Source organism: Sinohyriopsis cumingii, chromosome 3 (genome assembly GCF_028554795.1).
Source record: "Sinohyriopsis cumingii isolate HCF-2022 chromosome 3, ASM2855479v2, whole genome shotgun sequence".
NCBI classification, from domain to species: Eukaryota; Metazoa; Mollusca; class Bivalvia; order Unionida; family Unionidae; genus Sinohyriopsis; species Sinohyriopsis cumingii.
The window spans coordinates 62622371-62742035 of record NC_142963.1 but is presented as its reverse complement, the minus strand read 5'-3'; the positions used below and the strand labels follow the sequence as shown (position 1 = coordinate 62742035).

Genomic DNA, 119665 nt, shown 5'->3' with positions numbered 1-119665 from the left:
TCGGGACATTGTAAAGTCGGAAATTTTAATCTAAATAGACGTGACATCTGTCGTTGAAACTATAAGAACATAACATTTTATGTCACATACAGGCTGAGTGTTGACAAAAATGTCGCTGTGTAATACTTGTGTCAACATTGCAGTCAGTATCAACGGTAAATGTAGTAATGTGAGAATTACCGGAATTAAAAGCTCATGTAAATCTTACAAACGCTGGTACTTATCACTTTAACACATCTGTGACAATGGAGGACACGTACTGTGTTATCTTCTTGTGCTACTCTTCGCCCGAGAAGATATACATATTCGGTAGTTGCATTAGAGACGCTAATGGGCGAAAGAGTGAAATGCTTAAATGATCGAACGATTGAACTTTTCAATCGAAAGTTAGATTTTTTATCTTAATATGTAGGCTTACAAACATATATAGGTAAAATGGTGCAGCCGATGAAAGAATAATAACATTTTCGACCTACAACTATAGATTCAAAATGACTGATTTTTTTATCACTTTCAAAACATTGATGATATATATTGATTGACCTGTATAGTGTTAACGAAATGATGTAAATTACTTTTCATCTATATAGATAATGTCTGAATAAAACTGACAGACCATTCATCGGATGAACGACATAACTTGTCGTAAAGAAAATGTGCAAAGAATGCTGCTTGCGTTACGTTTCCTATTATTTCATAAAAATCATGCTTGGAAATCTTGACCATATTGCATTCCGAACTTATTTAAGTAACACTTAATCTGTCAAGTGAGTCAATTGCATTAGAAGAAGAAATGTTTATAATGATCCCTAAAGGTAGAAAAAAATGAAGACTTTAATGAATTTGGTGAAACGTAACCTTGTAAACATTTTTGACCTCTCCTAAAAGGATGTAAAAGTCTTCGCGATCAATTATATTTTTGTTGTGTAAAGCGATGTCTTCGGGAGACAAACAAACAAGACAATCCTGTATATAGTTTTGTCATTGACGAATTAAAACATTACCTATTGGAGAAAGAGAGAGAGAGAGAGACATGGGGGTGGGGATGGAGGGGGAGTTTTATGTGCGAAGTTACTAAACATTACGGTTTGAAAGTAATCACGTTATCATCATTAATTTTGCCACGTCGGTTGCATAATTTGAAATATAACTATTTCCCTTCATTCTTATTCTGGCGATTTGTTTTTCATTGCGAAAAATATACTGTTTCCACTTCCATTAATAACTAATTAATTCAGTTTGCAATTTCACTGATTTATATTATAATTAAATGGAACGCGCAAAGAAACAGAGGAATAAACATATGCAGATGCAGAGGAGTAGAGTAGGTAAGTAAATTGTTATTTGGTTGTTAGGTTAGTGAATAAGGTCATACTAGCATTTAATAATTAAGAGCAAATGAAAGTGTTGAAATTTATAACTCGAGTGTGCTTACAGCAGTGGGTGTTAGCCTGACATCATCGTTATATCAAGTATACAATCTTGCTTATTAATGGTGGTAATATCAGTGTTCTCTCTCGTACACATTACGAAATTCTATAGATGGATTTCACTTGTGCACCCTCCTACTCAATGCTGTGTGGACCATACTTTTATCTCACAAAGGCAATTTCAAAAGCTAAATCTTGCTAAACCATATATTTAATTCACACATCCCAATCGTTCACAGTGAAATAAATTTTGTGTACCCATGTTTACTTCAATCTGCCTAATAAAGAACACATTTCTGATTTTAGTCTAGCTATTGGAGGGAAAAGTACAACAAGACGTTCAGCATAGATCAACAAGACGGCCATGTATACCTTCTTCAAGATCTAGATTACGAGGAAAATAACTTCTACCAGTTTACTCTTCATGCGCATGTATGTAAAAGATCTCTCATTATCTTCAAATTTCAGTTATGTAACCTCCTAGAGCTGTATTAAACTATTTACCATACCTTTTAGATTTGGTAGTATAAACTTCCAGATCTGCAATTCCCTTGGAAAATAATAAATGAATATTAAAATGAAATCGCTTGCATCTCTAGCATGCGATTTGTAGATGATGGTGCTCGTTTTACTGAAATCCATCTAGATCGTTCAGTATATAGAGGACATCTATGTTTCTTGAGTGAATATAAAGAAGTGAAGTGGTAACATTGTGTTCTCAAGAGTGAAATATTTCCTAAAATCTATTATATTATATATATAATAGATTTTAGGAAAGATTTCACTCATGAGAACAAGATGTTACCACTTCACTTCTTTATATTCACTCAAGAAACACACACACACACACACACACACACACACGTACGCACACACACACACACACACACACACACACACACACACACACATATATATTCTTATGTTACTTGTTTAGGCTCTAATAAACAGTAACAAAACAAAGACTGAAAACAACAAGCTTTGAAAAAATTAACAAATAATTAATTTGACATGAGGTTTAAAAAATCTATAATTTATATAAGGTCAATATGAAAAAATACATTGCTATACACGGGAAAGTGCATCTGCTATTAAATTATCTTTTCCCTTGATTTGCCCAATGTCAATATCATATTCCTGTGAAAAGAAACTCCAGCTTAGTAGTCTTTGACTTTTATTCTTCCTCTTACCGATGAAAGTAAGGGGGTTGAGTCACTAAATAACAAATAATTGAAGAAGGAGCTGAACTAATGTAAATTTCAAAATGTCGTAATGTCAATATCAAAGCCAAACATACCTTTTCGACTGTTGAATAATTTCTTAGGTGGTTATTTAATTTCTTAGGAAAGTAGTACACTGGATGATTAATACTATTTTCATCTTCTTGAATCAAAACTGCTCCTACCCAAACAACACTTGCATCAACAGACAGTTTAAAAGATTGGCTGAAATTTGGAGCTTTAAGAACTGACGCATTTAGGTATGGCTTTTAGCTTGTCAAAAGCTTCTTAACATTTTTCAGTCCAAAGGAACTTGTTTTTCTTACTCAATAAATTTGTCAGGGGTTCAGCAATTATAGAAACATTGGGACAAAATTTCCGATGGCATCCAGCTATACCTAAACATCGCATCAGCTGCTTTTTATGTACAGGTATGGGGAATTCAGAGATAGCCTTGACAGTAGCATCTATTGGTTTAACTTGTCCATGTCCCACGATATGTCCTAGAAAAGTTACACTATTATTGCAGAACTCGCTTTTGGATAAATTAATTGTCAAACTTGCATCTGTGAGTCTTTCAAGGAATTGTTGCTAGATGTTCTTTACAGGTGCCGTTGTAGATGATTTCATCAATGTAAACATCACAATTGTCTAGAATAGAGGTAATCATAATCTTGGGACGTTGTAAAGTACTTGGCGACCATTTCATCCATAACGGCATTACTATATATTGATAAAGTCCATCTGGAGTCACGAATGCCGAAATTTCCTTTGCTCTTTCCGTTAGTGGAATGCGCTAAAATCCTTTCAGACGGTCAACTTTTATGACATAATTGGCATTTTCGATCTTACCAATACTGTCATCGATTCTTGGTAATGGAAATGAATCTGTTTTCGTCACAATATTCGTTATAATCAATGCACATAGGGAAAGTTTCAACTGGTTTTGGAACAAGTATGCATGGTGAACTCCAGTCACTTGTACTGGGTTCTATAAAATCAGCAAATAGTGAATTTCTTTTTTCAAGTATTCCTGCTTGATCGGGTTCATCATGTACGGATGTTGTTTCACGGGTTTGGGATGTACAATTTCAACGTCATGGAACACTTAGTTCTTTCTTATAGAAACATCTGGAAATAGGTGCTCATATTCAAATAGCAACTGTTTAGGTTCATTTCTTTCTTACTCTTGCAAATGTGAAAGTTTCTGGCCAAGATCTGTCATAACTTCTAATTCCGAAGATTTGTCATTTCAATATCAGTAAAATCCGATGATATTCCTTCACTTAAATCTTCACTGAGTGGAATAGCTACAACTAAATTAATTGCATGTTTAACGTGGCTATAACTTTTAACATTCTGGTACTCCTATAATGTATTTAGATCCCAGGAGCACTAATATTATAATTTAACTCATTCATTTTCTTCCCAACTTTTTAAGGGTCGTAATATCTAAACTGAAAAATAAATTGAAGAATGAGCCAGAGAGACATAACTATATTACAAAACTCAAATGTTCTCTCCATTATAGTTCTGTCAAATCGTAATTTCACTTTTGACTTGAAGTGCTGAATGCCAAATTAAAGCATAATAGGCTGGAAAGTTCCAGACCTATACTTTGACTCTTCACCGATTGGACATATCTGAGAAGGCCAAATTGAGTAAACAAAACGTTAGCTAAGTTTTAATATTCCTTAAAGGAATTGCCTCTGGTAACTTTGTTGACGCACGCAATGACTTGGTCTTAAGTAAGGGACTAACAAAATCTACAATAATTTAACTAAATGGTGGGGGCCCCGAGTGGCCGAGTGGTCTAAAGCGCTCTTCGTTACGGATCACTGCCATCTCACCTCTGTCTGCGGCGGTTCGAGTCTAAGATTCAGCCAATGTGGGCATGTGAGAAAGCTTGCCAGTAGCTTCTCGTGGGTCGGTGGTTCTTTCCGGGGTTTTCCGGGTTCTTCCTCCACCATTAATACTGGCCGCCATGTATAGCCTATCGTGCTGAAAAATGGCGTTAAACCCCACAACAACAACAACAACAACAACTAAATGGTGCGTCAACTTGAGGAATTTGCTGTAGATGAGCCTTAGGTATATTTTGATTAAGGTTTCCTACGATTCGACAAGTATGACAAGGCCTGAAGTATTTACAAACATCACTTTTGATTTTTGACCAATAAAAGTGAGTCAAGATCTTGTGGTAAGTTTTAGTAATCATTAAATGAATAGCCAAACGAGTTTCATGGGCCAGACTAATTATGTACTGTCTGTAAGGTTTTGAAACTACAAGCAGGTACCTCGGGAGGTCTCCATTTTCTCGTACAAATTCCACTTTTAATATAAATATAAAGGTGTACACTTTCACTTGAATGGATTTGTTTATATATTAATTGTCAATGCGCTTAACGTCTGCATTACTACATTGATAAAAAGAAATTCTAAAATGTACAATAATTTAGGACAGCGACCTTTTTTAAATGTAGATTTTACATTGTACAGCTTGATTACACATATAATGATATAAATTATGCATCTTGGCAAAATAATGACTGTTTTCATAACAAAATGAAAAGACTTGTATTTTTGTTGACACTTTGCTTGCGCCGAATGATAATGTAGGCATTACTGGGGTGCAAATGAATTATGTAAGTTTAATTGTAAGACATTGTTTTCCCTATGTTTGTTTGCTTTTGGACCACTTAAACCTGAATGTTTGTGTGCTGGCACCTTTGCTATTTGGGTAATAGACGGTGTTTCCAAATTTGGGTTATCGCTTAATTTCAGGTGCAATCAACATTCATCAATTTCTTATTTCGACATCGCTTTCAGACACGATTATGATTTTAATGAGAGTTAAAGTCGCCAGGTAAACAATTTGGTTATTATATTTAATCAAGAGTTTGTCTTAAAATAAAAAGTGGAAAAACTAGTTTTAAAAGTTTAATACTTGAAGCCAACGTTTTGCTATCGGAGCTATTATTTTTGTCATATTGGTTCATTTTATCGCCTTCTCATTGATTACATATATGTATATAGTCCTGTTTAAGAAGGGTTGTTGCCTCCCTTGCGCGATTTATCGTTATTTGTTAACTCTATTTCTGGTGAGCAAAAATCAGATGAAATGACGTCTAATAAAGGAATCGCTGACCGGTGCTCTTTTGACAAGCTATCAGTTCGTGAATTGAAGGTTTATTTAACAGATAGAGGTGCACACGTGCCAGGGAATAAATCCGAATTGATCAAGCGTGCTCAAGGACTTGTCAATTTAGGCACGCGTACGCTACATGAAATACAAAAAGACGACGGTGTTTCCAGAAATTTGACCATCGTTTTATTTTTGCGCACATTTATTGGGTATTATGCACACTTTTAGTAAATAGGCACATACAATTTTGCTTTGGTGTCCTTTTTAGGAAAGTCGGGGTTCTTTTGAAATTTTGGAAGAAAAAAAAAAAAACCAACACTTGATCATCCATATCTAGCCCTGTTGATACTGAGATTCTATTCTGCCTCTTAATAAAAAAAAGTTTTATCTGCTGGAAAATAATTTAAATTTCAGTACACTATTTAATTCCACAAAAAATTCATGATTATGCCGTATATATAGACCGTGTTTTTTTCCACAAAATCTTTAAGCTGTATGGAAGTGGTTTAATTGTTTCGCCACACTATCCATACCTTGGAACAAGTCCACATGGAGTTATAGAATGTTGTGACAAATGTTCAGATAAAATGGCTTACTGGAAATAAAATGCCCCTATATATCACGGGAAATATCACTCATAGAAGCTTGAAATGATAAAACGTTTTTTTTTTTTTGTGAATTGGTTAAGCTAACCGGCTATAAATGGCTTAAATACTGTCAATTGGCCTTAAAACGCAAGTTGTACAACCATCTGTTTCATTTACAGCAATCTTCAGACATAACCGGTTGTCAGTTTCTGACATACTATCAATAGGCCAAAACCCCAACTTGTCCATCCACACAAATAGTTAAGTAAATGAACGAAATAGAAAGAAAGGAAACAATATATTCTGACCAAGAATATATTTATTAACCTGAAATATATTATCAACATGTTCTTACACTTTTTAATACTCATTGTATTATAAAACAATGACTTATGTGATAAGTTCCATAGAACAGCCTGGTGCATAGCTGTCCTTCAAAATATTGAAGTTAGAGAGTGTACTGAATAAACTCATTGTAGCGATTTTTCTCTCAGATACATCAGGTTTTGCGTCTGCCATTTTTGCTCCCCACAATTTTGTGAACAGGTCAATTTTATCTTTATTTATGAAGAGCCTGCACGGGGAGGTAAAAACATCAGGGGAGATAACAACCCTTATTGAACAGGGCTATACAATCCCAGTTGCATTAGGTGATAAATGTAACGAAGATTCTTATTGGCCAGATGTAACCATGTGATCGGGCCGAGCTCATTTATTTCTGCATAAATTGTACGGAGAACTACTTTATATAAACTTCAATAAACAGAGTCACATGTAAAGTAACTAAAACACAAGGCATACACAATGCATGCCTTTGAAACGAAATGAAACTTTGGTACGTTTATATCGCGTTCTAAAAAATTGAAGATATTGATTTTTACTTGAATCAAATTAAAAGTTTTGTTTTTCTTCTGAAAATATTTCAGTTTTCATTGAACAGATTTGATGTAAATCTGAAGAAACAATTGTTGCATGTACGCTATATCTTGGTTATTTACTGCGGCTGGTTACGAATGAAATTAAAAACAATAGAATAATGGACATAGGGATTGGGAGGAATTGGTTCAACTAATAGCATTATAACAATTTGACGTAGAATGCAAGGCGCCGAACCTGAGAGTGACGATGTCAGGGACGGTGCAGGTCAAGTCTTGGAATTTTTATCTCCAAGTTTCGTAATGGTCCTGACTTTCATCGAAAGGACACATAAACTAAAATCCTATGCATATTTAATCAAAGCGTATATATTAGCCAATAAACGTGCGGAAGCAACAAACGATGATCCAATTTCAGATGACCACTGACTGCACGTTTGTGTGTGTACTTTGTTTAGCTGGGGGTGATGGGTCCAGAAAGCCTGGACCACCCACCCATCCGGCTTTGATGTGAAGTTGGAGGTTGGCTTAACCTGTTAAAGAAAGTAAAATTGATTACTCACCAGTCTGTACGTTAATTAATTGCCAAGTCACATTGAACTCGTCCATGAAAGCATTAAATCCAAGAGACATTTGTAAGTCTAACAAAACAACACGTCCTTTGCTTTGAATATTGAGCTTCTACTCATAACGCATGCGCCAATTTAGAAAAAATGTTAAGACCGTGCTGAGGAATATTCAAAACCTTAGATCGCCTCTCATTGGAGGAATTGCTTGTTTAATATGGAAATAGCGATTACGTTTATGTTAGAGAATCCCCTGTTCAATAAATAGCTACGTAGCAAAAGCGCCAACATGAATTCATGCGCTTTGTAAAGCTCTAAAACCTATACGAAATATCGTTAAAAAGCAACGCAAAACAAGAGAAATAATACAATTATAACGAATTAGAAAGAATGTAACGGGTTTTTGTCCTGAGTTTATAGTGTAGCAACTGTCCCTTGTCGACTCCCATAGCTAAAATCTGGCTTTATTTTACGGTGTGTCTGCAAGCGAACAGTTTATGTCACAATAAACTCAGAAAAACAATATTAAACTCTTAATAGAGAGTTAACAGTTTTGAAACATGATATGATCTATTTATCATGATGGGGGCATAGAGGATGAAAGGAGAATAGAGAACTAGATAAGGAGATGAAGAACAAATAAATGAAATATGTCTAAATAGAGAATTACAGGTATATATAATATACATAAGGGCAGATTTAATTTCTGAATGGGAAAAATAGTTTCAAAAGTGTTATCGCCTCCGTGGCGATAAACGTGTTATCGCAAAAGTGACAATATAAGTTTTTCTCCCTTTGCGTAAGTTGGGACCCCTTCATGTTACAGAAGGGATACATATAATTTAATTAAGAAACACACTTTAAAATTATCGTTATAATATTATTTCTTTTGCAATGAAAACTATACAGTACTTTTATAAAATAATAAAATAAATATGTTTACAATTATTAACATTGCGTACTTGTTTTGCGAATAAACTTTAATTTACTGAAGTACTCCAGCATTAGTGTGCAGCAGAGACGGATAATTCAATCTTGATTAAAGAAACCAAATCGACTAATGATTTCTGTTTTGTCACGTATGATCATCTCCCCACCCCAAACTCCTTCAGTGAGTCAATGAGTAGCAGGTTGATTTGAATTTTATGTTTCCTTGGAGAGCCATGTTGTTTCACCTTTTTTAAAACAAGTTAGACCATGGCTCCAGAGCTTTATAAATTTTTTGCTGACAATGTAATTAGAATCAAAAGTTTCGCATTTGCCATGGCTTTATTGTCGTCGAATTAGACTCTCGAGTTTCGGATTCAAAATTTCAAAGGCAGAGTGAGGTTTACGACAATATGCAGATGCATATCTTCTTTTTGTATATCAGTCATAGTCGTGACGTCATTGAACATGGTCACGTGGGGTGGGTGTGTTTCTGCTCTGGTAGGCAGAAATACCATAGGCTTACCGGTACTCCATATTTGACAACTAACTGCGATGTTACTGAAATAATTATATTTCTCCTTTTGTAACTATCGTTCAATGTGATTATGTTTTCGTACTTTGGTTTAAAGTCGACAAAACTGGTTTGTATACAGACGGTGACGTTTATTTTGGAGTTGCCAATGTTCCTCCATCAAACTCAAAGTGTTGTACTTAAGAGGAAAGCGTTTGTATCCTAACAAAATTACCATTGTGTTTGTAAACTAATTATGCGTTTTAAAGGGAGACTTTAATTCCAGTGCACATAACGCCAATGATAAGTTGGAAAAAGATGAGTTCCTTCTCAATTCTCAATTAAGTTAATTTTGTCAATAATGTCTTGAAGCTTCTTAATTAGTGTAAATTGTCCCTAGTGACAGTGTATATATCAGTAGTTTCTCCTTGCAAAAATGATTTTGAGAGGATAGCAGCCATGTTGTTACAAATTTCTAGAAGTTTGAAGAAAACAAATAGTTGCATTCATAGACAGTACTGAAGTATGTTCTTTGTATATATCACAAATTATTCCTTATATTTATCACATCTTCTATATACCAAAAATATTTTCTTTAAATGTCACATGTGACAGGTCTTTATAAACTCATGCATAATTGCTTTCTCATTTGTGAACATTCGAGAGTTGTAACTGAGGTGATGCTTGCAAACCAGTGAGATGCTCCCCTAGGTGCCATTATCGAATTTCCATCTATTATGTGTACCTCGATTGATGTCTCCATGTGTCTACCCTTGCCATTACTAGGACTAGAATATGTAGTAAAGGTTTTCATATATACTAAGAGAGAGAGAGAGAGAGAGAGAGAGAGAGAGAGTAGCATACGGTACGATGGGCACAGTCTATGTATTTCTGTCGTTTCCTTTTTGTTTTTTAAGGATGACTGTACTCCGAATGTGACACAGGCAGATCTGACTATCAAGGTTCGGGACGTACAGGATAAACCCCCATTCTTCATAGGATTGCCATACATGACGAACTTATACGAGGGGAACTATAGCGTAGGTATTGTGTGTGTGTGTGTGTGTGTGTGTGTGTGTGTGTGTGTCGGTATGTGATTTGAATTTTTAATGTGGATTTAACGCTTTTATAGTTAAATCGCTACGATATCTGCAGTGTGATAGTTTATAGTGATGTCTAGCTCTGGGGCATCATTCGGCAGACAATGGCCCACCCAGTCACATTATCCTGACACCAGGTCGACAGGTCATGAGACTAACCTCTTTATGCTGAGCGCCATGCGAGGCAGCTGTTAGAACAATTTGTTTAGGTTTCTGGTATGCCCCGGTGTGGGTCGAACCCGCGACCTCCAGCATCTGAGCCAGACGCTCTAACCAATATACCACCGGAGTGGTCCGTATTTATTATGCTTTTAGTGGACAAACGTACCTTTGTCATATATTCTAATATCCCATTGATAAATTGTGTTCAAAATAAATTCCGTCTTCATCATATAAGGTTCCATCTGTACATAATTAAAACTAAAAACGACATAAACTATGGATCACTTTTTCCTAACAACGAGTGGTTTTTTTTACCATCCAGAACGACAAGAGAAATAAAAATTAATTCTTCTACTTTTTTGCGGTACGTAAATCATGACCTGGAAGGAAGTCTTATGAAACCACTAATATATGATTTCAATATTGCTGAGTTATGTCAACCTTGATAAAACTGTACGCAAATATTAACAAATAGGTAATGAAGCAAGATTGAATTTGCTAGAATAATACACGCTGCTTCGTGATATTTCCAATTGCAAACCAGCAAGGGCTAATTACGTTGTTACGGCAGTTCTTCGAGGCTTATGTCAACTACAAAATTGCATTAATGACTATTTTGAAAAGTATTGCCGAATGCAAGCCCCAGATTGAACAAATATTTCTGCTGTAAAATAAGATAGTTGAAGTATCTAGAAGCGTCAAAAGTACTTAAGATGACACATGTGCAAATTGTGATAAAGTTCTGGAGGTACGAAGGATGTCATTCATTTGTGGAGTTATCAAATTATCAATTTTTAATTTCTTTCATCTGATATCCAGAGTTTTACCAACTCATTGAAATATCGATGTTTGTATTGGATTAAGGAATGAATCTCTTGAGAATTTTGTCGTAGTCATCATGATCAAGCAATTATTTTATTTACAAGATATTTAAAATAATGTCTGATAAACGTATACAAAGTATTTTAAACAGTTTATTGTTTTCAGGAAAGGAATGCTATGTCTGAGTGTCTGACAGTAGCATTGTAAATAATTTCACTAATTTGCACTTCAGTACTCCAAGTTTAGATGGATTATTGAAGAAAAAGTGGAAGCGGGTATTGCGATCAAGAACAAATATTTACTCTACAAGAAAAGATATTACAAAGTCAAATAAAGGTCATAAATTCTCACATAAAAACTTCAAACTTTCATTTTGTTTTATCGTTATTATATTTTAGACAGGCTTTTCATCAGATAGCAAAATTAAATTGTAATCCCACGTATTGTTTCAGTACTTAATTTTGTTTTCCGTTTTTGCATCAAATTTGGTTGATTTCAATCTCAAAATTTCATGAAAACAGTATTCAGCACTAGAACGTTCCATCAGAACCATATGAGCTATATATGAACTATTATATAGAGATATTTTGCAATAGATCCGAACGTGCAATAGTTATTAATAACGAACAAATATTATGAATAATGAGGCATCCGAAATTACAGATTCTTTTTTGATGAAAATATGAAATAAATATTTTTCATACTCAATATTATCATATTAAGTCGATATCTTAATTGCATTTTAGCATTTATTTCCATAATTTAAAAAAAAATTGTCGATATTCTATTTCTCCTGTTCTTTCTAATAAAAGCATACATTATTCAAGCATTGCTTTGTTTTCCTTTAAACTCCACAACAACTATTAAAACCTATTTTTTGCAATGAATCCTTGCAATTTCATGTGATCTTCTAATTTTAAATACATGACTTGTTAAGGGATTACTTTTCCAATTCTTGTAGATTAAATATATTTTCGTGATCGCAATACCCGCTACCGCTCAGCTTTCGTGTCAAACAGAAATATAATCACTAACCCGTACAAGTGCATTATAATGAAACATATGAATGCGATAATTTAAGATCGGTGCATGTTTCTGTTGTTAAATTGGAAAGACGAATTACTTTAGTCTAATCTATTGCATATTTCTCATACGTTACAAAATTAATTATTATGTTTTGAAAATGTTTTACTAATTTTCAACCGAAATATTTGCTCGGGATACTATACAATATTTAAGTTTTAAAAGTCAAAAAGACGGAGCTGGCTATCAGTTAGGCAAGCATTTTGCATATAAATAAGACCGAAGCATTTTGTTTGGTTTTCAGGATCATGCGATATTACAAGTTTCAGCCTTTGACGGAGACCGAGGTATTCCAAATCCTGTTGAATATTCTTTACCGAAAAGTGAGTATGGCTTAAAAATTCTCACAAGTATAACCATTAAACCTGTATGAAACTTGAACGATAGTAGTAAAAGGCATAGTATAGCCGTCTAGAAGAAATGCACTTTTGCCAATTGTGACGGTGTGGCCAACTATGGAAGTTTAAATTGGTAATAGAAACTTTGGATATTGACGCAAATTAACGTTACTTGATCAATGCTGATACCTACAAGAAATAACATTAAAGAGAAATGTGAGATGTTATTCGGCCGTACGGAATATAATATTAGTAATTTTGAGGTCGGTATGGGGTCTATGGACTATAACAATACGTCATAATTTGGGTCTCTATTGGGATGAGTACTGTTACAAGTTAACGTTACACCAAATCCGGAACAATATAGGGCCCAACAAGAATAAAAATCATAGGAATTTAACTTTATCTATTTAACAACGAGGCTTTATTAATTATTTATATTATGCGCCACCATCAGATTTATGGAAATTAACATCCTTGGCTAGGTATACCCCTCACTTGGAGACGGCCTATCTCTTGACGGAACTTTAGCTTGTGTTTATCCATCTATGGAGATTTTAATAGTGATGACAAATAGGACGAAGAGACGGACAAAACACACAATTACGGATAAATCCAGTATTCACCCATACATACAAATGGTGGGGGAAGGCAGCTAATAGGCAATGGTCAATAACACAAGTTCTTAAAAACAACACTAACAGTAATACCAACAAACAGATGAGTGAAATTACGGAATAGGCCATGGTTACTGATGCGTTAAAGTGGTAATGGTTACAACGATTCGGTCTCACTGACCAGCGCACAGTTTAACTGACTACAGAATTACTTATTGAACAGACTCCCTCCTGACGATCAACACTCACGAACACATACAAACTGCAAGACTGATGTACGGTTAGGAGAACTAACGTATATCCATATAGAACCAGACTCTTTCCTAAAGAGAAACGCGATAACATGCAAACAAACTGATAAAAGGAAAGGAAAGGTATGCGATGGTCCCTACGATACAAGTAGTGAATGGGGATACCCTACGGACAATGGGAATTAGCATTAAAAACACCCTTGGGACACTCTACGGACAATGGAAATTTAACATGGCGAAAAATCGTGGGACACTCTACGGACAAGGGGAATTAACATGGGGAATAAATCGTGGGACACTCTACGGACAAGGGAATTTAACATGGGAATAAATCGTGGGACACTCTACGGACAAGGGGAATTTAACATGGGATTTTTTTTTTTTTTAAATTTTTTTAAAAAAAGGGGTAGGCAATGGAAAGGCTATCTCTTTTCGAGAAATATGGCTGGCCCTGAAAAGGGCCTTTGGTTTATGTTAATATGCCCTTAACATAAAGGGCATTTGCGACATCTTCTTGTCCTCAAACTTCGTCTTACAGCAGGGCCATACATCAGAGTCCTCTTGAGGCAACCTTGTCTCTCTATATAGACTCTTCTTATCCACAGGCTGCTGTTGGTCCTGTGGACAACGGTCCACTTGGATCGGACATACATGAGCATGTCCGTCCTGAACATCATTGTTGACACAAGGGTTGAAGATTCAACGTCTGTCCACATGTTGAGGCTCCGAGAATAGGTGAATCAATGCAGTGAACGGCGCTTATTTATAGGGACAGGAAGGATTGAAACGGATTGAGTTCATTCACCAATCCGAACACGCGTTACAGAATTCAGTCAGCCCGCATCCAATCCGAAGAGTGTAGTCTGTGACGTCACGTAGTCTATATAGATTCGCTAGCGCTTGTGTGCAGTCAATCTATGCGACAGTGATTCAACATGACGGAAACTCAGAAAACGATCCATTGGGGTGCACCAGCAGGGGAGACTGCCCAAGGGAACTCGGACTTACTTTCAGAAGAGGTGAATTGGGATTTTGTGGATTTTCTCTCCTCGCAAGAATTTGTTCCGGAACCTTCGTTACCTTCTTCATTACCGCAAGTGGAGAATTTTAGACAGAGACAGAAAGAAGAATTGGAGAAATTTATACAACGACAAAAGGAAGCGGAACAGGCTTTTCTCCTACAGCAACAGCAACAAGAAGAAGAGGTAAGAAAAAAACAACAGCAACAACAACAAGAAGAAGTAGCAGCAAAGAAACAAGAGGGTGAAAATCAAACGGTCACGGTACTGTTGGACATTTTAGCGGAGTTAAGAAGTCTGAAACAAATGTATCAGACTTCTTTATCACGACCGAAGAGAATACGACCTTCCCGAGCTAAACACGTCAACCCTGTGACTAAGCCTACCGTACCACCCTTAGTGATTTCAACCCAATCATCATCAACATTACGCAGTCCAGAAGTAGGCCTTGGTCGTGGCAAAGGCATAAGGCAGTTAAAGTTGATTGCTTAAACTCACCCCTTCACCATGAAGAAAAAAGGCCCTTTTCAGGGCCACCCACATTTCTCGAAAAGAAATACAATTTCAATTTGCCAATAACTCAAAAAAAAACCCCACCCATTTTACCCTTATAGTACGTGTCTGTGTATGAGTGCGTGAGTGTAGCTTCTTATTTTAAAATCACAACTCAAAGACACTTACCTTTTATCATTCATTTATTCTTTTCTCCATTTTTTACAATCCAATTCACAACACAACACTTTAATGAAAAGTTCATTGACTTCTTCTTTCTCCTTGTTTACTCTCTCTGTTTTTTAAATTTCTTCACCGTCTTTTCCTCATTTTCTTCCCTTCTTCTTTTCTTCTTCTCCTGTTTCTTTGCCTCTTGTAAATAGAATTGTCTTTTTTCTTCCTCTTCTTCCTCAGAAGAATCCCTCTCTTCCTCTGAAGAATCCCTCTCTTCTTCTGAAGAATTCCTCTTTTCTTCCGACTCCTCTTGTTTCATTTTTGGGCAATCTGGAGACCAATGTCCTTTTTCTTTACAATAATAACAGGTATCTTGACTTTTGTCTTTTTTAGTCCCTGTTTTTGTTCTTTTTTGACGGTCTGGACACTCTGAAGACCAATGCCCTTTCTTCTGACAGATATAGCAAGTATCTTGACTTTTATCTCTAAAGGAAGGAGAGTAGTCCGTAGGCTGGTCTGAAGAGAATTTTCTAATGACCCCTTGCAAAGCTCTGACGAAACGTTCCATCTGGTTAGTCTCTTCCATCGTTGTGCTCGGCTTGAGAGTGAAATGAATAGTGAAAGGACAAGACACACACCCTTTTATATACACTGGTCTGCTATGACTATAAAGTAGTTTATGGTGTTTGAACTTGAGTCATTTTACTTTTTGCTTTCAAGATGAAACGATCCCATTCATTCGAGAAGAAAGAAGAAAGTAAGAGGCAGAAACGTGATCTATCGCCTCGTACCAGGGCTGAAATCTTGGCACAAATTCATGCCAGTGATTTTGAAGAGGACATGAGTGAACCAGAATCCGAACCCTCTAAACCAAGTCCACCACCCTTTGTCAACCCTGAAAAGTACTATTCCATTCGAGAGACGGAAAAGCGCTCCTCTAGAAAATTTAGAACCACGGCTTACAAATACACGGTGAAGTTTAAAGATTTCAAGGCTGAAGTGCCGTTAGAGAAAGCAGAAGTGTTCATCACCGAGGTGTGGGATTCTTTGCTCACTGCACTCAAGCGACAATGTCAACCCAAAGAAGACGATCGTTTGAGACTTTCCATACAACACGACGGTTTGAAATCCCCTGTTTGGATCGAGTTTAGCACCCCTGCAGAATTGACTGCTTCCAAAATCATGGACAAGATTCAACACGTACAACAATCTAATGACCAGTTTGACATCACCGATGGTAAAGCCACACTGGACATGACCCACGTCTCTCCTCCTCAAGGGACAGGACGCAAAAAGATGTTATTGGTGGACGACCTTCGCAACACCAAAACGAGTCTCGTCCGAATTAACAACCCTCATGACCAGATGTGTTTAGCCCGTGCCATCGTGGTGGGACGAACCTATGCCAACAAGAACGACACGGTAGAATGGAAAAGAACCTGGGACACTATTCAACGTTCCGACCGAGCCAAACAACGAAACGAAGCAGAACTCCTGTTACAACAAGCCGGACTGCCCAAAGACACACCCTGCGGCATTCCTGAGATGCAAAAATTGCAAGATGTCCTAGCTCCACGATACACCTTGAAAGTGCACCCTCAAGAAATGCGCGGGCCTCTATTGTTTCGAGGCCAAGATTTTAAGGACGGAAAATACATTCATGTTTATCATCACGATGACCATTTCGATACCATTACCAGTATCACCGGATTCCTAGTATACGGTTATTACTGTGAGAAATGTGACCATGGTTATAACAATCGAGAGCAACACAAGCATTGTGGATCGAAATGCACAGGATGTTTGGCCTCTTCACCCTGTCTGAGCGAAGAACCAGTGCCTTGTTCCACTTGTCTGCGCACGTTTGTCAGCCCTACCTGTTACCAACAACATTTGAAGACGCAAGGTTCACAGAAAAAATGCGCTTGTCAACTCCTGAGATTGTGCTCTACGTGTGGACAAGGCATACGTACCAATAGTACCAAGGCACACGTATGTTCAGGAAAAAAGAAATGTCACATTTGTCATCACATCGTGGACTTGGAACACGAATGTTACGTGCAAAAATACCAACCCCCAACAGAGAAAGAGGACGGTCACAAGAAGAAAGGCAATTTCATCTTTTTCGATTTCGAATGCATGCAAGAGACTGGCATTCACATTCCTAATTTCTGCGTGGCTCATCGAGCGTGCGAGAAGTGCATTCAAGAACCTATCTTCAGTCATTGCCCTCACTGTAGCAAGATTCCCGGAGGGCGTGAAAAAATCTTTCGGGGACCAAACACGTTAGCCGATTTTGCCCAATGGGTCTTAGACCCCGTCGACAAGACGTGGAGCCAAGAGGACATCGAACGTTACGGAGATTGTCATCGTCATGCCACGGTGATGGCTCACAATTTCTCCGGATACGATGGACAGTTTCTTCTCAGATACTATACGGAACAAGGCACCGAGCGTCCTAAAGTGACTTTGAACGGAGCCAAAATCATTTTCATGCAAGTGGGACAAGTACAGTTTAAAGATTCGATGAGCTATTTGGCCATGCCTTTGAGTCGAATGCCTAAAACGTTTGGAATGACAGAAATGGCTAAAGGGTACTTTCCACACTTTTTCAATACGGAAGCCAATCAACATGCCGTTCTACCCCATTTACCAGAGGCTCACTATTACGACCCCGACAACATGCGTACCGAACAACGAGAAGCTTTCTACGCTTGGTACCAGGTTCACGCCTCGGACCCTTTCGACTTTCAGGAAGAAATGCTAAAGTATTGTCGTTCCGACGTGGACATTTTACGGCGTTGCTGTGGAAAATTTCGAGAACTGTTCATGGAACACGGAGGGGTCGATCCTTTGAAAGAAGCTTGCACCATTGCCAAAGCGTGTTCCTTAGTGTATCGACAACGATTCATGCCTGAAAAGACCGTGGCTGTCATCAGTCCTCAAACGACCCACTTTGTCAAACGTCAATACTCGGTCAAAGCCCTACGTTGGTTACATTACTTGTGCGACAAGGAAGACAAGTGGATTCAGCATGTCCGCAACGGAGGGGGCGAAAAGACCATCGGAACGTATTCGGTCGATGGCTGGGACTTAGAAAACCCCAAGATCGTGTACGAGTTTAACGGTTGCTTATTTCACGGATGTCCTGTCTGTTACCCTGACCGTGGCACTAAAAATCAGTTTTTGCAACGAACCATGGAAGACTTGTACCAGGACACTTGTCAGCGACGCCTAAAGTTAGAACAGCAAGGATACCAAGTGGTGGAAATGTGGGAACACGAGTACGATCACCGTATGAAAACCGATCCCGAGTTTAAACGCCTCGTGGAAAGTTACCAGTTCATGGACCCGCTGAACCCGAGGGATAGTTTGTACGGAGGAAGGACCAATGCCACCTGTTTGCTGTACCAAGCCGACGAAGAGAAAGGAGAAGAAATCAAATGCTTGGACGTGTGTTCGCTGTATCCCTACGTGTGCAAATATTGTCGCTGTCCTGTAGGGCACCCGCAATTGTTCACGGAACACATCGACCTGAAAAACATTCGACAATACGAAGGCTTGATCAAGTGTAAAGTTTTGCCTCCCACGAACCTCTACCATCCCGTCTTACCTCACTATCGTCAAGGCAAACTGATGTTTCCCTTGTGTCGTACTTGTGCCGAAACGTGCAACCAAGACCAGCCTTGTCATCACAGCCAGGAAGAACGGGCCTTGACGGGAACCTGGGTCAGCGTAGAATTGTTCAAAGCTCTGGACATGGGATACGAACTGTTAGAAGTATACGAAATTTGCCACTTTCCCAAGACACAACAGTACCACAAGGGTAATCCCAGTCAGAAAGGCATTTTCGCCGACTACGTGGATGCCTTTTTGAAACTGAAGCAAGAAGCCAGCGGCTATCCTTCCTGGTGTCACACTCCCGAAGACCAAATACAATTCAAAGAGAAATATTACGAACAAGAAGGCATCACTTTAGACCACATCGAGAAAAACGAAGGCAGGCGATCGTTTGCCAAAGTGATGTTAAATTGCTTGTGGGGTAAAATGGCACAACGACCGTGTTTACCCAAGACGGAATATTTGACAGAACCTTCCCGCTACTTCCAGATGATTCACGACAAAACCAAATACATGAAACACGTGGACGTCGTTCGAGAGAATTTGATCTTGGTCAATTACGAAGAAGATCTGGACTTTGTACAAGACGACCCTTTTGGAAATGTCATCATTGCGGCTTACGTGACAGCCCATGCTCGCTTAAAATTGTACGAAGCTTTAGAACTGTTAGAAGAACGCGTCCTGTACTTTGACACGGACAGTTGCATTTACATCCATCACCCGATTCAACATCACCCTAACATCGAAGGAGACCGTTTAGGAGCCTGGACAGACGAGCATCCCGACGACAAGATTCTAAGTTTCGTCAGTGGCGGTCCCAAAAATTACGGCTACGAATACCGGGACAAACAAGGAGAAGTGCACACGACGTGCAAAGTGAAAGGACTGACTCTGAATTATCGTACCAGTCGAGTGGTCAACTTTGGGGTATTGAAAGAAGCCTTGCAATCGGGAGAGGATGGAAACTTTAAAGTGACCACTTACCAACCGAACAAGATTGTACGTTTACCCACTCACCACATCGTCAGTCGACCTTTGGAAAAAGTTTATCAAATCGTGTACCAGAAGCGAGTTCGACTTCCCAATCATTTCACCTTACCGTATGGACACGTTGGTATAAAACATTGGTTGTAAGAGGATAGCCACCCACCAGAAAGATGACTTCGCCACAGCAAGAATCGAGTGAGAAACCCGATGAGAACTCCAAGTTCAAACCCTGCCATTTTCCAGTCTTCTTACCTGGCTATTGTGATTGTGCCCGTCGATTGGACACGTTTCAGAAATGGCCTACGGATAGGGAAGGATTACCTTCTTCGCATGTTTTAGCTAGAACAGGATTTGTCTACTTGGGACCTGAGTCAGGATTGGGATACACGTACAGTGTTTTGCTTGCGGACTGAAGTTACGAATGGATCTATGTATCTATAAAGATTCAGCTATTCTGGAACATACTCGATGGTCTCCGCACTGCCCTTACCTTTCTATGGCCTTTCCACCCATCACACTACGGTACAATGTTGACGGTACCTTAGAGACGGTACCTTCCAGAACAAGACATAAAAAACGTAAAAAAGGAAAGATGTACAAGCTGGAGACTGCATTGCGACTAGTATAAAAAGGAGGGCTATGGTCAAGATCGATAGTTCATTGTGACTACCAAGACCGAGCGAACAAGATGAATACTTTGAAAAAGACATCGTTTCAGTTTGGGGATTGTAAAAAAGTTGTATCTTCCTCTAGTGTGACTAATATTGGATGGATAAGACCCAGGCATTGCGACGGAAAATGTCCGGAAGGAAACTGCGATTGTCCATGTGGTTACCATTGTAATTGCGTAACGGAGTTTGCAGACGAGTGCGATTGTTAGCCTTGCGATGGGACCGATGCTGTACGTTGTGACCTGAGCGATACCGTAAAGCATCATGGGAACTTTGTTCTCACTGCCCCTGTCATGGAAAGTGATGCTGTGCGTGTCAAACCTGAGGGATGCGAAAGCGATGCCGCTCGTCCTCTTAGACATTTTACCGGGTTTAAAGGGGAATGTCGACCTTCACGTTTACCTCCCTACGGATGTCATCCAGCCCTGAGCAAACTCCTGTTCCTGTCACCCAACCCTCATCGAAACGAACCTGTGAAAGACGAATATTCGTTCCCTGTGCGTTTGTCGGAATACTGCGACTTTGAAAATCGTCTTCAATCGTTCAAAGGAAAATGGCCAAAGTATCTGGGAGGACCGACCCCTGAAGAATTAGCCAGAGCCGGATTTTTCTACTTGGGTGAAGGAGATAAAGTCAAGTGCTTCAGTTGCGGTGTGTCACTTCACCACTGGGAACCGCAAGATTCGGCCTACGTTGAACATGCTCGATGGTCACCGAATTGTCATTACTTACCTTTAGTGGGACCGAGACATTGAAGTAACTTCTTACCATAATAATCTGTTCATGGATACTTTACAAGAGAACATTCGTGCTTTGCCTGTGGAGTTGAGAGAACGCATTTACCGAGAGCTGGTCAAAATACAAGTGAAACGTAAAGAACAATTGCATCCGATACGTCACCAGATCTTTAACCACTGGTACCTTCAGGCTATACAAGGACTGATTGAGTTGAAAGTGTTCCATTGGACAGACATTGATCAACGACCTCCTGGTTATAAAAAGGAATGGTTTGGTATGGACGATTCTATCTACTACATTGTAAACGTACTGCATCGAATTCCAGAGGAAGAGTTAACGAATTACCAACATCTTTCACGCAATGTCAACTTAGTGAAAGAGGAAACTTCTGAACGAATTGTAATGTGTAGATTAGTGGTGAAACGATTTAGATTCGACAATGAATTAAAACCATGTTTGTGCAAACAGTACATTTCTTGTGTCAGACCAAAGAGGATTTAGTATAACCTATTCATGGATACTTTACAAGAGAACATTCGTGCTTTGCCTGTGGAGTTGAGAGAAAGGATTTACCGAGAGCTGGTGAAAATACAAGTGAAACGTAAAGAACAATTGCATCCGTTACGTCACCAGATCTTTAACCACTGGTACCTGAATGGTATAAGAGAACTGATTCGTCAGAAATTCTTTCAATGGTCAGACATTGTTCAAAACTTTGAGGTCGCTAATGATCGACATGTTCATAATTATGGTTACTTCGAGATTCACCTACAGCAATACATTGAGGAAGACAAGGTAAAGGATTACCAACATTTGTTACGTGGAATCTACTTAGCGGAAGAGGAAACTTCTAAACGAACTCTGACGTTTCGGTTACAGTATGCAAGTTTTAGATTCCCTACTGGAGAACGAAGATCTCTGGCTAGAAAGTACGTGTATTGCATCCAAAAAAAGAGAATATAAAAACAGGCTGCCATGCCACGGTTTATGTCACATGTCATCCAACAGATTCCGTGGAAGGAACTCAATGACCATATTCAAACCGTGGATCATTACCATCAATTATTACAAGAACTGTATCCATTCAATTTTGGACGACAAGTGGTGTGTGTCTTAGTGACTTGTTTTCTGGGATTTCGTTTACCAGTCGATTCTTTGTGGACTCTTTACGATCAGTACTTACCACCTCCATGGCCTTAAATGGTCACGAAAAACTTCTTTTGCTCAAAGCCTTGCGTTTTCATCTGGATACTTCTCGACCTCTACGGGAAAAAAAGATTCGTCAACTTTTAGCTACCCAAGACGTGTATGACGATGTGTGTGTAGCTTCTGACTTACATCCCCATTGGACAGATGTCCGTGCCTGGAAAGAATGGGATTTTGAGGCTTGGACCCAAGAAGTGGCCCAGTATGCACGAGAGTTGTTCAAGGAAAAAAGTTACTTTTCAACCCGTGTTAGTGACGGTGCCAGAAGAACCCGTCACCCAGGACAGGACTGTCGTGGACAGACCTGAAAGACCCTTTCGGGAGGACACTTGTGTGACCTTACCCCCTGTTGAACTGGTTAGAACATTACCCAAAACATGTGGTTGTTGTACAGACACTTGTGTTTATTCCACGTTCATCGTTATCATGTGCCTTTTATCCTTGTACTTAAGCCTTTGGCTTTTATGTATTTTTGTCTTTCGTATTCATGTTTGAAAAAAAACATTCAATAAACGTGTTCTGAAAAAAGTATATAAACTCTTGTCTTGTTTGTTTTTCGTGTCACAAGTGACATTTCTCACACCATGGCTACCTCTGCTGTCTCTGCTCCCTCTTCCTCTACTGTCAAAGTCATCGACGAATACTTAGATCGTGCCAGTTGGGAGGCTTTGTATCTTCGCCATCCCTTTAACATGCTCATTGCTGGACCTAGCGGTTCAGGCAAAACCTAATTCGTCAAACGTTTGATCGAACATAAACATCATTTGATCGATCGACCCCCTCAACGGATCGTGTGGTGTTACAAAGAGTGGCAATCGGCGTACAGCCTCTTGCGAGAAAGTCAAGGCGATTCCATCGTGTTTGTGGAAGGCATTCCTAAAGAAGACGACGGCATCGTCTCTGACTCCCGTCAAACCCATTTGGTCATTTTCGACGACATGTTAGGAGAAGACGAAGAAGAAATTAAATTGTGGTTCACACGCAAAGGGCATCACCGTAATGCCAGTGTCGTTTACATCACCCAAAATTTGTTTCAACAAAGTAAAGCCCATCGTACCATCAGTCTCAATGCGCATTACGTAGTCTTCTTTAAAAGCCCTCGAGATAAATCGCAAGTGCAAGTCTTAGCCAAACAGTTAGGAACGCCTTGGCTGACTCAGGCGTACGACGATGCCACTCAAACGCCACACGCCTATTTACTCGTCGATTTGAAACCTATGCCCCCGAGGATTTGCGATTTCGTACCCACTTGTTTCACCACTGGGGCCAAGACGGAGGGCCTGTCCTGTACACGTCTCCGTCCTCGACTTCATTTCACTCCCCATGAAAAAAAATCTATAAAAACCTCAGACCCTTTTTCGTCTGTCTCACACAGTGTGAACATGACGTCCCTTCAGTCGCATCTTCCCGTCAAATTGATTCGTGCCTTGTATGGCATCAGTCGAGAAAAAGATCCACAAACACGAGCTCGTGTCTTAGAAGCTAGTCTCAAAGAAGTCTTACGATGGTTCACGGTGACGGCACGTCAAATACTCCAAGGAATCATTCAGATTCCTCATCAAACCAAACGCTTTTTCGATCGAAACAAAGTCGCTTTGGTCCAACTGGCCGATCCCCGCATCGACACTCAAACCAAAAAACAAATCATTTTGAAACCTGGAGGGAGCGGTACTCTAGGAGGGGTCATCATTCGCTCACTCTTAAGATGGGATCCTAATGCCCCCAAAGTTATCCCCAAGACAAAAGTCCAACGAAGCCCCAAGAAGAAAAAGAAAAAGACCAGGTCCCCAAGAAGAATAACTTCTCCAGTGGCAGGACCCTACTCTGACCAGACACCACCCCGGAAAAAGAAAAGAAGCCCCCAGAAAAAGAAACAGAGAAAAAGTCCGCAGAAAAAGAAAAGTCCACAGAAGAAGAAAACTAGTCGCAAGAGAGGCACTTCGGCCAGGACGCAACCTTACACTCGCAAGCCACGACCTGCCACAGCGTCTCCGGCAGCCTCACGTTTGTCCACTTCTCCGTTGATGTCACCAGGAACTGAAGAGTACTTGGAGACGTTGATCACACCAAGAACTTCTCCGTTGATGACCCCCAAAAGAACTTCCCCAGTGGCAGGACCTTCCAATTTAGTGGCAGTGGCTGCTGCTCACAAAGTACCTTCTCCCAAAATCAAAGTTCATGAAAGATCGGGCATGTTACAAAGTTTACTGGATTTGTCCAAGCAAGAACTGGCTCGATTTAGTCCGTTGCGTACCCCTGCACGACGTGTCATGCCTGTCCTCAAACTGATAAAACGTAAAGACAATCAGTGGCGACGCGTTCCAGTATAAAAAGACCTGTGACCAAGTCGGGGTATCAGTGAACTTGTAAAAAGATGTCACCTCCAAGAAGCCACAAAAGAAAGAGACAAAGGCAGACGCGTCATCCGACAAAGCGCTTAGCCAAGCATCGACGTTACCCTAAAAAAAGACACAGTCGTTCCAAGAAAAAGAGGCGTCAACAAAGGGGAGGATTCCTTGGCGATTTTAGGAAAAACATTGTCACCTTTATGACAAAGCGATAGTCCCAGAAAAAAAGATAAAAGGGTGTGTGTTAAGTCATCGACGTTAGTGTCTGTTTGGTGAATGTCCCGGAACCCACAAGCAAAGATGTCACCCTCCAGAAAACCCCAAGGAAAGAAAAGAAAAGGACTACCACCATGTTTAGCCAAACATGGGGACATGTTATCTGTCCTGTCCAAAGCTTCTCCACCCCTACGAAAAAAACTCATTCAAACGGCCTCCAAAGAGGTCATCGATACCGTGTGCGAATGTTGTTTGAACGTTTTGAAAGGCACGATCCCTTTGTCCAAACACCAGAAACAATGCTTAGGCAAACATCGTCACGTTCTTCGGAAAATGGTTCAAAAGAAAGTTCCCATTCGTCAGAAAAAGAAGATGTTGGTCCAACGTGGAGGCATTTTACCTCTCTTGTTAGGCCCCACACTGAAAGGAGTCTTGGGAACCATGTTGGGAGGACTGGTGGGAGCAAGATAAAAAGGCCTTCGGAAGTCCCAAGATCTCAGAATTCACCCCTGACAACCCCATGGAAGGACGAAAACTAGCTTTAGTGCCTTACAAACGATGGATGGAATACCATCGGTGGCAAGAACAACGCACCCCGCATTTACCTCCCAATCCCAATTTGAGCGAGATGTCCCAGTTACAACACGAATTGCAATCCTTGATGGATCGCCAAGATTTGTCCGAAACAGAAAAATCGCAAAAGTACGGTCAACTCTTGCAAAGACTGCAACTCTTTCACCAGAAAGCTTTAGACGAAACAGCTCTACCCACTCTGAAAGATTTTAAGACCTTAATGAAAAGTCCAGTACCATCATCATTACCACCACCACCACCACCACCACCACTACTGTCATCCCCAACCGTCACCAGAGATGCTACCCCACAAAGACCTGAGGAAGAAGAGACGCGCGAAGTGTTTCAAACACCGTCAGCAGCTCCCATTTCGAGTAAGATTGCTGCATACTTATTGACCCCGTCCCCCACACCCCAAGGAGAAGAAATGAAAGCTTGGGTTAAAAAGATGATGTCCACGCCTCCTTCGACAGAAGTGAAAAAGAAAGAAGGGAAACCAGAAGCGAAAAAAGAAAAGAAAACCAAAGCCATTCCATTACCACCACTACCTTCGACTTCTACTCCCGTAGCCCATCGGACACGTAAATCCGTTTCCAAACCACCCTTTCGACCCACCCAAAGTAGCATCACCGAAGAGTGGGTGACTTATTAACACACCAACACAAAATAAAAAAATGGAAAAAGTCTTAGCCAGCATTTACTACGATCCCTCCCATCCTGCAGGTTACGCAGGCGTTCAAAAATTGTATCGTGCTGCCAAAACGCGACTGAAAAGTCTCCGTTTACCTCAAGTGCAACGATGGTTACAAGAACAAGCTACCTACACTTTACACAAACCCATTCGACGCAAGTTTGCCAGAAGTCGCACCCGAGTGGAAGGCATCGATCATCAATGGCAAGCCGATTTAGCCGATGTCTCTCATTTGGCCAGCTACAATCGTGGCTACAAATATTTGTTTTGTGTCATCGACGTCTTTTCCAAATTTTCCTGGGTCGTGCCCTTGACTTACAAATCGAGCAGCGAGTTAGTGCGAGCCCTGCAACGGGTGTTGAAACAAAGCGGTCGTCACCCTCTTCGATGGCAAACGGACAAAGGCACCGAATTTATGAACCAAGCTTTCCAAAAAGAATTAAAGAAACGTGACATTCATTTTTTTACCACCGAGAATCCCGAAACCAAAGCCAGCATCGTGGAACGTTTTCAACGCACTTTGAAAGAACGCATGTGGAAATATTTTACGCATCACCACACTCTGAAGTACATCGACATCTTACCGCACCTGGTGCAAGCGTACAACCAATCTTACCATCGAAGCATCGGACGTGCCCCGCAAGACGTGACTCCCGACAACGAAGTGCTGGTGTTTGAGCGTCTGTTCGGTACGTCCCCGACGAGGGCTGTCCCCAAGAAAAGTGGAGAGTTGGCCGTAGGAGATTGGGTGCGCATTGGCAAAACCAAACGCACTTTCGACAAAGGTTACTTACCTAACTGGACGACCGAATTGTTTCGCGTCACTGGACGAGTGCATGGCCGTCATCCTGCCGTCTATAAATTGGAAGACATGAACGGAGAAGTGCTCAAAGGAACGTTTTATTTGCCCGAGTTACAACGTGTCACCAAAAAAGAAGACGACGTGTACGACATCGAAAGCATTCTCGAACGCAGAACCCGTAAAGTGGGCAAACGACGTGTCAAAGAAGTCAAAGTACGTTGGAAAGGATATCCACCCAGTTTTGATTCTTGGATCGACGCTTCGCAAGTCATCGACTATAAAAAGAAGAAGTGACCATCATGCCCTTTCACACAGCAGCAGACGCAGCTACGTCGACCACTCCTTCTTCCCCTAGTTCTTCTGTGCAAGATTTACAAAAACAACCCTTGTGGGTGTGGTGTGGAGAACGTGTGCCTAAAACGCAAATCGTCTTTTTGTGCCAAATCTTCGTGGTGTATTGTGTCATCGGGGCAGCCATCGCCAATTTGAGTTTGCAACAAGGAGACAAACAATTGTGGACCATTTTATTGAGCAGTTGCATCGGTTACCTGCTTCCCAATCCCTCCCTGAAATTCTCCTCGAACGGGAACGTTGTGTCCACTGCCAGTGCCAGTCACCACTCCAACATCCACAACCAGAACCCCATTTTGGGCGGAGACACGCCTCTGACATCCACTAACCCCTCGGACAGCCACAGAACTCTGGAATTATGAGTCACCAAAACCAATTTTACTTAACCTTACCCAGTGACAGTTCCATGGAGGTGTTTCCCAATAACACGTTGTGCTGTTACACGGCCAAATTACCTCAGGCCATCCCCTTAGATCACGAAGCCCATTGGGAAGTGGCTTTGGTAGAAATGATTCACCCGACCCAAGTCCTCAATGTCATTGACGATCAAAGTAAATTTGTGGTGGAAGTTTATGACGATACATTGAAAAAGTGGATGAATGACAGTAACAATAACAAATATCCCCATAAAACAAAAAACAAAGTCAATTCAAATTGGATCGACTATGAGTTGTTCATTCCCTCAGGCTATTATTTTAGTGGTCAACATTTGGTCAGCGCCATAGCCTCCAAGTTTAATGGCGTGTTTGGGGAAGCTTTTAAGAATTTCAAGTCCAAAGCTGTCACCATGGAATACCACAAAACAGCTCGTCGCTTCCTGATGAAATTTCCTGAGGGGGATAAAATCATGGGTTTCTATTTTAATGATGAATTGTTTGACATGTTGGGTGGTGACATAAAAATGAGGAAGAAAGTAGAACAAACACTAAAAGAAAAAACCGTCATTTACAGCAACGAGTCTTTTGGCCAGTATTTTCGTACCCCGGTAGAACTGAACCAAGGACTGAATTTGATCTTTGTGTATTCCGATGTGGTGGAATACAACGTGGTGGGACACACCTCCGTGCCGTTACTGCGTGTCATTCCTTTCAAAGTGGATTCTGCCACAATCGCTGACGAAGAAGGTGGAAACACTTACCACGTCCACCGCGAATTTGTCCATCCTCACTATTTGCCGGTCAGCAAGTCGTATTTGGACACGGTCAACATTACTATAAAAGGAGATTTGGGACAAAATATTCCATTCACCAAAGGAAAAGTCACGGTGAAACTCCATTTTCGAAAACGGTTCTCTCACGACTCGTAAGCAAGTAAGTCATGTATCCAGTGTACCGAGGGGTAGCTCGACAGCGAGGACACGGTTTAGGAGACATGTTAAAATCGGCCTTTCGTTCGGTGGCTCCAGTCTTGAAACCGATGGTGACACGCGGATTGCACGCCTTGAAAGATGCGGCACTGACGCAAGGCAAAGAATTTCTCCAAAATGTCATCATCGACAAACAAAACCCTAAAGAAGCCTTCATGAGGGCAGGAAAAAATGTCTTACTGCAAACGGGAAAAGACATTTTGGGTCGACGAGACACACCTATAAATGCCCTGCACGCTACCGAGTCTGGCATTCAGCAAGGACAAGGTAGAAAGAGACGACGAAGAAGAAAACACCCTTTCACCAGACTTCAAGCGAGAAAGGCCAAGAAAAGAAGAACGGTTCGAGACTTAGACGTTTTCGATTATTGAAACACAGCAACAAAAAAAATGATGCACCGAGAGTCTTGCGCTTGTTCCAAGACGGAACTGGATCTGTTTGCCATGCCCCCCACCATGATGACCATGCAAGAATCCCAGTGGGTGGAATTTAACCCCGTCTCCTCATTGACCGATTCCGCTCCCATCGAGTTCGAAATCAAAGGACAGCCCGAAGATTACATCGATCTGAATAGCAGTTACTTGTACTTGAAAGTGAAAGTGATCGAACCACCCAACACTGACCTAGCCGATGATGATGTAGTAGCTCCCGTCAATAATTTCATGCATTCCTTGTTTAGCGAAGTGGACTTGTACTTGAATAACAAACTGGTCAGCAGCAGCATGGATACTTACCCTTACCGAGCGTACCTGGAAAATTTCTTGACGTATGGAAAAAACGCCAAGGACACTCATCTGGATGCTTGCGTGGTATGGAAACCTGACAAAGCGACTAAGTTCAACGGCATTGTACTTGCTGGGGATGCTTCGAATCCAACGGGATTTGTAGAACGACAAAAGAAAATTGCTAAAAGTCGTAGTTTAGAACTGATGGATCGTTTGCATTTGGACATGTGGTTACAAGAAAAGTATTTGCTAAACGGGGTGGATGTCCGCCTGAGACTGAATCGCAGTAGTGCTGCTTTCCATTTGATGGCTGCAGATGCTTCCACTTACAAAACCATCATCCAAGAAGCCAGACTCTACGTGCGTCGTGTGGAAGTGTTACCTAAAGTAGGTAACGACATCAGTCAGACATTGAGCAGAACAACTGCCAAGTATCCGATACGACGCGTAGAAGTGAAAACGTTCACCATTCCTGCTGGACAGCGATCCATGATCCAAGATCATCTGTTCCAAGGACAGTTACCCAAACGTTTGATTGTTGGTATCGTCAAAAATTCAGCTTTCAACGGAGCCTACAATGAAAATCCTTTCAACTTTCATCATTACAAAGTGTCCAAGATTGAAGTCAGTCGCGACGGCAAGACCTTGTGTACCCGGCCTTTCGAACCTGTCTTTAATGACGACAATACTAAGTCGAATTACTTGAGATCGTACTTGTCCCTGTACGAAGCTACCGGACAGTTAGGAACCAACACCAGTCACGGCATTACGTACGACGATTATGCAGGAGGCTATGCTTTGTGGGCTTTCGATTTCACTCCAGACCAAGGCAGCGACGAGGGACATTTCCACCCTATAAAATCTGGCCAGATTCGTGTGGAAATTCAGTTTGCGAGTGCACTGGAAGCAGGGAACACAGTGAACGTCATCCTGTATGCCGAATTTGATAATACGATAGAAATCAACAGTTTGAGAGAAGTCATCCTAGATTACTAGAAGCCATGGAAGACTGTTATCCCTCTTTACCTAGTGGAGAAACTTTGGAGATGGAATGTAAGGAGACCGTGGAAAAAGAAGAAGAAGTGATCATGATGAAATCGAGATGGCCAGAACAAGAAGCCCATTTAGTCTCCTGTTTTGCCAAACACTTGGTCGACAAAATAACAGAATTGGTCAAGAAAAATTGCTATGGATGTCAAAACGATCATCCCAGTCAAATTCAACACGATAAATGCCTGATGTTAAGTCAAGAAGAAAAATTGGACGAGTATCTGGACGAAGCTTGGAGTCTCATCTCGAACAAAGACGTGTTGCACCAGTGGTATAAAGACTTGCGTGAACATTCTTGTCCACCATTAACCACTCAAGAGATCCATCGTATCGAAGCTCTCCTGAATCAGAGTGAGGAAACAGAACGAATAACCGTTTATTCGTCAGACATTTTCAAGCAAAAAGTCAGGATCGAATTGACGACTTATTATTACCTGTGAAGAAGAAGAAAAAAAAAACACACAGAAATCAATGGATACCTGGGAACTTTATTACCTTTTGAACCACAGTTCGTATACGGCTTCTTGGAATCCTGTCGTCTGTGCTAAAGATGAACTCCCTCATCGCAAACCTAAAGACCATCAAGCTTACGTGATCAACACGGACGACAGTCATCTCCCAGGAACCCACTGGGTAGCCGTCTACTTTCCTCAAGAAGGATGTGTGGAATATTTCGATTCGTACGGATTGCCCCCTTTGGAAGACGATATCATCGACTTTATGAGAAGAAATGCTCAGACCACCCGATTCAATAATGTGAAATTGCAAGGCACAGATTCTTTGGTGTGTGGACAGTACTGTGTGTATTTTCTGCATCATCGCAGCCTGGGCTATTCCTTAGAACATTTAGTGACTCATTTCGATCCTCGTTCTTCTGCTAGAAACGATGTGAAAGTAGATCGATGGTTTTGTGACCATTATGCTTATCTTTTGTCTCAAGCTAGGAAACGTAGTGTCCATCAATGGCCTAATGATTTCCAACAGTGGAAATCACAATTTCATTCACAACGTTGTCAGCCCTGTTCAAAGTAGATTGTAGATTGAAAAAAAATGTTTGTGATTTGAAAAAAATTGTTTGATGTTATAGTGTTGGATTATTGTTAAAAAATGTTAGAGTTGTTGTTTAGTGTTAAGTGATTTTTGAATAAAAAATGTTGTGTTTTGAAAAAAAATGCCTTTGTGGTTTGTTTAGCTATAAGAATGTTGAACTGATGCTCTTTCATTTCTTACTATCCCTCTCATGACACTCACTGAACGTTGCGACTCGAAAACCGTGTGGGGGATGTTTTCCTTCACGTCCGCGCTTTGACTTTAAGAAACGGGGTTGTTCCCAGTCTAACCATCCATTGTCGACTCATCCTCCTACGAAGATGTGTTCCAAACTAGCTAAGCTCAACGAAGCCTACGTGAATTTGCATAGGGTCAGACACAGTCTGATACCGAAGCCAGAAGAAATAGAGAATGTGAGAATGTTAAAAATCACTGAAGACCTGATAGAAGAACTCTTCAGAGAAGAAATGAACAGGGAAAAAGAAGAATGGACAGAGAAGTACAGACTTCAGAGACAGCAGCAACAGCAGCAATATCAACAACAACAGCAGCAACAACCTGAAGCTGACAGAGGCTTTGTCGATTGCCGTATCGACACCAAAGAGTTCTTCTTCTCTTTCCGAAGAAGCAGACCTATCGCCAGAAAGTCTATCCTCAGAGGACATCGCATTCTTAGAAACTAAAAAAGAATGCCATAGCAAAACAAAAAAAAACAGCCCTTTTCAGGGCTACCCAATACTCTAGAAAAGAAATAACGATCGATTTGCCAATGTGTGTAGGTAGAGTAGTGTGAAAATAAACACTAACTCTTTCTTAAAAAATGTGAGGGTATGAGTTTGTGTGTTTGTGTGATTGTGTTTGTAAGTGATAAAATAGGTTGGTGTGGATAGTAGATTAAAATGATGTTTGTTTTTTTGGCTGTTAGAGGTATATATTTTAGGTTAGATTGGATTGCTTTGCGTATGTGGATAGTCTATTGAAGTGATTTATAAAAATTTTACAATAGTGATGGGTAGCATAAAAAAGTGAGCGAGTGTTTCTTTTAGGTCCGCGCGTTGTTTTGGGTCATGATCTAGGTAAGATCAATTTTATGTTATTAGGGCGATGTTTTCCATCACGTCCGCGCTTTCACTATAAATTGAAACTCGTTCGGCAGTCCAGCTAACCTTTTTGATTGATCAACAGTAAAAAATGAGCAGCAGACTGACTAAATTGATGGAACTTCAGATGCATCTGGAGTATGCCAGATACCTACTGAACGAGCTGACTGCGGAGGCCCTTGTGGAAGAAGTGAGAATAGAACAGGAGGAGGAGGAGAGAAAAATGAAAGAAGAGAATGAAAGAAAGAGAGAGATCAGGTGTCACCCTATGATGAACCCTGTGTGCAAGGTGACACCTGAGGCAAGGACATCTCGCCAGCCTGTAGCTGAACCACAATCACAACGAAGACAGAGGGAAGAAGAAGTGTTCACTATTCCGCAAACGGAGCAGTGGGATAGTGAAGCCACTCACCCCCCGTCTGCTCTTCAAACAAGTCATGTGAATTGGACTAATGATTGGAGTAGACGTTGTGTCTGTGGTGCCAGACCCGGAAGGTGCCACCATTAACCAGGGGTCTCTGAAGTTAAAAAACAGCCCTTTTCAGGGCTACCCAATACTCTAGAAAAGAAATAACTATTAATTTGCCAATGTGTGTAGGTAGAGTAGTGTGAAAATAAACACTAACTCTTTATTAATAGTGGAAGTGTATGTGTTAGTGTGTTTGTGTGTTTGTGTTTGTAAGAGCTGAGGTATGTTTGTGTGAATAGTAGATTATGGGTTTCTTAGCGTATGTGAAGAGTATAGTTAGGGTTTTATTATATGAAAAAAGTAGGGGGATGTTTTCCTTCACGTCCGCGCGTTGTTGGGTCATGATCTAGGTAAGATCCATTTTATGTTTTTTAGGGGGATGTTTTCCTTCACGTTCGCGCTTTCACTATAACAACCCACAGTGTTCGTCGTTCAAACCAAGGACTCGTATCCAAACTCAACCAGTATGGTATTACAGGACGCATGCACTGCTGGATCTCTAACTTTCTAACTGGAAGACAGATTAAAACAAGAGTAGGGGATGCACACTCAGAAAAACACACATTGGAAAATGGAACACCACAAGGGAGTGTGATTAGCCCCACTCTATTCAACATCATGATCAATGAACTCAGCAAATACGTCAACACCAACCAAGTGGAACTTTCACAATTTGCTGATGATAGTGGTATCTGGAAAGCAGGCAACCCAAACAGCCAAGAAATTATCAAACAAATTCAACTCAACCTAGATAAGATAGGAACCTGGGCTGACAATTGGGGCTTCAAAATATCCAAAACCAAAACTGTAGGAATGCTTTTTTCCCCAACGAATAAGTGTAAAATAACATACCCTAAATTATATCTACAAAAAACACCAATAAACTTTGTCAAAAATACATACTTTCTAGGAATGTTGCTGGATGAACAATTAAACTGGCAATCTCATATTACCAACATCATACAGAGATGCAATAAAGATCTAAATCTACTTAAAAACATAAAGGGAACAACATGGGGAGCAGATCAACAAAGTATGTTAATGATATATAGGTCACTGATTAGATCCAAATTAGACTATGGCTGCCAGGTATATGCATCGGCAAGCACAAAACTACTTCACAAACTAAACAACATACAGTATAAAGCACTAAGGCTCTGCACAGGAACACTTCCAAACATTGCCCTAGAAGAACTACAAATCCTTACAGGGGATTTACCCCTATACCTAAGAAGGGAGGAACAAACCCTTAGGTATGCCACCAGGAACTCCATACACTCGGATAATAACCCCACCAAAAGTACAATCACCAAATGCCGACTAACATTTAGGCCAAAACTTGTCCCAAATCCACCGGCAGCCAATAAGGTACATACGCTCTGTACCGAAATAGGACAATGGGGACTACAAGCTGAACAACACCAATTAATAGACATAACACCATGGAAAAATACGACTCCAGACATCAACCTGACAGCACAAAAAATTGGATCCAAAAACGAAAACCCAATAGGACTCTTAGCAGAAATACAAAAGATCATAACGGAAGAGTACCCGACTCATGTTAAAATCTACACAGATGGCTCCAAATCGCAAGAGTTAAAAAGAACGGGAGCAGCTGTGGTTATACCAGAATATAACATCGAAATAACTGAAAGACTCCCAGACGACTGCTCAATCTACACAGCTGAATTTTGGGCCATAAATGAGGCTCTAAACTGGATTACACTTTCAACCACAAAACAACACGTAATCATCACCGACTCCCTCAGTGTACTTAAATCACTAGAATCTGGTATTTCCAAAAGTAGAGCAAATCTCATGGAAAAAGCGCTACAAACAATAAGGGAAATAGATACCAAACAACAGAAACTAACATTCCTGTGGGTACCCTCACACATTAACCTACCAGGAAATGATAAAGCAGACCTAAGTGCAAAATCCAGCCTCACAAAAAATACCTATCTGACCATGCAATATAGCGTTACAGAAATATATAGTCAAATAACTCAGAAAATCAACCATAAATGGCAACAAACATGGGACAACAGCATCAAGGGCAGACACCTATACCAATGGCAAAAAAAGGTGGAGAGACATATTACAATACCTAGAACACTGCAAAGCCCAGATATCAGAATCATAAATCGAATAAGGACCGCTAAAACCTTACTCAAGGGAAGCTTTGGAAGACATCTCAACAAAGGAATGGACAACCACACCCACTGTCCCCATTGCACCAGCACAGAGACCCTGGAACACGTTTTTAATCAGTGCACCTATTACCACTCGCACAGAATGGAATTTCAAAAACAACAAAAGAAAATCGGATCGCCCTACAAATATCCAGACTTCATAAATCCCAAAACAAACAGCAACAAAGACCTAACATACAAAAACATAATAACATACTTAAAACAAATAAACAAGTATGACAAGATATAACCCAATGAGTTGAAAGCATTAATTGCTAGCTGAAAAGCACACTCAAGGTTAAAAATACAAACAGGATAACACAAAATACAGGCTACCAAACACACATCAATAACGAGAACAGGTACCTTTGAGAAGTCCCCAGGACCTGATTACTCAGCAAAGGTGCCTCCATACTCGATATATAAAAAAGAAGAATAACTAACTTTACAAACAATACAAATCTTTACAAAAAAAAATAAAAAATTATTAAATAAAATAAAATAGCAATTTTAAAAATAAAAACTAAAAATAAAATAAAATAAACTAACGAAAAGGGAAAGGGAAAAAAAAAAAAAAAAAAAACAAAAAAACTATCTTTAAGAAAATGGGGAGACAGGCACCTTTCATAAGTCCACCCGGACCTGAGTATTCAGCAAAGGTGCCTGCACCCATAAAATTATTAAAATACATGCATGTACCAATCTTCCCTTCTCTACCTTCCAACTTTGCATGTATATATTCTGACTATAACATCTAAGGTCTGACAACAAGAACAGAATACATTAACTCCCTAAATTTAGATATATAAGGTGACATAAGCCCAGTCATCAGGACCCTCCGCACAAGGCGGAACTAAACTAAAGTCACAACAAAACTTATCATTAATAACACACTACACAGGGAGCACAGGACTTTTTCAGACCACGTGCTGACAATTTTAACTATTAAAAAAAAAATTAAAAAATAAAAAAAAAAAAAAAAAAATATTATTATTATATTAGAATTTGAGGCACAATGATAATTAAGATAATGGTGTGTGGCAGTTGAGCAGAAGGGGACTCCAACAAGAAAAGACCAGCAACTCACAACAACGATGACAGAAAGAAGACACAGACATCGGTCAATTGCCTCAAAAGAAGCTCTCACATTGGCTATTAGAGGGCTCTTCAGACATACCAAATTTTTGTGGCCCTAATTCAATATGATCATTTTTGGACACCGCCATCAAAATTCAAAACTTAAAATTACAATACAAGAACTGAAAGTAACGGGTGACAAACACCTAGTTGATTGGCATAATTTATGTTTTTTTTTTATACATACACAAAAGTACACTCTGTACATAAACAAAAGAAAAGAAAACTGCTATAGGTTAACATAAACAAATCTAACAACTATCAAGATCAGGATAATTACAGTGGCTAACACGACATTGATATATTTAACGTCCATTAGTACAACTGGACTCGATTTGAACAATAGGCTTTGGCGTTTCTAACAACATGGACCTGTGACGTCGGGCTCCTCCTGGACTCATGCCTTCCCTCCTTTGCCACGGACAGACATTTTAATTAAGTAATGCGGTCATCGCATATAAACACGGGGATGTAGTGGCACCATTCCTACAAACCCGATCAAATAAATAGCCTGGTCATCAGGCATTAACAAGACGCAAAAGTACTAGTACGTAAGCGTCTATAATTCAATATTCATTCATTCATTCGTTCAAACCATTCTGCAAAGAATAAAAAGAAGATGGCGTCAAACCAAATGGACAAAATACAAACCTTGCAAGACGTTTTAGACAACTTAGGAATAATGGAACAGATGCTAATAAGACTGGTTGAAGACCATTATTCCTATAGTCCCCATCGTGTAAAGATGGAAATTAACAACTTAAGAAAAGCAAAGGACAAGATTAGTGGTGTGATGAAGGAAATAAAGGAGGAGAAGGAGGATGAAGAGGAAAAGATAAGAATAAGAATATGGAACGAAAAAATTGAAAAAGAAGAAGAAAATGAGAAGAGGAAGAAAGAAGAAGAGGAGGAAGAGAAGAAAGAAGAGAAGGAGGAGAAAAAAAAGAAGAGAAAGAGTGTTGGAGATAAAATAAGAAGTTGGTGGAGGAAAAGAAGAAATTAGAAGCAGAAGAAGAAGAAAACCCAAAGGCCCTTTTCAGGGCCCCCATATTTCTCGAAAAGAGATAGCCTTTCCATTGCCTACCCCTTTTTTAAAAAAATTTTAAAAAAAAATCCCATGTTAAATTCCCTTTGTCCGTAGAGTGTCCCACGATTTTTTGCCATGTTAAATTCCCTTGTCCGTAGAGTGTCCCACGATTTATTCCCCATGTTAATTCCCCTTGTCCGTAGAGTGTCTCACGATTTTTCGCCATGTTAAATTTCCATTGTCCGTAGAGTGTCCCAAGGGTGTTTTTAATGCTAATTCCCATTGTCCGTAGGGTATCCCCATTCACTACTGATACATAATTACAAATTAAAAAATCTCTATACAAACGTGCACCCACCATTTCTAACGAAAGGGCGTGGAAAAGGGTAGTTATTTGAAAGTGTATAAACTCACATATTTACAATCCAACAATCACACATACAACTGCGATGGATGAGATTAGGTAGAGGATAGGTAATCGTCACTAAATGCATATTCATCATCCATCACGCACTCCTACGAACAAAACGAAAGAAGTAATGACTTAGTGGTCAATAGCACACATAATTACCATTCACACTCTCACGCCTACCTTTAGGATCCAACACTCACCATTAAAAGTAAATATATGAGGGAGAGGGGATTATTTGATAGTTTGGCAAATACAACCGTCTCTGTGTATTTTAGCTAATCAGCTTCGCATTAATGTAGACATGGTAGTTTAGATCAAAGTTTTGTCATTAGAGCACCTTGCACAAAACTACATGTTATCTCTTCGATGAAACACTGCTTCAGTGGAGGAAGAAAAGGGATTGAAACTAGTTATGATGCTTTTGAAGTCGTAGTGTGTCATTTCCGGAATGATTAAAAAATGTAGTGCATCTTCCTCAGCCAGTAGTGCGTCTACCTATCTGTTCCTAATTTTAGGATATTTATAGATATAGATAGTACTTGGAACTTGGGAAAAACAGAGGAAAGTTCGATCCTGTTGATTTTAGGATGATACGCTAGTTTGCTAATTATATCATCAATAAACTCTGTGTGTGTGTGTGTGTGTGTGTGTGTTTTGGATTTTGCTAAAACTGCCTAAAGTGCGTGATTTTCACACACAATGACTCCAGAAGTTTCAGTTTAAAATTTCTTACCGAAAAGTTCCTAAAATGATATTATAAAATACCTTTTATCTAATAATGAGGAACAAGTCTTTCCTCACCTACCTGTACCATTGGCATGGCTATAGACAGCCATTTCAATACAACATAAATGGAAATCTCAGTTTGTGACCCGTATTGATATCGTATCTTTACTGTGGACCGATGACAACATGATGGTGTTCAGCAACATTTAAAGTAGCATTTCTAAACAAACAATGACCGCTGACTCTATGCTGAGAAAAATTCTGTCTTCCAATGTGTGGCAAACACGTCATATTCACAAAGGAAAGATACATATACCTTTATTTTATATAATACAATATATCACATCACAAAATATATTATTTTCATGCTTGAATATTCAATCGAAATGAAAGATAAAAATTCATCTATGCGATTATTTTGTCAACACGGCTTAAACTTTTCACATAACATGACTTGCATCATACATAATATTGACCAATTAAAAAGAGAGTAGACCGTACGTACAGACACATTATGATGGACATTGTTTACAGTGGGACTTAACTCGATCTACTGTTGGCGATATCATCGTTAATTTTGTATGCTTGTGACGGAGAATGTATTCGGGTAAATGCACACTTATGTTCAATTAAATCCATCTCAGAAAAATGTGCTGTCCCTTGTGATATTCTCCATTATGACATAGCAAAGTGCACGGCCGCTAAATGTAACACTAAGCACGCTCATTTTATCGATCGGATTGTACTGCTTATATATCTAAAGCATTTAATACACAATACACTGCATAGCAAATATGACCTGTGTCAGTTTCAGCACAATAAAAGCTTGGCACCATAAGCAAACTTGTATTCTACAAAAATGAGAGGTATCGATTCATGACATAAAGACATTAATATTTTTCATCTGCCTGTCCGTTTTTTGTCTTGTATATTTACGAAGCGCGTCAACTTGTTAATTAGTCATAGTATTGTTGCACGCGCAGCACGTGGACGTTACCTTAACTGTATATTGTAAAAACTTAATGATAATGAATGTCCATTTTATATTTATGATCTTTTAGCATCTCTATGTTGATCTAATAAGGTATAACGTAAGACATATATCTGATTTCAAATTCTACATTTTAGATTACATATTTCAAGTAGGTTATTTATTATTTCGTCCTTGTCTTTTTCGAACGCCCTTCTTAAGAACGTAGGATTTGCCCAACCTTTTGTGAATTTAGACGACGTTTAACTTCGGTAATGTTAACCATGCTATATTCTACACATATGTTGGGAGGAAATATTCTGCCTTCCGTGCAAGAAATCGAAATAATTTTAGTGCAATAAAGAATTAATTTTATTTACTAATTATTAAATTCAATCATCATTATGTGATTGTGAAGAGGCACCTGAAACTGCATCCCATATTTTTGAAATCTCATCTATGTTTGCCTTGAAACGATTGACCTGCTATTTGATGGATTTTATGATCTCAACTATAAGGTGTTAAAAACTTTCCAAGAGTTTAGCAGAAAAACCAGACGATCTTCCTGTTTATCCTAATCAATTAAACTCTTGATATTAAATGATTGCTTACAATACATCAGGAAATGGTATTACCTGTATCACACATATATGTGTTTTTAACCCTCCCACTTTGCTTCGCATATAATGATATGAACTTTCATATTGGAGGAATACTGTACCCAAAGGAAGAAAACATACCTAATCCCAATTGTTTTATTAATGTAGTGTTATATATATTTAATGGGCATCATTTGTGAGTTAGTTTAATTTATTTATTTTGTTGTTTCTTTATATGCTGTTGTAATGTAGCATTACGTGTTAAACTTAGCCTTGTCCTCATTCAAGTTTATTTTCGTTTTGACCTGAATGACTGAATTTTTAAAATCTGTAAACAATTAATAGATAGCTAAAAATTTTACATGTGTATAGGTTTCATACTTGGATCATAATTGATAGAAAGAAAAAAACATGCTTATTTGGGTCTGGGTCTAGGTTATTGGGATTACCCTGGTGTACCTGACTTTTTCTAAATTAAACATATTATACTTATAGTAACAGACCTTATAATGATAAATACTTTTATAAACATTACGATATTTTTTAAGGTTATTTTTTAATTAGGTAATAGCGAATTTCAGAAAATGCTAATTATGACCTGAGGTCAAGTAGAGGACTATATAATGTTATCACTGGAAACGTTATTCATTCGTGATTAAAGATCTAGCAGAATCAATTTATATTTTTGTTGTGTCCAGACGTTCATTTGGGCTGGGATTTATTTCATCAAATTATTTAATTTAGCGATTATTTTTCCTCTGGAAGTACAGAGTGCTCATAAAATGATATTCTTGGACTGATACGTGCATTAGAATGTATTGTGAATTCAAACATGGAACTATATTTCTATATTTCAACAAAACAGTCTTGGTACAGCAGCACGATACTGAGCACTACATGCACATCAACACTTTCACCATCGGAATAGATTTGAATTTATAATAAAGTTTAATCAGAACATTTATGATTATTACTTACGTCTGTAATTCTAATATTTAATTCGCATTGCCGCAAGTTCTTTTTTTTTTTAAATTCATTTTCACTGTGTATGTGTATGTGTGGGTGTGGGTGTGTGAGTGTGAAAGTAGCTTTATTTTTTTTTCTCTCAGTCGTATCGTTACGATGTCTGTAGTGTGGCCGTTAATAGTGATGGCTAGCATTCTGGCATCATGCCACAGGCATGTAGATCATGTCCCACCCAGTCACATTATCTTGACATCAGGTGGACCAGTCATAACACTTACCTCTTAATGCTGAGCGCCTAGCAAGGCAGCTGTTAGTACCATTGTTATGAGTCTTTGGATATGACTAGGCCGGGGTTCGAACCCGCGACCTCCCGCATCTGTGGCATACACTATAACCGCTTAGGCCACCGGAGGGGTCTTTTACTTTATATTCTACATTAATACATTATTTGTTGAATTACAAAGCTTGGTGCTTTTCACTTTTTTGTTACTTATTTTAAGAGCTAAGACTCGTAATAATGGGAATTAAATGTTTAAACCAGAAGCAAACACTCTACTGAACTGTGATTTCGTATTTATCATCATTTTCAAATCATCATTATTAGAGTTGAAGAAATTTAATTAAAAATTTTAATCAAAACACATTCCTCATTTAATTGATAACAACTCTAATTCTTTCTAGGGTTTTGGTAAATACAAAGAGGAAAGCTGTCTTGTTTCATTTTCCGAGCCATACTTGCTGATATCTACCATGACCGACAAGTGACATGTTAATCAAAAACACTGTCAAAACATCAATTAATATAATTTCGAGATTTTAAACTCTCATTATATGTGATAAATTGATATCTCCGAGTTCCTAAGTTGCACATAGAAAAACACCCGCATATGTTCAAACACCGATCTTAATCCAGCAAAACAAATTTATTTCTCAAATTAAATTCTATTTTTGTAACCATATGAAATTTACTTTGGGCAGATTTGTTTTCTGAACTTTCCAAATGAAATAGAATTAAAATAATTTTTCGCATAGAAAAATATTTGCTTCGCCGGAAACCGTATTTTTTGTTGAATCAGTATAGTTTCAGCTCAATCTAATTACTTTCATTGAAGAAAACTGCGTTTTCAATACGTAATGAGACAGATTGTGAAAAGATATATGACTTCATCTGCGAAGAAAAAAATACACGTTTTCTAACATAATTTAATCCCATGCGAAGGAAATTATTGTCTACGTAAATACATTTTCTGCATCTTTTTCTCTGCGAGTATGATTCTTTTCACAGCGTAGAAAAGTGTTTTTGCTAAATTCTTTTGCGAATTAGACTATTTTCACCAGAAATGAAATTAATAAAAAGACGGAAACTTATCTTATATTGTTACGACTCTTTGATCACAACTTAGGTTATAGAAAGAAGCAAAATCAGCACATTTTGTAAAATTTAACTAATAATTTAAGAGGATTTTCGCAATGGAGACATAACTTTATTACCAGATTGAACAATTCTTATCATTCTAGTGCAGACGTGACTTAATAATATTTTGGTGAATAGACAGAAGATTATATCGTATCTAAATTTCCTGATTAGAATACAGAGAATGAGTAGTTAAAAAGCATCAGTGTGATCAATACATTTTCTTTGAAACGAAGGAGGAGTAAAAATGACCTAATCAGAATCCTGACCAATACCTGTGTCAGCTAAAGAAATACTTTCCTGATCAACCTAATTCTGAAGAGCTCTCTTTGCCATAGCCTTGGTGGCTGCACAAGCTTGGTATAAAACAGAAATTTAGTTTTCAATAGGATCGACTTTCTGATTTAAACAAGGCTTGTCAGTTTCAAGTGGATTCACCACAACCTTATCTCCAGCTAAGTCATTGCCTAGTAATAAATAAACGCCCTCAATGGGCAAAGAGACACAGTGCCGACCGTCACTGATCCAGAAACTAAGTACGTTGATAAATTAATCTTATGGTGAGGAATTTGAAGAGACCCACACTCTACTCCCTGAACTAGAACATTTTCATAAGAAGAAGCCTTCTCAGAAAAAAAGAAGAGTACCTTCAAATATTTTAATCGGAGTAAAATTGGTCGAATCACGAATAATTGATATAGAACCTTTCGACATGAATGGATCATAATTCTCCACAATATAATCAGATCGGGGTTTGTTTGACCCAACAATGTATTGTTTCCAATACATGACCGTGATTTTGACAAGAGCATCAGGAACGGATCTGTCTATATTCTATTGCTTATTTGTAACTTAAAGAAATAAGAAATAACGTATTTCATTCTCTTGCAAATGGTGCATGAAGGAATAGATAGGGATTTCGAATCTGTTTTATCAGACTCTGGATTCTTGTTAGTTGTGCCAGATTGAAATTTCTGAGTACTGGCTTGAGACTGATTTGATCATTACTAACCATCTGCTGAGAGAAAGTAAGAACAGACAACTGAAACTTTGTGAGCCAAGAAACGTTCGTCAGCTGTACGAGCAACGTTTTATAAGGCATCTGTCTTGTGTTTATAAAGGTAAATTTTGACGTAACTGGAAGTATAACTTGAACTCTTCGACTAATATGAGTTGTTTCAGTTTGTCATAGTCATTTTTAATCTGCTTAGATGCACCTGTGAAATAGCTGTTCTTTCTTCCAAGCAAACTCTAGCTATTTTCTTTTGGATTTTGTGTGGGGTTCTTTTTTGAAATTCTGAAACCTCTGTCGTTATGTCTCAGGCATCAACTCATAACCTTCACGATACATTCCTTGACCAAAACATAATCAGCACTTGCTTCTACTGAGAAAATCGTGACGTTGTCAAGATTACGGCTTCCAGAATTCATTCGAATAATTCAGTTGAAGAGTAATATTGTAAATGTACGCTACTAACAGACTCAAGGCACGTGGGAAAAATCTAACTAAATGTATTCTTTACAATTTACAGCCATGTATGAAAATTACAAAGAGAAGATAAAATCATATACATGAAATTCCAATATAGATATACATAGGCCAAGACATAAGTACAAAGATAACACAATTAGGACAGAAAATATAACTTAATGAAAATAATTTGTAAAGACGTGAAAATGAGAGCAAAGATTCGGACAGAAATCCTATTTTACAAGAAGGCAACCAGGCATATGTTTGAATTGCATATTAATTTGTTTCCATCATAATATATGTTACAGGCTTGCTGCAGTTGTGCAGAAAAAGTTATTATAATTTAGAACTTTTGGAACATTTCGGTACTTAAGAGTTCAGTACTCAAGTATTTTCACTTTTACAAGTATCGTAGTCATTTCACTCTCAACAACTCGCCTTTTAGCACGTGTCGGTGAGCATACTTTGCCTTAATACATTGTATTATTTAAACCAGTACTGTAAAGCTCTATCTACTACGCAGACCAGTCTGTTTATATGTTTTTACACAAAAAATATAAACATGTGTAGTTCCACTGACGAGATCGATTGTTTGTTTTTTGTTGGAAAATATAGTTTCTTTCTTTTACAGGTATTACTTGTTCGGAAAAGGGCTCGGATTGTCATTTTTGTGACCGTCTGTTCAACATAAATGAAACGACAGGCAATATCACAGTTACTGGATATGTAGACTGGTCGATGCCCAACGTAACACAACTGTTTGGTATTTGTACCATCACAGTAAAGGTAACGCTATTTTATTGAAAAGAACATTGCAGGATGTGATTGAAATGTCCCTGATAAACGTCTTTTTGTGAGTTTTCGGTCAGGATGACGTGTATTGTATATTTATAGCTGTATGATCACGAGTTAATATTCACATATCAGTGTAAGTGGAAAGGTTGATTATGACAGGTAAGGTATGGAACAAGAGAAAACATATTTCTGGTTTCGATCCGTGTACATACACTCAACCATTGAGCAGTACGCTAAACCAATAGTTTTACATATTGTCACCATTATCGGTGTATATAATTCATTTGGACTACTCAAACAAATCTGTTTGTTTTCTGTGCTAGTTTGTTTTTACATACCTTTCATTTAAAATTGTATTTTTGATTAGTCATGGCAAACAAACTCTTACATTATTCAATAACTTTTTCAGATGGAGAATAAACACATAAAATTCTATTTTCGAGTAGCAAATCAAGCTAAATTGTTAATTAATCGCTGTATAAGCTCAAGAAACCTTATCATATGTTACAATATATGACTATGACAAAAATGATATTAGTAATGCATGAGATGTGAATAGGAAATCATACCAAGCAATTATCAACGTATGTCAGTTCAAATGCCCACGTTATTGGACGCGAAAAACACCAAACAAAATTAATTAATGTCACAAAATGGATTTACAAAAAGTTTTAAAATAATTTAAAACTGAACATGTAATACACTGCGATAAAAATGACTTCCATTGTAAGGTCACAGGTTTTGTCATTTCGTGCAAATGAATGTCTTTTCATAAACACCAAAGTAAAATGTTCTTTATATAAAATATGGTGTATGTAGCAAGAAATATACGTATACATACTTTTTTAATACATATCATGTAAACATCACTATATTCAATCTTTAACACATGCATAGATGTCACTTACTTTTGTAGGAGCATTTGAGAACAAACGGTTAGAAATAAAATAATTTAAAAATACAGTCTTCATTTGAAGCTTGCATATAAATCATCAATTAAATATATTTAAAACATTTAATTTGAGATTTGTCAGTAACAAAACAGTGTGAGGTCCAATAATCACAGTGATATGCATTATCAAGCCTGATTCTTCAAGAAAGATCAAATACCTAATGGGCTTTTAAAAAGGTTGCTCAAATACTATCTATCTCTCTCTCTCTACACACACGCATATGTACACATATACTGTTTCAGAACAGAAAGTGTTTTCCATGAAATCTAGTTGTTGTTGTTGTTGTAGGGTTTAATGCCATTTTTCAGCACACGATAGGCTATGCATGCGGCCAGTATTAATGGTGGAGGAAGAACCCGAGAAATGTCCGGAAAGAACCACCGTCCTTCGAGAAGCTACTGTCAAGCTTTCTCACATACCCACATTGGCCGATTCCGAGACTCGAACCCACGCAGACAGAGGTAAGATGGCAGTGATCCGTAACGGAGAGCGCTTTAAACCACTCGGCCACTCGGGGCCCCGAATGAAATCTAGAAGACATCATATATGGATATTATTATCATACAGTTTAGAGAATTTCATGTTTTTCCCTACTAAGACTTGATCTCGGCTGACCGATTTACTTCCTATATGGTATAGACTGCACTCACAAAGTCCGTACCCCGTCGACCAAAGGTTCATTCCACAATGATGGAACCTAGTTGGAGTATTGGCATTCTGACGACACACAAATATCAACTGAAATAGTCTTTATCCATACATAATATCGAAACATATTATCACACATACCCTCTCAAGGACTGAGAGACCGCACTTTTTCCACTCTTATGTATATTTGTAACTTTCTATATTAACTGCTATATGCCATGATTCTCTTAGATGAATCAGGAATGACTGAGTAGTTCCATGAGTCGCTACAATAATCTCTATTATATCGAAGGAAACTTGATTTACAGACGAGTGAAATTGATCAGTATCCGCAAAGTCAGAGAGGAAACACTTCAACATACACAGACGTAACTGTAACAATACTGGATACCAATAACCATGTGCCACATTTCAACATGAGATCATACACCGCTACTATTCAAGAGAATGCAGTTAAAGATACTCTTCTGCTAATCAATGGTGGTGCGGCTGGTATCACAGTTTCTGACCTAGACCATGTACGTATCCATTCATCCTATCTATTTATATATCGATCTATCTACCAAATATGGCTATTGATCTAGTGGAACAAATATATCTTTTCTAAACTATACTATTTTAAATATGTTATAGCAACACTTGAGTGAACAAACGAAACATTGCAACTAAAATCACTGTGCGGTGATTTGGAAGTTTCAATTATTTTTAGTTGCGAACGTGGGACTTACTAACTGATCATATGGTCACAACTTACTAGATGACACCGTTTTTCAGTCTGATGAATGTGTCTGTGTGACTGCATCAAACGTAACTCAAGTTTTCCATTCGTAATTCTGAGCTGAATTTTGTCTTTAACCATATTTTGCTTTCGCATTTCTCATATTTAACATTTTGGCTTAAGGTTGTTGTTTTTTTACATTCTAAATTACTGCAAAATTGTATTTTTGATTTTGTCATCTACACTGTAATTTACTCGGTAAAACAAATGTCACATGGGGAACATCTGATTTACGAAATTATTTTAAACATCTTAATTAATAATAGGCAAAATGATTGGTGCTCAGACTACCTGAGAAGAATTGTAACCTAGGTCTACTTTTCCCAATACAAAAACATTATTTCAATGATGAACTACTCAGCAAACTTTCAACTGATAAACACTGGAATACGAACATTCATATTTTTTTATTAGCTCTAAATGTTTTCGATATTATCCTTTAATAAGAAGACTCCCAGTTCCGTACAAAGACTGACAATTTTATACTGGATGGAAAACGACAGCTGCTTACACTAAGTGCTGGAGCATCTTTGATGGATTTTCCAAGCCGGACTCTCAACTTCAATAGTAAATCATTCCAAATGTCACATCTTGACTTCCGCGGGAAACTGTTTACTTTTTCATTTCATCTTTATGGTCATTAGAAACGTAGCAACTGCCTCTTGAATCCAAAGTAAAAACTATAAGAAGTAAAAAGAACAGAAAGCTGATCGAGTTGGCACCATATTTATGTATCTGAGGATGTGTCGAATTTCGTTGAACACTTTATAATCAAAAGTAAACCTAACGTTTTGTTTTTGTCCAGATTTTAAAGCTATATAAGTTCAAATTTTATGAATTGACCGAGTTTTCTACAAATTGATACATCGAGAAATTCTGCGGACTATTTTGGTTTCCAGGTCATTGTATGTGAAGTTGTATCTATATCTACCCTTTACATCATAATAATAACAACACCATAATAATCACAATAAGTCCCCCGCCCTACATATTCATGTGATTTCCGATCAAAATATAAAAGCCCTAGATTGAAATCGCCTATTAGAAGTTAAAACAATGTAATTGCACAGACCTTCCTGCACTCCAACACTTATCCCATTTTGGCGGGGCAAGCCAATCTTCAGAAATTATTGCATCTCGCTTGGATAACATGTTTCCGTAGCTGTTATTTATGGTCGGGGTGAGTTTGTTTTTAAATATCGAAATGTGCAGAGAGCAAGAACAACGGATGCTTTAACAACACGTACCATACGCAAGCGTTTATTTAAAAAACAGGAATAACCCGGTTTATTCAGCATCAACCTTTTCTTTACAATTAAAAGAAGAGATCATGACCAACTGTTTATAGCTAACATGATCCGTTCTGATACTCTATCCTATATTACTACATTAAGATCGACCACTCTTGGCTAAAGAAGATGGGGCTATGTATTCTGTGGCGATGAAGAGGATAATCAAAGAAAACATTGAGCTGTATAAAAGTGAACGTTTTTTTAAACAAGTCTGCTAATATTAAGAAATTATATTTGAAACTTAAGGATTAAATGATCACTTTGGGGGTAGTTATTGATGTGCGAATTGTTACCTAATCACTCACTTAGTTAACATAAAGTCATTTCTACTATATATACTTTGTGAGTAATTGGGTAAAATTTAAACATCGATAAATACCAAACATGATCATTTAATTGTATAGTAAATCATAACTTAGGAGTTTGCATAATTTGTCATAAAAACAACTCTGTGGCAATTACTTTTCACATACACAAATAATACATATGATCCTTGAAACTTAAATTTCAGTGACACGTCTTTCAGCGAGAAATGCAAGTTTAATTTTTTCTTCTTCGTTTTATCACTGATTTCGTTTCCTGTGCTAAATAATCACAAATATACAAATATATGGTGCAAATTCATTTCTAATACATTTTTTAAAAATCTCCAGTCCACTGAGCGTTTTCGCAGAGCCATAACAGATAGCGAAATGTTGGATGTCAACATCAAGCTTAACACAAATTAGGGTGTATTAACGCGATACAAGCATGGCTGTTTGTCCTCTAAGACTATCATTGTTCAGATTTAAGATATCTTTTAATTCTTTGACACTTAAACATTGTAAATTCCCAAAGTTATAATCGATACACTTCTCACATTCCAACATTTTGATTGTTTGTAAATCCCCCAGCAGCGAGCGTTTCGTTCTATAATTGCGATTTTTTGCGAGATAACCCGAGAACGTTAACTTTAGGTATTGTGAAAATGGCCCATCCCAAAACTTGTGACAAACAGAGCTCTGCCAAGTGAAGTTTCGTCAGGAAGACCCACTGTTGCAAATTGTTCAGGCGAGTCTGAGCGTATTGCTAAATGGATAGATTTTATTTAAACCTATTGGCTAAGAAACAGTTTTTATAGGTTAAAGATAAAAATGATGTAATGCAATAATGTGTAACATTAAACCTACCAAAAGCTATATTCTGGTTACAGCATATTTGTATAATCTTTATGTTAACATCGAGCATTTGATTTCATCGAATAATAGAACGTACTAAAGCAATATTTCTTTTCACAGCTCAAATCATTCTATTTTAACATCGTATTATTACTTTTTAATTTTAAAATTCCTGTTGATTTTGATCTTTTCAGGACGTATACAGTACATTTAATGTGACGCTTATTTGCGACAATGAGCCATACTGTGGTGCTTTCGAAGTGGTTCCATCAATTCCAATTGTTAAGGAAGGAGGCATAGCCATTCGATTTAATAACCAGTCTATTCTTGATTATGAACAGAATTCCAGCACAACAATAACAGTATATATCTTTTTCTCTTTTCTGCAATTATTCGTTGGAAATGAGCGTTGATGCTGAATATTTTTTAAATGTAGTATATTCAATTACAGATAACATAATGTGTGAAAGAACTGAACTACAAAGATTACTTTAAGAACGATGATAACGACGACAACGACAACTACTACTACAATTACTACTTCCATGAACACTAAAGAACAACTACAATAACTACTATTATTATGCAATTGACGATAACAATAACAATTACTTCCACCATTTCTACTGCTACTATTGCCAATTTGTCATACATATTTTTATTGCGTTGTATACAGATTCGAGCCATGGAGGAGGAAAACAGTTCTCACACGGATAACGCAACACTCACAATCCAGATCATTAACGTAAATGAGTTCTCTCCGCAATTTACAAATGATACGTATGAAGTTTCATTAAGGGAACAACCTGGCAACGGAACATCCGTTATAAATATAACGGTAGGTAGTAAAGGATCTTGTTGTTTTGAAAGAAATTTGTCTGAAATCATTGTGATAAAATCCCAGAGTACCGACTTTTATTTCCATGTAAATACTAGAGCTGTTGAATATTTGCAACCGTTTCCAGGAATTCAAGAACAATGGTATTTTCTTCAAAGAGAAATTCAATGCATGAGAAGATTTTGTTAATGATCCTTACAGCACCGAGAGTTAAACAGTGTATGCTACAAGTGAACTTTAGAAATCATACTATGCTATTTAATAGCTACGATTTCATGATATCTCTTAATCATTCCTCAATCGTTGGGTTACAGACCGCATATAATTGCGATATTTCTAAAATATTTGATAGATTGGTTATCGTGTTATATTTGTGCATATAGTATATGTTTGTTAATTTCAAATTGAAAGTCCATTCACATATCTCCAGAAATATTAAGTAAACTTTTTTTCCATCTGAATAAAATTTTATGTTTGAAGGCCCAAGATAACGATGGCGGGTTTTTTGGCAACGTCAGCTATTCCATCGCTGGAGGCAATAACCTGTAAGTTTGGTTTGCTTCTCCTATTTCACACACGCTCATATAAATTGATGAGAGTAACTCAAAATAAAACTAGGTCAACGTGATCTATAATTTTTGCATGAAGGACGTTGGTATTGTATGCCATTTGGTTCTATCTTAAGCTATGATATCTAGTTTAACCAAAGTTTTTTTGACACTAAACTGATAAAACTTTCTTTAATAATACAGTATGATAAGTGGTACAATTGCAGTAATATTCAATCCCTCCAAATGCTGGATCAATTGTTTTTGTGGAAAAGTGTATTGTTTCATTTTGGTTAAGTACACTTTAGTATTGTATATTTACCTACAATAATGGTATGTTTTCTTAGTTCACCAACAAATGAACATTCATATCAAAAGCTCCATAATGCAATTTATAGAAATAGCGGCATGTCCATAAAATGGCGTGAATTTTCATTGAATATGTCAGTTTCCGATTGGTTAGTGTCATATGTCATCTTCTTTATTAGAGGTGTTCACGTGTATGAATAACAAGAAGCATTATATACTGAACAAAATGTATAAAGGAAAATTTGAGGAAAAACACTGTGCTTATTAAGTTTTCGTAAACAAGTTTAAACGGATACTTTATGCATTGACAATTTGCTTTTGTTCGCGGGTCGATAACTAACTACGAACCGGTAATCAACTAAATATCGTGTATATTGTATAATGTATCAATGAAATTCGACTAAAACGCTGATACCAGGTGTAAACACTGGCGGTACCAATCTAGTATTAAGCCGAACTATGTTGTAAGTGTTTTGTTTTAATAGAAGTTGTCTCATATTTAGCATCATTGAGACTGATTGGCAGTTGGTAAATTATCAGTCGTCTGTGCCATCCCCTGTATAAGCAGAATCGTAATACGTGCTTTGTTTGAAGTTGTTATATATATTTAATTTAATTATTTGTTTGTTAGCTTTATTTTTTAAAATTTCATTAATGCTATTGTAATGTAATATTGTTTACTAGATTTGATATTGTCCAGTATTCAGTTATGTGTGACTTGCCTGACCTTTATTTATTTTGGATGTAAACTGCTAATAATAGAAACATTCTATCTAGTTGCTCACCTTAAACGCAGTGACATTTATTTTCTCAGAGTAAGAATCATTAAGTTGAGTCAAGGTCACACATGGACTACGTGACATGAGGCACGTATTAACTCGTAAACAAACTTCTTTTTTTCTTCCCAGAAGGGTATACTCTTGAACATATCCGGGAATCCGTTTTGCGTTTTAGTTAGTCTTATTACTGGTGTTATGATAAGAATTATATCAGTTGTGCCTTAACACTTGAGTCTTCAAGATACATTATGTTGTGTCCAGTTCGGGGCTTGATTTATATTTTATTCAAGTCATAGAATTCAAGTGATTCTTTTCCCTGGAAATACAAAAGTGCTCTAAATTATTTCTTGGACAAAGACATTTACCAAAATTTATACGGAATTAAAAAACTGGAATAATATATTCTGTGATTTAATAAGAGACTGTTGACACCTCCGTACAACGCTGACTATTTAACACCGTAGGTTCTTTTATTATAATGTTTGCTTTGTAGTCTAGGAAAATACATTCTTTGTTATATTTTTTAAAGCTTGTTGTCACTCTTTCCTTACGTATTTTAAGAGCACATACTTGTAACAAAGTAAAGTCGTATTATTGTAAATACGGGAAATAACTTTATGTTGTAAAAGCTGTAATCATGTATGCATTATTCATGTTGGTGGCGTGAACGTATATGATGGGTTAACATGTTCCATGTTTCTAAGGTTTCAATCATGAATAATTCTCTGCGAAAGAGAACCATACCGACAAATATTTTAGTTCGGCCGTGTCTTTTAGCATTAGACAATATTGTTGTGCTGGTACTATTTGCTTCACATTTTGATTCTAATATTGCCTTAAACGAGGATGTTTCTAAAGCTTACATATCTTTCGTAAAATGCCCAGAAATCTTTTCTTTTTTCCAATCTTTTACCAATCGTTTACCAATGGGATATTATCTTAAAAATTTCAAGCCATAGCTATTGTCACGTAGAAACTTTCTGTTTCTTCTCTACAAAACTTGTAATATTTAATTGCAACACCTATGTATGCAATTAACGTTAGTCAAGTAATTCATTGATTTGAAGATTTTTCTCTATGTTGTTGATACTGTGTGCGTCATAACTTTACACAAACATTTTGCCTACTACTACCGTTTAACCTAATGAAAACTAAACATACATTATTAAATCCTGTAGTTACTTAATGTTTGATAAGTATCATTAGTATCGTTTAATAATCATTGGGTACGTGCAGTTGTAATTACGTATCCGTTTATAGCTTTGTTAGAGTTTAGTGATTATTTTTGTTATTTTGGCGAATCGGTGTTGGGAAGATATTTCTAAAGTAATTTGCCAATTTCTAGGAGCAGGCGTTATAATGTGAATCATTCGCGAAACTGTATGACATCATACATTAGTTTCGCAAAATGTACCCTCCCAAATTTCTTAACATACGGAATTATCTGGATATTGTAGGTATATGTGCTTAGTGATTTGAGATAATAATAATTGATTGTATTATGAGTTTGGGTCGTGTGTTGAACTGCATGGCGTGAAGTACAAATATTAGGCTCCGAAACCCTTATTATAGGCTCATACAAATGTGAAACGATATAAACAATACAATCATGAAATTAGAGTTTCGTAATGCGTGGTCATTAGGTGATTAGAAAACATTTTAGTTGACAATGACTCATCTCGAGGTCCCTGAAAATATGGAAAGACATGGACTAAATATAACAATATATTCCACATGTAGTCCTATTTCTGATATTTACAATATGCAAGACTCTTCGATTTTAAAGACTTTCCGTATCGTACAATCTCGATATTAAACACTTTTCTTATAAAGGAACTATTTTTGCCGGTAAACGAACATGGCGACTTGACAAATTCCGTTTAACGCTACCGGCGATATGTTTTACGTATTTGATATTTTACCCGGAAGAATCTGAAAGCTGCATAACCTATTGAAGTCTGTGAAATATTATTGCAGTGGAAATCATGCAGTAGAAAATAAATTAAATGAGAAACACTGAGGAATATGTAAGATTGTACTGTACCCTTAGTGGCAACAAATGTACAGAATATTACGTCTCAGCTGCTAGCTGTGTGAGCACTGCTGAAGCAAGATAATGAATGTCAACCATCTTGCCAGTCTCCCGAAGCAAACATCGGCGCAAGACCTCGTTTCTTTTGTTTATTTTGAAAGAAAATTCCTACAAAATCTAACACAGAGCTCAAACTACAAATAACATCAGTGAGTTGTTTCCAACAGCATCACTGTTTATCGTCTCTTTTTTTTTTTTTTTGTATTTGTGATGCGAGCATCGAAACGTAGCACATAATATATACCAGCGTTCCAGTCTCAATGATTTCGTAGCCAGTGATTATTCATGTGCGGATGAATTCATTTGGCGGGCGGTGGCATTTTTTGATAAGTGTATCAATGCCTTACCAAATGCAATTTGTTGTTTCCCTTAAACATTTAACTTGTGGTGTTTTTTCTTGTTTAAATTTGTTAATTTTGCGAAATTATATTTTATGTACAATAAACTTATTTCAATTCAAAGTCAGTTTATTTCTTAAATATATTATAGAAAGAGTTTTGGTTTGAAACTGAAAACTTTAGTGGACTGGTTCGTAATATGTTTCATCATCAAACTAATAAATCCATAGATATAACTTTTCCGATGAGAATGAACTCTTTAATAATGAATCTGGGAAAGTGTACAACTTTTTCATACTTGCAAAGGTCAATAATTGTAGTTTTTATTGAATGATTATATCTAAAAACTTCCTAATTAATACTTACTTGCATCGTAAAAAAGTAATGGTGATATTCATAATTCAGTCCCTATAATATGTATGTCTCAATTTCAATACCTGCAAAATTAATGTCATATTTTAAAGAATATAACTTGAATTATGGATATCAAATATATTCGTATTTCATGTTGCTGTTTTTTTAAAAAAAGATTTTCAGTAAACAAAACTACAGGTGAGATCGTCACAAATTGCAAACCAGAAGATCTAGATAGGGAAAAGCTGGACCGGCTCTATCTTTCAATTTTTGCAAAAGACGGTGGTGGACTAATCAGTCAGACCCAGCTCCTTGTAAACCTTCTTGATGTGAATGACAATTCACCAGACTTTCAACAGGAAGTATATACTGCCTTTCTTGATGAAAATTCGGAGGCGGACGTGAAAAGACCATTTTTAACAGTACAGGTGAATCTACTTGCTATAAACCTTATATAAGTTTTTGCTTTAGTCAACTCGGGGGAAGAATACTCTTAAAATATATACGTAAATCTACATACATACATACATACATACGTGTTTCCTGCTGCAGATGAATGAAGTGACAGAAATAAATAAATAGAAGGGATTGATGCTGCCATATTAGTAAACATCGTTAGAAACTATGTTAGATTTCTTGAAGGTTATATCACACCAGGATAAGTAAAGTGCTTATCAGCGGAGATACCACAGTTACCATTATGGACTGATCCAGTTCTGAGAAACGAACTAGTACCTTTCTGGTGCAGATTCAAACGTCTTAGCCACTGAACCCACCACTGATCTCGTGTTCACATTATTGAATGGAAGATATAATCAAACTGTTTTATGAGACGGTAATAATACATTTGTATACTGTTTATCTGATAAATCTAGGGTTGAGTTTAATCCAGGTAGGTATCAAAATGAATTGCTTTGGAAATCAGTAACTAGTGACTAGACCCAGTGCAATGTATTTAAAAATTGGTAGATGTTTTAAAATTGTCTGGTATTTATTGTACCCTATTTTTATCTTTTTATCTACAAATGTATTTATTCACTTACATTCTTTACTCACAAAAGTGTTGATGGAGAAATTTGAAGGTACGGCTTATTCAGCTGGAACACTCAACAACGTTCACAACTTGATCTAGATTTGCCTCCTTGTCTCATGTTGAATTTGCGACATTATTTATGCCTTACATTACACTCTACATAAGACGTATAATACCTACATATAAAACACATTTACGTGATAAAATAATACTTTATAAGGCATCCGATGGTGACCAGAATGGAACTGTGAATTCAAACGTTTCATATGAGATACGAAGCGTCACTGATTTGGAAGGAAACTTTACTATCGAGACGGAAACTGGAAGGATGAGACTTACGTATCCATTAGACTACGAATCCATTAATGATTCGCTCAATGGAGTGATAATTGTGACAGTCCTTGCATATGACCATGGACAACCAGCAAGAAACAGTTGTGCCATAGTTAACATTACAGTTCGGGTAAGCTTCTTTGCATTATCATTTTATTCTAATAAATAATCATCAGAAGCAGCAGAAGAGACACTAACAACAGAAGGAACAACAACAACTGCTGTTAGTCATGACTAAGTTGAAATGCGCAAACAGTCTATGTCAAATGCAATACTGGCCTACGTGTCGGTTGGGGGAGGGATACCTATGAATAGATGTCAATTGCTTGCCTGGACTTAGGTGTTTTTATTGCATTAGTCATTGATTCCTTGCACTATCTCAACTATGTTTCTGCTTTCTCATTTTCATCTTCTCTTTTCGACTCTGTTTAATCATTTTAGTAAGAACTGGTTTCAATCGATATAATTTTTCGCCAGTTACTCGAAAACTGTGCGTGGATATTTATTTGTTAACTTCAAGTTTAATTTTTTATAAAGATTTTTTAAAAAAATCCACAACTTCGTCATGTGGACTCTAAACTCCACTTCTGCATCAGACCAATCGCCAAACACACTTTACTAGGCGAAAAGTATATACTTTTGTGCACAAAACTGCACATTGTCCCCCTTTTATACAGGCTTTAAAACGTAATCTTGCACAAAGTTAATTTTCTAGAATGTTATTTTACGTATAGTAAATATTACGATTCAAAAATGAAACCTTAATGCTAATACTATGTACAAATCTTAGTTTCCTTCTTCTATGAATCTATCATCTTGGATCATTATATTCTTTTTTTTCATTTGTGTCATTACTCTGTGTAGAATAAACATAGATAACAATTACATCGACGCTAAGTTTCGCCAAAATATGATAAGTAAGGTACATCATCACTATTACTTTCATCTTCAAGTTATTTTGTGTAATCAAGTAGAAAACAGCTTACTGCTATTGGATCGACAATTTAACATATTTAACTTTCATATGTAAGGAAAATAATTCAAGCGGAAACCGTGATAATGACAAAATAGTCTTTTAAAAATTGTGATTTTTTCTCGATTATTTTTTAATGAAATTGAAAATGTTAATTCTACTCATATTATCAAAGTCGAATATTTGTGACGAATCTTTCTATAGTCATGTCTTTAAAATGAATTTATTACTTGTTATAATCCCCGGTGTCCATAACATTGTTCATGCAGCCAACAAGTTCTTTTACTCTATACATGCAAAGTTCATATTTTTATGATGTTGATGGGCACCTAAGTACAAACCTTGGAAAGCAAAACCAAAAATGTAAAATGTAAAATGCTTAAAACTAATCCAACGAAAGTAAAGAGAACAGAATGTAAAGAAAGATCCATCAATGCCAGGTTATTTTACCTTCCTTTTTTATCTTGGTGATCATGAATGCATTTTGTTACTTAAAAAAAGGTATACAAATAATATCACAACTGCAGTATAGACTGATCAACTATATCAAAAGAACCTGGTATCGCCCAGCGATTGTTCCGAAGCCCAAAAATTGTTTTTTGCATGTTACTGTACGTGAGACACATACTATGTGCATACAATTTTTATTCAATAAATAAAACGTCAAAAGAAACAAAAACAAATCTCAAACGAGAAGAGTAGAAACTTAATGAAAATAAAATCGTCGTTGATATTAATTTAATCACGATAATTGAATCGACAAAATATTACAATCTGACGTTACTTATTCTATACGAAAATCACTATTGTAATTATCTAAACTTTCTTAGCAAATCTTGTACCTACATTTAAATATCGCCATAATATCACAGCCTATTCAAGTTAATAGTACACACGTTTTCACAGGATATGAATGATAACAAACCTCTATTTACCCTGGATCGATACAGCGGAACTATACCAGAAAATGCCTCAGAAGGTAATTTGTATCCCCCACCCCCTCTTTCTCCCTCTCATACTTTTATATTTGCAGCCTTTCTCTGTTCTTTTCTAACATTTACCAATAAGAGGAATATGTATAAAAATCATCACACAAACTGCTATTATATTATAACCTATGATCCATTGTATTTCGTGATACCATGATGTAAGGGTTCCTTGTTTCTTTATTGTTTCAGTTTTCCACACATTACCTTTATCATGGTCAGAAATCTTAAACATTTTGCTACTGTATGTCGCTGTACAAAATGTGTTTAAAAATAATAATGTTAGGCTGGCCGTGTGTCATTGTTCAATCATGCTAAATATTGTAATTAATGCTATATTGTCTAGCGGTAATCAGAAAAAAAGCTGACCAGGTAATTCCGCCATTAGTTCGTGTCCTCGTGCGCAAAATGCTACACGCATGCGTCTCATGATAATCTTTTCCCTTTAGGGCATACTTCAAACACTCCTTTAAAATCGCCTTTAGCTGACGAAGTGGTGTTTTAATTATAAATCTTATATTTAGAAAATCAATTACTTCGAATGCTTTCAAGCCTTATAAGAGTCTGTATACAGACATGATGATTTTTTAAATGGATTCGTGTGCAGTCATTCAACCATGTAGGACAGTGTGTAAATACATGATTTCGCACTTCTTATTTTACTGCGAAATTAATTTCATAATATTTATTTTTATCAGGGACACATGTGGGAACAGTGCATGCTACTGATGCTGATGCAACTGAGAGAAACAACCATATATTTTTAGCCATAGCCGCAGGTGCTTTTGACAATTTCCGCATCAATAGTTCTACCGGTGATGTATCAGTTCAAACCGGAGCTCGTTTCGATCGAGATAAAATCAGTTTGTATAATCTGACAATTATAGCGATAGACCAAGGTGAAAATCCTCATACGGCCACAACTACATTGAACGTCACAATTACAGACGTCAACAACAAGCCGCCATATTTTAGAAACAACAGTTACTCTGTGGAAGTGTGTGAAGACTACAATAGTACACGTGAAATAATAACCTGTGATGCTAAGGATCCAGATGAAAATTATTCTCTGAGTTACAGCATCATCGGTATCAAGGGATGGAATGAAATTGGAGAAATAGTCAAAGAATCTTTCATACAGGTGACTCTTAATAATCTTTTTAAGACTCTATAAACTTTAATGAATATCATACAATGTTTTATGAATGCAAATTCACAGCATAAACTGAGTTATAAAGTAATAAATAATTCTTCAGAGTATATTAATTCTCTTTGAGTACGCCATTAGTGAAGAAGAAGCGCTAACTTCATAAGAGCCAGTAGCTCACGACGAAGACAAGCATACACTCACAAGGTAGAGCCACTGCATATATATATATATATATATATATATATATATATATATATATATATATATATATATATATATATATGTGTGTGTGTGTGTGTGTGTGTGTGTGTGAGAGAGAGAGAGAGAGAGAAAGAGAGAGAGGAAGTGTGTCAATTCTTCATGCAGATTTTCATTTGCACGATTTAGCCTTAACGCGTATGGTCATATATGATTACTGCTCTACTGAAATAACCCTATGTATGTATGTATGTATGCATGTATGTATGTATGTATGTATGTGTGTATGCATGTATGTAAGTATGTATGTATGTATGTATGTATGTGTGTGTGCGTGTGTGTGTATATGTATGTATGTATGTATGTATGTATGTATGTATGTATGTATGTATGTATGTATGTATGCATGTATTGTTATGGTTCTATGGTTTTAAACTAAGAAACAGAAAATAGCGAAAAACATTACGCGTTGTAAAATTCAACAAATAATTTATTTCCCTGTAATACAAAGTTGACATTTAGAATTGTTGTTAATTACATCCCAAATAGTCTTCAAAGTTCTATAACAAATCCAAATGTACGAAGTTCCAATCCAGTGTTATTCCAAATAAATTCCAATATTGAATGTGTTGACGAGTCTATAGTCTTGAACATGCTAATGAGCCAATAGCATAGAATGTGGCGATGTGATAACAGTTTTTTGAAGGTAAGACACAACAATATAACCTATATGTATGTATGTATGTATGTATGTATGTATGTATGTATGTATGTATGTATGTATGTATTATTCTTCTGAAGACATAAGCTGATTACGCGATACATCTAGATTCTATCCAAATATTCATATTTACATAAAATGAATATGGAATAGACCATACAAGAGATGATATCTTTTTGAATGCGTAGCTTACGCAGAACGTGCAGATATGTTTAACTGTGTATTTCATATGCTTTATTTTAAAACCCGCGTCGATTTCCATGTTTATATTATTATAATTACTGTATTATTAGTATGGATCCATGTTATGTGAAAATACTCTGTAGACCTTCAGCATTTACGTGTTCTCTTATCAACCGTCTTTACCACTGCATTAATGTTACTGAAACCATAGCGTTTTGTAGTGTAGTCATATATCAGGGAGACTACATTTTTTGCACCATTGCAAAATCACAAGTTCTATATTTTCCCCATTAATTTGTGCATAGTTTGTTCAGAATGCTTTCAGTGTTCATCTTTATACTATATTCCGTTACAATAGGATTTAACTGTATTGAATATAAGTATATACGCTTAACTGAGTTAGCCCTTTTCTCGTTTATTTGTATACGTGTAATATTTCTTAACTGCATTATGTGATTCACGTATATCATTGCAACATAATGGCCTTTTTAACTCGCGGAATAACTATCGAATATAATACTGTGGAATAATATGCTATAATATTGTACAATCGCTGCATTTCAGCCAATTAACAATATTTATAATATTTCAAGTCTGTTACAATCAACCAGTATCAACAATATAATAAAAGTGGGCGCAACCATGCTTTACTCACGTGATTAGAACATATGACAATATATTAATTTTTATGTGGTTTATTTCCTTTATGGAAATGTAAGATATAATAATATACAACGCAAATTATTAACCGTGAAAATCAATTTATTGTCAGACTTACTTCAGGATAGACGAGAATGGGTCAGTGTTCGTCAATTCATCCTTAGATAGAGAAGCCGTGGAGAAGTTGGAGGTGATTCTCTCCGTGAATGATACTAAAACAGAAGAAAATCATTTAGATCAGACTGCAACGGGTAAGCAAGCGACAATCTGTGTAATTATGGTTGTAAAAGAGTTTTTTTTCCATTTGTAAATTTGACAAGTTTGCACTATAAAAGGGGAACAGATACAGTGTTTAAGGCAAGCTTTTGGTTTTGGTTTTAGGGGCATTAACACAATTTTTCAGCACATGATACACTGTAAATGGTGATCAGTATATGTTGGTGAAGGAAGAACCGTTGAAGACCCAGGGAAGAACCACCGACCTACGGGAAGATACTGGCAAGCTTTATCACATACCGACGTTGGTCGATTTGAGACTCGAACTCACGTGAACAGATGTGAGAAGTGTAAGTGATGTTTAAAGGCCATTGCCAAGGTAAGGTCAGGGTAAACATAATTTTGCACAGAACTATAGATTCATATTTTCAAAAAGATGAATGAGTTTTAACATTGACTTTTCGTTTGATCTACGCAAATGAAATATGACATTCGATTAGATACAGTGGTTTTTGAAGAGAAAATTTAGAAGAAGATTGAATTGATTGTTCAAGGAGCAAGATCCATGAGACAAAGAGTAAGACTTTTGTTCAATAATACCCACTAGGCAATCATACCCTACTATTACGTAAGTAGTGAAGGGGGATATTATAGGGTCTATGGGACTTATCATTAAAAATACCCTTGGGACAATATAGGGTCTATGTAAATTTAACATGGAGAAAAATCGTGGGACAATATAGGGTCTATGGGAATTAACATGGCCAAAAACCCTGGGACAATATAGGGTCTATGGGAATTAACATGGAGAAAAACCCCTGGGACAATATAGGGTCTATGTAAATTTAACATGGCCAAAAACCCCTGGGACAATATAGGGTCTATGTAAAATTGAAACAGGGAGGGTCTCTATTTTTTTTTTTAAAATAAAAAATAAAATAAAAAAAGGGGTAGGCAATGGAAAGGCTATCTCTTTTCGAGAAATATGGCTGGCCCTGAAAAGGGCCTTTGGGTTTTCTTCTTCTTCTAATTTCTTCTTTTCCTCCACCAAGTTCTTATTTTATCTCCTACACTCTTCTTCTCTTTCTTTTTTTTTTTCTTCTCCTCCTCTTCTTTCTTCTTCTCTTCCTCCTCTTCTTTCTTCCTCTTTTCATTTTCTTCTTCTTTTTCAATTTTTTCGTTCCATGTTCTTATTCTTATCTTTTCCTCTTCATCCTCCTTCTCCTCCTTTATTTCCTTCATTACACCACTTATCATATCCTTTGCTTTTCTTAAATTGTTAATTTCCATTTTTACTTTATGCGGACTATAAGAATAATGGTCTTCATTGAGTCGTACGAGCATTTGTTCTATCATTCCCAAATTGTCAAGGACGTCTTGCAATGATTGGAATTTATCGAGGTGGTTCGAAGCCATCTTCTTTGTAGAATGGTTCCAACGACGAACATGGTGGGTTCTTATAGTGAAAGCGCGGACGTGATGGAAAACATCCCCATAAAACATATAATTGATCTTACCTAGATCATGACCGAACATCGCGCGTACGTGAAGGAAAACATCCCTTTACTTTCTCATTTCATATAATATAACCACAACTTTACTCTCTACATACTCTAAGAATCAATAAATAAACCCATAATCTACTATTCACACAAACTTACTTCATCATTTACAAACACAAACACACATACACTTCCACTATTAATAAAGAGTTAGTGTTTATATTCACACTACTCTACCTACACACATTGGCAAATCGATCGTTATTTCTTTTCTAGAGTATTGGGTAGCCCTGAAAAGGGCTGTTTTGTTTGGAACTTCATGGACACCTGGTTAATGGTGGCACCTTCCAGGCCTGGCGCCACATACACATCTTATCCCCCAGTTACTTTTTACCTTTTGGGGGGAGAGAGCAGAGGCAGGATATGTCGCTTCAGAATCCCAATTTTCGCTCTCTGGGATTTTGAAATTTCTTCTCTCCTTTTCCTCCTCCTCTTCTTTGTTTCTTCTTTCCTCTTTATATCTTCTTTCTTCCTCTTCTTTATATCTTCTCTCCTCCTCTTCTTTGTTTCTTCTTTCCTCCTCTCTTATCCTTCCCTCCTCGACAATGGCTTCCGCAGCCAGTTCATTTAATATGCGCCTGGCATATTCCAGATGCACATGAAGCTCCAACAGTTTCTCAAGTCTCGTGTTCATTTTTTGGCGTTGATCAATCAACAAGGGTAGCTGGACTGCCGAACGAGTTTCAATTTATACTGAAAGCGCGGACGTGAAGGAAAACATCCCCCTAATAACATAAAATTCATCTTACCTAGATCATGACCAAAAAAAAAAACAACAACGCGCGGACCTAAAAGAAACACTTACTCACTTTTTATGCTACCCATTACTATTTTAAAATTTTTTATAAATCACTTCAATAGACTATCCACATACGCAAATCAATCCAATCTAACCCCAAATATACACCTCAAACACTAAGAAAAGATATCATTTTAATCTACTATCCTTACCAACTTACGTGAGCGCTTACAAACACAAACACACAAACTCACAAACACATACCCTCACATTTTTTTTAAAGCAAGAGTTAGTGTTTATTTTCACACTACTCTACCTACACACATTGGCAAATGGATCGTTATTTCTTTTCTAGAGTATTGGGTAGCCCTGAAAAGGGCTGTTTTTTTGTTTGCTATGGCATTCTTTTTTTAGTTTCTAAGAATGCGATGTCCTCTGAAGATAGACTTTCTGGCGATAGGTCTGCTTCTTCGGAAAGAGAAGAAGAACTCTTTGGTGTCGATACGACAATCGACAAAGCCTCTGTCAGCTTCAGGTTGCTGCTGCTGCTGTTGTTGTTGTTGCTGCTGTTGCTGCTGCTGTCTCTGAAGTCTGTACTTCTCTGTCCATTCTTCTTTTTCCCTGTTCATTTCTTCTCTGAAGAGCTCTTCTATCAGGTCTTCAGTGATTTTTAACATTCTCACATTCTCTATTTCTTCTGGCTTTGGTATCAGACTGTGTCTGACCCTATGCAAATTCACGTAGGCTTCGTTGAGCTTGGCTAGTTTGGAACACATCTTCTTAGGAGGATGAGTCGACAATGGATGGTTAGACTGGAAACAACCCGGTTCTTAAAGTCAAAGCGCGGACGTGAAGGAAAACATCCCCCACACGGTTTTCGAGCCGCAACGTTCAATGAGTGTCATGAGAGGGATAGTAAGAAGTCAAAGAGCATCAATCCAACATTCTTCTAGCTAAACAAACCACAAAGGCATTTTTTTTCAAAACACAACATTTTTTATTCAAAAATCACTTAACACTAAACAACAACTCTAATATTTTTAACAATAATCCAACACTATAACATCAAACAATCTTTTTAAATACAATCTACTTTGAACAGGGTTGACAACGTTGTGAATGAAATTGTGATTTCCATTGTTGGAAATCATTAGGCCATTGATGGACACTACGTTTCCTAGCTTGAGACAAAAGATAAGCATAATGGTCACAAAACCATCGATCTACTTTCACATCGTTTCTAGCAGAAGAACGAGGATCAAAATGAGTCACTAAATGTTCTAAGGAATAGCCCAGGCTGCGATGATGCAGAAAATACACACAGTACTGTCCACACACCAAGGAATCTGTGCCTTGTAATTTCAAGTTATTGAATCGGGTGGTTTGAGCATTTCTTCTCATAAAGTCGATGATATCGTCTTCCAAAGGGGGCAATCAGTACGAATCGAAATATTCCACACATCCTTCTTGAGGAAAGTAAACGGCTACCCAGTGGGTTCCTGGGAGATGACTGTCGTCCGTGTTGATCACGTAAGCTTGATGGTCTTTAGGTTTGCGATGAGGGAGTTCATCTTTAGCACAGACGACAGGATTCCAAGAAGCCGTATACGAACTGTGGTTCAAAAGGTAATAAAGTTCCCAGGTATCCATGTTTTCTTCTTCTTCACAGGTAATAATAAGTCGTCAATTCGATCCTGACTTTTTGCTTGAAAATGTCTGACGAATAAACGGTTATTCGTTTTGTTTCCTCACTCTGATTCAGGAGAGCTTCGATGCGATGGATCTCTTGAGTGGTTAATGGTGGACAAGAATGTTCACGCAAGTCTTTATACCACTGGTGCAACACGTCTTTGTTCGAGATGAGACTCCAAGCTTCGTCCAGATACTCGTCCAATTTTTCTTCTTGACTTAACATTAGGCATTTATCGTGTTGAATTTGACTGGGATGATCGTTTTGACATCCATAGCAATTTTTCTTGATCAATTCCGTCATTTTGTCGACCAAGTGTTTGGCAAAACAGGAGACTAAATGGGCTTCTTGTTCTGGCCATCTTGACTTCATCATGATCACTTCTTCTTCTTTTTCCACGGTCTCCTCACATTCCATCTCCAAAGTTTCTCTACTAGGTAAAGAGGGAGAACAGTCTTCCATGACTTCTAATAGTCTAGAATGACTTCTCTCAAACTGTTGATTTCTAATGTATTATCGAATTCTGCATACAGGATGACGTTCACTGTCTCGTCCAGTGGTTCTGCAAACTGAAGTTCCACACGAATCTGGCCTGATTTTATAGGGTGGAAATGTCCCTCGTCGCTGCCTTGGTCTGGAGTGAAATCGAAAGCCCACAAAGCATAGCCTCCTGCGTAATCCTCGTACGTAATGCCATGACTGGTGTTGGTTCCTAACTGGCCGGTGGCTTCGTACAGGGACAAGTACGACCTCAAGTAATTCTTCTCTTGAAAGTTAGGTTCGAAAGGTCGGGTACACAAGGTCTTGCCATCGCGACTGACTTCGATTTTCTTCACGTTGAAGTGTTGAAAGTGGAAAGGATTTTCATCGAAGGCTCCGTTGAAGGCTGAATTCTCGACCATACAAAGGATTAAACGCTTGGGTAACTGTCCTTGGAACAGATGATCTTCGATCATGGAATGATGGTTAGCGGGAATGGTGAACGTTTTCACTTCCACACGTCGTATGGGATACTTGGCGGTCGTTCTGCTCAACGTTTGACTGATGTCGTTTCCCACTTTAGGTAACACTTCCACCCGTCGTACGTAGAGTTTGGCCTCCTCGATTTTGCTTTTAGGATTGCCAGCAGTTTTATCGGCCAACAAATGGAAAGCGGTACTGCTGCGATTCAGTCTCAGGCGGACATTGACCCCGTTCAGCAAATATTTCTCTTGCAACCACATGTCCAAATGTAAACGATCCATCAGTTCTAAACTCTTTCCATCTTTGATTCTGTTTTTTCTTTCCCCAAAGCCATCATTGGTACCTGCGTCACCTATCTTAAACTTGCCCGCTTCATCAGATTCCCATACCACACAGGCATTGAGATGAGTATCCTTGGCATCTATTCCGTACGTCAAGAGATTTTCCAGGTAGGCACGGTAAGGGTATGTATCCATGCTGCTACTGACCAGTTTGTTATTCAAGTATAAGTCCACTGAGCTGAACAAGGAATGCATGAAATTGTTGACAGGAGCTATATTCTCATCGTCTCCTACTGTACCATTATCCTTATCTAGAACTTTGACTTTCAAGTACAAGTAACTGCTATTCAGATCGATGTAATCTTCGGGCTGTCCTTTGATTTCAAACTCGATGGGAGCGGAATCGGCCAATGAGGAGACAGGATGAAATTCCACCCATTGGGATTCTTGCATGGTCATCATCGTGGGGGGCATGGCAAACAGATCCAGTTCCGTCTTGGAACAGGCGCAAGACTCTCGGTGCATCATTTTTTTGTTCTGTTCTTTCTCAATAATCGAAAACGTCTAAGTCTCGAACGGTTCTTCTTCTTTTCTTGATCTTTCTCGCTTGAAGTCTGGTGAAAGGATGTTTTCTTCGTCGTCTCTTTCTGCCTTGTCCTTGCTGAATGCTTGATTCGGTAGCGTGCAGGGCATTTATAGGTGTGTCTCGTCGACCCAAAATGTCTTTGCCCGTTTGCAGCAAGACATTTTTGCCAGCCCTCATGAAGGCTTCTTTAGGGTTTTGTTTGTCGATGATGACATTTTGGAGAAATTCTTTGCCTTGTGTCAGTGCCGCATCTTTCAAGGCGTGCAATCCGCGTGTCACCATCGGTTTCAACACCGGGGCCACCGAACGAAAGGCTGATTTCAACATGTCTCCTAAACCGTGTCCTCGCTGTCGAGCAACCCCTCGGTACACTGGATACATGACTTATTTACGAGTCGTGAGAGAACCGTTTTCGAAAATGGAGTTTCACCGTGACTTTTCCTTTGGTGAATGGAATATTTTGTCCCAGATCTCCTTTTATAGCAATGTTGACCGTGTCCAAATACGACTTGCTGACGGGCAAATAATGAGGATGGACAAATTCGCGGTGAACGTGGTAAGTGTTTCCACCTTCCTCCTCAGTGGCCATGGCAGAATTTACTTTGAAAGGAATGACACGCAGTAACGGTACGGAGGTGTGTCCCACCACGTTGTACTCCACCACATCGGAGTACACAAAGATCAAATTCAGTCCCTGGTTCAGTTCTACCGGGAAACGAAAATACCTCGCAAAATGCCTGTCGTTGTCAATCTCTGCCATTTTAATCGTTTTGGTATGCTTATCCGTGACCAAATTGAGGTCTCCACCCAGAATGTCATACAATCCAGGGCAAAATTTAATACGTATACTTTTTTCCTCACTTTCAAATTTGATGAGTAGACGGTGAGACAGTTTGTGGTACTCCATGGTGACACGTTTTTTTAGTCCGGTCAGAACTTTGTCAAAGGCTGCATAGAATTTGTCAGCGATGGCCTCCACCAGATGTTGACCACTAAAATAATGGCCTGAGTTAATTTTAAAGTGATACACGTAAAGAGGAGGAGAAGTGTCACTACTGCGGGGTATTGGGGTCTTGGGAAGTGATTTATGTTGAGAAGTGGCCGTCATGGTTTGCTGCACTGTTGGGTCCAGAATTTCGACGTCAAAAGTGTTTTGAGTTTCAGTGATGTTTTTGATTTGTGTTGGGTGAATCATTTCTACCAAAGCCACTTCCCAATGGGCTTCGTGATCTAAGGGGATGGCCTGAGGTAATTTGGCCGTGTAACAGCACAACGTGTTGTGGGGAAACACCTCCATGGAACTGTCACTGGGTAAGGTTAAGTAAAATTGGTTTTGGTGACTCATAATTCCAGAGTTCTGTGGCTGTCCGAGGGGTTATTACTGGACGTCAGAGGCGTGTCTCCACCAAAAATGGGGTTCTGGTTGTGGTTGGACTGGTGACTGGCATTGGCACTGGACACAAGGTTCCCGTGGTTTCCGTTCGAGGAGAATTTCAGGGAAGGATTGGGAAGCAGGTAACCGATGCAACTGCTCAATAAAATGGTCCACAATTGTTTGTCTCCTTGTTGCAAACTCAAATTGGCAATGGCTGCCCCGATGACACAATACACCACGAAGATTTGGCAGAAAAAGACGATTTGCGTTTTAGGCACACGTTCTCCACACCACACCCACAAGGGTTGTTTTTGTAAATCTTGCACAGAAGAACTGGGTGAAGAAGGAGTGGTCGACGTAGCTGCGTCTGCTGTGTGAAATGGCATGATGGTCACTTCTTCTTTTTATATTCGATGACTTGCGAAGCGTCGATCCAAGAATCGAAACTGGGTGGATATCCTTTCCAACGTACTTTGACTTCTTTGACACGTCGTTTGTCCACTTTACGGGTTCTGCGTTCGAGAATGCTTTCGATGTCGTACACGTCGTCTTCCTTTTTGGTGACACGTTGTAACTCGGGCAAATAAAACGTTCCTTTGAGCACTTCTCCGTTTATGTCTTCCAATTTATAGACGGTAGGATGACGGCCATGCACTCGTCCAGTGACACGAAACAATTCGGTCGTCCAGTTAGGTGAGTAACCTTTGTCGAAAGTGCGTTTGGTTTTGCCAATGCGCACCCAATCTCCTACGGCCAACTCTCTACTTTTCTTGGGGACAGCCCTCGTCGGGGACGTACCAAACAGGCGCTCGAACACCAACACTTCGTTGTCGGGAGTCACGTCTTGCGGGGCACGTCCGATGCTTCGATGGTAAGATTGGTTGTACGCTTGCACCAGGTGCGGTAAGATGTCGATGTACTTCAGAGTGTGGTGATGCGTAAAATATTTCCACATGCGTTCTTTCAAAGTACGTTGAAAACGTTCCACGATGCTGGCTTTGGTTTCGGGATTCTCGGTGGTAAAAAAATGAATGTCACGTTTCTTTAATTCTTTTTGGAAAGCTTGGTTCAGAAATTCGGTGCCTTTGTCCGTTTGCCATCGAAGAGGGTGACGACCGCTTTGTTTCAACACCCGTTGCAGGGCTCGCACTAACTCGCTGCTGGATTTGGAAGTCAAGGGCACGACCCAGGCAAATTTGGAAAAGACGTCGATGACACAAAACAAATATTTGTAGCCACGATTGTAGCTGGCCAAATGAGAGACATCGGCTAAATCGGCTTGCCATTGATGATCGATGCCTTCCACTCGGGTGCGACTTCTGGCAAACTTGCGTCGAATGGGTTTGTGTAAAGTGTAGGTAGCTTGTTCTTGTAACCATCGTTGCACTTGAGGTAAACGGAGACTTTTCAGTCGAGTTTTGGCAGCACGATACAATTTTTGAACTCCTGCGTAACCTGCAGGATGGGAGGGATCGTAGTAAATGCTGGCTAAGACTTTTTCCATTTTTTTTTTGGTGTGTTAATAAGTCACCCACTCTTCGTTGATGCTACTTTGGGTGGGACGAAAGGGTGGTTTGGAAACGGATTTACGTGTCCGATGGGCTACGGGAGTAGAAGTCGAAGGTAGTGGTGGAGGTGGAGGTGGTAATGGAATGGCTTTGGTCTTCTTTTCTTTTTTCACTTCTGGTTTCCCTTCTTTCTTTTTCACTTCTGTCGAAGGAGGCGTGGACATCATCTTTTTAACCCAAGCTTTCATTTCTTCTCGTTGAGGTGTGGGGGACGGGGTCAACAAGGATGCTGCAATCTTACTCGAAATGGGAGCTGCTGACGGTGTTTGAAACACTTCTCGCATCTCTTCTTCCTCAGGTCTTCGTGGGGTAGCATCTCTGGTGACCCCTGGGGATGGTAGTAGTGGTGGTGGTGGTAGTGATGATGGAGCTGGACTTTTCATCAAGGTCTTAAAATCTTTCAGAGTGGATAGAGCTGTTTCGTCTAAAGCTTTCTGGTGAAAGAGTTGCAGTCGTTGCAAGAGTTGACCGTACTTTTGCGATTTTTCTGTTTCGGACAAATCTTGGCGATCCATCAAGGACTGCAATTCGTGTTGTAACTGGGACATCTCGCTCAAATTGGGATTGGGAGGTAAATGCGGGGTGCGTTGTTCTTGCCACCGATGGTATTCCATCCATCGTTTGTAAGGCACTAAAGCTAGTTTTCGTCCTTCCATGGGGTTGTCAGGGGTCGATTCTGAGATCTTGGGACTTTCGAAGGCCTTTTTATCTTGCTCCCACCAGTCCTCCCAACATGGTTCCCAAGACTCCTTTCAGTATGGGGCCTAACAAGAGAGGCAAAATGCCTCCACGTTGCACTAACATCTTCTTTTTTTGACGAATGGGAATTTTCTTTCGAACCATTTGGCGAAGAACGTGACGATGTTTGCCTAAGCATTGTTTCTGGTGTTTGGACAAAGGGATCGTGCCTTTCAAAACGTTCAAACAACATTCGCACACGGTATCGATGACCTCTTTGGAGGCCGTTTGAATGAGTTTTTTTCGTAGGGGTGGAGAAGCTTTGGACAGGACAGATAACAGGTCCCCATGTTTGGCTAAACGTGGTGGCAGTCCTTTCCTTTTCTTTCCTTGGGGTTTTTTGGAGGGTGACATCTTTGAGTCTTTAGGAGCACCAAAAAAACACTGATACCCTACTCGGTCACAGGCCTTTTTTATACTGGAACGCGTCGCCACTGATTGTCTTTACGGCGTATTAGTTTGAGGACAGGCATGACACGTCGTGCAGGGGTACGTAACGGACTAAATCGAGTCAGTTCTTGCTTGGACAAATCCAGTAAACTTTGTAACATGCCCGATCTTTCATGGACTTTGATTTTGGGAGAAGGTACTTTGTGAGCAGCAGCCACTGCCACTAAATTGGAGGGTCCTGCCACTGGGGAAGTTCTTTTGGGGGTCATCAACGGAGAAGTTCTTGGTGTGATTAACGTCTCCAAATACTCTTCAGTTCCTGGTGACATCAACGGAGAGGTGGATAAACGTGAGGCTGTCGGAGACACAGTCACCGCTGTGGCAGGTCGTGGTTTGCGAGTGTAAGGCTGCGTCCTGGCCGCAGTGCCTCTCTTGCGACTAGTTTTCTTCTGTGGACTTTTCTTTTTCTGAGGACTTTTTCTCTGTTTCTTTTTCTGGGGGCTTCTTTTCTTTTTCCGGGGTGGTGACTGGTAAGAGGAGGGTCCTGCCACTGGAGAAGTTCTCCTTGGGGACCTGGTCTTTTTCTTTTTCTTCTTGGGGATTCGTTGAACTTTTGTCTTGGGGATAACTTTGGGGGCATTAGGATCCCATCTTAAGAGTGAGCGAATGATGACCCCTCCTAGAGTACCGCTCCCTCCAGGTTTCAAAATGATTTGTTTTTTGGTTTGAGTGTCGATGCGGGGATCGGCCAGTTGGACCAAAGCGACTTTGTTTCGATCGAAAAAGCGTTTGGTTTGATGAGGAATCTGAATGATTCCTTGGAGTATTTGACGTGCCGTCACCGTGAACCATCGTAAGACTTCTTTGAGACTAGCTTCTAAGACACGAGCTCGTGTTTGTGGATCTTTTTCTCGACTGATGCCATACAAGGCACGAATCAATTTGACGGGAAGATGCGACTGAAGGGACGTCATGTTCACACTGTGTGAGACAGACGAAAAGGGTCTGAGGTTTTTATAGATTTTTTGATGGGGAGTGAAATGAAGTCGAGGACGGAGACGTGTACAGGACAGGCCCTCCGTCTTGGCACCAGTGGTGAAACAAGTGGGTACGAAATCGCAAATCCTCGGGAGTGGTAGGTTTCAAATCGACGAGTAAATAGGCGTGTGGCGTTTGAGTGGCATCGTCGTACGCCTGAGTCAGCCAAGGCGTTCCTAACTGTTTGGCTAAGACTTGCACTTGCGATTTATCTCGAGGGCTTTTAAACAAGACCACGTAATGTGCATTGAGACTGATGGTGCGATGGGCTTTACTTTGTTGAAACAAATTTTGGGTGATGTAAACGACACTGGCATTACGGTGATGCCCTTTGCGCGTGAACCACAATTTAATTTCTTCTTCGTCTTCTCCTAACATGTCGTCGAAAATGACCAAATGGGTTTGACGGGAGTCAGAGACGATGCCGTCGTCTTCTTTAGGAATGCCTTCCACAAACACGATGGAATCGCCTTGACTTTCTCGCAAGAGGCTGTACGCCGATTGCCACTCTTTGTAACACCACACGATCCGTTGAGGGGGTCGATCGATCAAATGATGTTTATGTTCGATCAAACGTTTGACGAATTCGGTTTTGCCTGAACCGCTAGGTCCAGCAATGAGCATGTTAAAGGGATGGCGAAGATACAAAGCCTCCCAACTGGCACGATCTAAGTGTTCGTCGATGACTTTGACAGTAGAGGAAGAGGGAGCAGAGACAGCAGAGGTAGTCATGGTGTGAGAAATGTCACTTGTGACACGAAAAACAAACAAGACAAGAGTTTATATACTTTTTCAGAACACGTTTATTGAATGTTTTTTTTCAAACATGAATACGAAAGACAAAAATACATAAAAGCCAAAGGCTTAAGTACAAGGATAAAAGGCACATGATAACCATGAACGTGGAATAAACACAAGTGTCTGTACAACATGTTTTGGGTAATGTTCTAACCAGTTCTATAGTAGGGGGTAAGGTCATACAAGTGTCCTCCCGAAAGGGTCTTTCAGGCCTGTCCACGACAGTCCTGTCCTGGGTGACGGGTTCTTCTGGCACCGTCACTAACACGGGTTGAAAAGTAACTTTTTTCCTTGAACAACTCTCGTGCATACTGGGCCACTTCTTGGGTCCAAGCCTCAAAACCCCATTCTTTCCAGGCACGGACATCTGTCCAGTGGGGATGTAAGTCACAAGCTACACACACATCGTCATACACGTCTTGGGTAGCTAAAAGTTGACGAATCTTTTTTTTCCTGTTGAGGTCGAGAAGTATCCAGATGAAACCGCAAGGCTTTGAGCAAAAGAAGTTTTTCGTGACCATTTAAGGCCATGGAGGTGGTAAGTACTGATCGTAAAGAGTCCACAAAGAATCGGCTGGTAAACGAAATCCCAGAAAACAAGTCACTAAGACACACACCACTTGTCGTCCCAAATTGAATGGATACAGTTCTTGTAATAATTGATGGTAATGATCCACGGTTTGAATATGGTCATTGAGTTCCTTCCACGGAATCTGTTGGATGACATACGACATAAGTCGTGGCATAGCAGCCTGTTTTTATAGTCTCTTTGTTTCGAAAAGAATACACGTACTTTCTAGCCAGTGATGTTCGTTTTCCAGTGGGGAATGTAAATCTTGCATACTGTAACCGAAACGTCAGAGTTCGATTAGAAGTTTCCTCTTCCGCTAAGTAGATTCCACGTAACAAATGTTGGTAATCCTTTACCTCGTCTTCCTCAAGGGGTTGCTCTAGGTGAATCTCGAAGTAACCAAAATGATCAACACGTGAATCATCGGGGGCCTGGAAGTATTGAACAAGGTCTGACCATTGAAACAATTTCTGACGAATCAGTTCTCTTATACCATTCAAGTACCAGTGGTTAAAGATCTGGTGACGTAACGGATGCAATTGTTCTTTACGTTTCACTTGTATTTTCACCAGCTCTCGGTAAATCCTTTCTCTCAATTCCACAGGCAAAGCACGAATGTTCTCTTGTAAAGTACTCATGAATAGGTCAGTCTGTACAATTCACAAAAGTAATCCACATAGTGAGTAATTTCTGACCACTGCCATTCAGGGTAACGTCCAAGAATGTCACTGAACTCTTTTGATGTAAACGGTCTAAAGCGATATAATAGGATGAATGCACCCTTGACCCAAAGAAATCTAACACACTGGTTGACTTTTTTCACTTTCCTCTTATGAATTTCTCGACACAAAAGTTCTACAGTGACCCATTGAGATTTCACTCTGGCAAACCCTTGCCAAAACTTCCTTGTAAATCTTCTCTTGCAGTTCTTTAGGTAATGATTCAATATCGTTTTTGAAATGAAGTTTAAGTACTGGTCTCGGTGATGTCCAACATTTGACTCCTAGCCAATCTGGTTTCTTCTTCGTCAACGACATGGTAAGTTACTTCAATGTCTCGGTCCCACTAAGGGTAAGTAATGACAATTCGGTGACCATCGAACATGTTCTACGTAGGCCGAATCTTGCGGTTCCCAGTGGTGAAGTGACACACCGCAACTGAAGCACTTGACTTTATCTCCTTCGCCCAAGTAGAAAAATCCGGTTCTGGCTAATTCTTCGGGGGTCGGTCCTCCCAGATACTTAGGCCATTTTCCTTTGAACGATTGAAGACGATTTTCAAAGTCGCAGTATTCCGACAAACGCACAGGAAACGAATATTCGTCTTTCACAGGTTCGTTTCGATGAGGGTTAAGTGACATAGGTAGGAGTTTGCTCAGGGCTGGATGACATCCGTAAGGGGGTAGACGTGAAGGTGAACATTCCCCTTTAAAACGAAACCCAGTAAAATGTCCAAGAGGACGAGCGGCATCACTTTCGCATCCCTCAGGTTTGACACGCACAGCATCACTTTCCATGATAGGGGTAGGGACACTAAAGTTCCCATGATGCTTTACGGCATCGCTCAGGTCACAAGGTACAGCATCGTACCCATCGCAAGGCTCACAATCGCATTCCACTTCTGAAGCCTCACACTTGAATTCTGCCTTTCTAAACAACTTGTTCTGTGTTTCTCTGAAAGTATTCATCTTGTTCGCTCGGTCTTGGTAGTCCCAATGAACTATCGATCTTGCCTAGGGTTCCTTTTTTATATACAGACCAATACCGACGTGACCATACGGCAACGTAAAGTGATTGGGAAGTCGCACTCGCTTCTGGTATACAATTTGATAGACTTTTTGCAAGGGTCGACTGACGATGTGGTGAGTGGGTAAACGTACAATCTTGTTCGGTTGATAGGTGGTCACTTTAAAGTTTCCATCCTCTCCCGATTGCAAGGCTTCTTTCAATACCCCAAAGTTGACCACTCGACTGGTACGATAATTCAGAGTCAGTCCTTTCACTTTGCACGTCGTGTGCACTTCTCCTTGTTTGTCCCGGTATTCGTAGCCGTAATTTTTGGGACCGCCACTGACGAAACTTAGAATCTTGTCGTCGGGATGCTCGTCTGTCCAGGCTCCTAAACGGTCTCCTTCGATGTTAGGGTGATGTTGAATCGGGTGATGGATGTAAATGCAACTGTCCGTGTCAAAGTACAGGACGCGTTCCCCTAACAGTTCTAAAGCTTCGTACAATTTTAAGCGAGCATGAGCTGTCACGTAAGCCGCAATGATGACATTTCCAAAAGGGTCGTCTTGTACAAAGTCCAGATCTTCTTCGTAATTGACCAAGGTTAAATTCTCTCGAACGACGTCCACGTGTTTCATGTATTTGGTTTTGTCGTGAATCATCTGGAAGTAGCGGGAAGGTTCTGTCAAATATTCCGTCTTGGGTAAACACGGTCGTTGTGCCATTTTACCCCACAAGCAATTTAACATCACTTTGGCAAACGATCGCCTGCCTTCGTTTTTCTCGATGTGGTCTAAAGTGATGCCTTCTTGTTCGTAGTATTTCTCTTTGAATTGTATTTGGTCTTCGGGAGTGTGACACCAGGAAGGATAGCCGCTGGCTTCTTGCTTCAGTTTCAAAAAGGCATCCACGTAGTCTGCGAAAATGCCTTTCTGCGTGGGGTCACCCTTGTGGTATTGTTGTGTCTTGGGAAAGTGGCAAATTTCGTACACTTCTAACAGTTGGTATCCCATGTCCAGAGCTTTGAACAATTCTACGCTGACCCAGGTTCCCGTCAAGGCCCGTTCTTCCTGGGTGTGCTGACAAGGTTGGTCTTGGTTGCACGTTTCGGCACAAGTACGGCACAAGGGAAACATCAGTTTGCCTTGACAATGGTGAGGTAAGACGGGATGGTATAGGTTCGTGGGAGGCAAAACTTTGCACTTGATCAAGCCTTCGTATTGTCGAATGTTTTTCAGGTCGATGTGTTCCGTCAGCAATTGCGGTTGCCCTACAGGAAAGCGACAATATTTGCACACGTAGGGATACAGCGAACACACGTCCAAGTATTTGATTTCTTCTCCTTTCTCTTCGTCGGCTTGGTACAGCAAACAGGTGGCATTGGTCCTTCCTCCGTACAAACTATCCCTTGGGTTCAGCGGGTCCATGAACTGGTAACTTTCCACGAGGCGTTTAAACTCGGGATCGGTTTTCATACGGTGATCGTACTCGTGTTCCCACATTTCCACCACTTGGTATCCTTCCTGTTCTAACTTTAGGCGACGCTGACAAGTGTCCTGGTACAAGTCTTCCACGGTTCGTTGCAAAAACTGATTTTTGGTGCCACGGTCAGGGTAACAGACGGGACATCCGTGAAATAAGCAACCGTTAAACTCGTACACGATCTTGGGGTTTTCTAAGTCCCAGCCATCGACCGAATACGTTCCGATAGTCTTTTCGCCCCCTCCGTTGCGGGCATGCTGAGTCCACTTGTCTTCCTTGTCGCACAAGTAATGTAACCAACGTAGGGCTTTGACCGAGTATTGACGTTTGACATAGTGGGTCGTTTGAGGACTGATGACAGCCACGGTGTTTTCAGGCATGAATCGTTGGCGGTACACTAAGGAACACGCTTTGGCAATGGTGCAAGCTTCTTTCAAAGGATCGACCCCTCCGTGTTCCATGAACAGTTCTCGAAATTTTCCACAGCAACGCCGTAAAATGTCCACGTCGGAACGACAATACTTTAGCATTTCTTCCTGAAAGTCGAAAGGGTCCGAGGCGTGAGCCTGGTACCAAGCGTAAAAAGCTTCTCGTTGTTCGGTACGCATGTTGTCGGGGTCGTAATAGTGAGCCTCAGGCAAATGGGGTAGAACGCCATGTTGATTGGCTTCCGTATTGAAAAAGTGTGGAAAGTACCCTTTAGCTATTTCTGTCATTCCAAACGTTTTAGGCATTCGACTCAAAGGCATGGCCAAGTAACTCATCGAATCTTTAAACTGTACTTGTCCCACTTGCATGAAAATGATTTTGGCTCCGTTCAAAGTGACTTTAGGACGCTCGGTGCCTTGTTCCGTATAGTACCTCAAAAGAAACTGTCCATCGTATCCGGAGAAATTGTGAGCCATCACCGTGGCATGACGATGACAATCTCCGTAACGTTCGATATCCTCTTGGCTCCACGTCTTGTCGACGGGGTCTAAGACCCATTGGGCAAAATCGGCTAACGTGTTCGGCCCCCGAAAGATTTTTTCACGCCCTCCGGGAATCTTGCTGCAGTGAGGGCAATGACTGAAGATAGGTTCTTGAATGCACTTCTCGCATGCTCGATGAGCCACGCAGAAATTAGGAATGTGAATGCCGGTCTCTTGCATGCATTCGAAATCGAAAAAGATGAAATTGCCTTTCTTCTTGTGACCGTCCTCTTTCTCTGTTGGGGGTTGGTATTTTTGCACGTAACATTGGTGTTCCAAGTCCACGATGTGGTGACAAATGTGACATTTTTTCTTTCCTGAACATACGTGTGCCTTGGTATTATTGGTACGTATGACTTGTTCACACGTAGAGCACAATCTCAGCAGTTGACAAGCGCATTTCTTCTGTGAACCTTGCGTCTTCAAATGTTGTTGGTAACAGGTAGGGCTGACAAACGTGCGCAGACAAGTCGAACAAGGCACTGGTTCTTCGCTCAGACAGGGTGAAGAGGCCAAACATCCTGTGCATTTCGATCCACAATGCTTGTGTTGCTCTCGATTATTATAACCATGGTCACATTTCTCACAGTAATATCTGTATCCCAGGAATCCGGTGATACTGGTAATGGTATCGAAATGGTCATCGTGATGATAAACGTGAATGTATTTTCCGTCCTTAAAATCTTGCCCTCGAAACAACAGAGACCCGCGCACTTCTTGAGGGTGCACTTTCAAAGTGTATCGTGGAGCTAGGGCATCTTGCAATTTTTGCATCTCAGGAATGCCACAGGGTGTGTCTTTGGACATGCCAGCTTGTCGTAACAGGAGTTCTGCTTCACTTCGTTGTTTGGCTCGGTCCGATTGTCGAATGTTCTCCCAGTCTCTTTTCCATTCTGCCGTGTCGTTCTTGTTGACATAGGTTCGTCCCACCACGATGGCACGGGCTAAACACATCTGGTCATGAGGATTGTGAATTTGGACAAGGCTACGCTTAATGCTGCGAAGGTCGTTCACCAATAACATCTTTTTGCGTCCGGTCCCTTGAGGAGGAGAGACGTGGGTCATGTCCAATGTGGCTTTTCCATCGGTGATGTCAAACTGGTCATTAGATTGTTGCACGTGTTGAATCTTGTCCATGACTTTGGAAGCGGTCAATTCTGCAGGGGTGCTAAACTCGATCCAAACAGGGGATTTCAAACCGTCGTGTTGTATGGAAAGTCTCAAGCGATCGTCTTCTTTGGGTTGACATTGTCGCTTGAGTGCAGTGAGCAGAGAATCCCACACTCCGGTGATGAACCCTTCTGCTTTCTCTAACGGTACTTCGGACTTGAAATCTTTAAACTTCACCGTGTATTTGTAAGCCGTGGTTCTAAATTTTCTAGAGGAACCCTTTTCCGTCTCTCGAATGGAATAGTATTTTTCAGGGCTGACTAAGGGTGGTGAACTTGGTTTAGAGGTTTCAAATTCTGGTTCACTCATGTCCTCTTCAAAATCACTGGCATGAATTTGTGCCAAGATTTCAGCCCTGGTTCGAGGCGATAGATCACGTTTCTGCCTCTTACTTTCTTCTTCTTTCTTCTCGAATGAATTAGATCGTTTCATCTTGAAAGCAAAAAGTCAAATGACTCAAGTTCAAACACCATGAGCTTCTTTATAGTCATAGCAGACCAGCGTATATAAAAGGGTGTGTGTCTTGTCCTTTCACTATTCATTTCACTCTCAAGCCGAGCACAACGATGGAAGAGACTAACCAGATGGAACGTTTCGTCAGAGCTTTCCGAGGGGTCATTAGAAAATTCTCTTCAGACCAGCCTACGGACTACTCTCCTTCCTTTAGAGATAAAAGTCAAGATACTTGCTATATCTGTCAGAAGAAAGGGCATTGGTCTTCAGAGTGTCCAGACCGTCAAAAAAGAACAAAAACAGGGACTAAAAAAGACAAAAGTCAAGATACCTGTTATTATTGTAAAGAAAAAGGACATTGGTCTCCAGATTGCCCAAAAAAGAAACAAGAGGAGTCAGAAGAAAAAAAGGATTCTTCAGAAGAAGAGAGGGATTCTTCGGAAGAAGAGAGGGATTCTTCAGAGGAAAAAGAGGAAGAAAGAAGACAATTCTATTTACAAGAGGCAAAGAAACAGGAGAAGAAAAGAAGAAGGGAAGAAAATGAGGAAAAGACGGTGAGGAAATTTAAAAAACAGAGAGACTAAACAAGGAGAAAGAAGAAGTCAATGAACTTTTTATTAAAGTGTTGTGTTGTGAATTGTGAATTGGATTGTAAAAAATGGATAAAAGAATAAATTAATGATATAAGGTAAGTGTCTTTGAGTTTTGATTTTAAAACAAGAACGTACACTCACGCACTCATACACAGACACGTACTATAAGGGTAAAATGGGTGGGGTTTATTTTTTGAGTTATTGGCAAATTGAAATTGTATTTCTTTTCGAGAAATGTGGGTGGCCCTGAAAAGGGCCTTTTTTCTTCATGGTGAAGGGGTGAGTTTAAGCAATCAACTTTAACTGCCTTATGCCTTTGCCACGGCCAAGGCCTACTTCTGGACTGCGTAATGTTGATGATGATGATAATGATTGGGTTGAAATCACTAAGGGTGGTACGGTAGGCTTAGTCACAGAGTTGACGTGTTTAGCTCGGGAAGGTCGTATTCTCTTCGGTCGTGATAAAGAAGTCTGATACATTTGTTTCAGACTTCTTAACTCCGCTAAAATGTCCAACAGTACCGTGACCGTTTGATTCTCACCCTCTTGTTTCTTTGCTGCTACTTCTTCTTGCTGTTGCTGCTGTTGTTTTTTTCTTACCTCTTCTTCTTGTTGCTGTTGCTGTAGGAGAAAAGCCTGTTCCGCTTCCTTTTGTCGTTGTATAAATTTCTCCAATTCTTCTTTCTGTCTCTGTCTAAAATTCTCCACTTGCGGTAATGAAGAAGGTAACGAAGGTTCCGGAACAAATTCTTGCGAGGAGAGAAAATCCACAAAATCCCAATTCACCTCTTCTGAAAGTAAGTCCGGGTTCCCTTGGGCGGTCTCCGCTGCTGGTGCACCCCATTGGATCGTTTTCTGAGTTTCCGTCATGTTGAATCACTGTCGCATAGATTGACTGCACACAAGCGGTAGCAGATCTATATTGACTACGTGACGTCACAGACTGCTCTCTTCGGATTGGATGCGGCTGGCTGAATTTTGTAACGCGTGTTCGGATTGGTGAATGAACTCAATCCGTTTCAATCCTACCTGTACCTATAAATAAGCGCAGTTCAGTGCATTGATTCACCTGTTTCTAGTAGCCGCAAGATGTGGACCGACGTTCAATCTTCAACCCTTGTGTCAACAATGATGTTCAGAACGGACATGCTCATGTACGTCCGGTCCAAGTGGACTGTTGTTGATAGGACAGATACAAGTCTATGGATGAGGAGAGTTTATATAGAAAGACAAGGATGTCTCAAGAGGGTACTTGTGTATGGACCGGCAGTTAGAAGGAGTTTAAGAAGAAGAAGATGTAACAGATGCCATCTATGTTAATATTAATATTAACATAAACCCAAAGGCCCTTTTCAGGGCCAGCCATATTTCTCGAAAAGAGATAGCCTTTCCATTGCCTACCCCTTTTTTTATTTTATTTTTTATTTTATTTTGAAAAAAATATAGAGACCCTCCCTGTTTCAATTTTACATAGACCCTATACAGTCCCAGGGGTTTTTGGCCATGTTAAATTTACATAGACCCTATATTGTCCCAGGGGGTTTTGGCCATGTTAATTCCCATAGACCCTATATTGTCCCACGATTTTTCTCCATGTTAAATTTACATAGACCCTATATTGTCCCAAGGGTATTTTTAATGATAAGTCCCATAGACCCTATAATATCCCCCTTCACTACTTACGTATATACCAAATATGTGGCGGCGTACAATATACCGTTCGCGGTAGTCTTATTTATAATCGGATATCTGTCAAACATCTTTTCTCAAGCATAATAAATGCTACAAAAATTAAATTGTATAGGGTAAGTATCATTATTTAGATCACATCCAATATGCCATCAAACGAGAAAAGATATAACATTTTGTTAGCATTGCACTTGACCAATCGAAAAAGTGATTCATAGACATGTTAAATTATAGCTTCCCTATTTTTCAGCCACCCTAACAGTAACTTTAAAGGATGTTAACGACAACGATCCCTATTTTATTCTTGAGGGAAATGCAACGTACTACAAAACGAGAGTCAGTGAAAATGCCGACAATCCAACGATTCTCATGAGTGTTTGGGCGACAGATAAGGATAAAAACAGAAAGATTAATTACAGGATCAGTAATTATACACTACATGCTGGCATGAATAATAGTGCCTTTCAAATTGATGCTATAACAGGTGAGTAAATTGAAATTGTTTGCATATACAAGTACTTGGACTTCTGCCATTCAGGACTATAAGAACCTAGATTGTGTACTTGTAAAATTGGCAATAGCAACAGTAGCAGAAGCAGCTTTTATTGTTGATATTGATGCAGTTGTTGGTGGTGGTGATGATGATAATCTTGGATGTCGATCTTTAAATGTTTGAGATCTGTTTCATTCCTTAACGCACCCAGCATTAGTTTTATACTCTTTTGGACATGTTCCCTGTTAAATTCAACTTTCATGCATAGTCTATCACTTATTGACCGATTTCGTGAAACATGCGGGCACCAATTTTCGTTCAGCGACTTTTCGAAATACGTTTTATGTCTGATTTGTCATTGGTCAAACACTGTTGACAATCTTTAATCGATTGATTTTTGTTTCTTTTTGCCGGTACCATTTCAACAATTTTGCTCTTTCAGGCATATAAAGCATTTTCAGAACATATAAATTCTTATGTCTTTCTAGGTGTGCTATCTAAAAATGGTACGGTCGATAGAGAAAGTACACCAACAGTTAATCTTACGGTCATCGCGACAGATAATGGATATCCTTCCAGACATTCGAATGTTACAGTATCAATCATAATCGTCGACTTCAATGATAACACACCTCAGTTTTGTTCTCATAATACAACATATTATGTGATGGAAAATATGAACAAGAGTACAACTGTTGCCATTATCAATGCAACCGACGCTGATGAAGGACCAAATAAAATATTGCACTATAAAACTGACACGACGGAGAAAGTTCCTTTTGATATAAATGAAACTACGGTGAGTGGATTTATTTCTTCCCAAATTTGTATAAATAAGAGATAGATAAACAAACAGTGCTATATATCATTTGCAGTAACGTCTACTAGCCATTGGCAGGAATTATTTGAGCTTACAATTAAAATTTCACTTTTTGTGGAAGATATTTATTCATATGTTGAGTTGCTGGTACCGTTTCGAAAGTGTGAAGTTATACGTTCGTGACTGATGTTTTATAATCTTGCTGTTTTATAATTAACAGTTTTTAACCTAATTCCTTGCAGATTTTGGTGAAACAGCTTTAGGGACCACGATGCATACTAATACATTATTGTTTTATGCATTTAATTTATTTTTCAGGGCGAAATATTCGTATCTAATTATCTTGACAGAGAGGGTCCTCAGGGTCAGTCCTTTATGCTTACCATTGTAGCCAGGGACAGTCCAGAGGATACTAAGTTAGTTAGGATGAATACCACAATCATTACAATCCAGTTGCTTGATATAAACGATAATCGACCGCAGTTTCCGAACCAAACTCTTGAAACGAAAACACCCAGAGATACAGCGGTAAATAGTACAATATTTACAGTCATAGCAACAGATGCCGATGCTAACGAGAATGCCGATGTTACCTTTTCTATTGCAAACGACACAAATGCATCAAATTATTTTGATATTCTCAATATTAGAAAAAACGAAGGAAGAGTGATCATTTCCAAAAGCCTCCTTAATTTGGTGGGATGGCACAACATCACTCTGATTGCCACCGATAATGGAAAACCAAGGCTTAGCTCAAACAAGACACTATACATTGACATCCTAGACGTGAACCTAAATGCTCCTGAAATAGGAAACGTGCCAGGAAAGATCAAAATTTATGAGGTAAGAGCATGACTACGTATCAGGTAAATATGGAACCTTGTTTGTCCTTTAATGTTTCTGCATATTGCTATAACGCCATATAGTATCAGCCACGTCATTGAATTGATTTTGTTTTCATATAATATGTACATTGTTGTGGGTATATCGAACAGGCAGCTCACGAAAACATATCTTAAAGGTTTTCTGGACATTGTTTGGTATCTTTCATTGTTACTTTCGCAAATTACTTTCGAATTATTAGTCCGTCATTGAAGTCTTTCTTCTATATTTTCCGTTTTTATAATATTTCTTTTGGGGGTGGGCGTGGTGAGTCCGGTGTGTGTTTATTTAATATGCTATGCTCTGTAAATACTTTCATACTCTGAGAATGCAGTCAAAACATAAGACTAACAAGATAACAAACGTATACATTTATATTACTCAATAGATGTGTGTGCTGTTAAAACTACATCAAATATCTCCAATTCACTGCCCTTTTAAAGGCTCAAGAGTCTAGATGATACACACAAAAAAACTATATTAGAGAACGCATAAAACAAATCTAGTAGTAATTGAATCGAATCTTCTTCCATAATTTGAGATTAAATTTAAGAAGAGTCTTTAAGTATTATGTTGTTTATTGTATGAAATTGTTAAAAAAAAACATATCTCTGGTTCAGTAATCAAAAGACAATCAGAAATGGATGCAAATTTTGTTTTTACCAAACAATGATTATAAAGGTTTCAAATCTAAACTAAAAGTACTGAAACACAAAGAGGTCATTTTTTAAATGTCTTAAGCGTCAAACGTCTATCAAAGCAAGATGCTGAAATTGTATTTACGTTTTTTGTTTCAGTGTGCATCCAAGACTTTTAAGGTACTGAAAATAAATGCGACGGACAACGACAAGAGCAGTCCTAATAATAAATATCACTTCAGCATGTCCATCATACAACCACAAAACAGTACGAGTTTCATCATCAAGGATACAGGAGAAGTGCTTGTTAATGCTAACCTGAGTGTTGCCAACATTTCCATATACGAGGTTTACTGTTTGTTACAATATTTTTCACTCCACTTCATTGATTTTACATATTTTAAGTTCCTAAGTTACATTCTAAGTTCTACTTTAAAGCCAGTCCATGCGACTCTATCCTAGTTTGTTATTTTTATGCAAATTGCAGGCCAATATGCGTTGTAGATTATATATTGGATTGCATCTTTTTACTGTAATTAGAGAGTCAGGGAGGAAAGTGAAAAACTGATGGTTATACATTGATTAAAATAGATGATCCTTTTGGGATGCTTAATTAGGAACTTGAAATGTTAAAGATGAAAATTTAAGAGTTCTTTGTGATGATAAAGTTATCGTTGTATAAAGAACAGGATATTTTATTCACATATATCAAAAATGTTTGACAGAAAGAAATTGTCTGAGTACATGATACTTATAGGATCAATCGTAGAGAAGTACGTACTATAAAGATCATGTTGATCCCAGGTAATAAGTAAAAAAATTCAGCATCTATATATACGAATGTTTCAACATTAACAGAAGGTTAACTTTGTGAAATTATTGTTTTTATTTACCTAGGTAAAATAAAAGATATCAAAATAAGTCAGTCAGCAAAAAAAAAAATTCTACATACATTTGGAACATCAGGAAAACTTAAGAAATGTTCATTTTTGCTCCATAAGATATAGGGTTGTCTATTTTAGTCAATTATTCACACTAAATGATAAAATACATTTTAAACCACAAAAAATTTCCATGTATCTTGAAGATATCATATTCAGATATTACTTTGGTTCCCAGTAGTAGAGTTTAATAATGAAAACTCGAGTTAGCACACATCGGTTAATGTAAATGACGATATTGGTAGTTAATAAGGAACACTGTAGTGATTCGTATCGTCAAAATTTCATTGAAAAGTAATGTTACAAACTATTTATCCTTGTTACTGGCCTATGAGAAAGAGTGAAGATCAAGTCTCTGATCTAATTCAGCCAGTCATAAGACAAGTGTAAAGATGCTTTATATGGCATAGTTTTAAAAGATATATAGTCATGATTCACTTACAAAATATGGCTTTCTAATGTTATTCGCAAACTCTTGAAAGTGATAGAGCTATGATATGTATCATTTGATGTTTGATTTTAGGTGAAATTGTCCTATGCCAGTGTTATTTTTGATGCTCTTCATGTGTATGTCCATTTGTATGTACCGCTGTCTACCTCTGAACCTGTTTGCAGCTAGCAAAACGATAATTATATATTTTTAATGATCTGCATGATAGAGACATGCGTCAGGCATTATCTTTTGTTGTTGTTGTAGGGTTTCGCGCCATTTTTTAGCACACGATAAGCTATAAATGGCGGTCAGTTTTAATGATGTAGGAAGAACCCGGAAAACCCCCAGAAAGAACCACCCACCCACGAGAAGCTACTGGCAAGCTTTCTTACGTACCCACATTAGCCGAATCCGAGACTCGAACCCACGCAGACAGAGGTGAGATGGCAGTGATCCGTAACGTAGAGCACTTTAGACCACTCGGCCGCTCGGGGCCCTGACTGATCTTTTGTAATAGTTGTGTTACTCTTCCTGGGGTCTCTATTTGTTGTGCCGAGTTGGCTAGTTGTAGTGCAGACGGTCCAGGTTTATTTTACCTACAAGTAAGGATTGTTACATTATTGCACGTATAAATCATCAATCTGCTCTTATAGACACATACTAACTAACGTTCCTTCTTTTAAAATATAAAGGTCCAAATCATGGCAACTGACCTGGGAACTCCAAATCGTACATCTTCGCCTGTGATAATTAATATTGAAGTGGGCGACGTGAATGACCAGCCACCAAGTTTCACAGAGTCAAATTTCAATTTTTCTGTTCAAGAGGGAACAGAAAACAAACCTATAGGTCAAGTTGTAGCATATGATCCGGACAAAAATTCCGTTTCATGCTTCACTTTCAAGGACATAGGTAATTTTGTTTTTCTTCTAAATGTATTTCGTTCTCTCTATGTAACTGTCATCCGTACGTACCTATCTATCGTGTTTAAAATTGTTTATTAACATAGACCAGGTATATTTTTAATCGATTGGCAAGATTATATTTTCCTTAACTATTTGCTATCCACAATATGGTTTAGCAACACGTGAGTAAACATATGAAGCATGCTATGAAATCGGGGTGCGAATAGCTGAAAATTATGTTGTTGTTGTTGTTGTGGGGTTTAACGCCATTTACAGCACATGATAGGCTATACATGGCGGCCAGTATTAATGGTGGAGGAAGAACCCGGGGAAAACTCCGGAAAGAACCACCGACCCACGAGAAGCTACTGGCAAGCTTTCCAACATACCCACATTGGCTGAATTCGAGACTCGAACCCACGCAGACAGAGGTGAGATGGCAGTGATCCGTAACGCAGAGCGCTTTAGACCACTCGGCAACTCGGGGCCCCGAAAATTCTGTATTAAGTGGTATATTTAAAGGGAATATCCGGTTAGAAGCATACTATCTACGCAGTCGATGACTTCACATAAGCTGCTACATCCGTATAATGTGAGCACATTTGGTCCATTGATGTAACAGTTATTTTCCATCCCAGTAGATTAAACTTTATCGCAGATGCGCTACATTGGTGCATATAACCAGCCCGTTATTGTTGTTTTAGCTCTGTAAGGCCTATTGAACTCCACCGTAGCTTCGCGCGAGCGCGCGCGTGTGTGTGTGTGTTTGAGAGAGATAGAGAGCTAGTTTATACATTATTATTGATAGTGTGAGTAGGTGAGCTCGCTTCATGTTCGGTAGCAAAATCACAAACATGTTATTTTATAAAACAAAAAACATAGTGTAATGAATAAGCAACTGTTATCCACAACTGTAACCTAATTCGTGATATCTGCTATCATAAAAAGTCTATCACATATAACTAGACATCTTAACTACGTCAGATACTACGTTTTATCCGTGACCCATCTGTGTACCGGGTTCGTTAAATGTGATGACCTCTGAAATTATTGTCATACTCCCACTAACTAAATGAATGTATGCAAGAAATATAGCTTTAAATTAAATTTCCTTTCTTAATTATTTCGTTTTTACTTCATCAACTGCCGACATTTACAGGGATTACGAATGAGAAATGGGATCTTGTATAGATTGTATAATTTATCTCAAAATATAGAATTAATCTAAACATACGTATCATTAATTAATGTTAATGTAAATAGTTTGCAAAAATTTAATCAATACAAAAGTAGAGTCAAGTTCATCAATGTGATCTCGAAGATATCGTGTACATACAGCCATTATTATTAGGAAGATATGTCTGTATAAAGTCACCAGAAAAAGGGAGCTAATTCAGCTCGTCTCAGAAAACAAAAGAATAAAGCCAACATGGCGCAGACCGATGATAATTATCTTTCTTATCTGGTTAACCATAAGTTTGAAAATTGGTACAATATCCTAGGATTTTACGAGAATTAATATAATGAAAACAAGTAGGAAAGCCTGACTTTCTCTTTAATAATATTTATATAAAAAATGTTAAACCTTAAACCTTGTCCTTCCATGGAGTCGTCCGTTCAAAGCTTTGCTTTCATGATTCGAGTCTTATACGTAGGAGGCTTTAACTGTATAATTAATGAAATGTATGATTCAATAAAGTGGCTGAAAACATAGTACTCACAGCGTATGAAATACAGAACCGCAAATTTTGCAAGATGAATTCAGTTTTTCTTTAGGAGGGTCTACCAGTGGTAATATAAAGGCTGGAACAACCCATTGGTGATAGTGTCGAGGAAGGACTTTGCTTTTCACTTAAACGTATCAGGACTAATGTATTATATTAGAAATTGCCTTGGTGGGCGAAACTATGTTACTTGGTCAATCAGCAAGGTTATTTACCATGCTGTACAAACAGATGTTTGATTCGTCCTGGAAATTAAGTATCACTCGTACAGCAAGGTGGATTGTCTGAGCCATATCTTTGAATGTCATACTAATAGTATAGTAATAACTGAGTTGACCTAAATGTTCTTGCGGTATGGGAAGACACAGCCGATGGCATATCGTAAGTATCTGATTGAAACCGAGATTCTCATTCTCAGTTACAGCCTCTGGTGTTCTACGCAAATACTTATAAGATATTTTAGGAACAATATTAAACTTAGGATTTCTTTTATAGCTAACACACAATTTGCCTGAAAGAAAGGTCTCAGTCCAAATGCTGTTACACATTTTCACCGTTTTTATTTTGCTTCGCTTTTGATTCTTACCCAGAAATTTAAACAAGCAGCATATATTTACACATTTAAAAATTGTATGGCTTTTTCCTTTGTACAGGGACGTATGCAGATTATTTCGATATCAATGAAAAGGGTTATATTATCGTAAAAAAACCATTAGACAGAGAAAATAAAACCCAGTCAACAATAACATTTGGTGTGGAAGTAAGGGATTGTTCGGTAGTGGAGGATGTAAGTGATCAGTGTGGAAACTACCCATTGAAGTGGAATTCAACGGATACAGCCAATGTTAGAATCGATGTGTTAGATGCAGATGACAATCCACCACAATTTATATCTGACGTTCTGAGAGTAGGCATGAGGAGAAATACAGAACCCAATAAGGAAATTTTAGAGCTGAAGGTTAATACATATCTATCTGTCTTTCTATCTATCTATCTGTATATCTATCTGTCTGTCTATCTATCTATCTATCTATCTATCTATCTATCTATCTGTCTGTCCATCTATCTATCTATCTATCTATCTATGTATCTATGTATCTATCTATCTATCTATCTATCTGTCTGTCTATCTATCTATCTCTATATCTATCTATCTCTATATCTATCTATCTATCTATCTATCTATCTATCTATCTATCTATTTATCTATCTATCTATCTATCTATCTATCTATCTATCTATTCACCTAGCTAAGCAAAAACTTACCGACTTTAAATCAACACAAAACTATAAAATACATATACATTTTGTAATTACAAAATCTTTGCTTCCTCCTTAATCGTTCTATGATAGAAATAAACACTGCAAAATGAAAATACACATATTGATGTGATTACCGGATTGTCTTGCTTGAATTGTCTTAGATTCATTGTACGTTGTATGAAAAATACGAATGAGTAGACAATCATAAAATAAAAATGCAGGATAACGTCTGGTCTTTTGAGAAAATAGTAGCGTTGAACGTAAGTCAGAAGTACTTGTAAGTAGCTGATTAAATATATTAAGGAACAGCTATAATCTTTATGAACTTAATTATATGTTTACACTCCAGTTTCAGTCATTTAGAATGAACTTTTTAGAGAATCATTTTAATTGCAAAAAGTTACATAAAGATGAGAGGTTAATCGACATTGCTCGTTATGTAATTAAAAATATGTTCTTACTTAAAGTCGCGAACTATGAAGACCTCCCTCCCAACTTCTGGTTGACATTTTCTTGTTCTTCTATTATTTGCAGGGTAAAGTCACTGACAAAGATTTGCCTCAAAATGGCATTGAAAAGTGGGTCTTCGAAATGGTTTCATTTAACATGACCGGAGACCTTAATAAGTTATTAAGCAACCAAAACTTAGAAAAACGCTGCACCAGTATGATATGTGTTACCGGAAATGGTACTGTTGTGAACAATATGTGGTACACTCAAGACATGTCGGGAATTTTCAATCTGAATGTCCTCGTGAGGGATGGGGCAGGAAACAGCACCGCTTACATTCAAGTATGCATTTTCTCTCTGTCATATCTCACCTATCTCTTTGCCACCAGCAACATCCTCCACCCACCCACCCTCGGCCCCAGAAAAATGGATCTGTTCCAAAATATCAAAATTAAGCTGTGGATGTGCTTTGGAATAAAAAATATCAGTTGTTGCAAAATGACCATCAAAAGTATTGTTCCAAATATTTTCAACACATGCAAAGAATTCAGATGTAAGCGACCTTTCGTAACAAGCGTTTTTTTATTTAGGAGCCAATAATCATAGTGCATGTGTATATGATAATTTGAAGAATAATGTATTATTATTATTAAATATCAGTCACACATCTTTCAGTTTATGTGACACATCAGCACATTATGAAGCTCAACATATTAGGAAGTTTACCGTTTATTCGGATATTTTCCATTTACCTTCTATTGTGATTTTCTTTAATCTTCATTCTTTTATTCGTACGTTTTTTGAGCTTATTCTTTGATCTGTGCTATTATCAAGTAAATATCATGTAGTCAACATTTGCAGATCTTTTTGATCGCTGACTCGCAAGTTTTAAAAATGACACTTTTGGGAGATAGAACGACGGTTGCTTTGACAAAGGATACAATCTTAAGGTAACGTGTTATAAAAATATTAACAGAAGTTTTATTAGTGTCATGTTGCATATATTAACTTCATTCTAGTTAATTTAAACAGATACATAAATAGTTATAATTTGAGGGAGCGCTTACCGAAAATAGAAGGCAAAGAAAAAAGCACTCTTTTTGCATGATTTTCTATAATTACACTTTTAATGGTTCCAACATTCGATTCATCCAATTACACTAATCGGTCAATTAACAATTTTTTGTATCTCATCGTCGCGATCATATTCTAGAATTTGCGATGAAATAGTTTAAATGTAACTCGATTATGACGAATCGTTTCAAACATATGCTACTTCACGACAATGCAATACATACTGAGTGTAAAGTTTTATTTTTTCTGATATGTCTTCAATTGGAATTAACTACACTTTACAAAGTTGCATTTACTTAAACCAAAAATGTGTAATTTTTAATGTATGTGACATTATTTAATGGCTTGTGGAAGCTAGGAAAGAAATATCTTGTCAAATTGCAGTTAGTTACTTATGTTTGATGTGAGATGAATAAAACTGGCAAGAGTCTGACAGCATTGTCATACTCAGATAAAGAAAGATTCTATTTGTATATCTTGTTTAACTTTTTACTTATGTCAAATCACTTTCTTAAACAATCTCATATATATTTTAGTGCATGCAGTAGTGCGACCGGAAAATTATTCGTATACGACAACATTGAAGATCACATAACAGACGATGGTAAAGTAGAAACAACCAAGTAAGTACCTGGACTTGATTTTACGTCACATCTAAGGTTTTCGTATTCAGAATGAAATTGTTAAATACTACCTTTCTTACCACCTGAGGATGAAGCCAATATTTTGTAAACAATTTTAAAAAAAATAGATATACAAAATTAAACAAATTCATATTATCATGAATTATACCAACACAATGCTTGCTTTATTTTAGAAGAAACGTTGAGGAGTGTCTCAGATCTGAGAATATTGAAATAAACTATTGTTCATTATTTCTACATCTGATGTACACAATACTGAAAATATATGACGTAAAGGTTTCAATTTCATGGGCAATTTTTAAAACAACCTTGGCTCAACTTTGACCTGAAGTGTTTTCTTGTCTTGTACACCAGGTACAACGATTACTAATGTTATAAATTGAATTCCGCAGAAAGCTAAATGGTGATTTTAACAGAGAAATCAATAAACGAAATGGTTTTAAAGTCTGTGGCATAGAAAATGTAAATGCAGTGTGCTTTTCAAAACTAGGCAAGATCAATTGCATCATGAGAGATATTACTAGCGGTGCATCGATCTCGATATAATACATATGCGATGACTTGTGTGTGTGTGTGTTTCTTTTGCATATTTTTATGTGGCTTTTTAAGTTACAGTAAGATTTCTTAATTTGGAATGTTATCTTTTGAAGACAAAAATAGAAATTATAAAAAACATTGTTTTTCATTCATTAGAAGCAACTTTCGTTAAAATCGTTTGTGCATTTGTACTTATTTCTACAAAGCAGTGGAGAGTTGTTGTACTGATACTTCCTGTGTCAGCATGTACTCGTATAAAAGTTATATACATATGTACCTGAACTATTCTTTCTTGCGAAATCGTAGGAAAGAGTTTGAAGCGGATTTCATATCATCTATTGCCAGCGTGAGGGATGAGGGTGGTTAACTTTGTGCATATTTGTACATGATTTGTACATTCGTGAGTAATCTTTGGCTTTTCGCGCAGGATTTGTTTGCACCCTGTATGCAAGCTATTATAAATTAAACTATAGAAACATAGTATGGGAATGCATTTTGATGAGTCCTTCAGCCTTATCAGAAAAGAAGGTCAATTTGACCAGTCTGTCGCGCCTCACTAACGTTGGTTATAAATTGTAATTTAAGTTTTTTTCACAAACTCTGTTATTGGTAGGATAATCAAATTATAAGGTTGTTATGAAACCTACTAATTCCACATCCTTATCACGGAAGAACTTCACTTTGAATTTTACTCGTTTTAGTGAACATTGTTGCTTTTATTGGTGTACTGAAATCATGAAACTTAGTGAGGGGACATATCATTATCACTGCTACAACCTTATTACAAAAGTACGTTTTCAGCAATGGTATGATCGTGGGAACTACTTGCATGCTATCGCCTTTTTGTCTCTTATTGTTACTGCTTCTCTGCGTTAAACCTAGGAACATATTAATTTCTCAGATATTTAATCCATTTCGATGTTTATGGAGCAGAAGTTCATTTAAGAAAGAATATTTGACCGCCTGAAGTGACACATTGAATATATATGTGGAGCACTTCGTTATTGTCCAATGACGCTGTAAGCCAGGCGTGCGAGTTTCTTATAGCAACATCGGGTTGCTAAAAATATATCAACTGACGACTGTTGCATATTCACATCGTTTACTTGTTATACACTTGTTACACTACTTATACTAAGAGAAACATGCTGTCAAGCATCTGGACGAGCAAGTGTCAATCATCGTTGTCGGAAATGTCAAGATATCTCGTCTACATAGTCATTAATTTTATTGGATTAAATGAATCTGGACCAGAATCAAAATTACAGTAAAGTAAACCATCGAAACAGCTTTGTAACGTTGTGTAGGCGTGTAAGGGAGGCAACTTGTGAAAGCATCAACTTTACCAATTACCGCTTTCACCAAAGTATTTGAACTGACGCATTAGGCGTGTAAGGGAGGCAACTTGTGATAGCATCATCTTTACCAATTACCGCTTTCACGAAAGTATTTGAATTGACTCATTGTTATTATAAAATAATATTTGAAAATACAAACGAGACACGTGTCATTGAAAGGTATTTCTGTACCCCGCGCTTGTTGTCCTTAAGTGAATGTGTAATCTCCTGAAATGGCCCACTGTCATAAATGCATTTACGTGTGGTATTAAATGAATTAAACATTACATTACTTAAGAAACCCACAAAAACCAAGCAAACAAGCACTTTCATCAGTTTAGTGGCTTGTTGGGTACCAAGCCATAATAAGTGGCATTGTAGTTTAAAATGAAAGAAAAATATATCTGAGAGTACTTAGTGTCATTCAAGGCTAAGTGACATGCATGCATGCATGCATGCAACAAACAAACAGACAGACAGGTATGCATGCATACATAAATAGATACATACATATACTCATACATACATACATATACTCATACATACATACATACATACATACATGGTAGAGCTCGTTTTAAAGTAAGTAACATAAAAGAGCGAAATCTAACACGTTTGTAAATTCAGCAAGTAATTTATTTCCCTAGAATGTAAAGTGAAAATTTAATACAACTGTACAGTCTTGTGAATTAAATCCCAAATAGTCATGAAAGTTACATCCCATGTCCAAATGCATATAGTATTTCAAATGAATTCCAGCGGTTTTCCGAATGAGTTCCAATTTTGAATTCGCTGTTGTGCCAATATAATGGAATGGTGTTTATGTGTTAACTTTCTTGATGTATCATAATGATATAATCCAAATCGTCCTCGAATTAATTAAAAATAATCCCAACAATTGTAACAAAGTCCGATATCAATAATGAGTAGTTCGTAATTCCAGTGAATAATTTACATAAATAAGTCGTTTCAAATTAAAACTGAACACAACAAAAAGAGCGATTCAACCTCAAACATTAAAACTAAGACACAATGTTAGAACCAGGTTCAGGTTCCACAGTTCATTTCCAGTCCAGACAAATCTACGTTATAACCAATGTTATATAGATCGATACTATTATGTTATCTTAATGGAGATTTCCATCAAAGTGAAAGCAGTTTTATTCCTAGAAAATTCAATGATCAGAATCAAGGTTATATCCGAAACGCAGACTTAGTAAACATGCTTTTCCTTCGTGACATTAGTTATGTAGGCCCAACTCCTACCGCAAAGAAAATTTTATATATATATATATATATATATATATATATATATATATTAGGGTTTCTGAAAAACAGTCATTTTCGAAAAACAGCTGTTTACTGTTTTCATTTTTCAAAAAACAGCTGTTAACAGCTGTTTTTACTGTTTATTCCATATTTTCACTAATTTTACAGTCAATAGCTTATTTTTGTGATGAACACCGTTTTATTATATATCTTCGTGATAAGTTCTAAATCAATACATTTTTACTTCTTATAATAATATTTCAAGAATATAAGTGCATTAAGCGACTTTCAGCATCATTTGACGACTGTTCGACGACATCTTCTACATCGTTGACTTCAAAATAGACGAGACGCTAGATTTCCTGCGAAATTTAGCGTAGTTTTTGACGGTGCGACAGATGGATCTTTGAGACTGCGCAGGAGGTTCATGACATCATTGTTCAATCGCTCTTCAACGCGACACTTCAAATTTTCCATGAGCTTGGTACTAATGTCACTATTCAGGTTAGAGAGCTTGTTGAACATGAATTCTAAAATTGTGTCAGCACTCATCAACGTCGCGTCTTCTCGACTTAGATTCTCAACAGCAAGTTTCACAGGTTCCATTGCCTTCAGAAGAGTTTTGAGAGCGTCAAGATCCAATGTCTCAATTATTTCCAGCGCCTTGAATTCGGTTAGTGTCTCGCGGATGGCGACTTCTGTCTTTACTAGCGGCTCTAACATTGTTGGGATGGAGTTCCAGCGCGTCTTCACGTCAAGATGCAGTTCAATCTCGCGTCCGAACTCAGCTTTTACTTTGGATTGAAAGACACTACTTCGAACAGTTGATTTTATGATGAAGTCTCTGTCCCGGTCTTCTCCTCCCCCGAAACTCAATCCGCTCCTCCGGCGGGCTGAGCGAAGGTTCATTGTGCCTCATCTGGCGACAATGGGCCCACGATTGGCTAATCGCTAGTTCATTACGATGGTCTGCGGTTCCAGGCCCACGACGGGCCAAGTAGACCTGCACACCTGCATTCTACAGTATGCGCCAAGCCAATGACAGGTCCTGCACTCAACGTGCAGAATGCAGACCGCGATGACTAGCAAGCCGAGCAACCCGATGGCCAAGCCCGGCACAACGGTGAAGCCGGCCACGACCACAGAACGTTGGAGCTTCAGTTGTAGTATATTTTTGTTTAAAAATTTTCGTTAGAAACAGTAAAAGAGTTAGAAAAAAACAGCTGTTTACTGTTTTTTGATTTTGGACGAAAAACAGCTGTTTTACTGTTACTGTTAAACAGTTACCAGAAACCCTAATATATATATATATATATATATATATATATATATATATATATATATATATATATATATATATATATATATATATATATATATATATATATATATATATATATATATAATGTACAAAAGCCAATACACAATACATACATACATACATACATACATACATACATATACATACATACAGTTGAAGAGTTTGTATAGTTCACAGTCACATAAATCGTATTCGGCTGTTTCATTTGACTCACTGAAACTGAGTAAGTGATTGACAGCAATAAGACCCATGTACAAACCTAAATCTGTTACAAATTATTCCTCCGTGTATTTCACCTATGGAGTAGTAAAATGGAACTTTATTGGTTTCATTGAAGTTTCAGTGGAAGACATACATTTAATAGGTGTTTCTTATATTATTAAGCAGATAGTTCATAATTTTATAGTCAGATGTAAAATAAATGAATTTTTGTTAATTGTAAAACAACAAAATAATGTCTCAGAATTCAAACTGTTTGTTAAAGGATAACCCTGTCCCATGTTGAGCAAACGATGGTGGAAAAAATGTCGTTTAAAAGTATGGTGTCATATGGTTAACCATTTTACACTATGGAGCAAATTTGTGAACATTTTTACACTCTTCTAAATGCAAGTAATAAAACATGTATATTTAATGCAGCTTTGTTTTGCATATATTCAAGTCCGTGTGGCTAGAACTAGTTTCATTACACCCGTCCCAAACTATATCGGCATATTCTAAATTCGTGTCATATATATATATATATATATATATATATATATATATATATATATATATATATATATATTTATATATATATATATATAATTATTTAATATTAAATACACATAAAAGATAGTTTATCATGCTTTGCATAATTTCATATTTTGTGATTTTACAACTTATTTGTTAACAATACGAAAAATGTATATATTACTTACAATGTGACTTTTAAAACATACTATATTTCAGAACTGACCTCTTTTTCCATATCGCTGAATATGAAAATAACAGAGTACTGTCAGCTGATGAAGCAAAGAGGTTTGTTTATTTTTCATCGAAATACAGAAAAGAGGCACATATTTACAAAAGATTTTAACAATGAATATTGATTTGTAATCTAGGATTTTTCTTGTACTGTTCCCTTCCTCGTTTCAATATCTTCTTTTCCATAAAAAAATGACTTGCATGTGATAAGAGATCTACATTAAATTCAAAGATGCCACATTAAGATAAGTACAGTCGAACCCACTTATCTCGACCTCGGTTAACTCGCCAACCCTATTAAGTCGACGTTTTTGAAGTGGAACCGCCAAATTCTCTCTTTGTCTTAGCATTTTCTCATCGGTTTTGTCGATTCTTTTATGTCGCCGAACCCTAATATCTCGAGCACAAAAGAAGGCCAAATTTGCCACTTAACGTCGGTTATCTCGATCCCCATGACCAATCGCTTTGTTTGTATCGACAACCCCATCTTAGCAGTGCATTGTTACATCATAATCTGCTTATGCTGACATCTGGGCCGAGTACTATATGCTGTGACAGTCAATCATGCTACCGTACTATACCTACAACTGGCCGACTTCTGAAGACGCGAATAGAACAGATAAAAGTTACGGTTACAGAGACTTAAACTCCACAAGAAGAAATAGCAAACAACAAATAAACAAGTTTTGCATAATTAAAAATAATTATTTATTTCTCAAAATACAGGAGTGAAAGAATCCCTATATTGGGTGTTAACTTATGCTACAGTAATATATACGGTCCAATATTGCCAGGTGTTGACTCGTGTAAGTTTCTTTCGTGGGAATGGAGATCCTATTTTGCAAGAACACGGTCTTTTGATAGTAACCGCGTGTACGATACTTTTCAGAGCTGTGTCAGAGTGAAATGACTCGCGAATTTAATTTTAACACTGGTTAGCTTTTTGTAAAAACGAACTACACCCCGCACGTTTTTTGTGATTTTGTGAGCGATCTTTGTGTTTGCAATGTTGGAGAATATGATAAAGGTTTGTATCGAGAATCGACGGTGGTTTGTATTGTATACTGGTAAATCTGTGCTGTTAGTTGGTGCACATATGCCTTTTGTTGTTAGCAAACATGTATGTACATTTTTATAGCATGCCGATCGCTTCATCAAACAAATCGCGGCAACGCTGTTGTGCAAAAAAAAACCCTCCAAAAACACGTGCATGTACATTCTCATTTATTAACGCACATCATGTACATAAAGAAATTTCAAGCACATGTTAATATATTGCCGCCATATTGGTTTTCGTTTATCTCGATCATCGGTTATCTCGACGCTTTTTGGCAAACCCCTAGGCCGGCGACATAACCGGGTTCAACTGTACTTATACGGGAGAGGTGACACGATGAGTAAGTGGTTATATGTGCAGTTCAGGACAAAATAGAAATATTAATTACATTCATATTCTCAGTGTGATTGGACTGCCTTATCGTTATATCTGTATTTTTTACCATTATAGCTTGATAGTTGATATTCCTTTGTTTATGAGCTCAAGCGTTATTACAGTGGCATTGCAATGGAACATTAGCCCTCACAGACACGCGCTGTTATTTGCTGTTATATATGTCAGTAATAACATGGTATGAAAGCACTAACACAAATTCAGATTTCTTTTTTGTATTATATATATACAGATTTCTCGATGGACATGCTGATGAATTGTACAATGTTCGATTCGCACATAATATTATCAGTATCGAGGTAAGTAAAAAAACTTATTAGACTACAGATCTTCAAAATTTGCTTTAATAACACAACGTGAAATTTATAAGACATATGCGTTTTCGTTGCAGTTGGGACAGTTTTTAAGTAGTAGTAGTAATAATAATAATGGTAAATGGAAGAAGAAAAAGAAACGAAAGAATGCTACAAACTTGGTGACAGAATTTAAAGATAAAATGACATTAAATTTCATTTCACTTGATATGATAAAAGCATAACATACTTACAGCACAAAATAATATATCAAAAACAGACATTCTTTATCCACAGTCAAGCCTGAAATCTGACCTTGTCGGGAACGAATCAACTAAAACAACATATGTCTTGGCTGCAGTGATTGGCCTTTTGGCTCTGGTGATTGTCATCGTGGGATATATGTTCTTTTCCAGTTCTAACAGGTGAGTAGCATAGTTATTCCTTCCAAATTACCTTTCACGCAATTATATTATGAACAAACTTTTCCTTAGCATTATATATGTGCACTAATAATAGCTTTATTTTATTTAATGCTGCGTGTGAAATTCTTACTTCATTTTAGCAATATTGAGCTGTGCGAATGCTAATGCAGTGTCTGGAAAACACACCGGGACCTTAAACATTTATAATTTTTTTTATAATTTTGGTGCTTTTCTTGGAACTATATTACACAATTCTTGGATCTTTAAGAAAATGTGTTCGTCTTATCTTGAAAGCATTTTTTTAAAATAGATATAAGATTAAATAAATATTATTGTAATCAAAATCTACATAATAAAATAGTCATATTTAGATCGGAAATATACATAATACTGTTTTGTAGTACATTGATAAGTTATTTTCACATCATTGAATGTCTTTACCAAGGAATAACTAGTGGTGTTTAGTAGCTTGATTGTTCTCAAGATCATTTTATTAAAAAAAAGAAAACAAAAGCATATGTATTGTGTTTCAATACTAATTCCATGGTTCATACTTATATACTGTGAAATGCTGATAGAAACCTGAAATGAAGAAATTTGAATTACAATATTTTATTTTAGCATGGAGGTAAAATTAGCATGGAAGTATATTGGTCTTTATGAAGCATAAGGCCGGATTGTCCAGAAATATTTCTATAACATTTTGTCATCCACCTAACTGTTACCTTACTTACAGAAGAAACATTTACACTTTAAATGGAATACCACCCGATATAATTATTATGAGGCCATTTTAAGGACACATGGTTTCTACTCCTTTTATAGCGATTATATTTTTCTCATTCTTTAGATACAAGAGAAAACTGAGGGCTGCAATGCCTATGGGTAAGTTATGGTACAGAGTTTTGTTTGCTAGAACGATCACTCTTATAACTGTAGATCAATACTAAAGTGGCGAACACATTACACTATATCCTGTTTACTGCAGAGCACAATGTTTGTAGTTTCTATGTTTAGTCGACTCATAAGCGATAATCTATTTACAGTTTATCTCACCGTTCTACCTTTCTTTGAAACAAAAGTGTAAACGAATGAGCAAAAGCAGGATATGTATAATAAGAGTTTTATATTTTTTGACCCAACCTATATTAAGGTTTTGGCCCCTGGTCACCAGGGTGCTGAAGTTTTACATTTTTGGACCCAACCAATATTAAAGTTTTGGCCCCTGGTCACCAGGATGCTGGGGCTATTCCATGTACTGCTACTTGTGTGTATCATGTTTCATTAAAGATGCGACTTTATATATTCATAGCCTAGTTATGTGATAGTATGTCTGAAGAACAGTTCAGTCTTTACCTTTTATTACTGAGTGTAATGACATCAAGTTGTTTGATTTATATTTTAATCATTTTTCTTTGTTAACGACATACTCCATATATTAGACTACACTGTGTTGTTTGTTATAGGAAACTGATCACTTGTTAGACACCCAAGTCACCGGCTATCCATCATACTAACGTATTCCAAAATTAGAACCATCGTACAATACTTTCTAAAATGAATCTGAATGTATAAAGTATATGTTATGAAACATGTACTATGCCAGCCTTGAAACCACACGTCAAATATTAATGATTGCTAATGCATTGAACTGATTGCGGGAGATTCAAAATACAACAATAAAATACTCTAAACCCGATGCTTACTATGTAACCAAAGGATGACGGCACACACACCGTTGTCGATACACGTTTCTAAAATAGTTTTGCTGTTAGGGTAATTGTAATCATTTTTTGGTGAAAAACTAAAACCTGTTTGATTAGTGAAATGATAGAGGGTTATACCGAGCATTTATTAAGTTCCACCCTGCGTTGAATATTATTGTCACATGTCAGTGTTCTTGTCAAATACTTAAAAAATCGACCAAACGTTTGGCCTGATAAACTCCATGATTATACGCTGCCTACATAAAAATAGGAAAACATATTTATGCGCTACTTAGCTGCAAGTTGTGGTGGGCAGAATGCATCATAAAGAGCGGAGCATGAGATTGAAAGGTGTCGCTTCAACAGTTCTGGCGTATCTGATGTTTGTATCGCTTCAGCTGTTTACATCGTCTCTGCGGACACCACGTAGCTAAAATTTATGTCATTTTCCATCAATACTTTTTATGACCTCATCTTCATCTCTGACCTTGCTTTCAGCTTCTCTTTTGGCTATCATTTTTACTACCTCCTTTAAACCTGCTGTGTTTGTTTTTGATCGAATGTTTCCTGATATGCCTTTATTACTCACTATGAGTTGGAAATCGTCTTGGTTATTTCGCTGTTTTATGCGTCCTCGCTATTTAGTCTGAAGTAATGTTTAACTTGAGTCTAAAGATATACTGATGTGGTTTTATAGCTTATTTTGCAAATGGATGATAAACAAAATGGCTCGAACAGTTCCTAGGAGTAGAACAGCGACCAAAATGCTGGTGCCAGTCAAAGCAGTAACGATATCGCTTTATACAAGACCAATTTACACGCCTGTTAATATTGTGTCTGTTCTAACTATACAGTTTACAGCTGGTTGGTCCTTTTATTGGGAAGGGCACTATGCCGTCCATCAATTTAGCACATGTGTTGTCTTCAAGTTCGCATGTCATTTTCAGATAAACATCAAAAGGATCTCGGAGTTTTCTGCGCACCGACATTATTACATTTAATCTATGAGGAGCGTGATATGAATGTTTAATTGATGGTCGATAGGTCTGCACGCACACAACTAGCCTGTACTGGATAGTCGTGGATTTAGAGGAAGAAAATGCCAGTTTCCTTGATATGTTTAAATAGGAAGTGGGCGGTCTTTTAACACGCCCGCGGTGAGTCACAATCAGGGCTTGTGACTGAGTGTTTCTTTAGATAATATATTATTGCCACAGAATATATCCTTTTCCAGTATAATTCTACTGTGCAACCTTGAGGCACAATAACCTATTCTACTGTGAAGAAAAAAAACAAACGTTTTTAGGGACCCATTGAGAATAACCGACATTACTGAGGTCACGCGTCGATCGGATACATACAAGTTACAATGAAAAGAAGATGTTGGCAAGCTCTTTCTGCGCACAGACACACCAGTGTCCTTCGGTTTGTTTCTACCTCCACTGGTTTGTGAAGTGCCGGCTTCAAATTTCATTTTGTGCATGCATTGTCAGCCACCATATAACACTTGCGTCCTTTGGTTACGTACTACATCTAATCAGGCGATGTCACTTGATGTGAATGACCTTGTTATTGAGTGTCTACTAAACAGGCTGCAGAAAAGAAAACAGAAGGCCAGGAAAACTTGTTACACCCATTTGGCACTGTCAGAACGATGGAAACAGCGTGAACAGCTGGAACTGTTGGGACCAGTGAAATGTGTGCTTATCAGTGTGACCGCACGTTACAGCTAGTGGCTTCTGGAGCAGACAAATAATGAATACGCCAAAATGTTACCTTCGATATTCTCAAGGAGGTGATCGGTAACAAGGTTTCAAAACTATATGCCATATACGAGGCTACACTCGAGGCAAAACTGCCAGATTCATTTGTGTGGTCTCTGCTTGACATTTACGCAGCAGTTGTGGGCCAGTTCGGTTTGCCGACTGACGTTGCTAGTAATTTTAAAGAGGATTCGCTCCTCTAGGCCTTATTGCCGAAAATCATCTGCCAAGTCTACTTTATGCACATCCCAGTACTAGTGCCAATGGCCGTATTATGGTAAATTACCGGCATGATGAAAACGCATAATCGAAACATGTGTTATTTTAACCGAAGACAGAAACATTAACCGAAGTGGGAACCCACATACGTGAAGTCGGTTCCGATATCAGAACCAAAGTAGCGACTTGCACAAGTATCGTCGGAACAATCGCAAGTGATGCAGAGTAGTAGGATTAAGTAACTAGATAGACGTTTTCTAGGTAAAAAGAAAGAGAAACTTCCTGCACGATGAAACAATACTTCGCTAGAGAAAGGCAGACTCTCACTCCAATCAGTTTGATCAATTGGAACCGTCATGACCAAAGGAACACCACGGAACCACCAGAAAGCTGGAATAGCAGCACAATAGAAAGGAAACAAGTGCAATCCTATGTTCTGGGTCTGCCTAGCTTTGGCGGCCGGCCTCGCTCACCCCTTAGTCAGCGGGTCGTCTTACGTCAAATGTGTCGAAAACCTAATTTAACATGGGGAGACTATGCGTTTGAGTATTCGATGGTTGTCAACCGCATGTTACGGCTAAATTAGGCTGAATATGTCCACCTCGACTTTAAAGAGGCATCAACGACCTTCACCATCACTGCACTAAACCTTTGGATACAGGGAATCCTAATTAAGGCAACAATCCTGCTAATGGTCTCTACTGCTTTCCGGATAGGCGAGGAGATTATTAAAGCTCTCACATTCTCCATCTCTAACTTTCTCTTCTTTCAGAATAATTAAAGATGGGATAGGCAATGAATGGATTCTCCACGACAAGGCGATTGAAGAATTCCATTCTGCTCAAACCGCGTGTCAAAATAAGATTATACGCATGCGTATAATTTGTGATAACCAGAGTGTTATGTATATTTAAATTTATCTTGTGTGATTCACCTTTGTGAATAATTCAGGGCACAAAGTTGGGCCTACCTTAATAATTTGTTTAAATCATATATTACATAGCTTTTTTGTGTCTATGATTGTAGATTATATATTAAGAAAATTCATATTTGTAAGCAAGCATGTTTTGACCCTTATAATGGTCCCTCTCTCGTGTCTTACATTAGATAAAGGTTGTGATGAACGTGACTATTTATTCTTATCTTAACATCTCAAGTGAAATCATTTGTTTAGTTTAGTATTAATTTTTGATGACTTAGTTATGTTAATTGTTCATTGGAATTACAAAGTTTTCATTGATAGCTTTCGGTCTTAATCACTATTTTGGGATTATTGTGAATTCATTTGAGGACATTTTGTTTGGACTATAGCATTGTCATACACCAAGAATGTTAGCACATCACTAATAATTTAGATCTAGGTTCATCAGTACATTCAAGATGAAATTCGTTCAGAACGCTAGTAAAATTCATTTGAAATACCTTATACTTGCGATAGAGCTTTTATCAGCATTTGGGATTTAATTCACAATACTGAAAGTTCTTTATAACGTTTTACTCTGTATTCTAGAGAAGTCAATTATTGGTTCAATTGTACTAAACGTGTTAGTTTTCGCCCTTTTCTGGTACTTAGTTTAAGATGATATACTAGTAACAAGAGAAACAAACAAAACACCGGTGACAGAGCTTCCTGATATCTTCACGTCCTCTTCCGAACAGTAACAAATGAGATTTTATTTATTGCCTGAGGCTAGTAAGCTACGTGGCTTGCACATACTTGTAAAATATTTATTTATTGTCTGAGGCTAGTAAGCTACGTGGCTTGCACATACTTGTAAAATATTATGGGCGTTTATTCGCGTTAACAAATCGGATTGACTCGTTTGCCTACCATTAACTTGAGGCAACGATGATGTCAGTGGTCGCTCAATGTTGTGAACCGTGGTTACTATGCTGAACATTTTATGTCAGCCGTCTATATGCAATCCTTATAGCAGCTTTGTTCGCGAAGAACTAAAGTTTGTGCATGATTGTACTCAGCCACCACACTCAGATCATCTCACTGATAGCGTCGCTTGGCCAGGTCAGAAAGTTCATTGAGGAGGTGACTTTATGCCTCTATTGTGATAAGGTCCGGGCAATCCATTGTTTAGTTTTTCTGATGCGTTTGACTCTCATATTTCGTGATCGCTGGGTAGGACGGCCATGAAGTGGAGTTGACTTTGTCATGTCTGCTTCTGATACCGTCCACAAAATACTTTTAATCTCTCGAATCTCTACGTTGTCAGCCTTCAGAATGCTGTCCATTTCGGACTGAAGGCCGAACACGTAGCAATTGAATGGCCAGTGCACTCATCGGGAAACTCGTCTACTAATTTGTTTGATCATGATGTAGAATGGGGTATTTACTCGTGCTGTTGATGCTGGCATTTTGAGCTATAACGGAAAAGACATATGCAGTCTCAATCTATAAAAGCAGGCTGTGGGTATTGTTGAATAGCAGGTCTGCCTTTCCACCATGTCGGTATATTGATATGTCGGTAGTAAGTGTCGCACATGGGGATCTTGCTGTGGCCGAGGATAGCCTCCCCGTATAGATTGAGCGGTTTAAGCTTAGGTAGACTTTTATTCTGGAGAAAGCAACGAGGTTACCGTTAAACGCTTTACTCCGCAAGCGGCTCAGTTTGTTTTACATCCACATGCCTCGGGAGATGCGGGTTCTCCATGTTCTTCCATTATACTGAGGAAGTAGTTTTCAAATTCCGATCTTGCCTTTGCCCATGGATCGGTGTTGAACTGTATATATGAGGCTATCCATGGGTGTTAGACTCTAATATCCCGATAACCATGATTGCACGCATTCCAAGTTTTGTGTACAGGAGGAGATTTCGGTGGTGAATCATGTATTGCTCTTTTAATCGCGGGCTTGGAGCAAAGTTGGCTGCTTCAGTGCCAGTACCCACTCATTCTTTCACGACACAGCGATAATATTCACTCAGTCAATCCTTTTGGACAATTACCACCTCAACAGCCAGCTGTTAGCTGATGTACACATCAATACACTCCTCAGACTACTCAAGGTCTAGTTACAGAAATGTAGCTCTTTGGTGAATACTTTGTGATCTGCCGGATATACTAAGCTAAAGCCAACAGTTGGCAAACTCTGCATAGTCATACGTATTGTTGCTTGGTTTTCCGTTTTCACAGCCACATCCAAAGGACGCACACATTGTGCTTTTTCCCCTTCGCATGGCGGGGCTCGTCATCGATATACCATTGCTGTTTACGTTTTCAACATCATTTTCATGACGATGTCTGTCTGCAACCCAAGATTAATAACAGTCTTCTTTAAACGGCGTCCCACTTGATACCAGGCGGACTATAATGGTCTCTTGAGTTAAGGCTATATTATTGGAGCAAGGTGTTGCTGAATGATACATCACGTCTGCAAGGACAGACACATCAGTCTGTATGTAGATGTCACTACAATTACCCATGGGTTTTCAGCCAATGGTCGTACGCATGAGCTGGGTATATATTTTTCCATCTTGTTCGTAATGGCTTTTTGTCTATGCTATTTCAAATGGCCTTCATGATAGCCACGCTGATTATTAATCACAAAAGGCATATTTCCTGCGTGGATGCCTAGTTTGATACTGCATATTATAGGGGATGCATTATTTTACAATAAGATAGAAGTAATCTTGCATGCGGTTGTCGTCACGTTCATTGCCGCTTACGTGGCAGTAAGTGTAGTTGTTGAAAGCTTTTCGATCGTCTCCAGTTCAGCAGGATCTCAGAACCTTTCAAACGTCTTCAAAGCTCCTGATGAACGTGACCACTATCTGGCTACCACGGTTTATTACTGGCTGCTTTGATATTCCATGAGATCGGACGATCAATGTGCATAAAATACATGAAACCTGATCAGAGATTTCCTGAATTCTGCTTTTATCTGATTTGTTGGGAGGACCTTCAAACGGAATGTTGAGCATTTCATGATGCATGGAATATGCATCTGGCGATAGTGGTTCTGAAAGGGTGTGACTTTGAACCTATACGGTGGCTTTGTTATTTAGCGGTTCATGTCGCGCCTGCAATCAACGATAGATCGATAATGTGTGGTTTAACTTCCTCCCTAATGCTGAGTGGACTGAGGCCAGTTTTCCAAGTCAGAACATTGAGTGTGATATTTTCTTGCTGTGCTATCACTTGGCGATATATCTACCCTTAAAAACTAAGTCAATGGCTGTAAAGAACCGTTCACTGTGCTTTGTAATTTATCTTCTTCAGGTATAATGTGTAAATAAATATACGTTACTTAATTTACATTAATTTTATGTTCGCAATTAGTTATATACTAGGAATTCGTTGGTCTAATGCTGGTAGTAAAGGTTTAGGCTTGGTGCTTTTTCCCCGACAATGCATTTGGCAGGATGTAACAGTTTTGTACGAAAAGCGCTCCTTTCGAAAACGTTTCCTTCTTTTTTTATTGAAGACTGGTGAGATATGGGTTATTTGTTTGCTTTTTTCTTTTTGCAATAATCAAACTCATACGACCCTCAAAGATAAAGAAATCTAGTGACCTGTAGTTAATTAAATAATGGATGCAGTTTTACCAATTATAAATGGTCAATAAAAGAAACTTGATTAATTAACACTATGCATGCGAAGTTCGAGCTTGAAAAATAGTTTTCTTAAACCACTTGCTCTGAAAGAAGAATTTTCTACACGAAGCAACTATTTAATGATGTTTACTGTTTCTAACTGCACATAATTACCGTATACTCCATTTCCATAGAGAAAGAAATGAACAACTTGAAGAAGGACGATTTTGCTGTTCCGGGCTCTAACATGTATGCAAACAGGTTAGCACATATGTAGAAAAGTTTTCTAAATTAAGACGTTTGATTAGACACTTATATGTTGAAATTCAGAATGAAGTTATATATCATCCCGGTATAAAATAGTGATTTGATGCGTTGAGAGCGGAATAACCACACTGTTCTCTGAGAACAAAAATGTATTTGTAAAGAAATTACACAGTTATTACACATTTTATTTGTAGTGCAAATTTCGTTGACATACCGCTATAGTCAGCCTGTAGAAAACTTCGAAGCACTTTAAAACGTTAAAGCCCATGCATTCCAATGTAGTGTGACAAGGGGACAGAATGTGAATAATACCATATTTGACTGTGAGTAACTGGTCTAATCCAAACGCAGTAGATGTATTGTTCTTGTATTTGACTGTCCTTACTAGATCAAGGAAAACTTAAAGAAAATGATCAATGATGCATTAATAATGTTAAAACACTAGTTTGCAACATTGATAACTTTTAAATTCTTTAAATTGTGGGAAAGTTCATAGTGAATATCTTTAACGGTCGAAGCACAGTTTAAGCAGATAAGATTTCAGTAGTTTTGAAACATATAATTCAAAGCCAGTTTTGAAAACGCATTTGTTGGAGAAAATGATAAACATGTACGTTTGAATAGAAAGAACTTACGGTAATGCCTCTCGCATTGTCTGAATACTTCATTCATTTTGTAAAACTTCTATGCCCTTTGATTATTTTTTAAATGGAACATTTCGCATGGTCCTTTCCATCGTTTGACTGTTGGTACCATTTTTACAGGGAAAATCCACTTCTCAACTCTCATCCAGCACCGCCAGGGTATGATGAAATTGAAGCTTCAAGGTAATGTTAGGTTTCTCATTCAGACAGTTATACACGTAGTTAAAAAACCAGGAATACTTTCTTAGAAGCCTAGAAAACTACGAGCTTTCGCAGCCACAGGCGGGAAGTTGGACAGGAGAAATCAAAGGACTAAAATCAATCAATGGAAAAAATGAAAGCAAATTGCACTTATTAAAGTTAGAGATTTTGTACAGTTTGAAAAATCATTACCATTGCTTGGACTTTTAACCTTGCTTCTGAAGGGATTTCGTCATTTTCTGTCATATTAATTAGCATTTGTCATATAGTACACTACTTGTGATGTTGATGCTTGATAAAGCTTTCCAAGTAACAAATTATTTCTACATGTTGAAACTGAAAAAAAACAATATGACGTTTTATTTTCAGCTTTGATTTGTATGTAGCTACGGATGCTTAAGAAGGTTATATTGTTAATTGCTAGATACACAAATGCATATCCAATGAAATGTATCTTATTGGCTTATGATAAATATGATTATAAGTTGAAATGTTACTGTTCAATATTGATTTTGTACTACTCTTACTGTGAAAGAATCAGAGAATAAAAATCAAATATTCTCAAATATTTTCTACATAACGGTAATAACGGTTTGATGCAATATTATATAAAGTTAAATGAACAGTGTTATATTGTGCCTTGCATTTGAGATATTTATTTCCAAATTTCAGTCACAATTCACTGGATGACAATGAAGTTGATTACACCAAGAGAGAGATACCCAGAGACGAACTGGAGGAAAAGGAAGTAGCTCTGGATATGTACGGCGAGGACTACTACCCTTTGCCTACTATTGACCCTCTTGAAGCGGCTTTACGAGAACACGATGCTCAAAAGCAGGCAGCCATGCCTAATCAGAGCGTCTTAAATGTACAAGTCAACCACGGTTTTCTACATGATATGAAACTTGAAACTACTGAGATTTAAAACTCACATTACATAACGAACGTCATTAGATAGATATGGTTCCTGATTTTGATCTTGCCTTCGGAATATTTTGGTCCTGACATTTCAGATTTAATGTTTTACATGGGATCAGGCTAAAAGGCAATTACAAATATTTATCTGCTGTGATGTCTACGATTTCGCTTTCTTGTCTGCTATATCGCTTAACACAGCTGAACGGTTCAAAGTAAATTAGGAAAGACATATATGCACATGATTTATTTTGCAATATATTTTAATCGCAATTTCTGTGTTCATAAATTTATAAAAGTAAGATTAATATTTGTGTCGAACCTGCATCTATAAAATCTAGTTGTTTAGTTTTAAGATAACATCTTCCGCAGAGACAGCGTTCTTATCAATTGATTTTAAATTGTTTTTTTTTATAAACGCAACCAATGGCATTATTCTTAATACATGTGTAACACTATGTTCTACCTGTCTGATTGGCCACAGTTTTACTTTATTTATATGACTCCTTTCGTGAAAATTAGAAGTTTCTTTCATTCTTATTTCTTCACTTTATCTTTAAAACATGTTCTGATCAAATAGAATGCAACAATCCTTTAGAATATTGTAAAAAATGGTAAAATAACTTTCGACGAGAATAACTACTTTATTTTATTATTACTAGATAAAAGTCATTCTATGCAACAAGTAAGAAGTGCGTTACCGTTAGAAATATTATATTTGCTTCTTGTCAAACCTGTTATAGAAAGAACTTTGAGTTGTAAATTTAACATCATTACATTTATCTATGACAAAATGGATAAGCCCCGACAAAATATATTTTTTCATTTGTATCGAGATTAATGATGATTAATGTACAATACAGTACTGAAGATCGATATGTTATGACTTAAACGTTAACTAAATGAGAAAGATGAAAGTAACTTTGATCTATTGGGGCCATATTCCGTTAGACATGAAATTGTTCAACACATTTATCACGAATGTTATAAACTTTGCATTATTGTAATGGTATCGAACAGTATGTTTAAAATAATGAGAAAAAATATATTGCATAATTGTGTTATATTTGTGGAGATAAAGCTACACACTTTTTAACAGAAAATTCATGGAAAATTAAATCAGGTGGAATACTATTTATATTTCAAGGATAAAGATGTGATGAAGACATATAAACATATATACATAACATAGCTTCGTTGTCTTTGTAGTATTACCACTAACATATATTTCTTGGTATTTAATTGGGTACTTCGCTGATGTGTTTGCTTACATTGCCGTGTTATATTCTAAAGAATAAGTATACATACATAATAATGGAAAAGACCGACCGACTGGATCTTTTGGCCATTTGGCAATGTGAGATTTGTATTTGAATACTTACTTTAATAGATAAAATTTATTAAAGAGAATGTCAAACAGTACCAAGCTGTATTTGAATTTTGAAATAAAACACCAGGATTATACTCTATTGCCGAATTCAGCTCAGTTATCGAGATCGGGCGTTCCCTTGTGTGCAAGTTATATGCTAACAACATGCTTTTATTGCAATATTTGGATCTAGTTAAGCTTTAATTATCGTATTCAAATTTATAATTTAGTGTACGAGGCGTATTTCCGGTGGTTGATCAAAAGAATCCAATTGTATTTGAAAGCTGTTTTACAGAGCCAGATTGAAAATACAAAGTCAATCAGCCTATTCGGACCCGCTTGCGCTTGATGATTACATATCGTGTGGCGATTGCATGCAAGAACAGCTTTACCTTTATCCACCATGATTTAATCTCCAACCTTACTGACTGTACTCTAAGCTGCAGTCATTTTGCCCTCTTCAAAGCAACTGGTTCCCGGTGACTGATGCACGGTTGAAATCCAGACGTCACTTCCTTACCTTACTTACATCATTGCTTCTGCTCTTTGGAGCGTAACAGTTCCGATGGTGGGAACTGGTTGATCGTTGACTGCACCAGATACAGTTTTTTCTCAAATTACAATTCGTGGAGATCGAGACAGTCGTCTCTACCCGCCCGCCCCCCCCCCCCCCCTCCCCGCTACTAGAGCCTGGTTCGTTGTTATGCTTTTCTCGATATTCTACCTTCGACAGATGTCGGCAGACTGAACGTAGGCAACATCCTTACCACTGTGTGTCAAGACATTATGGAATGCATCCATGACTAGGCAGGCGGAGATGATGCAAAACATCCTTAGAGAAAAATATAGAAAGATGGAAATCGATAGATATAAGACATGTATAATGCGGAAATAAGGAACGATTTAACAAAACACAAAAGATGATTTTATTTTAGTTTTAAAACGCGTTGTTAAGTTATAGAGAAAATATTTCCAGAATGACCACAGAACCAAAACTTTACATGTTTCATGCGAAAATAGAGTTTAAAACAAATCAGTGAATAACAACCATACATACCAGAAAAAGGGATTATTTGTCAAGTCACAAAATATCTTAATCCTTCTTCAACAGACTTTATACTTAATGAATTGATTCTTTAACAATTAAATAATGATGAAAAACGAACATAAAATTATTTCACAAGTAACAAATTATCATACGAAGTAAACATAATTGATTACTTTCGAATAATTGGGCTCGACTTCTGCTGAGGATAAGTAATTAAAAGGCAATAACTTTTCTGTTCACGTTCCATTGAATTGCGTTGCGTTATCAATTCAGACCATGTGTAAACATTATGTTTATTAATTTAATGATCTTATATTCTCCTCCGTCTATAGTCAATCATCCCATGTCTCAAGATCAGTTGTGCTTCCTAAAGTAAATTATTACTAATTATGTTCAATTAATATATATATATATATATATATATATATATATATATATATATATATATATATATATATATATATATATATATTACTGAAAACTGCGTAGCTGTTTTTAGTGAAAACGCGAAAGATGTTAATAGTCAACATATTACATAAAGCTATTGGCTGGTATATAAGTATATATAAGTCCGTTTATTTTCCTCACAAACTTGAATAACAAAATTCAGCAAAAATGGAATATTTCTGAGGTCCTGGTTGTAGGTGAAATCAACTAAATACTAACTTGATATTATAAAGAATTACCATCCGGAAATGAAAATGAAGAAACATAAACGATAATAGACTGATTTGAGAGTCTATTAGTACTGAATCACCAAAGCAAGGCGAATATTCGCTCATAGATAAATGGACGCTACTGAGCAGCACGGCAAACGAACAACAACTATAAGAGTACATTTTCAGGCAGTGTGAATCCACGTATGACGGCAAAATTTATCGCGCTCCTGTCTTTTTATTATTAGATAGATAAGCATTACATTAAAAAATAGATCAAATCCTTGGCAGCATAGATGTGCTTTCAACCGATCAAAATATAGTATTTAATTAAAATTATTGCGAACATCTTATAATTGTGAAATAGGTGGTTCAGTATGTTCCCAATCAGGGTAGAGTATGAATAATATATACATCTAGTGATCAAAAGAGAACAAACCAGAAACTATGATATTTATTGATCTATTCACTACACACCAGTTAACAAAACGTGATACAAAATTACATGAAAATGTACTTTAAAATCAGTCTAAACTACAAGAGAAATAAATATATGGACGTTACATCGTTGATAATGTATGGGCGAGAACGACAATGCTTCTTCGAAAGATTCTTGCATTATACATTTCACCGATAGTGGTGGTGATTCAAAATGAATACATGCAATAGACATGCATACAATTCTTCTACGGTATACTAGTAGTATGTGTTAACATAGTAAATATAATACATTTTATTCTATTTAAAACCACCGGGAAGAGAACTTTAATTGATGAATACATGACACAGTAATCAATTAATTCTGGTCACGTTCATTGCACAAACTAGAAATTAATTAAACTATAAAAACGTTAGCTTTGCAAGTATATTATTATTATTATTATTATTATTATTATTATTATTTATATTATTATTATTATTTTAGAACTTCCAAAGAAGCCTAGAAAATTCCGTTTTATTTTAGAATTTTAGTCAGCAGGGCTGATGACTTCATTCCAAAGTTGTCTATCTGATATACGTCTCGGCGGTGCTTTTAGTGAATTTCACAGCACCATTAACACACTTTGTCGAAAGACTGACAGCACTAAAATTACTAAAATTCCGTATCGATAATTACGATTGTTTTCTAGAGAGTGATGGAAATATAAAAAATGTTCACAGCAATTTCTAAATCTCTATATGATGCTGTTCTTTTTTAAAACACTAATCGTAAAAAATTAAAACAACATTAGCAACAACACCAATAGCAACACCAACAAAAATAACAATAACAATAACAGTGATAACAAAAATAACAACAACAAAACAATAAAAACAGCAACAATGATAATACTAACAGCAATATTAACATAATAACAATAATAATTATAACATTTTTTAAATAACAATATTAATAACAACAGCAACAATAACAACAGCAATACTAATACTATCAACAATAACAAAAACAACGATAACAATAACACTAATCACAATAACTACTATAACCAAAACAATAACAAAAGCAATAGCACTAATGCCAATAACAATGCTAACAATAATAGCAACAGCAATAATACCAATAAGAATACTAACAAAAATAACAATGATATCAATGACAATAACAATAATAACAATTATATCAATTATAACAAGAACAATAATAGCAATAATAATAACAACAACAATAATACATTTACAATAATAACAACACCAGCAATACTACTACTACTACTAATAATAATAATAACAACAATAACAATGATAACAATACTACTACTACTAATAATAATAATAATGATAATAATAATAATCGCTACATTTTAGACTGGATTCTTCATATACCCGATGATAACATTCTACGGTCCTCCCTGGTGTCCCATGACCTTGCATCAGATCACCTCTGCGTTATATGCCATCTTGACGTATCAGTCCCTAACCCACCACCTTTATCTGTTACTAAGAGAAACCTCCGTATTTATAAATAGAACCAAACTAATGCACGACATCCAAGCTAACCTAAAAACTTGCTTACCTCCTACCGCAGAATAACTCGATAACTGTCTGCGTTCATTACTTGACAAACATGCCCCAGCTACAAAGTGCAGAGTATTAATTCAAAAGTGTTCTGCATGGTATAGCAGTGTTAGGGACCAGCTTCGCACTGCTAAAAGAGACCGCCGTGAAGCTGAGAGGCTCTGGCTTTCAGCCAGACTCACTATTCATAAGCAAATCTATGAAGTCGCTAAGAAGAATGTCGCAAATATAGTCCATGCAGCGAAATCAGCCTACTACACTACTAAGATCATGGAAAGTTCCAGCTGCAAAGAGCTCTTCGAGATTACTAACAAGCTAATGTCAAGGAATAAATCAACACCACTTCCAACTATCTTCTCTCCAGTCGACCTTCCGAACATACTTGCAAATTTCTTCCGTGACAAAGTATAAACCATTAGAGATAAGCTTAACACCACAATTTCAATTGACTCATCGTCACGATACAGTTGGGATACAGAATTTGAGTGGTAACCATTAGCAGTATTTGAACCTGTCTCTATGGATTTCGTGCTTATAATCCTGATAAAGAGTGCAACAAAGTCATGTGAACTTGATCCAAATCCAACATCACTGCTGCTTGAGTGCTTAGATCCAGTATTGCCTTCTCTAACTGATGTTATTAATACCTCTCTCTCATCTGCATAATTCCCATCAGTTTTACAAAACTGCCATTGTAAAGCCTCTGCTGAAGAAACCAACACTAGACCATAACGATTTAAAGAACTACCACCCAGTGTATAATCTCCCATTCATTTAAAAAATCTTAGAAACGGTTGTTCTATCCCAGCTTGTATCTAATCTAAATTCAAATAGTCTTTTTAGCAATGTACAATCTGCATATCACCCTTGCCACAGTATTGAAACTACTCTTCTAAAAGTAGTTAATGACAGTCTCTCATGAGTTGGATAGCGGAAAGATTACAGTCCTCGCCCTCTTTGATTTGTCTGCAGCATTTGACATAATAGACCATGATATATTACTTCACCGTCTCCAGCATGTATTTGGCATTCATGATACAGCCTTACTGTGGTTGAAGTCCTACATGGTCAACAGGACACAAATTTTATCTGCAAATGGAATACACTCTAGCCCAGTTGATCTATGTTGTGGTGTACCACAGGGGTCTGTTCTTGGACCTGTTCTCTTCATTCCGTACACTCAGTCGCTCTCAAGTGTCATAGATCATCGTTCAGTGTCTCACCAGTTGTACGCTGATGACCCCCAAATATACAGATCTAGCCACCCAACTGAAGTTGATGCTAACATCCAAGTTGTAGAAAGGTGCATTTCTGATGTGAAATCATGGATGACTTGTAACAAGCTGCAAATGAATCATGATAAAACTGAGGCCATTCTGATCACAACACAAAGACTTTCTCATTCACATCCTTTACCTCAAACAATAAATATCAGCAACACCATTAAATTTACACAGTCAGTACGAAACCTAGATGTAACTCTGGACAGTACTCTCACACTGCACCAACATGTCATGAACATATGCAAGGCTGCATATCTTGAGCTGAGACGCATCAACTCAATTCGCAGATATCTTTCAGTTGATGCCACTAAAACACTTGTGTGTTCATTAGTACTTTCAAGATTGGACTATTGTAACTCAATTCTGTCTGGATCATCTCAATATCTACTCCAGAAACTTCAAAAAGTTCAAAACACAGCTGATCGGATCATACTTAGAGTATCACGATCAGAGCACACCTCCCCGCTGCTCTGTACCCTACACTGGTTATCCATTCGATCCAGCATCAAACACAAAATTTGTTCTCTGTGCTACATTTCACTGTCGGACTCTAGTCCAACATACCTATCTGACCTCACCCATGTGTTCACACCAGCAAGATACTTACGCTTCTCTTCTGACAATCGTTTACTCATTATTTCCACTATGAAAACAAAGTCATATGGACAGAGTTCTTTTGCATACCAGGGCCCAAAAACGTGGAATGAATTACCCACTGAACATAGACACAAAGACACAGTGATCACATTCAAGAGGGCTCTCAAAACTCACTTATTTCGACTGCAAGAACAAATTTAAAGACTTAATAATGTTTCCTACCTGAAATATTCTCTGCATGTATTTTATTTTTTAATGCTTTTCTAGATTCATGTTGTTTGTTTTTGTAATAATATTATTATGTTTCTTATCTTATAGATGTTGTCTAATGTTGTAAAGCGCTTAGAGCTTCTACTGATTAGACGCTATACAAAGTCCTCATTATTATTATTATTATTTAGATAGAAATACAGTCTATATTTTGATCTTATCTTAATTTGTTATAAATCATATATGTGAGACATGAATGAAGTTCTACTTTTGCTATGTTTGATTGTAAAAGCAATTTGATATCTATAAACGTCACAAGATACAATTTTATCAATTTTTTTCCTGACAATATTGACCTCTTGCAAATGTTATGACATAATCTTTATTAATTGTGATTTGTTGTCAGTGGGAGAAAAAATATTTGATATATTGCATTTAATTTATCAAATATTGCCGTTGCATTACAAACGGACGAAAAAGATGATTTACGTTTGAGATCATACAGAAGTGAGTGGGTGATTGATTGAATTAGGTTTTTATATTTTTAGACCAATAGGGATGATGATGCCATGTAGCGTGTAACTCAGTGAGCCACAATTAATAACACACTGGTGAAGCATGTTCGTAACTCATTTACTCTTGTGCAATGGCTTTTCTATCCATCGGTCAATACGCATGTGGTAAATGTGTTGATTTGTCTTAGGCATGATTAGCTGTGGTGATCCTAAATGTTAAGGCTTGTACACAGTCTGGGATTTTTGATAACGCAAAATAATGTGCACTGTGAGTGATAGCGTGATGTGGTTTGTTTTCCTGATGTCTGCATACGAGAAGTAGTCGGCAAATGAAATGTCTTCTAAAAGCAATAGCAATGTACGCCGACTACTTCTCGTGTGCAGACATCGAACTTAGTCTTTCCCAGTCACTCTGATCATGCTAATGTAGATAATACTGGTTACGATTAATATATACCCAAAGTTGTGGGTGTGTTGGATTGACAAAGTGCGGTCAACCTATTCCTCATATTAGGATAGATTTGCATTTATCACCAAACTCACGAATCAGAACAAATGACTTTCTCGTGCACAAAGAGCAATTAAACATTGTCCCGTTAACCCTCATTCTTACACAGGTCACATGCCAGTGGTCAAACATATATAACGTTTAGAATATATTGGTTCTTTGCGATTAGCTTGAAGCCCTGATTACGATTCTAGGCCTTAAAATATATAACGGTAAGAAGCAAAAAAAAAGTATAAATAAAATCAGCAAACAATTTATTTCTGTACCATACATAGTGAAAATTCAATAGAAACTAAAAGTGCTATGAATTAAATCCAATTAATCCTAAATGTTCTTTCACAATTACAAAAGTCTGGGATGTTCCGAATGAATTCCAATAGTCTTGAATGTCTTGATGCAATACAATGATACACTGAATGACTTTCACTGAGTACACAAAAACAATAACAACAACAACAACATCAATACTACTACTACTGCCACTACTACTACTGCTGCTGCTGATACTACTACTACTACTACTACTACTAATAATAATCATATAAATAATAATAATAATAATAATAATAATAATAATAATAATAATAATAATAATGGTTGGCATCCGTTCGTCTCGAGAGACGACGGAAGTGCGCCAATGAGAGATGTCACGGTTGCTGGTTTTGCAGCGTCTGCTGTAGTTATGTAGCCCAACACGGGAGTGGCAGTTCTTGCTGCACTTGAAGGTTGAGACTGGTGTGGGTTGGAGCTGCTTCATATTCTCTGCTTCTTCTTCCTCTGCGATCGCTTTTCAACAGCTGCTAGCTAGCATAGTATATCATCGCCGGCTTTCAGACCAGCGATCAGAGCATAGCGCCAGCAGCACCTGTCTAGAGCAAGCTCTTCCCATGTGTTAACATTGATGTCAAGGGCTATCATGTCGCACTTGCAAACATCCTGGAAACAGAAATGTGGCCGTCAAATCGACATTTCGCCTGAGACAAGTTTTGAATAAAGAATGTCTTTGGGGATTCGTTCGTCATCCATTCGAAGTACATGGACTCTTTATTTGTTACTCGATCACTCCAGGTGATATCATGTATGCATCGGAGGCATCGTATGTGAAAGGTGCTCGGTCTGTCTCTTGTGAGGCGTACAGAGTCCAGGTGTCACTGGCGTACATGAGAGTGCTTAGCACGCAAGCACGGTAGACTGAGGTCTTAGTGTTCAGCGTCAGCATGCTGTTGTTCCACAGTCTCTACGACACCTTGAAGAGAGTTGTTGATGCCTTTCCAATCCCCTTGTTGAGCTCAGTATCGAGAGAGAGGTTGTTGGTGACAGTAGAGGCAAGGTACGTGAACTGACAGACTACCTCAAGTTCGTCGCTGATGATGATGATGATGTTTGGGGGCGGGGTCCTGAACAATCATGTT

The 119665-nt window shown here is 37.8% G+C and overlaps 1 protein-coding gene across 1 annotated transcript; it reads left to right on the top strand.

The window, feature by feature from the left end:
• The first annotated feature begins 1392 nt into the window (after positions 1–1392).
• Positions 1393–111473, top strand: LOC149802973 (cadherin-23-like). The gene is made up of 29 exons (XM_089952512.1): positions 1393–1862; positions 10182–10304; positions 12676–12754; positions 44835–44989; positions 46908–47117; positions 50021–50188; positions 50503–50664; positions 51145–51209; positions 55260–55512; positions 56338–56580; positions 58330–58402; positions 59108–59550; positions 61434–61572; positions 82172–82405; positions 82903–83213; positions 83553–84077; positions 84914–85102; positions 86821–87040; positions 89411–89715; positions 90555–90812; positions 91332–91420; positions 92081–92167; positions 97604–97672; positions 99301–99367; positions 99659–99786; positions 100637–100671; positions 108216–108282; positions 109053–109115; positions 109806–111473. The coding sequence occupies exons 2-29, from the start codon at positions 10275–10277 to the stop codon at positions 110059–110061; spliced, it is 4923 nt and encodes a 1640-aa protein (XP_089808638.1). The 5' UTR covers positions 1393–1862; positions 10182–10274; the 3' UTR covers positions 110062–111473.
• The last annotated feature ends 8192 nt before the right edge of the window (positions 111474–119665 follow it).

Excerpts from the sequence above, each read along its gene's own strand:
- LOC149802973 (XM_089952512.1), top strand. The coding sequence starts at position 10,275 with ATGACGAACTTATACGAGGGGAACTATAGC. Across the intron at positions 47,118-50,020 it reads CAGTTTCTGACCTAGACCAT|GACGTATACAGTACATTTAA; the intron begins GTACGTATCCAT and ends TGATCTTTTCAG. Across the intron at positions 108,283-109,052 it reads TCTAACATGTATGCAAACAG|GGAAAATCCACTTCTCAACT; the intron begins GTTAGCACATAT and ends CCATTTTTACAG.